Below are 144179 nucleotides of genomic sequence, written 5' to 3' on the forward strand. Positions count from 1 at the left end.
AAAATCTGCGACAAATCCGCAACGTGTGAACTCAGCCTTTGGCAACGGAGCAGGAAATGTATTTTTTTTTCTAAATGTACAGTTTGTATGTATATGTATATATGAAAAATGTAAACATGCCTGTAGCCTAGAGAAACGTGTGTGTACAAAAACATATGCATAGACATACACACAATACGAAATGCATGGAACCTTTTCTTTGTAAGAAGGATCATTATAGCGGGAGCAGTAAGGGGTAACATGAATGGGTGCGATAGTCAGACATTTGAATTTTTTCTTCTTTTTTTGGTACAGGTAAAACCAGAACATTCACACTACACTTTCCATGACTTAAAAATCAAAATAAATAAAAATACACAAAAACTATGTTTGAGAAAAAAAAAAAAAACACAATTTTTTTTTGTTTTAGATTGCACCAAGTATCTACTGTAAAGAAAGTGGCAATACACGTCGTCTCTATAAAATATTTATAAATGAAATTAAATGCGGCAATAATCATAGATTATTGACACGAATCAGCCCCACACATATGATGTCTAATATGCAGTATAGATCTTATACATGAATACAGAAAATTTTCCTAGTTTATGTTTTGAACAACTGAAAATAACAGATAATTCAACTGGATTGATCAAAAATGTTACAAATATACCTCACACTAAATTTTAACGCTACAATATTTTTCGTTTATTGTAGAGCAGTATTTTTTTTCCCCATTTGAGATAAAAGTGACTGAGGTTTAACTCCTAACGAGAACCATACTAGAATTTTTTTTGTCATGAAAACATTTCAAATTGATGCAAATTATGCTCACACAGCAGTACACTGTGCCAAAACAGATAGCAACTATTCTAAATAATAAAAAAAATTCTCAAATATAAAGTGATGGAATGTTTATATATATTTATATTTTTAGCATGATAATTTCTTACAAAAAACATCTTACATGTAAAAATATTTAGGTTAGTAAATAATACATAATATGGGCATCTCATAAAAAAAAAACGTGCACTTTTACTTTTTTTTTTAATGATTATAGACCGTATAAAAACATTTGCTCAGTTTGAGCCAAATAGTGTAACATTTATAATAAATGCACTTTTTTTTCTCTCCTCCATAAAGACAAATCTGTGCTTTTTCAGAAAGTGCTGCAATATATTCTTGAGAAGCACAGAAATAAACATTTTTGTAACACAAATGAAATGCAAAGCAGGTCAACGTATGAATACAAGTACGACGTGCGGTTACGCAAAAAAGGTTTTGTAAGGCATATGTATACTGCAGTGGTAAAAGCATCACTAGGAATAAGATTGACATTTCGAAACACACGGTATAACGCTTAAATGTTGAGTATACAAGTAATCGGCTGGGGGTAAAAGCAGCTAAAGCCAAGCATTACTGGGACAACCAATTAGGCTGGGTTCACACGAACTATTTTCAGGCATAAACGAGTCGTATTATGCCTCGATTTACATCTGAAAATACGGCTACAATACGTCGGCAAATATCTGCCCATTCATTTGAATGGGTTTGCCGACGTATTGTGCCGACGACCTGTCATTTACGCGTCGTCGTTTGACAGCTGTCAAACGACGACGCGTAAAAGGACTGCCTCGTCAAAGAAGTGCAGGACACTTCTTTGGACGGAATTTGAGCCGTTTTTCATTGAATTCAATGAACAGCTCGAAATTACGGCCGTCAATGACGCCTCGCAAAATGCGAGGACAAGCAATTACGTATTAGCTGTTTTCTCCGTATCGGACGCTGCCGTGTGCACATACCCTTATAGAAAAGACCATGGTATTCGCATCAAACATAACATGAATCCTCTACACATGGTGGAGATGGATCATTTCTTTGCTAGACCAACTTTCGCAATACCAATCCACTACACATTAACGGAATCACTGGCTCCTAATAAATGGACAGACCCCATTCCTCTAAGTATTGCCTCACATTTGGCCGTTTACGCAAAGATTAAAGGAATTGTCCAAGATAAAAGGGTATTTTTTCCCCCAAAAGAATGGCACTCTTTTCCACGGGCTGTGTCTGGTATTGCAGCTTAGACCTACTCGCTTGATAGAGGGCCAAGCTGCAATATCAAGCACAGCCTATTGACATGCGTGGTGCTGTTTCGGGGGGCAGGCCACTCTTAAAAGACAGGCACATTTTGTATTTTCTATCCTTCAAGATGTGGAGTTCTTGGTGGCAGAAAACAGACATTCACTGGTGTGCAGAACTATAAGAATTTTGGCCAACGTTGACAATTATTTGGATAATATGGGTTAGATTTGAAAGAACAAATCTAATAAAAACTACAAATCTCTATACATAGAAATATTTGGGATATATAGTGTAATACATTTTATAAAGTATATTATTTCTTTTTTTTTAAAATTTAAATAACTACTTTTCTTTTTTTTTAACTGAAATCTTCTATTGTCAGTAAATAAAGTAAAAAGGAAATAAACATAATACCAGACAGTAAAATACAAAAGATAGCCAAAGCCTATACCCAACAATTTCCCCTATAAAGTGAACCATACAGAGGAATGTGTCTGGTCGACTCCAACAGCGGGTGAGACATCTGCCTGTCTTCATACTCATAAGGCCTAAAAGCGGGTCCAAGAGAATAGAATAACTTCATAACAAAGGTACCCTTTTATACTGAGCGCATCCAGTAGTCATAAGCTCTGGCTACATGGGCCCATTATTGGCGCAATAACTACATTGGGCTGAAATATCAGAACAGAAGTGGCCACCTTACCAGTAGTATGCCAACCCATTAATAATGGAAATAGAGAGTAGCGCAATGGCGCGTCCAGTCTAGTGTTTCCCTTCGGGCTCCCATTAGCTACTCTGTCTTGGCCAAGGTATTGAGATACAAGGCTAGGGTAGAGAGCTGAATCTTTTCTCCAGGTGGAAAAAAAAAAGCCTGGCTACGACTTTGATAGCCAATATACAAATCTGCCAAATATTTACTGTCTGGAAGTATCTAAATGCCTTTTCATGGTTGTTTTTTTTTTATACTTTATTTGTTTTGCATGGTTGAATGTGCAAATGGTAAAGTTCTGCTATTTCCCTGACAGAATTCCACAACTGGAAAAGGGGAAACTGATTAAATAAAAAAAAAAATTCACAATATCCACCGTATTACGTTTAGAAGGCACCTATGTCTACAAGTAATGATGTGCCCTGTGGTACTAGCAACATCTTACATTTCTCTTTTTTGGTGTCAGATCTACCTGTATACGTAATTCTAACATAAAAGGCAACACTCATTGATTGTGTTTTTTGCAGATCTCAAATAGATAAACATGGCAGTCACGTTCCATAAAGAGGAGTAATATTCACAGATAGACAAAGTTTATTTACCTAACCAAAAAGCTTGGTAGACTACCTCTATAAAACTGTTCTGGTATATAGAACTATAGTAAAAAATAAAAAAAATACAATATGTACATTTTAAAAAAAATATACATTCGGAGCCTAAGCCAGCAAGGAATACTGGTTAGGCTTCAGATTAAAACACAACTCACTAGGCCTCACAGTCTCGAAGAATGTGTTGCCCTTGGCAACAAACCAGTGTCATTTAGAAAATGAAAGCTAGACTCTAATTGGCTGATAGGAGCAACATGGCCACTTTTTATCAGAGACAGTTTTGACACTAGGCCCAATGTGGTTTATAGAACATAAAATCTCACTGACAACATTGAGCGGTTCTATTAGACGTATTGTTACAGTGTTATCCCAGAAAGTGCTTTCACAGTGATTTTTTTCTTAATATATATATATATAAAAAAAAAAAAAAGTTTCCATGAAAAGTTTAAGAGAGGTGGACAGACATTTTGTGTTTGGTTAGGCAAATAAAATGTTGCTGTATTTTACAATTCCTCTAGCTTTATGGGGGGGGGGGGGGTATATATCTCACCTTTGCCGTGCAGGCCATCTGTAATAGAAGCTGCACAGCATTCTATAGAGCCATAATCCTATCTAAGAAAATAGAGATATATTTAAATAAAATCATCTATTTAATAAAATTCTGATACAAATCAGATTATAAATTTTGCTTGAAACTAATGATTTTTTTTATTAAAGGGAACCTGAACATTTATTACCGATACCTTAAATTGTAAGCATCACTTATGAATCCTGACAGATCTCCGTTCAAAGTTTAAAACTGATGGGTAAGGTGTTGGCGCCCAACAGCTGACTTAGGAACTGGCCGTCCCTCGCAGTGTCTCCCGTCAGTTTTAGAGTCAAGAGGGAGATCTAATGTGCATCGTAATTTGAGCTCCACTTTAATAATGCTGAACTATTGGGGTGCAATGGTGCCCCACTTCATGGCCTCTCAAAGTGCTGATCATAGTAACAGGAAACATCTCGCCAAATATCAATCCTGTGAGTGCATTAGCAAATTTGAGAGGGACCACAGGACACATTTTCCTGAAGTTCTGACTCCTAAGAAACAGGAATTCCAGGGAGTTCACATCTTGGCCTCTGCGCGACAATTAAGAAGCCATGTAGTGGGGTGCAGTTGTGCCAGGGAGTCCAGCTGTGATAAGGTCATATGACCGATGCCCAATAGAGAGCCCGCCGTGTACCAATTTTTCAGCTAGGGAGCTAAAACTGCCAAAAGTAAACTATGCCACCATTTTACATTGAGAGAGTGCTCCCTCGCTCTGCAAATAAATAGCATCCTTGGCCCTAAAAAATACAACGTTGAACATAAATTGATTACTATTGATAATATAAAATACTGTTTATAAACTATCTTCACTGTTCAATTGTGAATATATAAAGCATAATGGCAATGATGAGCTCAATCTAATGTTTTACATATACCTAGGTGGTTCCTGACTTTTGACTTACCCTGTAAAATAGTATTACATATTAATGTGACTTAATTCATCCTGTTATCTCATGTCAGGTAAAACGGAGGCATGGGCTATCGTATATCAGATTTTTCTTTGTTTTTGAACATACCAAGAACCTGTCAGAAAGTTTACCTATAGCTACGGCAACAGAGCTCTCACTCATAGTAACCAACCACATTAACATTTTACAGCACCTCGTAACAATTTTAATTTCCAAAAATATCTCTACTGATATTTTCTCCATAGAGCCGGCAGTCCCAACACAGAATTCACACAACTGGAATTCACTTTCCACAGCTTTTCCTACCAGAACTATTTAAAAAAAAAAAAAATAATAAATCACAGTGCTTCATAATGACCCTAAGGCCGGACTCACACGAGCGTGTTCAGTCCGGGATATACGGTCTGCAGGTCGGCCGCATTTCCTGGACCAAACAGTGCAGGGAGCCGGGCTCCTAGCATTGTCATTATCTATGATGCTAGGAGTCCCTGCCTCTCCACAGAACTACGGTCCCGTACTGAAAACATGTTTTCAGTACGGGACAGTTTTCCCGCAGCGACTCCTAGCGTCATAGATAACGACGATGCTAGGAGCCCGGCTCCCTGCACTGTGTTCGGTCCAGGAAATGCGGCCGACCTGCAGACCGTAATATCCCGGACTGAACGCGTCTGTGTGAATCCGGCCTAAAAGATTTCTGAAAGTCTCTTAAGAATTCCATTCCTTTCACTGACAGAAACCACAGAGAGTTGGAGGACTAGGCTGAGCCCGTATGAGAAACAGGATTTGGTAATTCTGCATTTACAAGAACCTGACTCCCACTTTGAAGTAGTTGGAGTAGGTTTGTTCTCTTGAGCTTTATAGCAATTGCTGCAACTTTAAATGAACATACAAAATACAACTGGACAATGAAGGGGTGGGATGGTTTTGAACGTCCACATAACTCCAATCCTTACTGATTTCAAGAGGTTTTCCCCTAAAATACTTTTTGAGATGTCATGTGGCGATCCGGCATGCTAAGCCCCCAATAACCTTCAGAATGAGCGGGTCCAGAACCACAGTTTCAATGAAGAGAGGGCCACGTGGTTCCTCTCCACTGAAACGAATAGGAGTTAAAGAAACGTAAGTGTGAAGCCACCTCTCCACTGAAACCAGGTATTGGAATCGACATGTTCTTGAAATCAGAGGGGGTCTCCGCTCCTGCATCCCACGAATTGGACTGTTATGGCATGCCTTAAATTCAATTATGGGAAAAAGACCTTTAAAAGGGATTCAGCACTTCACACAGGATCCCTATGATAGAAAAATCAATCAGGATTTTCCAATCAATGACAAGATCCTGTTCAACATTTTTTTTTATTTTGAAAATTATTTAAAAAGCAGTCTCAGTTTATCACTTCTCCCGGTTCCTTACCGAAACCCGCCATCAATAACGGGAGGTCAAATTAAATGGCAGAGAGCAGTAAAGCAACACCTGAGATCAGGGCTGCAAATGAGAGCACCCTAAAAATATACCGTGTATTCCTAAAATATACGAGGTATATGCCAAGTATCTTTGTAGATGCCACCAAATCCTACTTCACAAATGCGCAATTTACGATTTCGATATGTTTCTCCATGAAGGCCACAAGTCAGTGGTAACAAACATCTCCCTTTTGTGAGCTACAACATGCAAAGCTGAACATTTAATAGGGACACGCTTTTAAAGCAAATGATCCATTACATAAACGAACAGCACCGTCTTGACCTTTAAGAGTGTATTAAGGCATTAAACACCATGGCCCTAGAAACACAGGATTGAAGTTCCCTTTCTAAGAGTTTCATGATGTCTTATGTTCCACATACAGGAGGATTCTACTAATCCAGCCTCTTGATGAGTGAGCAGCAAGAATGGAAATGCACTTATATATAATACAATCATTTCCATCTATAAATTTAATTAGAATAATTAAACATAAATATCGAGAAAAAAAAAAAAAGTACGGATAATTTCAGGTACAGGGCACTTAAAAAAATCTACTTAATTACAAAGTACTGGATGACGACTGCAAAGAGAAAGGCCACCACGGCAAACATCATTAGGAGCAAGATGGCAAACTGCTCGTCGCTGAGAGACTTCCTTTTGCTTTTCGTGGCCTCTAATGCAGCATTAACACACGGCAAATCCAACTCTGGTCTTTGAGATGAGAACATGGTGCTCGGGCTGTAAGGGCCATACAATTCTTGTAACCCATTGGAATCTTGGTATTGCCGTCCAGCGCAAACTCTGAATCTGTATTCACAGTTTGTTTGAAAGTTTGCAAAAGTGAATGAGGTGTCTGTTCCTTTGTATACCTGGTCAGGAGAAAAATAAAAAAAGAGTGGTGATCAAACTACTTATCAGCATCTAGAAAGTTGGCCAAACAAATGTTTTACAGTGATCAGTCCAGATTTCCCCGTTAAAATGTATCTTTGGTTCAGTCAATGCAGGGGGGGCTTAAGTGGCACCAGACTTGTCTGGAAACTATTTATCTCCAGGGGAAAAAAAAAAAAAATGGATGAGACAGGAAGAAGTCTTCCTGCTAGATCACCGTTTCCTCCAACATCAGAGGAACATCTGGCAACCCCTTTAGATTGCTGGAGGACTCCACAAATCTATGGCCAACTTCATACAGTGCCATCAGCAATTGGTCCAAAAATCCAGACAACGAGAACCCCTTTAGTCATTCACACATTTTATGTTTTTTTGTTTTGTTTTTCAAGGTGAAGTTATGGTATAAAACAGCAGTAAATATAAGCAGTATAAGGATCTATGTCTGTTATCTGCCATTATTTATAATGTTGAAAAAATCATCATCAGCTCACCTGATCAAACTCTCTCCCATTGGTAAGTTGAAGGATGTAAACCATTGAATCTCCCCTCATCGGTGGCAAAGCCTCCCAAGATACTTCACACAGATTGCTTTCATTTTGTTGTACTTTGGGTGCTAAAACGGAAGATGAGAAACTGGTTAGCAAGTATCAAATGGCAAGAACTTTATTATGTTACAGACTTCATGTCCAGGAAAAGTTTGAAGGCCAATGCTATTATTGCCATTATTTAGCTCTCCACTTTGGACAGAGGTTATACACCGAATACTCATTTGTAGGTAAGGGCTTAGGACACCCCCCCCCACCACCATAACCCTATATGTCTACATCATTTAGAAGAAAGCACAAAGAAGGATGCAGGAAAGAAACATGATGGGTATTCTCTTCTAAAAGAAAAGTTAACACTATTGCTATCCCAGTGCAAAAAATACTTGAACGTGCCCACAAGAAAGGATACGGTCTTTTGCAAGCACTTTCAGAATAGACATAGGGTCTAAGACCGTATCCTAAAGGCAGCCATACACAGATGAATAAATCGGACAAATTTGCAGTTTTCTGTTGGACCAGCCGACCCCCTAATGTTTATGGCAGCGTCCAAGCTCTTCCCCTTCGACAGCAGATGTCGGTGGAGATAAAGATCGGGATGTTTGATTTGAACATAAAAGTGATCCTTTTGGTGAGAAGCATTTGTCAGAGGTGTCTGACAGTGGCGCTCTCCTTTTCCCATTAAGAACAGGCATGTGTATGGAGTGGGGGGTGAGGAGAAATAGCGGTCTGACAAATGAGCATTCACTCATCAGCTATCTAAAGTGTATGGATAGCTGAACCCACTGAGCCAGTAGGGACCACAAGGAACAAGTGGCCACATCTCGCTGAAGCTTAGGAAGACTCATCTGTGCCATGGTGTAGGCCTCGGCTGCAGCGAGGGGTGGCCAAGGTGTAGCAGCGAGATAAGAAATCTCAGAGCAACACTTCTCCTTAGGACCTTCAGGAAGAGTACTCTATAAGGTCACTACAACTTGAATAGTCCCTGTGACGAACACGCGTGTAGAAGGTGATTTTCATACATCGCCAACACAATGATTGGTGTGAGAACCAGGCCAAGTAGAGGTGGATAGTGGGAGAGAAGGAGCACATCCTATGTGAAGGATAAGAATCTGCTTGGGAGGAATGCTATCCTAGACTATGCAAAAGTTGAGCGAACCATGCTCAGAGAGTTCAGGGCTCTAAGACGGACTACTCATTGAAGGCCTTTGCTAAAAACAGTCACCGGGTAGTGTTCTCCTAAAAACAGACGCATCTTCAACTAACCTTAGTAAGTAGTGGCATCGCAACTACCTACCTTTTAATGCAGCTGGCAGAGATTTGGTTGTAGCGAAACTGTACACTTCAGAAAACGGGCCTTCCCCTGCTTCATTGTATGCCTGAATTCTGAAGTTGTATGTAGTTGATTCGTTCAATCTTTGCACTTTATATGTATGACATGGTCCATTGTAGATGGTAAAAAACCTACAGAAAAAAGAAATAAAAAAATCAATCATTAATTTTCCAGTTGTACTTTTGTCACCATAGACACATTATTGGACGTATGGCTGAAGACTTTGTTCCTATTCTGACAGCTTTTCTCTCTTGCCGACTTGGCTTATTGCAATATTTGAATAATTTACACAGGAAATTTGCTGTGGACTTTTGACAGCATCAATGGAAAGGCACAGATCCAGCAAGCTGAAAGTAATGAGCAAACATGACGGGATCTTTCCAAGATTAATTAGCTGTTTCTTTGTCCATTAAATGAGAATATGAATGTACCTAGTAATGTGAACCTGTTAAATAGTAACCACTACCAGGTATAAAACTAATGGAGACCTAAGATGAGGGGGGAGGATGAAGAACACATTAATCACATGTAATGCTTTCAAAGCCAAACAGCACACGGACCTGCTGAGTTTATCTTCCATCTGTAGATTGTACTGTGATGTTTCTGTAGCTAAAGCTTTACTTGTCCCGTCCCCCCATTTTAACTTAAGGCTCTGGTGACTGAAGACCACACATTCCAGATGTGGAGGATTGGGTGGAGGCGGCTTCGTTTTGGCTTTAATAGATGGACTAAATGGACCGGCTCCAAGACTGTTTATGGCCTGAATTCGTATCCTAGAAAGCAAAGACAAAAAATTCTGTTCAATTATTGCCAAAATAAATTTGACACAATTATCGTCAAACTCGGCGTGTTCTGTTTGTGTAGCAGAGATGAATATGTTGAAAGTTTTTAGTCCTATGCAAACCACAAATTACATATTGTGAGATCATGATGAATTGTGCCATATGACAAACACTGCTCTGCTACATTTACATGTAAACAGATACACACAATTGTTTTCTTTATACCTGTAAGTGCGGTCAGGGACTAGATTTGTGAGAACACAGCTAGTGACAGAATCCACTGTAATCTGCTGCTTCTCCCCATACTCTACGGTGTAAGCAGTGATCTCTGCCCCATTGCTGCATGGTTCCTTCCATTGAAGGGCAAGGCACTCGGAGGGTGAGGGTATTGGAGGTTCCAGGAGCTCTTCATCAACAACCTGCAGTACAGAAACCGCTGCAGGAACAGATGCTGGCGTTGTAATGACTGCGGTGTCTCCGAACATCCCAGTGCCAGCGATGTTAACCGCCTGCAAAAGGAGAGCACGAGGTGAAACTTCCACATACGCCAATTATCAATAAAAATCCATACATTACTATATATATATATATATATATACATATATATATATATATATATATACATACATACATACATATATATATATATATACACACACACACATACCTGAATTCTACAGTAATATGTAGTTGCTGGTGTTAGACCTTTGATTTCATAGCTTGAAGATGATCCTGTATAGATGATCTGCATACATCCTTCCACCCTGCCCCACTCTAACCGATATTCTGTGATCTCTGCTCCGTTACATGCAGGAACCTGAAAACAGATGACATCATTTATTGTATATTGGAAACCAAAGAGCAAACAGGAAAACTATTAAAAGATGATCAAACAAAGCAGGTATAGGAAATGGTTAACGCAACAATGAGATAAAACAGTGCATGGGATCTATTTACCCAAAACTACATGTAGCCTGTGGGCTGCCAAATGCATCTTCCTACAATTATTGCAAACGTCTGTAAACCACTTCCACATACTTGGTCTGAGTAGGTCATCAGTGAGCTCGCCTCAAAGTGCTGAGCAGTAAGTTTGCTGGCAGCATACGCGTCAGACTATTAAGAAGTATAATTTTTTTTATTATTATATGGAAACGTTAAAAGCACTCCGGCTCCATATACAGATGTGTCCTTCCTTGCATTTGGTCTTACCTAAACATACCCTGAGATGTGTTGTGCGAGATAACTGGCTTTGAAAACAATTTCGCAATACTCTGTCACGAGATGCCTATAATATAGGTCTCTATGGGTGGCCACGGTCGTGGTGTGAATTGCAGCCTGTCAAGATTTTTGCTATCATGTCTCGATATTGTATTGAATTGGTTTCATGAGAAATTGGAGTCCTTAACCAAATTCAAGCAAAGTTAAGGGCAGACACATTTGTACCACTTCCGCCTTCCTGCTAAATCAAGATGGCTGAGAATTAAAGCATGACTAGAGCGCTGTCCATACCAGAGGACCTCCTCCAATGAGCATCACCCATGGTTTGGTGGATGGACACCATATAGCAGTGCTCGGAGTGGCAACTTGTTGAGCTCTTTACGTTGCATAATGTAAATATCTCCATTTAAAGTGCTCCAGTCTTACAGTCGGTGCATTATAATTCTCTAATAGCATACTTCGATGCATTGGCTTCGTATGAAATCTGCCACAGGAGTTGTGTCCATAATATATATATATATTATGAGGTATTACAGTGATCCCAGAGTCCCGGAGGTACTGAACCCGGACTCAAAAAAATAACTGCTACCTGGTCCCAAATATATGCCCCACAGGGATGGAGGAGCGGCTGTCTTAACCTGGTCTAAAGACCCACATTTGGATATGAGCAGACATTAAAATAAAGTGTACACGTTCCTTGCCTCCCCCATTTGTTGGTACTGAATACTATATGTAGATTGTGTCAATGGGGGAAAAAAAAACCCCCATATTAATTTCTATAACTAAACAAATCAGAAAAAAAAATAATAAATAAATAAATAAATAAACCACCAGAGCCCATCTATACTCACCTCCCAGCTTGCTAGAACACAGTGTGCACTCTTACATATCAACAATGGTATTTTGCATCTTTCTGGAGGTCCAGGTGCTGTGCAGAACGTAGAAGCTTCTGAATAAGGACCACACTAAAAAATAACAAAGAAGGTGCTATAATAAAATAAATCAGATGGGTTTCCGCTGTGATCAGTATATATGATTTATACAGGCTGTGGGCCTGACTGGTTTAGGACTAGGGTTGTCACGATACCAGGATTTGAACTTTGATACCGATACTTAGTGTAGTATTGCGATTTCGATACCAAAACGATACTTTGCCAACAGTAATTAAAAAAAAAAAAAAAAGTTCTTCCATTTTCTCATGTGAGGTGCGAGGTGTGATGAATTTTGAATGTGCCTCATATTTAGGCCTTATTCACACCAATGTATTTTACATCCGTGATACGCGCGTGAAAATCACACGCGTCGCATGGACCTATGTTAGGCAATGGGGACGTTCAGACGGTCCGTGATTTTCACGCGTGTGTCCGCTGCATAAAACTCACGACATGTCCTGTACTTGGCCATTTTTCGCGCATCACGCACCCATTGAAGTCAATGGGTGCGTGAAAATCGCACGCGGCACACGGAAGCACTTTCGTGCGCCGCGCGCGATTCGCGCTACAGTTGTAAAATAAATGAATGAAAACATAAAAGCACCCCCTGCTTTTATATTTCTAAACATAAAAACAGTGTCATAACGATGCCATATGCGCGAAAATCACGCACCAAATACTGATGCCACACGGTACGGCTATGCGCGCAAAATGCAGCGTTTTTGCGCGCGCAATACGCACACGCTCGTGTATATAAGGCCGAATAGTAATTAACCCCATCATGTTTCTCAGTCATAATGGGTTAATGTGTGAGATACATGATGGGGTTAATTACTATTAATGTGAGGCACATGGAGGTTACATTTATCACACCTCGTGCCCCACAATAAGTGAAATACGTTTTTATTTTATTTTTTTACAGCATACACATCATAAATGACGCAAAAAAATTGTTGCGCAGGTTATTACGGCCGCGCCAATACCGAATATGTGTATTTTATGTATTGAGACTTATTTTAATGTTTATTGCAAAAAAGGTGTATGTGTTTTTTTTTTTATTTAACATTTTTGTTTTTACTTTATTTTTAAACTTTAATGTACTGACATATGTATATATGCCAGTACATTACCCTGTGTACGGATAGCACACAGGCAGTTGTTAGGACATACCTAAGTATGCCCTAACAACAGGAAATATGGTAGGACAGCCTTGGGGTCCTTCAATGGACCCTGGGCTGTCTGCCCATATATGGTATGTCCCTCAATCGCGTCACAGGGATTCCTGTGATGCGATCCAAGAGGCATCCCCCTGAATGCTGCAGTCCGCTTTGATTGCAGCATTCAGGGGAATAGCGGCGGCGATGAGAGGTTTCTCTGACCTCCGCTGTTATAGAGCAGGGCTGCGGCTGTGTAATACAGCCATTGCCCCGCTCCTGACAACAAGTGCACTCGCGGACAGCATGAGGTGATGCGGCCGGCGCTGCACTAATGAGCGGCGGTTCAGGCACGGAATACAGAACAAGGGGATGTTTTGTAGTGCGCCCGTCATGTTCTGTCTTCAGTGTAGCGCTGGCCGCATCGCATCATCCTGACGGCGCACACTTGTCAGTACTCAGGAGCAGGGCAATGACTATTACACGGCCGCAGCCCCGCTCTCATACATTCATGTATTACAATACTTAGCGACCGCACAGCTCAGTATCGAAATACATTAAATAACGGTGTCGAACTGTTTGGGGATGCACAGTATCGAAACCGTATCGAAGTTTCGATGCATCGTGCATCCCTATTTAGGACAGGCACATAAATGAGCGGGGCAGATAATTCAATGTATAATACAAGTAATCATTTTATTTAGAACCCGTGTATTTCAGGTTTCATTTATGGAGATGGCTTGGTGATTCTGGAAATCAAGACTAGGCTGGATTCACACAAGCAGTTCTTGTTACGTTTTTTTGTTTTTTTCTTCAGCCAGTAGGTAAATTCAGAAGGAAGGAAAAAATACAAAAGGAAAAACGTGTACTTCTCTCCACTCCTGTGCTAGGATATTTAGAAAAAAGAAATAAAACGCATGTGTGACTCCAACCCAATAATGTTCAGCAGAATACAACACATACCCCGGCTTTATTTGAAGCTTTTATCCAGAAGCAGTAGGTCTGGCCGGGCAGCAGGTTGCTCACTGTGCAGTCCAGGTCTGGACCTTGATACACTGGACCTCGATCTTCTTGTTCAGATTGTGCCATCTCTACAGTATAGGAAGTAACTGCTGAGCCGCCATCTACACCTGGAGCATCTACACAAATGGTGCAAGTGGTTAATAAAAAGAAAGCAACAACAATATTGTAATAATTTTGACTACACGAAACCTCAATACAAAGTGTGACTTCTTTAATAATCCCAAAACGTGAACCCAGCCAAACAGTGGAGACTGATCCTGCATGTCGCTACATATTCATTATTAACAGTATGTTTGTGGGTATGTCCATGGGCAGCTACATTTTTCCCTCTCTGGATCTTGCCGCTAATCTGTGGATTCCGCCTTGCATTGCAGAAATTCCCAACAATTACTAAACAGAAAGGGCATGCTGATGACTTAAAGGGAAGGTGTCATGATTTTTTTTTTTTATCAAAATGCTTTTAGTATGATATTAAAATAAATTTTATTTATTTGTGTTCTACTTTTTACTTTTACTTCTCTATGGGGGCTGCCATTTTTCTTTTATCTCTGTATGTGTCGATTAACGACACATACAGAGATGGAATACGGCACATACATCCCCATAGAGAATGCGAACGGGAGCCGTTCCATTCACGGCAGCGTACGCCGTCTGTGTGGGAACGGCGCATGCGCCGCTCCCACACAGACCAAAAGGAAGGTCTTTGGCAGAGCGAAATCCGGCGCCATTTTCATGTGGACCGGGAGCCGCGGCCGGACAGTAAGATGACGACTTCCGGCGGCGGCTTCCGGCCATATATTCAAGGAAGCGAAGACACAAGTAATAGGAGCGGAGGCAGGAGCAGGTAAGTTATGTTCGTGTATGTGTTGTGTGTTTTACGTTCGTGTATGTTCGTTTTTTACTGTGTGATTACCACTGTATCTAATCCTCCTACACTGTGCAGTCGCTCAGAAAATGGCGGCACACAATGTAGGAGGTTTGACGATTCAAACCCCCTCCTTCTCCTGGCACTAGCCAGAATAAGGGAGGGGGGATTGTGTGACTAGAGTGTGTCTACCCCAAGTTTGCATAATAAAGCAATGAGGTTGCTTTACCACATTGACTATGCTGCAATTTTGGGAAGTGCTCCCTCTAGTGCCCAGCACATGGAAATGTTGTAAATTAGAATCTAATTTATAATATTTCCTGACTTGTGAAAAAATTAAAACAATGTGTAATCACTCAAATAAATTGTTTAACTAAAAAAATAAAAAAATAATAATTTCTAGCGACACATTCCCTTTAAAGATCCACAGCATGTCCCAAAATTTACACAGATGTTTTTTCCTGCTATGTGTGGATGGAGCTTTGAGAAACTGCATATTGTACTGCAAATTGTTGCGCAATTTCTGTGTTTAATCCGCACCACATCCGTTACGTCTGTGCATGACCTAACAGTGGCCATCTTTAAACCTGTGTATATAAAGGACTAGAATACCTGCTCCATTAATTACAAGACAGTTTGTAAAATCGCACATCTCTCCCAGCACAAACTAAGCATTGACAAAACTGCCAAGTAAATGCAAACGCATAATTCAGTGCTTTACTATTTTTCTTCTCCCTATAGACCCGTATACAACTCTGTCAGCTTAGAATCATAAATGAAGCATACCCCACTGCAGATTCAACTCCTTGGATTTGGCTTTTCCAGCTAAACGTGGGGGGTGGCAGGGACCTGGTGGAACAATGCCAGTCTGGACTGTTAATACATCAGAAACCTATAGGGGGGAGAAAAAGGCAGCATTTTTATTAATATATCCACAACACAAGTCTTAATATCCCTTAAAGGGTTTGTCTGAGATAGGAAAAAAGATTTAATTTTTTTTTCTAGAAACAGCGCCACTTCACTTTAAAGATTGTGTCTGGTATTGCAGCTGAGCCCCATTCACTCGACTGAGGTTGAGCTGCAACACCACACATGGCCATATATTGATCAGCAAAGATGTATACTATTTTTTGAGGGGCCCGTATGCCCTTTTAGGTTTTGATTATTCGTTTGACTATTGTAACCTCTTTTATTTGAAGGGCCTTTCACAAATTTTCAATCATATTTTGGAAAATGTTAAATAAAGAATTTATAAAAAATATACCACACATAGCCTATGTCAGTAACTGCTGGACGGGAGGCTAGGACTAAACAGAGCGCTACTAAAGGTGGCCATACACATTAGATAACCGTCATCCAAACACTTGTTCAGCCAACAGCTATTCCTCCCAACCCCCAATACACATGCAAGCTCGGCCGAGTGTGCATGGGTACTCAATGGGGAAAGGGGAATAGGCTGCTGCCAGACATCTTTGGAGGCTTATCTCCCGAATGAACAAAGGATCGGGCACGTTGAAATCCAACATGCCAGATCCTCCCCCTTCCATCGGAGAGTCAGGACACCCCCATACACATTAGACTGTCAGCCGGACCCACCAAAATCGGCAGGTTCGGCCGACGTGCATTTAATGTGTAAATAATATCTGAATCTATTAAAATACTTGGGATTATACTCAATCGATAAAAGTCCACTTACCTGACTGGAACCCACTATATTTGCGCAATACAGCCTAAACCTATAGCAAGTACCAGGCTTGAGATGATCGCACACATGTTCTTTAGAATGCCCACTGTACATGGCCTCCCATTTACTCCCTGTAAGAGAAAAGAAAAAAATTCAACCCTTTAAGCCAAAGCAACTAACAGCAAACAATGAAATAAAATGAAGTAAAGCTCCTCTTTTCATTAAAGGCTGTGCAAACCTTTGAAAGGCAAAAATGAGTATCAGTGTGTTTTGTGCAACTTTGTAAATACTTTATAAAAAATTATTTTACTTTTTTAGATACATCCGCTCTGTATTCTCTATACAGAGCAGCTGTATCCAGCACTATTCACTGAATCCGTCAGTCCCGCCGACCAGACGGGTTCCGTGTCGGTGGTTCCTGCGCGTCTCTGACCTGAAGGATCCGCCTGTAAACGATCACATCTAAGTTATGAATTTTTTATGAAATTATATTTTTTTGCCGTTCAAAAGGTTCACATAGCCTTTAACGCTAGCTTCATAGTCTGCAAATGTAAAACCCAACATTTTTGTAATATAACTATTACCTTTTTATATTGTTTTTTTACTTCTTTTGTAGTTAATTTTTACTGTGAAGTGCATAAAATCTGTTGACCTTTTTATTCTATGTATAGAATGTATAAATACCAAGTACAACTAACAAAGTAGAAACTTAAAATAGTTTTCTTAACATCCGAATAATTATTACCTGTATTGGACAGTCACATGTTAAAGATCTGGGCTTCAGGGGGTGTTAGCGAATCAGACTCACAGCAGAATACCATATGACTTCAATATCACATACATTAAGTTACAGGTTTTTTGCTTATGCACCCAAAATTCATGCAACTGTATGGAATGATGTTAAATCAGCTATGTCTATTTAGCCCCCCCCCCCCCAAAAAAAAAAGTGTGTCTGCTCAAGAATGACTGGGACCTAAATACGGACATTAGAATACATTCATTACATTAGGCAGTGTTCTCATTTTGTGGTCGGGGAGATGGTTTGGCTGCTACATGCTTTGTTTCCACAGCAAACAAAAGTTCAATGTGTGTGAACGGGAATATATTAGTTCTTGTTCACACAGCTGTATACTGTGGTTTTGAGTTCTCATCAAAGAATGATCAATTATTGGCGTTTCTCTCCCCAGTGACTTAATGTGCAATCCAAGTGTTTCCCATTGAGTACTGTAACGCTATGTTCACACAGGGCGGACACACTACGTAAAAGCAGAGTGTGTATCCGCCCAGGTCCCTGCAGATTATTCCGTCCGAAAAACGACACCAAGTTGTGTTGCAGTTCTTCGGCCGGAATTTCATACTTACCCGTAACCGCAGCCCTCTGCCGTCCTGCAGCCTGTGATTGGCTGCAGTGGTCAAAATGGGATGAACCGTCATCCCAGGAGGCCGGCCTGGACGAAGCAGCACAGAATCCTGGGTAAGTAGAAGACTTTTTTTTTCCTGAGTTGCAATTTTTGCGGCAGAATCTCTGCTTTTCTACCACAAAAATTGCAACATCTGCTATTTTTTGCGGGTTTCTCCTCTCCATTGACTTTAATGGGGAAAACCCACATCAAAAGAAGCGATTACGCAAACACAATTTACATGCAGCAGATTAAACAACTGCACCACAGGCCAATTTGAGTGTTTTTTCCCGCTCATCATTTACGCATTTTGTTAAAATCTCATCCTCTCTGCTGCTACTGTATTATGCTGTGGATTTTCCGCAAAAAAAACCCGGTTTTAGAAAACGGGTTCTGTAAAATCTACCCCCTGCGACACGATATGTTCCAAGATGCAATGATGTCCATTCCCACCCCATCACTAGCAAAAAAAAAAAGTGAAGGGAGCCTAAAGTTATGGTCACATATTGGGGAATTAGTGTGCATTAAAGTATAGTGTAACGCAAGTGTAGAGGGGTATTTTAGGGCATGCTACAGAAAGTAACATTCACAGTAGATTATACAATTATATTATAATCCGCAGATTATTTGCATGTCTTTAGTCTGCTGGTACACGAAGGTCAAATGCTAATCTAATAGCAACTACATTGCCTTATTGCTTCTGTAATCTACACAAGAAAACTGCAGAAATTTACAATGACCCATTGCTCATCAGTGTTGTATGTAGCATTTTACTTACTACCCAATTATTAATATAGTTCCAGCATATTCTGCAGAGATGCACATGAACGTTTCTGCACACGTGCCCTGGTGGATTTCATACCCGTGGATCCAGTTTTGCATATACACAGAGATATAGACCCACTAATTTGCTTACCATTTGTGTTTTCTGCCATTTCAAGGAAGTACTTCATAACTTCTGAGCCGCCATTGTCTTTTGGGGCATCTGCAATAAAAAGGATTATAAGAATACAAGTGGACAAAACCTAAGCAGAGGTATAAATAGTACAAACTCAGACTTACCCCACATGACTTTTACACTGTGCGCATGGATTTTGCCCTTTGTACTTGGTTTACATGGGGGTCCAGGTTTATCAGGGGACGTTGTGTATTCTACTATATCACTCGGACTACTTCTGCCTTCACTGTTAACTGCAAAGACCTGAAAAAACAAAATTTTATGAAACGGAGCACATGGTGATAGAAACAAAAACATCTCCAGTATTTCTTTGTATTCTAAATATTTGTAAAGCCTTAAGCTTTTGGGAAGATAAAGTACCACGAGGTTGTCCCGCGAAACCACTTTTTTTGCATTTACAAGCGGTCAATCAGATAGGTTATAAAAGTTAGTGTCCTCGTACACAGCCCAACACGGCCAGTGTAAACGAGCACCGATCAACGAGCTGATGGGCACTCGTTTGCTCCTTCCACAAGAAGGAATGCATGGGGACGAGCGATCATTACTACAATCGCTCGTCCCCATACATTTCTATCATGGCGGCAGCGCGTCTCCCTGTTTACACAGGGAGGGGTGTTTTCAAAGGGAGATAATATTTCACGCTTCAGAAACAATGCGATCAGACGATGAACGAGCGTTTGCTTGTTCATTGGCTGTTAGTTGCCATGTTTACACAGGGCAATGATCGGGAACGTTTGCCCGATAAATCAGCCCATGTATAAGGGTCTTAAGAATGGTGAGGCTTCGAGTAATGGACACCCACCATTGTCGAGAACGACCTAGACTTGAATGAGCGAGTCTTAAAAACAGACAAAGGTGCTCATTTGGCTATTTTCGACAGCCCCATTACGGTGAAATGGCAACAATAGGGGCCCCAAAAGGATAAACCAGCACGGTTCTTACTTTTATAACCGATTGTCAAATGACAACACCTTTATGGAAACACTCCAGGTAAAACGGATTTACAGTACTGTGTTATGCCTAGTGAGGAGGTAAAGCATAACACAAGGATTTAAAAAAGACCAAAAAGAGAATCATACCCCCTGAGGCCCTCACTAGGCACAAAGTACACGTTTTGCCAAATTGATTATTTAAAGTGTATGCGCACAACCATCGGTGGAACAGATTCTCTAAATGTAGGGTCCACAGTCTTCTGTTATGTGCTGGATACACATCAGAGATCCTTCAATAGAAATCTCCAAAATGATGTTGTATCCACATCGCCTGTATGGCTAGAAGCTTCTCACACATTTATAGGCCACATCAGGACTGACAAATTAGGTGGATTTTTCCTTGTAACCCATTTCTAAAGTACAGTAGATATCTGAAGCTTTTATGAATAATTAAAGCGAATAAATATAAGCTAATAATGAACTGACAAATACATAAACATACAGTAAATATCTGACCGACAAAGCAGGTTCTTAATCCGATACATAAATATAGTGCAACGTACCCTAAACTTGTATGAAGTGTTCCTTCTCAGGTTTCTTAAAGTGCATATGAGGTCTTCACTGTTCTGTTTCGGTTTGAAACCGTAACCCTGAAAAAAAAAAAAAAATGGCGTCAAATTCCTTTAATTTGGTATCTAATACAGAACTGGTTTGCAACACAAAACTACAATATAATATGAAGTGAGTGACAGATACTAAACATTAACTTTGCTAAGGGAATCCGATGTACACTCACCGAGCCTTCCTCTTCCATTTCCAGGATATAGGTGAGGGTTTCATCTGAGGGCATATCATTCGGTGGACTCCATTCTAAGCAGAGCCAGGTTATACCAGCTTGCCTGAGCCTTGGCGGTGAGGGCACAGGTGGTACACTCCCTGCTGTGTAGCATACCACTGTATCACTGAAACCACTGAAAGAGAAACGCAGTCTGATTATTACGGGAGTTACATAAACTTCTATAGTATCGGTAATTAAGCTCTCGTAATCCTCAAAAAAACAAAGTTAAAGAGAATCTGACAGCTCTGTTTTAGTAAAATACTTGTACTCTACAGAAAATAATGCTGGAGCGTCTTTTCTTAGAACTCTACATTGTGCTGTTCCTCTGTTATTCCTCCTGGAAATGTATGAAGTAGTTAAAAACTGAGTGTTACCATTTTCCTTATCAATCGGGCGTGTCCCTACACACTCAGACTATCAGGTCAGCTGACAAGTCCCCTAAGCAAACCCAAGGAATATAAAACCATTAGGTTAAGTTCACATGGCGGATTTTGCTCGGCAAGTCCTGCTGCAAAATCCGCCGTAGGATTATTCCTGCCATCAGCAGGAAGATTCCTACTCCTATTAACTTCAATGGGAGGTTTGGGCAGAATCTGCCCGAAGATTGGGCAGGACGCTTCTCTTGTCTGCTATCTGAAAAAAAAATCAGCTTGCGGGAAAAAGGAGCGTCCGCCTCTCAATGAAATGAATGAGATGCGGAATGAATGCCTTATAGTCTAATTTTTCATTTTTTTGTGTAAGTCTGCAGAGTAGCCCTATTCTTAGGTATCGCAGTCCTGATGAACATTACTAAAAATCATAGATAAATCAATATAAAGGAAGTTTTGACTTCTCCGAACATATAAGGAGCATTTCTCATGTAGAGGAAAGGCAGATGATGAAATGAAGAGAAGACTAGACTAGACACCGGCACAAATTCAATCTTACCTCATTCCAATATCATTTTTGGCTGCTATTCTAAAGGCATACTTTGTGGATGGAGACAGCTTTGTTAACTTGTATTGCTTAAGGTGACCGAAATAGCATTCTTTATATGGCGCATGTTTCCCCTGAAGAACAAGAAAAACAACCGTTAAATAAACCTTTCAGTCCTTGCAGTTGTATTATCATTCCAGATATGAATGCAAAGTGAATGTATGAAATGCCAAACACGTTCCACTAGACTAGGATGACCCTAACCTTTGTATAGAGTGGAAGGACCATCAATGGCGGTTATCACCTGGAAGCAGATTGTATAAATGTCTAACACCCTAAGATATGTCAAAAGTCACAAGTATCTTCTAGATCGATACGTTTAAACAGACTGCAGCAATTCTGGGTGACCGAGTGACCAAAGACCGATTTCTACACCCTGAAAAGTGACTGACAATAGTTACAACTTCTTTTTCATGCTTTGGTGCAGCAGCTCTGGAGCACAAACTTCTGCTCTAAAAAGTGAAATACTGTGCAAACTAACCGCAGAGGAGCATTCAAAAGGATATGCACTGAGAAGTGCTCTATGAATCGTCATGAATAGTATATCTATGAACATGTACTGATAGAATTAACACACTTTTACCCTGTCTTTTCACCCAAAGGATGACTAAATTCTAAAAACGTGTTTCCTTAGTCTACAAAGCTAGCAAAATATATAGAGATTTATCTATCACTATGATATATGGGTTAGGTCTACAGAAGTAAAGTTGTGGATCACAGAGGAAGACCTCCTGTAATGTATTAGTCAGGATAGTATTGGTCTTGTAAATCCTCACGACCCTGACAAGATGGTCAAGTTTAAAGGAAAGTTGTCAGAAAATGTATTATGGTCCAATACCTCATCCCATTCCAAAAGGTAGCCATTAATTTTTGATCCATTGTCATTAGACGCCTGAATTGAAGAAAACAAGGATATATTAATAAAATAATAAATATGTTAAACAAAAGAAAAAAAAAAAAGTCTAGTTTACGGAATACTCCAAATAAAACAATTGAGGACGCAGGCATACAGACCTTCCACTGCAGGTTCAAACAATTTCGACTTCTATTAATGAGTTTTGGCGGGGCTGGTGAATCCGGCTCACAGCTTTCCGTAGTAAAACTCACTAATTCAGAGATGGATCCCTCTAAAGGTGGACACGTGGCAGTAACTCTGGAAGACAAACATAGCCATTACCGCCACCATTCTTATCAATACTATTGGGGAGAGCCGTCCTCAGGGCAAACAGCCAGGAGGAACCATAACACATCCAAACTGCAGAACAGGCATGTTTTACTGAATTTAGAAAGTTTTTTCCCTAAATTGCCCAAATTCATCCAATTTTACATGGATTAGACTATACAAAAATGAACAGAAAATACATATTGCCATACCTTATGACATAACATCTATGTAATACAGATCTAGTCAAGGCCAGGCTGCACCTACCGTACATGGTAGTCCGTTGCTGGCCGCAGGTCTGCGAGTGTGCACGTTGTAGAATCTCCTCTGTAAAATAAAATGCACAACTATTTACTAAACAGAAAGGTAGCATACAAGCTCATAATTATTAGTTCTGCTAAACCACACTTCTAGGAGTTTTGCCTTACAGGACATTTATCAACGATTCACATGGCAGGTGATAAATGTGAGCCCCCAGCGATCGCACTGGAATCCACCAATTCTAGGAGGTATAAATGGAGCAGCATTCGAGCCCGCACGCTCCCACTGCATTCAGTGTCTATGGTTCTGACAGAGACAACCGATTACAGCGACTACAAACTCCTCCTCACTGCAGTCTGGCGATGAAGAAGAACTGGGGACCCTTATTCTTGGGTCCCAGTGGTAAGGCCCCTAGCGATCATACATCAATCATCTCTACTGTGAACAGGTGATAAATATTCTTTATGGGAAAACCCCTTTAACCTTCCAACTTCTAGACTAGGTCTTAAGGTGGTCTTACACGGGCAGATATCGCCTGTGTTTACCACTTTTAAAAAGAGCGCGGATTGACAATACAGCTTTTGGAGAGGGAGGGGGAAGACATATGGCTGCACAATATAAAGGAGAATATTATGGTGTGTGGTGCTAACTATAGGTGTTCTTTGTCATTATAAAGACTATACAATTAAATTTAAATTTTATTTCTTCAAAACACAGATAAGCAGTTTTACCCATTCGGGAAATTGTATGGAGATCAGAATGGAGCGTAGACATAGCTTCCCACGATTCCTTAATTCTCAAACTCAGACAGATATAATATCTACTCACGAGTAAGCAGGCTTGAACTTTCCGTTCTTGCCGCTGTTGGATACGGTCACCTCATACATGAAAGCCCCTGGTAAATGGCTTGTGGGACTCTCACGGTTCTGGGAGGTGATTTGAACACTCCAGGACAACACAGCAGACCTTGCCTCCAAGTTGGAAACCTATATACAAGATTTAGTAGAATACATAAAACATGAGCGATTAAATAGCCTCGCGGTCAGAGAATTCCACGCACAAGCAAATTTGTATCATTTTTATTGCCCTTAAGATAGTGACACATGGACTTGTTCATGCTGCATAGTGCTACATATAGTGCGAGTGAGGTGGGGGGCACAATCATTACTATTACCGAACTATTAGAATGACATCACGTGTGTGGTTTCTCAGCAAGGACTGGGTGGTTACATATTGGACATGTGTGCACGTTGCAAGTATGGAAACCACCAGGCTTCTTTTACTTTTCTTACCAATGCAAGCGTGGCAGCAAGTGGAAATGGTTTCTCATGCTTGTAGAAAGTGGTCTAAATGAACATGGCACAAATGCAGTTTTTTTTTGGGGGGGGGGCCACATCTCAAGGCGTGAAAAGAAAAAAGTAAATAAAAAACAATTTAGAAAAAATGAATGAAAGAAGTCTCTGGACATGAACCAAGAAAACGAAGAAAGTTTTCTTATGTACAGAGCTTTTATTGCATTTCCTAGGATTTTTGCTTTTCTTTGTAGTTTTTACTTCTTGGTCCTTTCTTAGATTTCTAACAAAATTCAAAATGTGTTAGGATCAATGCACACGATGCGTATTACGTGCGGTTGCGCCGCGTGTATTTGCGTGCAGCAAAACCGCAGTGTAATACAGTACCAACATAGGCGGTGAGATTCCAGGGAATCGCATGTCCACTCTGCGGTATTCTTCGGGACGTAAATTCATCTGCTTGCGAATTCTATCTCCTTAGTTCTGGAGAAATACTCAGCAAAACCCGCAGCATGAAAACGCAGCGATTTACGCAAAATGTAAAAACCGCACCAGAAAACGCACCGCAATGTGTGAATGTAGCCTTAAAATAAAGAGCTATGGAATAGCAAACTACATTACAATGAAAAACCCCAATGAGACTGAAAAAGTCGTTATTCAGGAAATGTCACTGGAGGAAGCATTGTGAACGAAGTGATGTCATGTTATTTAAATGAACCGTGTCCTTGAATACCCTCATAACATACAATGAGGAATGGAGTCCTCTGCATCAGCCTTAGATTTCAGAGCAACTAAGGCCGCAACGTACACAGAAGTCCATGTAACACTCAATATCAGCGAGGGCTCATCCAGATAAAGTGTATTCCGCACTGTACAGAATTGTCCCTTCTTCTCACTGTAACAGGGTCGTATATAGAGCAATGTACATGGTGGGATCTACCAAGATGAGAGCATCTTAATAATGCTGGTCTACACTAGATCTAAGGGTCAGTTCAGACGTGGCGGATATTTTCAACTAGTTTTTGCTGTAAATCTGTGTCAAAAATCGATCTGCGTTGCATGCGGACTTTGATGCCGATTCCCCTTTATGCATTGTAAAGAGTGAAATCCAGTGAAAATCTGCAACAAATCTGTGACATATTGACATACTGAGGATTTGAAAGAATGCAGCATGCCCTGAATTCTACACAGATTTATGCCACTGCATGTGGAGAAGGTTTTAAAAATCCAATACACATGCATTACACTGTAATTGTCGCTGTTTTTCAGTGCGGAATCCACACAGAAAGTTTGCAAGGTGTGAACTCTCACTAATTGTTTATGATTAAAAGGGTTGTCCCAGAATCAACAATCATCATCTATTCACAGGAAAGATGATAATTATCTGATCGCCGGTGGCCCCACCGAAGTGAGGAGGAATTTGAATGGAGCGTCGGTCAAGCATGCGAACGCCGTTCCAATCAATGTCTATGGGACTGAAGTAAACAGCCGGCTGTTTCCGTAATTCCCCTAAACTTTGACTGGAGCGTTGGCGCGCATGCTTGACTGCCGCTCCATTCAAAGTCCCCCTCACTGCGGTTGAGGAGTGAAGGGAAACTGAGGGTTTGGGACCCCCATTCCCGCAAACGGTGGGGGTCCCAGCAAGCAGACAATTATCACCTAACCTGTGGATAGGGGATAATTTGCCAATTCTGGTACAACACCTTTAATATGTCATACCCCCATCAAAAAGTGGGATAAAATTTTATTTGGCCAGGGTCAGAGGGTCATTTTGTAATAGGGAATAGAAAAAGAATAGTATCCAGCGCTCAACCGAATCCAAGTAAAAATGATTTATTTCATTTAGTTAAAAACAATTCAAAAAAATTCCTAGGACGGATGCTTACGCATTTCGAATGAGAGATTCTTACTCATAGTATTTGGTAAACCCGAACTAAAATTTAATGTGGCTGCTTTCTTCCATACACAGCACCACTCTGGCCCTGTTCTGTGCCGAATATCGCAGCTCAACTCGATTCAAGTCAATCGGAACGAGCTACAATACCGGACATATGCAGTGAAGTGGTGCGGTTGCTGGAAGACAGCAGCCATGCTTTTCCAATAACATACAACCCCTTTAAATAGCAACTCCTAATAAATACAGACACACTATCTGTAATGTTCTTTTTACAATCGAGAACATTCAGAAATACTTATTGCATGGCTACATGAAAATCAATGCAGGGCGCTGTGTGAATTAGGTGTCTTAGAACAGCTTGTGTATAGACGGATCTGCAAGAAAGTGAAAATTCTAATTTCTTATATCATCAGAAGGCTCTGACTTCCAAGGGCTTGTCCACACGTAACGGATTTGCTGCAGAAAAGTTCTACTGCATTTCCGCTTAAACTAGCAGACAATCCGCTGTGGAAAAACCGCACTATTTCCTGCGTTTTTTACTGCAGAAAACAGGGCGAATATTAGTCCACTTTCCGCAGCAGTAATTGACATGATGTGGAACAAAAAAAATACAGGTGATTTTCTGGACTGAAATTTTGTGCAGCGTGTGGATGACATTTGTTCATTCACATCCCCTTTGCTGCTACTGTCGTCTGCTGCGTATTTTCCGCCCGCAATTCCGGACGTATAATACGCAGCAATTCCGTTCCGTGTGGACAAGCCCTAAAGTGTTAACAATTTATTGTTGAACTAATATTTATACAGTTCCCCATTACCCATGTAGGTTCACCCACATTAACCCTCCATATAACCAGATAGTGATCTATATGACACATGCTTTTATACATTCCACGGTCTTAGAAAACCTTCGATAGACCGAGCTATACAAAGTGCATAGACACCATTCTTACAGATTAGAAGATACTTACAACCGGCTTCGCCATGCTGGGGTTTAAATCTTGTAGCTTTTTCAGTTCTGCTTCTCCATCTAACAAAGACAAAGAATGAAAACGCTTTAAACCCTCTGCACGCACAGTAGGCCCACCGGCAAAAATTGTTCTCCGGGTTTATTTTTATCTAAAGCTTTTAGGAAACCGCCAACTGGTATTGATTGAACAGTCAGGGACTGGCAAAACGCACAGATGTTATTCTCTAATCTGTTGGGAACTAGTATTTGCACGCTCCGTCAATGCACTTCACCACCATCTGAGAAAAGGAATGATGCAACCACCAAGTATTGCACAACGCAAGTAATTATTCATCTTGAAAATCCTATTCCACACTTCTTCCTGGGCCACAGTGATGGTCGGGCCAGTGTCCTGTTGCATATCCTGGATTAGTGTTGCCAAGTGTTATGCATTTTCACAGAGATGTATTAAAGTTAATTCACTACGCAACAAGTTTACAGGACAAAAACAAATACAAAGTCATGTTTATATGCCATAAGAAGAACAACCTATAAAATAAAAAATGATTCACATTTATATTAAGTTCTCCACCGGGGTGAAGTTTTTATATTCTATTTGCCCATTTCTAGTTCTATTTTGGTAACACCATGATATGGTTGTTATTACAGCCCTCATATGGGTTGTCAATACTATTTCCTTTCCTTAAAGGGCTTGTCGTATCAGAAATATTATGACAAAGACATTATAATGTAACGTAAGCCCCCTCTATTAATCCTAAAATGTGGTCTGGACAAAGTGGATCTCCTGATGGGACAACACCTGTAAGATGGTTAACAACGCAAACATAGGTGGTCATGAGATGTATCACTGCATTACTAGGTAGATTTTCCTTTTTAAGTCTGGGGAAGCTGGTTGACTATCAATATGGGAACTGTATAGGCTCCTACTTTCATAGCAAGAGATATAACTAAAGAAAGGCGAGAGTAATATTGTAGGGTTTTCTGGGATTTTCAATTGGTCGATGATCTAAGAGATTGATCAGGATTGAGCTGCAGTACCAGGGACGGCCACACTTACGACAATGACCATCATTATAATGATCAAAGGGGTCCCGAGGGTCGAACCACCACTGATGATACAGTTTGGCCATCAATTGAAAACCCCTTTTAAGGATGGGACAAATGAGGGTAAATAAGACTCTTAATTGGTGGGATGGGGGGGGGGGGGGGCAATACTCTTTAAAACCTAATGTAGTTTTATATATAATTAAAAAACAAAAAACAACACAACAGCACCAAAAGAACCGAGCAGATGTAATGCTCTAAATTCCTAATAAACTCTCTGTTAGTCTTTGCGTCCCAAGAGCTGACCTCAGCTGCAGGGCGGATGTTTACATACTTGTCCATATGGATGGGATACATACATGGATCTCTATGAATAGATCTGTGGTCTAAGGATGATGTTTTCATTTTAATCTCACATCTGCTAATAATTTAATCAAATAAATTGGCCATTCCAAGAATATTTCTAATTTGTCATCAACCAAAAATGATCTCTTCCCACGTAATTGTTAATTTATGTGCATTCCCCTTCTTTTGGAAATCATGGGGGACCAATGACAGGAATGCAGGCAGCAGCAGTGGAGGATCTTCCCTTGAATGGCAATAGTCCATATAACAGTCCACATGGAGGTCACAACTGTAGCTGGTTAAATGTGCAATCATTTGTGTACTTCAGTGTAAACTTTATCACATGATCAAGTAGAATCAACACCAATTTATAACCGAAAAAAAGGGGTTCCCCTGAACCATAAAGATATTGAATCTTTTCTGTAGGTCTGTACTATATATCTTTCGACTGAGACTACATAGCTGATTGGCACATGCCAATGGGGTTATCACTTAAAGAGGCTGTATAAGTGGCCTATATATTGTACATGATGTGATCGGCGCTGTAATGTAGATTACAGCAGTGTTTTTTATTTACAAAAACTACAATTTTTGACGGAGTTATGACCTATATTAGCTTTATGCTAATGAGTTTCTTAATGAACAACTGGGCGTTTTATAGCTTTTGGCCAAGTGGGCGTTGGAGAGAAGTGTATGACGCTGACCAATCAGTGATCAATCAGCGTCATACACTTCTCCCCATTCATTTACACAGCACATAGCGATATAGCTGTATCGCTATGTGCGGCCACATAAACACACTATAAACGTTACTGCAGTGTCCTGACAATGAATATACATTAGCTTCAGCCAGGACGTGATGTGTATTCAGTATCCTGACACTTCGCTAATACAATCCCAACACTACAGCACAGCAAGCATAATCTCACGAGATTACGCTGTAAACTGTAATTTCAAACGAGATTACGCTTGCTGTGCTGTAGTGTCAGGATTGTGTTAGCTAAGTTTCTGGATTCTGAATACACATCACGTCTGGCTGGAGGTAACGTATATTCATTGCCAGGACACTGCAGTAACGTTATAGTGTGTTTATGTGGCTCAACATAGCAATATAGATATATCGCTATGTGCTGTGTAAATGAATGGGGATAAGTGTATGACGCTGATTGGTCACGATTGGTCAGAGTCATACACTCGTCTATACAACGCCCACTTGGCCAAAAAGTAAACCACGCCCAGTTGTTCATTAAGAAACTCATTAGCATAAAGCTAATATAGGTCATAACAAAAATGATCGTTTTTTAAAATAAAAAACACTGCTGTAATCTACATTACAGCACCGATCACATCATGTACAATATAGGCCACTTATAATGCGGTGACAGAGCCGCTTTAAGCAGACGGTGCCTTTTACAGTGAGAAGACAGACGGTAGGAACGACATACCTCCTGATTCATTCTCGGCAGGCGGACTACCATGTATTCGAGTTGCTTGCTTCAGTTTAATAGGCCCACCTGTAAGGTGCTGACCCTTGGTGTATCCGTTTTGCATGTGTGAATTGGCAGCAATGTGTGCTTTGTGAGGGGAGGAAGGTGGGCTGTGCAGTTTGTTGTTGTTGTGGTTGCTAATTTGACGGTCTTTTAATTTTTTCCGAAGTTGCTCTTGCACTTTCATGCTTCTCTCATCTCTCTGTGGAAAGTTCATCCTCCCATGGGACCGCAGTTCTACACGGAAAGAAGGTGGACAATCAAAAAAAGAACAAAGTGACAACCAGAAAAAATGCACATTAAAGTCAACCCTACAAGACATTGAAAGGGGGAAGAAACTAATCCATCATGGATGACCTGAATTCAGCAAAGCTGTAGTGTAGAGTAGAGTAGTGTACAGACAACCCAAGTGTATACATAACAGAGGCAGACTGTACAGCTAGTATGGGGCCCATGGCTGGCGAGAATGGGTGTAGGACTCCACTCTTCAGAGGAACTGCATTGTAAGCAATCAATAGGGTGAGGAATTGGCATGGAGAAAAACACGAACATCAAGTCATTGTTGGCAAAACATGGCACCATAATTGATCTATCCTATAGGGGCCCCTCTTCTGTCAACCAATGAGGCAAATATAGCAATTTTTTTTAATAATCCAGAGTCAGCAAGATTGTCAACAGAAGCCCCCCTAATGGCTTAGTTGAGCCCCCATAACCCAGTGTGTTAGTTACAGATGACTGTATAGTTTCCGCCATAAAGTCTATACTTTCCACAATGCATATCACAAGGACCAACTCTGAGCACACACCTAACCGGCAGGGAATGCTGGGAGATTTCAGCTCTGATGTCTGCAGAATTCGATCAGTTCATGATAAATTATGCAATGTATTTACAAAAGGTGCTCAACTTTTTGTGTAGGTTGTTTCTATATGTAAACCGTTAATGTTTAGAGCTGAAAATGCTCTTAAACGTTGATTGGTTGGAACCTAAATAATTAGATTCAGGCCATAAAACTGAATCATTCAAGGGGGTTGTCCTAGAATCAAAAAGCATCACCTATCCACGGGATAGTTGATCTTTTTCTGATCGGTGGGGGGCCCCACTGATCGACCGCAGTAAGGAGGATATTGAATGGAGTGGCGGACAAGCATGCGCTCTGCTGCTCTATTCAAAGTCTATGGGAATGACAAACACCCGAGTACAGCGTTCGGCTAGATCAGTCATTCTTAAATCGACATTAAATGGAGCGGTGGGCGCATGCTCAACCACCGCTTCATTCAAGCTCTGTCTCACTGCAGTTGAGAACGGAGAAGGGAAAGGGGGTTCGGGACCTCCATTCTTATCAGTGGGGCTCTCAGCGATCAAAAAGTTATCACCTTTCCTGTAGAGAGGTAAACTTTTTATTCTGGGACAACCCTTTTAACATACAAAGTCCTTTGTTATATCCTCACCACCACACGTGTGCTTATCCGTGAGAAGGCTGAATGCTGGTTTTATCAACCAAGTTATCTGTGGGTATAAGCGTACAAAAAATGCAGAGCAGCAACCTTTTTAAATCCATACCTTGTTCCTGGAAAATATGTGGTGGGGGTGGTGGGTGCTGGTGTATAAATTGAGGCGGCAACTCTCCTGTGCCAGGCACTGGTGGGTACACATGATGAGGTGGGTGAGCGAGCAGAGCAGGGTGATGGTGCATAAAATGAGTTACGTGAGGTGGCGGAGGGTGCATTGATGGATGGAACTCTGTCGAATGTGGCAAGACCAACACTTTGCGGACTCCATTTTCTTCCACAACCTATAACAGTAAAGATATAAAATCGATAGTTATCGCTACAATGTTCATAATGGTCTTTAAATCGTTAGATGTACTTTGTGCTACACCACCATGGCACCATGAAAACATACCTTTTAAAGGGGTGACCACATATTTACTAGATATACCATTATAGTCCCATAGTGGTGGAAGGTCAAACCAACATTGGGAACGACCCCCACACTTTCCTACAACAGAGAGCAGGGCACCAGGTGGCGACTAAAACTGTCACAAGGACCAAAAAATATAATTTGGCTTCGAATTTTTTAGACTTTTCAAGCAATTATTTTTTTTCAGCCTGGAGCTCTGCTGCATATACAAAGGAGGAATTTATCAACCTTTCAATCCTAGAAAAGTCACACTGCACAATGAAAATGATGACTTTTAGGCCTTGCCACTATTTGAAAACGGGTGTGTGGTTTACAAATAATTTATTATAATCTATGACGGGAAACCGGCAGAAATTATAAAAGAAAGGCCTGTGCCCCCCACCATCGGACAACCGAGTGGGGTGGGTGGATGGATGGCACATGGCCAGTGGAAAGAGGCGACAGATTAAATATATCTGTTGCATCTTACTTCCGCAGAGCAAATAGTCAAGACTAGCGTATTTAATGCCAGTCTTAGAACGTTTGTTTTAAAACTACGAGGCAGATTTACAGACTGCCTGCAGCTGCCACTAGAGGGAGTATGGGAGTCAGTCTGCATACTGTGTTATTATAGGGTGCAATGTAGGCTTGGCTGTTCCCTAACTCCCATCAGGGACCCGCATCTATGAGACATTTATGGCATATCTCGTGGAAATGAAATAAGTTGGGAATACCCCTTTAATTTAGAAGCCAACAAAAATATATTTTGCCTCCTAAATTTTTAGACCTAGGAGCCAAAGGCGCCCAAGTGATTTTGTATAGCCTGGGGCCCTGAAGAGGTGCAACCACTTCATTCTAGACAATCAAACCCCAACCTATCATACATTGATGGCATATCCCATTGGCAATGGTAAGAAAGTGGTTAAAGTGAGCACCACAACAACAGTCTCTCTACAGGGATTTGATTTGGTTTTTTTTATATACACAATTTATCATGAAAACCCACTATGAACATAGAACTGTACTGAGCGCTGAGAGCCTAGCCTGTTCATGGAGTACACATCTGGGCCATGTAAAGGTATAAACGTTATATTATACTATATTATAGGTGCGTGCAGCATTTCAGTCATTTTCCATTCAGGTTTTTGATCAGGAAATAAATAAGCATCAACCACAACTTCTATATAAGGAACAACCAAAAAAAACGGATTCGGAGAGGAAAATCTCATATATACACACACACACACACAATAGCAGGATTTTTTACGTTTGGGAAAAGATGTTTCAATAATCGTTGCCCCTTTAAGAGCAGTTAATTCCTGCTCGCTCCTCATGATGAAGATTACTGAATCTAATCTCAGCTTTTCCTACACAGCCCAAACAAGAATGACAAACAAAGACTTGATTTTTATGCCAAAAACTTCCCGTCAGAGGAGATAAAACGCAAACGGTCAGTGACCGTAATATGGATCACAAAGCTGACAAAATGCCTTGAGCAAAGATAAGTCGACTCTATGTAACTACCCCACACCGCTCTAGTAGGTGCTATGTATTACTAATAGTTTTGGGCAAGTTAAAGGACATCTACCACAAGACAGAGCCTATAATGTATGGGACAAGCAGAAATAAGTGGGCGCCTCTTCACCCATGCCCCCAAATCCTCCGATCAGGGGTTGCCAATTTTAGTGGTTATATATAAACTAAAATTAGAGAGGATCTGTCCGTAGTTTAAGTCCCTATCTCCTAACTAATCTAATAGGCGCTATGATGCTGATAACTACAGTGTGATTTATTTTCAAAACCGTTTATTATTTGCAAAGTTACGAGCGTTTTTCTAAACATGCTAATTTGGCTATACTTGCCAAATGGGAGGTGACGCTTTCTTTTCACTCTGGGCGCTGTAATGTTTTCTGTATAACACTGTCCAATCAGCATAGAGCTTCACCCCCTTCGCTGCCCAGCAACACAGTGTGATCATATAGTATACAGCTTCTCACCCTTTGCTGCCCAGCAACACACAGTGTAATCATATAGTATACAGCATCCATCCCCGACTGTTTTCAACTCGTGATACCTCCGGTTGTTTAAAAACTAGAACTGTGATTCTGGTACCATAAAGATTATAATCTTTCATACACCACCAGCACCGCTGTTCTAGATGGTCCACAGCCGGAGTTATGGCTATTTGAAGTGATCCCCCCTTCCCTCCAGCCTCTCACACTGTGTGAAGCAGCTTCATGCTGATAGGACAGCGTCAGAGGCTGTGAGGAGGCTCCACCTCAGGGGAATCACTGGCGTTGAAACCCACTTGTCCAGTATAGCCTCATTTGCATATTTAGAAAAAAAGCTCATAACTTTTAAAATAATAAACTTTTTGGGACAATTTTCACAAGCATTATCAGTGTGACAGTGACACTTAATTCATCTAATGGGTTAACCAGTCTAGTACCGGGCTATTTTGAGCCCTCAGGACCAGACACCATTTAGCCATTTTTAGCACGTGTTAGTTAAATGGCTATAATTTTTTTTTTATCTGTTGGGCTAGCGACATGATTTTTGCGATGTTTTTTCCGTAGACAACGCAGGTTTCTCTTTTTTTTAATCATTTTTATACACATCCTTTTTGCCATTTTATAATTTTTAGGCTTAAAGTTTTAAAATAGTAAAAACAAAATAAGCTTTTTTACTTTTCAGCTCTTTTCAGATCTTTTATTTGTGACCGTCATTGTCTTCCATAACTTTTTATATGTTACATGTCTATATTACAGTAATTGGCTCAGGGCTAGCGTTACGACAGTGATTGGCGGAGGGGGAACATTTATTTTGGGGTGGATATTTTCTGTGTATTTATTATTAATTTTTTTGCACTTTACTTTTATTTTTTTATTACTATGACATGTCCCTCAAAAGGTCAGAAAAGACCTTTGGGGGACTTTATATATATTTTTTTTTACACCATATTTTCCCACTGTAACTGGGGCTGCTCAGGGGAAATCAGCCCTCTCATAGTGAATATTGTCACTAATAGGACTGTGCTGGGTCTAGTAAGACCCAGCAGCAGTCTGCCATTAACGTCATCCCGGCGATCAAGTGACCAGTCACATGATCACCGGGACCAAGAGAGACAGTGGCGCGGCCGCTGCCTCTATTCCTATACACAGCGCTCATTGAGATCAGACATTCAGCCTCCCGATCGCTCAGGCAGCAAGTTAACACCCGCGCCGTAAATAGTCTATGGCGCGGGTTTTAAGGACCCTGACCGCTGGCCGTCAATACACAGCCAGCGGTCGGGAACCAGTTAAATAATACCAAATTGTGGCTTTCATTCACAACAGCTGTGTCACTGACTTTTATACACCGTTCAGCCATAACACTAATACCATCTGCCTAATATTGTGTAGGTCCCCCTCGTGTCTCCAAAACATTGAGGCATGGACTCCACAAGGCCTCTGCAGGTGTCCTATGGTATCTGGCACCAAGAAGTTAGCAGCAGATCCTTTGTCCTGTAAGTTGCGAGGTCGGGCCTTTATGGATAGGACTTGTTTTTCCAGTACATCCCACAATTGCTTGATCAAATTGAGATCTGGGGATCTCTTGAACGCTTCGTCATGTTCCCCAATCCATTCCTGGACAATTTTTGCATTGCAGAAAGAGGCCACTGCCATTAAGGACTACCATTGACATGAAAGGGTATACTGGGTCTGCAACAATCTTTAGGTAGATGGTACGTGTCATATCCACATGAATGCCAAGACAAAAGGCTTCAGAGAAGAACATTGTCCAGAGAATCACATTGCCTCTGTCACCTTGTCTTCTTCCCATAGTGCATCCTGCTGCCATCTCTTCCCCTGGTGATTGACGCACACGGCCGTCCACATGATTAAGAAAATGTTATTCACATGATCAGGCCACCTCCTATTACTCCATGATCCAGTTTTGAGTGTCCGAATGGGCACTCTGACCAGTGTGAAGCTAGGCAGCCCAAAACACAGCAAGCTGCGATGCTCTGTGCGTTCTGACACCCGTCTATCATACCCAGCATTAACTTTTCCAGCAAATTTGTGCTAAAGTAGCTCTTCCGTGGGATCGGACCACAGTGGCTAGCCTTCGCTCCCACGCACATCAATGAGCCTTGGGCACCCATGACCGCCAGGCTGTATGACCGCCAGGCTGTCCTCTCTTGGACCACTTTTAGTAAGTAATAACCACTGTATGCCCGAAACACCCGACAAGACCTGCCGATTTAGATAAATTGGCTGGACGACTGGGTCAAAGTCGCTCGGATCCTTACACTTGCCCATTCTTCCCCATTACAAAACAACAACTTCAAGAAGTGACTGTTCACTTGCGACCTAATATATCCCACCCCTTGTCAGGCGCCATTGTAATGAGAATCAATATTATTAATTTCACCTGTCAGTGTTTTTTATGTTATGGGTGAACGGCGTGTACATTTAGTTGTGCAAAGGTGCTGTCAATTGCGACATTTATATAGTTTTGTGAGAAGCGTTTAAAAGAGATACCTGTCTTGTAAAACATAAGATCATCTGCAGTAGATTGTTTAAAGTAGCCCGCTATATCATGGATCGATTCCCATCGCCGTATTGAAATTGGGAACAATTTTTTTTTTTTTTTGCCAATATAACGCAATCAGCATTAACAACACTATAGGATAAAAGATGGAGTCGGATATACCTTTTTATCAAGGTTACACATATATAAAAGAAAAAATAATATATATAATTATACCTGAGACACATAACCAGGCGGCACAAATATAGGAGGCATGGAGCCATTTGGTGACATCATGGGAACATGTGCTGGACCTACACGAAAGAACAAAAATAAAGATTAGCGGATTGCACAGCTATTTATTTTACAATAAAGTTATAATGCCCCCCAGGAGCCACTTTAAAAGTTTTTTTTATGGAACGGTACCATCAGCAACTCTCTGAGATGGATCCATTACCCCAATTGCCCCATATAGTGATATAGCAATGGAAGGAAATAGGGCTTTAAAATGTAGTACACATGCCCTTCTAGCTCTTCCCCCTGCTCTGATACCTAAATAGCTTGTAAGGGGAATGTCTGCATTTAGAAATGGAAAATCCCTTTACCTAGCTGCCTAGAAAAGAATGATGTAATGTAGAAAAAAAAAAAAGTTTTATAAAAATAAAAAAAAACACCATCGGTGGTTAAGTGACACCACTATACATTACAGTATCCGATGACAAAACAACAGTGCTGATAACCAAGCCTGCAGTTCCAGGAAACTCTAGACCAACTACAAGGCTTGATATTTTAAAGGCTTCTCATTCATCTCAGTGCAGAAGAGGAAATAAAACCCGGACAGAATAGTGTGTGAACAAGCAGTTACTCTGCTTACCTGGGATACACTGAAAGTGTCCATCTTCTGTGCGGATGGTGAAGGTCTCCCCGGGGTTCACTTGCACCACAATCACCTGCAAATACAGAGGCTGTTTGGAAGAGGTCGGGTTTTTACCAGTGTCCGTAATATAGGTTACTTACACTATATGCTAACGTATTCAAGTCAAGATCAACCCAGAACAAGAAGAAGAGTCGCCCAGAGACCAGAGAGGTTGATAAGGCTGTTCCACCAAAAATTCAATAGCTATGGAGGCTGACAGGACATCTTGTCCATAGCAAGATCAGAGGCCCCCTTTACGTTCTCAATTTATTCGCTCTTATGGGCAACTCCTCCAGTTTTTTTATTTGTTTTTATACATGGAGCTTTCACCTACAAAGAATAGGCCTAAAGTAGAAGTCGCCAACATTGTAGACAGTCTATTTGAGCAGCACACTTTTTTGTTTTCTCTTTTTAGTTGCCCGACATGGGTGTTGCTATACGGGTGTGCAGAGGTAGCAGTTGGAGCTGGGCCCAACAGTCTGTCTGCCAGATAGGAGGACACTAGTATAGGGCACATGGTAGGTCGAGGCCCGTTTATAGATTTTTAATTGGGGCCCAGGAGCTTTATGTTAAGCCTCTCTTTGCCAGATAAGAAATTCAGAGAAACCAATTTTAAACAATCCAGAAAAGTGAGGAGCTGGCACCAAATTTTTAGGTGTGTTTACAACCTGGTTTGAGGGAGGTCCAGATAAGGCCAAAAGTAATAGTAATGCAGAGGGTGTTAGCAGATAAAAAAAAAAACCTTCACAGAAAGATATATCTTGGTGTAACACTTTTGTTTGGTGCCAAGAAAACATCTGAATAATATGAAGTAATTTCAAAGATCAAAGAAGTGACCGAGTACCAAGTGGCGGATAAGCTCCAGTGCCGGTATCATGGTCTGATAGTTTTGTTAAAAGAATGTAAACCAGGAGCTCAGCAGACAGCGCACAGCCTTGTACCTCAAAATGTCTGCTGGAGACCACTCAATTCTGCTGCTGCAGCATAAAGACCCCGTAGACCCAGTGCAAGGAACATTGAAAGAAAAAAAAAAAAAAAAGTAAAAAAGATCTGTCGTACCAAAACAACCTATATTAACTGGTCCGCTCCACCCATTTATTTTTAGGATATTGTCGCGTTTAAAACCAGGCTGTGTCGACTATTAATCTGCATTCTAGCAAAAGTTAATCAACGGCATTATCATTGCAATGGAGGACCTGCTCCTGTGCCCCAGTCATGAGAGGCAGAAGTCGTAAGAGCGCCTGCCAAGGGTACCAGTCACCCAATACCCACTAATGAGGTACTTGCCTCATACGGTGTTCACCAGTAGCTTTTAGTCAGAATACGACAGTATATACCGTAGATCATACAGTTTCATTTACTCGCTACTGTATTTAATCTAAAAATTATTTTGAGCATTTACAGAAGTTGTGTAATATCAGATTAGAAAGAGCAGTTGAGGCAGTCCGTGAATAAGATGGTATTACACATAATGTGATGAGAATACACTGACCGCCAGTGCAAAAGCCAAAATGTATTATCTCAGAGGTCCCACTCCTGACAACGATCCTCTTGTGACTAGAGCTGAAGATGGGCATAAAGTCATTCTAGGTTATTCATAGGAACATGCATTAAATGGGTTTTCTAATCACAGAAGGATATGCAATCTTTATCTGATTGATGCCGATCCTACTACTGGGGCCCCCACCAATCTTAGGCATAATTTAAACGAGCGTAATATACGCGCGTGCGACGCGCGTGCTTTTCACGCGTGTCGTACGCACCTATATTAGGCTATGGGGCAGTGCAGAGAGTGTGTGAATTTTGCGCAGCGCCAGTACGCTGCGTAAAAAACTCACGACATGTCCTTTCTTTGTGCGCTATTCGCGCATCACGCACCCATTGAAGTCAATGGGTGCGTGAAAACCACGCAGGTCGCACGGAAGCACTTCCATGCGAACTGCGTGGTTCGCGCAACAGCTGTCAAACTCTGAATGTAAACAGAAAAGCACCACGTGCTTTTCTGTTTACAAACATCCAAACGGAGTGTCAAAATGATGGCGGCTGCGAGAAAATCACGCAGCCGCACATCATACACTGATGACACACGGAGCTGTTAAGTGCCTTTTGCGCACGCAAAACGTACACGCTCGTGTAAATCAGGCCTTACCCCCGGGTGTAGTCATAGCGACAAGGATGAAGGGTCTCCAGCCAAATGAAATCAGCTGTGCTATATTTTCCTGAACAGGTCGTGGCCTTAAAAGTCACTGTGCAGGGAAACACTGAAGGAGCCGCAAGAACGTAACAAGTGCTATAGTCATTGCATGGATTGGATTGTGGCGTTCCCAGCAGTCGGGGCAGCATAAATGGGCTGAAGGTTCCCTTTAATTCAATAGGGAGAGGGTAATAAAAAGGTCCTATTACATGGCCCGAGACCGCTCGTTGATCAGCCCTTGTTTGCTCCTTGCACAAGGTGCTATGATTGGTCATGTATGGGGACAAGAATCGTTACTACGATCGCTCGTCCCCATACATTTCCATCAGGTCAGCAGCAGATGGGCTACCGACAATAATATTTCTTGCTGAATAAATGAGCAGATCAGATACATATTTAGGGTATGTAAACACAGGGCGCATACGCAGCATAAAAGTAGATAGTGTATCAGCCCCGGATGCCACCGGGAATTCTGGCTTAAAAAAAAAAACGCACCAAATTGTGGTGCAGTTTTCCAGCCGGAATGTCCAGTGTGGAAAATAGATTTAAAAAAAAATAAATATTGCCCATGCGCGTCCCTCTGATATCCTGCAGCCTGTCCTCCTGGTAGGACGTTCCATCCCATGTGACCGCTGCAACCTGTAATTGGCTGCAGTAGTCACATGGGATGAAACGTCATCCCTGGAGGTAGGGCGGGATGCAGAAGCAGCGAGATCTGGGTAAGTATGAGAATTTTTATTTTTTTGTAGTTGCAATGTTTACGACAGAATCGCAGCTTTTCCGCCACAAATATCGCAACATCTGCTATTTGATGCAGGTTTTACCTCCCCATTGAATTCAATGGGGAAAACCTACAACAGAAAACCAGCGATTCTGCAAAAGAAATTGACACGCTGCAGATTAAAAAAAAAAATGCACAAATCTCATCCACTTTGCTACTTACTTTAATACGGTGCAGATTTTCCGCAATAAAATCAGTTGCGGAAAATACGGAGTATTTAAGCTACGTGTGACCCGGCCATCTAATCAGGAACGAGAATCCATATGAACGCTCGTTTGCACTCCGATAACTGGCCCGTGTAAAAGGGTCTTAAGAATAAGCCACTGCCAAACCCCTCCGGCAGTTTCTTATCTCCCATGGGAGCAAAGGATCGGGCATGTGAAATCCAACATTCCGGTTCTCATTTTCCCTGCAATCAGAGGACAGTCGCCCTTAGGGTCAGTTCACACAGAGTTTGACACTTTTGAAGCGGAAACCGCGTCGGAAAACGCACCAAAAAAGTCCGAAAATGCCTCCCATAGATTTCAAAGGGAGGCGGAGGTGTTTTTTCCCCGCAAGCAGAAAAACAGTCTCGCGGGTAAAAGAAGCGTTTAAGTCTCTGACCTCCCATTTACATCAATGGGAGGTAGAGAGAGCGTATGTCGCAGCATTTTTGCCCATCCGCGCTCAATGGCCGTGGTTGAAAAACGACGTGCAGGCAGATCAAAATCTTGAGGCAGAATTTTCTGCCTGCAAAAAACAGTGTGAACATACCCCAAGGCTGGGTTCACACATTTTTTTGCAGGAGGAAAATCTGCCTCAAAATTTCGTTTGGAATTTCGAGTCAGATTTTCCTCTGCCTGCACGCCGATATCCGCTGCGTTTTACGCCCGTGGCCATTGAGCGCCGCGGGCATAAAACGCAGCGAAATACGCTTTCTCTGGCTCCCATTGATGTCAATGGGAGGTCAGAGGCGTAAACGGCAGAAGATAGGACAGGTGCCTTCATTTTCCTGCGAGCCGGTTTTTCCGCTCGCGGGAAAAAAAACGCCTCCGCTTGAAATCAATGGGAGGCATTTTCGGCCGTTTTTTTTAGCGCGATTACCGACGCGGTTTCCGTGTCCAAAAACTCAGTGACAAATTAGATTGTAAAATAGGAATTAGACCTACCGGTAATTGTATTTCCAGGAATCCATCATGACAGCACCACAGGAGGTTGCCCTATTGACCTCTGTAGGGACAGGAAGACAGAGGTTAAAAGGCCCCTCCCACCACCCACTTGTCAGTGTTTTTCAATTACTACACCAGGATGGATGCAACCCTATTTTATTTCGAGGGATAATAACTGACATGTTAATTGTACAAATCAGAATTTCAATAAGGGAGGGAATGTAAGGGTGCTGTCATGATGGATTCCTGGAAATACAATTACCGGTAGGTCTAATTCCTATTTTCCAGTACATCCCTCATGACAGCACCACAGGAGCAATACCAGATTATAATGCTCAGGGCGGGACTACGGATTGGAGGACTTTCCGTCCAAAACTTAAATCCGTATCGGACAGAACATCGAGCCTATGTTTGCAAAACGTATGATGGCTTGACCAAGTGGCAGCTCTGCAGATTTGGTCCATAGAGGCTTCTCTTCTTTCTGCCCACGATGCCGAAACTGCCCTAGTTGAATGGGCTCTGATGCCTTGTGGGGCACATAGTCCTTGGGACTTGTAGGCTTCTTGTATGGTAGTTTTTACCCATCTCGCTAGAGAGCCTTTTGAGGCTTTCTTTCCTCTATTCTTTCCCCCAAACAGAACAAATAGATTTTTCTCTCGTCTCCAGGAGGAGGTTCTATCCAGATACTGAAGAATTGTTCGCCTGACATCCAGGCAATGGAATTTTTCTTCTTGTTGGTTTTTTGGATCTGGATAAAAGGAAGGTAGAATTATTTCTTGTTCTCTATGGAAAGCAGTAGATACCTTTGGAATAAAGAAGGGATCCAGCTTTAGGATGATCTTATCCTCTTGTACTTTTAGGTACGGTTCTATGACTGACAGATTGGATTTCTCCAATCCTTCTTGCTGAAGTAATAGCGACTAAGAATGCAGCTTTTAGAGTTAAAAAATGCATACTAATTGTGTCGAGCGGCTCAAAGGGGGGCTCACAAAGAGTCGTTAACACTACATTCAAATCTCAGGTAGGAACGGATTTCTTTAGGGAAGGTTTCAGTTTAGAGACCGCTTGAGTGAATCTTCTGATCCACCGATGTTCAGCCAGGGGAGTGTTAAAAAAATTTCCTAAGGCTGAAATCTGTACTTTTAAGGTACTAGGACTAAGGCCTTTTTTGAATCCTGATTGTAAAAAATCTAGGATTTTTGCGATGTTGGGAGAAAAAGGGGTCTGGTCCTGGGTCTCCATACCAGGAACAGAATTGCTTCCAAATTTTTTGATAGATTTTTGAGGTAACTTCTTTATGACTTGATAAGATAGTTGAAATTACCTCATCTGACAGACCGTGGTTCCTCAAGATCTGCCTTTCAGGATCCAGGCTGACAACTTCAGAGTTTCTATTCCCTGAAAGAATAAGGGACCCTGGGAGAGAAGATTCTCCCTGACTGGGAGCATGATAGGGTCTTCCAACGCTAGGTATTTTACGATTGGAAACCAACTTATTTTTGGCCAATAGGGAAGAATAATGATGAGCTTTGTCAAATCTTCCTGGATTTTTCTTAATACCATTGGTATTAGAGGAAACGGAGGAAAGGCATAGGCCAGATCCATGTCCCAGGGTTGGGACAATGCATCTACTCCCCATGGGTTGTCTCTGAGATTTAGGGAGAAGAATGTCTCTACTTGGGAGTTTTTCCTCGTGGCAAACAGGTCTATTTGTGGATAACCCCATCTTCGGGTTAAGGACAGAAAGACTTCCCTGTTTAGGGACCATTCTCCAGGGACTCCCTTGTCTTTGTTGTTTGTGCAGAGCCACCACAGGAGGGATGATTTCACAGTCTCGGAAATTTGAATTCAGGGAGTTCTGTTTCCGATCCCACTGGGACAAGATCAGATTCTGTAAGGGTCTGGAGTGAAATTGACTCCATGGAATAGATTGGATGCAAGACGTCATCATTCCCAACATCCGCATACATTCCCTTATGGAACAGGCGTCTTTCCCCCAAAATTTCCTTACTTCTGCCAGTAGGAGTATTTGTTTCTCTCTCGGGAGGAAGGAATGTTGGAGGGAGGAGTCTAGCAGTACTCCTAAGACGACCTTCTGTTTTTGGGGAGGAAGACTCTACTTCTGAAAGTTGATTATCCACCCCAATTCCTGTAGTAGGGAAAGAACCTGTGACCGATGACTGCCTAAGATAGACGGAGTACCTGCCGTCAACAAGAAGTAGTCTAGATATGGGATAATTACTATACCCTGACTTCTTACGAATGCCATGATCTCTGCCATAATTTTTGTAAAAATTCTGGGGGCGGAGGAAATGCCGAAAGGGAGGCAGACAAACTGGAAGTGGTGAATGGAAGGACCGTCCTGAATTGCAAATCTGAAGAATCTCTGGTAAGCGAGGTGGATAGGAACGTGATAATACGCATCCTTTAAATCGATCGTACACATTGATGCCTCTTCCCTTATTAGAGGAATAGTCGATCTGATAGACTCCATCTTGAATTTTCAATATTTCACCCACTTGTTTAGGACCTTCAGGTTGATTATTGTCCTGTAGGAACCGTTTGGTTTTTTGACTAAGAAGATTTTTGAATAGTGGCCTTTGCATATTTCGTTGTGGGGAACTGGAGAAATGGCTCTCAATTTGAGTAGTTTCTGGACGTCCTGGATAAGGATCTGATGAAGGTCTTTTGCTTGGTACTGGGTTATTAGAAATTTCTCTGGAGGAATGGAGGAAAATTCTATTTTGTACCCTTCTTCTATGATCTTTAGAACCCAGGGGTTCTGGGTTACTCTCGACCATTTGGGATAAAATTGTAGGAGTCTTCCTCCTACGCTCTTGGCGTCATTGCTTTGAGGGCTGAAATGAATTATTGGGGTTAAGGAGATATCCTCGACCCCTTTTTCCTTTGGGGTAACTCCAGCAACCGGACTTCCCTTTCCCGCTGTAGTTCTGTAAGGTAGGATCCCTCTGTTGGCGAAACCTCCCAAACTGAGGGGGTTTTTTTGGTTTCTCTTCAGGAAACCCCTTTTTCCTATCTGCTGCATTCTCCAGCATGTTATCAAGGAGAAGACCGAACATCAGAGACCCTGTGAACGGGATAGAACATAATTTGTTCTTGGACTTCGTATCTCCTGACCACATTTTGAGCCATAATGCTCTTCTAGCAGCATTTGAGAGAGCCCCATTCCTGGCAGCAAATCTAATAGATTCCGCTGAAGCGTCTACCAAGAATCCAGTTGCCATCTTTAGTAAGGGTAGAGATTCTAATAGATCTTGTCGTGATGTCTTCATCATCAAATGGGTCTCCAGCTGGTTTAACCATATAAACATTGCTCTTGCTACTGATGTGGCCGCGATATTAGTCGAGATCAAAGCAGAGGAAGATTCCCACGCTCTTTTCAGTAGTCCGTCTCCTTTCGGTCCATGGCGTCCTTCAACTGCGAGGAATCTTCAAATGGAATTGCGGTTTTTTTAGCAACCCTGGCTACTGGGACATCTACTTTTGGGATCTCATCCCAAGGTTTAGTGTCTTCTGGATCAAAGAGAAGTCTGTTTTTAAAATCTCTTGAAATGAAGAGCCTTTTTTCTGAATCTTCCCATTCAGTTGTCACCATTCTTTTGAGATTTTCGTTTACCGGAAAAACCTTTTTGTTTTCTTTTCCGTTAGAACTCCAAACATCTCATCCTGGATGGTATGTGGTTGGTCTTCTTCGGGAATATCCATGGTTTCCCGTATTGCCTGAATTAAGGTATCAGACATCTCGGAAGAGAAGACATTTTTTTTCTCTTGAGTGGAAGAAGTTGAAGGCAAGAGTTCCTCTCCTTCTAACTCACCCTCCGATAGGTAATAACACTCCTGCTCCGAGTCAGACCCCTGAGAGGGAGGACAATATTTTTGATCCACTTCCATCCGTGGTCTTTTTGTCCGGGAGTGAGAGGGAGTTTCTTGAGGAGGGGCGAGGGAGGCTACTGACTGACTCACTTCTTCACGAAGCATAGCCCTAAGTTCAGACATGAACGTTGGTTGTTCCTCTTTTAGTATTTTTGCAATACAATCCTGACACAATTGTTTCCTATGTGACTCTGGCAATTTTTTTGCACAAGTCGCACATTTTTTAACCTTCTTTTTATCAGTTTGTCTCTGAGAGGAATCTTTATCCTAGAGAAAACAGAAGGTAGGTAAAGTAAGGTATGCATACATAAGGAGTCATAACCCTTACCCCAAGGGTGAAACTCACGTGACCCTGGGACATATCTGGAGTTCCGTCAGGACGAGGAAGTTCCATACCGCGACAGGTAACAGGCAATGCAATATGCAATCCACAAAAATAATCCAAGTTAGAGTTATCAGCTCTAACTACATACCTGTGCGTGTCCCTTTAAATGCGGGCGTTTTGAATTTCCCGCCTTCCAAGATGGCCACGGACCGGAAGTAGCCAGACATCATTTCCGGTCGGCTATTCGTTGATTCCTTTAGAGTGCAGCCGCCATAACCGGCGACTGAGGCTTGCTATGCGGCGCAGCGAGGATCCCTGCCGATGCGTCCAAACTTATGGAGCTGCCGGTCCCCGCCTGGTCCGCGGCCAGGCCGAAGCCTGCTTGGGAATCCCCAGCCCCCACACACTACCCGAACCCTGCCTAGGATTCCTCCGGTAGGTGTATTAGGGTGGGAGCTAAGGGACCTCTCGTTCGAGGGGTGTTAGCCTGGGCTTTAGGGGGAAGAGAAGGGGGAGTGCACGGACCCCCCAATCTTGCCCCCTGCCCGAGTTTTTTCCTGCAGTAACACAGGAGCGACGTCTCTCTGCTCCTGACCCTGTGGGGACAGGAAGAACACTGGCAAGTGGGTGGTGGGAGGGGCCTTTTAACCTCTCTGTCTTCCTGTCCCTACAGAGGTCAATAGGGCAACCTCCTGTGGTGCTGTCATGAGGGATGTACTGGAAATGTTCATTAATATTTTAGGTACTTTACAAGAAATATTATGAAACTTTAAAAGCAACAATTCTCAATTTGTGTTCTATTAGCAGTAGAATTGATGTGAAAAGAACAGGGCAGCTGGGGAAATGTCCCTATCCCCTGAAGTCCTTTAGAATTTTCACAGGGAGTGTGCGACGGCACGTTCAGTTATTCTAAATCTGCCACCTTAAAGGTACACTGAGCAAAACGGATACACATTAGTGCAGATTCAGTGGGTGATGGGGGGGGTGCATGACACAGGGATTCTCTCTTCGGTTCTCTCTGAATCCCTGTATCATGCACAGCCCCCTCAGGCCCTGCATTAGGCATAACACATGGTGTCAGTTTAGCGCAGTATTCCTTTAAGACACACACACCCAGCTGTAAGTTCTAGCTGCTGTGTTGATCCCCTAAGCAGACAGCTTGTACTTTCAATGTAAATAACTGCGTATACCAGATGGGAGGATGTGCAGTTATCTGCACCTGCAAATCATTACAGCGGGCCTCGCTGGACTGTCAGGGGGCAAGCGGCCCCAAGTCCCATGGTTCCACTTGACAGGGGAAGGCTAAATGAGAGGTCCAAGGTTCCAGGAGAACACTGGTTCCTCACACCCGTACTCCTCCTTTCAGATAATACTCAAGTCCTGGCAGCCAGACTTCACGAAGGAAAAAATAAAGACGACTCATCCTTTCCAAACAAATAGTATTTCAGGTTTCTAGCAGCTGCTGGTTCTGAGTGTGGCCCGTCTGTCACTGGCGGGTATTTCAGAGAAATACTAGACAATTAGAAGCTTATTTCAGCTGTACTCTTGCGCAACCGGAGGCTTTAAAAACAAGAAAACATCTGTTTCACAGTTGCAGAGGAGCAATTTGTCCATTCGAGCTGCCAATGCGAGTTTATTTGCGTGGAAATTCATTTCAGACTCGTACAATCAGCAGTCCCTTTTTTTATTATAAATTTTGACTAAAAAGAATGAAAGAGTGGGAGGAGAGCTATAAATTCCAGCAAAGTTACTGTGAGATTTATGGCATTGTTCCTGGCTGCCGCAACCCCCATGTAATTAGTGGCGTGAAGTCATGGAAAATATTAAGGAATGAGCCAATACAAGCAGTGAGAAAATCCAAGTCTTCAGCCATCATTCCATATTACAGCTCATACCACACAGCGATAAATGGGATGGCATCTTAAAAGGATACCGTGCCGGGGGTAAAATGGCTCCCCAAAAGGTGCTTGACTACAGTTATCAGACCACGCAACCTAGTGAGGAACAGCTATCAACCTAAACCTACTGATAATCTGCAGACTTCAACCCATTAAATGGCTACAGATACGCTTAGGTAAGTGTTTTGCACAGGTATCTAGACAGGTTATATTCCCTGTGAAAGTGTAGATTGATCAGTGCAAAACAAACCAAGGAGATTAAAGGGGTTTTCCCATCAGACACATTTATGACATATCCACAGGATATATGCCAAATGTCAGAGAGACGCGGACCTAACCTCTGGGATCCGCACCTCTCTCTAGAACCCCGTTCTAGCTTTTTCTGCTCCCTGGCGAGTTACGAAAACAGTGTAGCTGGCGGAGCTACGCTGTTTCCGTAACTCCCATAGTAGCTGTAACCCATTTTTAGATGTCCTATTATTTCATATGGCCTGAGCTAAGAGAGAGGTGTCCTCTGTTGAGGATCCTCATCTTTTGGTCAGAGTAAAGAGCGGTTATAAAGAGTGTTTGTGTAATGCAGGGCAGGTCCTCCAGAATGAGAAACACATTGATTTGAATAGGCACTGTGTAATGCGTAACTGCTCCTGTGGTGGAGCTGCAGGGAAACTGATCAGGGAAACTGCCAGGTTTCCCCAAAGATTAAAGCTGATCACGGGGGGGGGGGGGGGTCCCAGCAGGGGGAAATGGTGTGATCAGCAAAAGCACCCTTCTAACAAATAGGTATTGTGCAAAGCAGAGTACCCCCTTAAAGATAAACCGTAACTTTATTTTAAAAACTTCTGATATGTCTCTATGACACATTAAATGTTCTTTGATCAGTGGGGATCTGGGTGCGGAAACCCACACCAGAACTGAAACAAAGGTGCAGGAGTGCTCAGCTGTGATCAGGCTCATAAAAGTTCCATGTAATCCGTCTTTAACTTAACAAGGAGCGCCGAACACAGCCAAAGATGCAGGGCGCTCAGCTGAACACTCCTGCACCTTAGTTTCAGCTTCAGTGGAGGTCTCCGCACCTGGACCCTCACCTATCAAAACCACTTATATGTCTCTTTGACATAGCAAAAGTTTTTTTCAGAGTACAGTTACTCTTAAGCAGAGCTGAGTGTGCGTATGTGCGTGCGTGCGCGTGCCTGTGTAGCAGAGCTGTGTGTGCGTGTGTCTGTGTAGCAGAGCTGTGTGCGTGCGTGGCACATGTGGCGTATGTACGGGCGCCGCTGATCCTTCATAGCCACTTGTCAGCTGTTTTGAAGAATCAGCGGCAAGCAGCCCCCCCATACACACAGAATTCCCCCTAAACATGCAACTACGCCACACAACCCCACCCACTGTTCTTTTTTACGCAACACGTTTTTTAAAAACGCTTGCGTAAAAAAAATAACGGCTCGCTTACCCAACAGTTTTTTTAAACCGCTTGTGTAAAAATCGCGTTGTATGTACTAGCAGCGCACTTTACCAATTATGTAAATAAAAAGCGTAAGCAAGTGTTTTTTGGCACGTAAAATGCACAAAAAAAGTGTCAAATACACGCCGTGTGAACCGGTCAACTGAAAAATCATTCTCTTCACTTTCATCATTCTAAGAGTATGTTCACACGCAAGGTTTTCAGACGTTTTTCGGGCTGTAAACGTCCCAAAAACGGCTGAAAAATCGGAAGCAGAACGCCTACAAATACTCTGGATTCAATGGGAAATACGGCGTTATGTTCAGACGGGGCGTTTTTTTACGCGGCCGTTTTCCAAAGCCGACACGTAAAAAGACACCCGCCAAAAAGAAGTGCATATCACTTCTTGGGACGTTTTTGGAGCCGCTTTTCATTGACTCTATAGAAAAACAGCTCCAAAAACGGCCGTAAAAAAACAATGCCAAAAACGCGAGTTTGATAAAAAAATGGCTGAAAATCAGGAGCGGTTTTCCCTTTGTTTAGTAAGCTTGTGAACAGAGCCTTAGCCTTTTGGTGTGTCCTATAGCTTCTGCCAGCTGCAGAATCAGACCCAAAATGACAGCTGGACACTGCTTAGCAATTTGAAGACACCTTTTCCTGGCTTGTAGGAGGGGGGGGGGGGGTGAGATTCCCTCCCACATTTACGGCAGCTGTGAGTCAGGTTGCTTTGCCTTATTTACCTTGCTGTAATTCTGGGAAGTGCTCCCTCTGGTGGCCAACATAGGAAAACATGTCAAATTATTATTTCATTTTTAATACTTTCCACCATGTGAAAGAAAAAAAGAAAAAAATACAGCAAGAAACGTAAAAATATAATAGAAATAAGTAACTTACTTTATAAAAAAAAAAAAAGTTTAATTTGCGACACATTCCCTTTAAAGAGGCTCTGTCACCAGATTTTGCAACCCCTATCTGCTATTGCAGCAGATAGGCGCTGCAATGTAGATTACAGTAACGTTTTTATTTTTAAAAAACGAGCATTTTTGGCCAAGTTATGACCATTTTTGTATTTATGCAAATGAGGCTTGCAAAAGTACAACTGGGCGTGTTTAAAGTAAAAGTCCAAGTGGGCGTGTATTATGTGCATACATCGGGGCGTTTTTACTACTTTTACTAGCTGGGCTTTCTGACGAGAAGTATCATCCACTTCTCTTCAGAACGCCCAGCTTCTGGCAGTGCAGACACAGCGTGTTCTCGAGAGATCACGCTGTGTCGTCACTCACAGGTCCTGCATCGTGTCAGACGAGCGAGGACACATCGGCACCAGAGGCTACAGATGATTCTGCAGCAGCATCGGCGTTTGCAGGTAAATCGATGTAGTTACTGACCTGCAAACGCTGATGCTGCTGCAGAATCAACTGTAGCCTCTGGTGCCGACACGATGCAGGACCTGTGAGTGACGTCACAGATCTGCACTGCCAGAAGCTGGGCGTTCTGAAGAGAAGTGGATGATACTTCTCATCAGAACGCCCAGCTAGTAAAAGTAGTAAAAACGCCCCGATGTACCCACATATAACACGCCCAGTTGGACTTTTACTTTTCAACACGCCCAGTTGTACTTTTGCAAGCCTCATTTGCATAAATACAAAAATGGCCATAACTTGGCCAAAAATGCTCGTTTTTTAAAAATAAAAACGTTACTGTAATCTACATTGCAGCGCCTATCTGCTGCAATAGCAGATAGGGGTTGCAAAATCTGGTGAACGAGCCTCTTTAAGGATTAGAAAAATAAATAAATATTTCTTTCAGAAACAGTGCCACTCTTGTCTATGGGAGGTGTCTGGTATTGCAGCACACCCCTTATTCATTTGAATAGGGATGAGCTGCCGGAGTTAGGGTTCTGCTGAGGTGGGGACAGTTACCAGGTCCCTTTTTATGCAGTTCTTCACCAATTAATAAAAAAAGGGGAGCAGAAGACAGCATTTATTTATATATGAATGTAGGTTTTCCCATCTACAGGGCAACCCACTTTGAACAGTAAAATCGCTCTCGGTACCAATGTTCAACATCTTTTTTACTAAATGTATACAACGCTCTACCTGCAGCAGGCTGTCAGATCAGTGCCCAGGGACCCAATTTTAACACATCATATATTATCTATTTAGAAAACTTCCTTTACCTACCGACCTGTGTAAAAGGACTTTAAAGGTGGATTCCAAATGTAGACATTTATGGCATATCCACAGGACATGCCATAAACCTCTGATCGATGCGGGTCCCACCTCTGGAACTTACACCTATAATCAAGAACGGGGTTGTCGCATGGTCTGCAAGCTGCCTATTTCAGACAGGGACTAGTGGAGAGAGGGCTTTGCATGCGTGCAGCTCTCTTCAATCTGTTCAAACGGAGTTACGGAAACAGCCGAGCAAGAGCTGCTCGGCTGTTTCCATAACTCCCATACAACAGAATGGAGAGAGCATCACTCATGCTCGGCCCCCTCTCAAATAGTCCCTGCTTGGGATCGGCAGCTTTCAGAATACACAAAACAGAAGTCTGGTGACCCACATACTAGATATAGGTGCGGGTCCGAGAGCTAGGACCCGCATCTATCAGACATTTATTGGATATATTGTGGATATGCCATAAACGTCTCAGTTGGGAATACCTCTTAAACACCTAAAGTCTACAGTAACATGTCCATCCAGGAGGTAGATCAATATAGATATCTAAACTGGAGAGGACATGGGTGTGTATGTGACATGACTGGTATTTGTGACATCTGGGACAGGTTTCTTACACTCATACATAGGATTTCTTAGAATACTACTAAACCGAAAACACTGAGCACTTGTGAAAGCTGCGGACGGTTGTGCTTCAGTGACTATGAGAAAAATAGAATGCCAGTGCTTAGTCAAGGGGAAGGAAGTGATACCACTTCATAAGGCACTGGGCCGACCTCAGCTACAACAATGAAATGTTTCCAGTGGGTTGTCGGTAAATATATTTCTTTAACCAATAAAGCGCAGGCCATTTGTTTCTGTGAACGTCACATCTCAGAATTTGGGCATTTTATCTGATTTTGACTGGTCTACCTGTTAAACTGATGGGAGGACGTAAAAGTTCCTCAAACACATAAAAGGGATTTTCTGATAAGATTCGGGTGAATTCCAGAAAAGCCCTTTCGACTGCATGCACACGTTATGTAATTTGGTGCAAAAAAATCTGCATCAACGCAGACCTGCAGATAAACGCAGGTAATTCCAAGTTTAAGCCACACTTAATGGTAGGGTTTATTTTTAGGTCGGTCTGTTAAATTGATGTGGAAACAGGTGTGGATTTTATTTTGGTGCATTTTTATTTTTAATTCGGAGACGGAAACGCAATATAAATTAACATGCGGCAGATTTTACAATCCGCATCACAGGTCAATTTCCATGCGAAAAAAATTCTGCAACGTGTAGATAAGACTACGCGAAATCTAGGCTATGATGCGTTTTCATGGTGACGACAAGTGACCACGCCACTACTACTGGTGATAGCTTATATAAATACAACTTTATTCCATTTGCTGACCAGATAATGCTGATGAATTTAGCCGTGTTCATGGTAAAAATTACTTCATATCGATAGTCTATTTGGAAACATGTTTCAGTCTTGATAATTTATGCGGTCGACTACTATGAAGTATCTACAGGACTCTATAGAGGTACCAAGATCTGCAAAGTCTCTGTACTCAAATCTTCAAGTTCAGGTACCTCTTACACTACAGTATTCATAAAGTTTCACTAGAAAAGTAAATAACATACAATAACCTACCAAAAGCTAAAACAATATACATCCAATTTACCTGTTGGGTGCTATCACCATTCACCATGTGAGGCACAAGTGAAACTTCATTCATTAGGGACGTAGCTTCCAATGGAGGAGGCTGGTCGGCCATCATGGCTGAAATGATCATTCATCGACAGATATTCACATCCACCACCTGGAAAGAGAAAAATATTTTAACATTAAGGAGTTTATTAATTTCTAATTTTATTCAGTAATAACTTCTTATGAAGAAACTTATGAAGGATACGTGTAGTAAAAAATGAAATAAACTTAACCGTCTTCCTTATAAAAAAAACAAAAAACACACAATGATTACTTAGCTTAGAATGAGATATTTGGAAAGTCCTGTTAAAGGGGGTATTCCCAGAAACAACAAATATCACCTGTCCTGTGGATAGGGGGTAAGTATTTGATCACAGGCGGCATCTCCACTGGGACCCTCACAGATTACAAGAACAGGTGTCCGGAATCCCCCATTCCACCTCACTGTTTCCCCGGTGGCGAGGAGCATGAATGACCGCCACTCTATTCAATGCCTATTGGGTTGACGGAAACAGCTCAAGAATCGCTCCATCTATAGTCCTCCCCCATGCAGTCAAATAGCGAAGAGGAACGGGGTTCTCAAGACCCAGAGGTAGAACTAAAAATACAAATATGCTTAGGGCTCATGCATACGGCAAAGCCGTATGTATGGACCGTGTTTAAGCGCAAGCAGGTCCCCAGAGATTCTGTATTACGGACCATTAGGCACTCAATGTGTCACTGTATGGTGCCTCTGTAAAACACAACATTCACCAATCCCGTAATACGGCATGAGATGGAGCATTCCACAATTTGTTTCCATATGAATCTGAGAAAAATTAAAAATCTCTATACAGTCAGAGGCACACAATGGTACAGTATGGGCCCAAAGCAGTATGGATCCATACAACACAGATTCGGAATATGGCTGTATACATGGGACCTTAAGTCACCCCCCCTCCTCCAAAACTGATTACCAAAACGACACTTCCAGTATCTGACCGTTATGAATCAAAGAGGGTTAGGTTTATGGGCACAGACTTTGACAAGTCAAGGCTGGGATTAGTGCCGGACTGCACGGAACAAAACTATCTAAGAAACGGGGAACAATGGTAAGGAAGAGTTGGATCAAATATTAATCCAATTTTTTGGCTAGAGATGGGCTTCAAAAGTAACGGTGTGCCAAAGATATATCGTAAAGTACTTATAGTAAATTAAAAAGTGAGAATTGCAAGTACTTGCTTTATCTCTCTATGTATAGATCTATATATGTAGATGTATATACAGTAAACATAATAGGGCTGGGCAATTAATCGAAATTTAGCACAATTAATTGACGTCTTGAGAATTTCGTTTTTGGCAATTATTTAAATTTTATGTTTAAATTGTATCTACATCTTCAGGACGCAGATACAGTTGAACCCAATGGCAGAGCAGGAGACCGTAAGGAGGAGGGCAGTTATAGGGTGCATTATACTGTGAGGAGGGCAGTTATGGGGTGCATTATACTGTGAGGAGGGCAGTTATGGGGTGCATTATACTGTGAGGAGGGCAGTTATGGGGTGCATTATACTGTGAGGAGGGCAGTTATGGGGTGCATTATACTGTGAGGAGGGCAGTTATGGGGTGCATTATACTGTGAGGAGGGCAGTTATGGGGTGCATTATACTGTGAGGAGGGCAGTTATGGGGTGCATTATACTGTGAGGAGGGCAGTTATGGGGTGCATTATACTGTGAGGAGGGCAGTTATTGGGGCGCATTATACTGTGAGGAGGGCAGTTATTGGGGCATTATACTGTGAGGAGGGCAGTTATGGGGTGCATTATACTGTGAGGAGGGCAGTTATTGGGGCATTATACTGTGAGGAGGGCAGTTATGGGGTGCATTATACTGTGAGGAGGGCAGTTATTGGGGCATTATACTGTGTGGAGGGCAGCTATGGAGGGCATTATACTGGGTGGTGGCAGTTATAGGGGCATTATAGTGTGTTGGGGCAGCTATGGGGAATTATACTGTGTGGGAGCAGTGTCGGGGGTATATTATATACAGCAGCCTCAGGGGATAAACATGGATTCAATGGCGTAGAATACAAAAATGTGTGGGCTAAACGATCGTTCAATAATTGTAATCAAGGTTACATGTTCAATTAATCGTGTTTATGATTTAGATCATAATTGCCCAGCCCTAACACATAACTATATCTATCTCTCTATGTATAGATCTACATATGTATAATAAACCGTAAAGTCACAACTAGATCTATCTCTAGCAATCTATATGCGCATTCACATTCTCCACTTAAGAGGATTAACCCAAGTATTTGCATTGAGCATTCTCATGAAAAAATAAAGAACGAGAATGAGATGTCCGGATACAGGAAATTTGTCATGCCATATTACGTTTATCTGGTATCTTTTTTCCAAGTTGGAGAAAACAAAAGACTACTGTGCGCCAGTGAGATTTATTACACTCATTCAGCAATCTGGGATTCAGCGGACCACTGTGGTTCACACCCATTGACGTTTATTGACCTGCATATTCCTCCTGTCAATCGAGTAAAACGCACTTCCTCCCCGGAGTGTTTCAGCCCGGCATTTTTTACCATCAGTTGTTTGCCGTTTCCCTGGAATCTAAGTATCGGTTATAACTCTATAGACAGATCAAATCCAAGTGCAGTGAAAATGAACAACTCTCAACCGGCTCCAAAAGGCCCAAGATCCATCAGATAGAATAAAAGTAATAGTCACGCAAAGTCGTCAGCCCTTCACATATCAATAGTCCCCTTAAGATGAAATCATCCCTCGTACACAGTGGAGCAGAGAGACCGCTGAACAATGAATGTTGTAGCGACAGCCAACGTAATTTCCAAATGATTGACCGGTGAGTAAATTGGGTGTGTGCCAACTTTCTTTATAGGAGGCTGATAAAGTCAGAATATGTCACCGTCTAAGCCGGCATTGCCTCACAGACCCACATCACTTCCTCTGGCTGTGAGAAGAGAGTGCACACAAGTGGACGTAGCACTGCCAGGGTTATTTAAAATACTTCTTGAAGCACAATTCCATGTAAGAAATAAAATTTTCACTTCCCCAGTCATATACATAGCAGCTTTCAAAATTCTGCTGGTTGCCCTTGGAGACAGACATTGGTTTATCTGCCCTTCACTGTCAGTCACGTGACCCAACAGATTAAAGGGATTGTCTGTTTTGGATTCTTTGTCAGATGGGACCCCCGACAATATATGGATGTGGATGTCCCCCACCATTCAGCAGTAATCTGTAGGGGAATCCAGCAGCAAGTATTCAATTCCTCTGCAGGCTAAATGAAGCATAAAGACGGATTTACACTGGCAGATATCGCCCGTGCACCAGTTTTAAATCAAGCGCCGATTGGTCCCTTTAGGGCACGTCCACACGTAACGGATTTACGCAACCAGCAGACAATCAGTTGCAGAAAATCCGCACCATTACATGCGTCTTTTACTGCAGAAAATAGTGCCGATTTTTGCTGCTTTTTTAACATTTTGTTTCTTTTTTTTCAAGGGCTGTGTGATGGTGATGTTTCTTCTGTGATGTCATTTCCACCCCTGTAAGAATTTCTGCAGCGTTTCCGTAGCAAATTACACGGTACATCAGAAAAAAAACGCAGGAGATCAGTCCACTTTCCACAGCAATAACGGACATGATGCGGAACTAAAATTACGCTCCACAGGTGAATTTCTGGACTGAATTTTTCCACAGCGCGTGAATGACATTTGTTAAATCACACCACGACTACTGCATTCCACTGCGTATTCTTCGTCAGCAATTCCGGACGGAAATTACGCAGCGAATCAGTTACGCGTGGACAAGCCCTTAAACGGAGCAATGATCATTTCGTATTGGGACGAACGATCATTAGTTTGATGTCTTGTCCCCATACATTTGCATAATTTTGGGACCAATATCTCCCTGTTTACACAGGAGGACGTGCTGCCGACTAGCGATAATATTTTAGCTGCATAAAAGATGCGATCAGCCGATGAATGAGCGTTTCCCTGTTCATTGGCTGATCGTTGCCCAGCTTACACCGAGCAATGACCAGGAAGGAGTGTTCGTATGCCCGATCTGCCCTGTGTAAAAGGGCGTTTTACTTAGTTCCCATTGATATCAAAGGATATGAATCAGGATATAGCAGCGTAAGATTAGAAGACCGAGTTGCAGTATACAGCATAGGCTGAGAGAAGGGGTTACACGCGTCAGTTAGGGATGTTAAAGGGCATGACACTAAAGTGCTAATGGATCTGTGTAGCAATGATAGTGCACATTTATGGCCACCTAAAATACAAAATTTAGATCAGCCCCTCTCTGACGTATTATTTAGTCACCGAATACTGATGATTAATTTGGTGCAGAAGCTGAATCCTACGTTGTTTGTTCCACAGTCCAATTTCAGGAAGACATTCTATACAGGACGGCTGAACGCTGCCAGTCACAAAGCACGAGGAACTGGGAAAGTCCCTTCTATGTTAAGACAGGAAAAAATGGTTCATATTCAAATTGTTTCATCTAAAATAAACCATTGTGAAAAACGAGACAAGTCACAGAGCATCTGCTGCTCTAGCACCTACCCCAGTGGTTTACATAAACCCAAGAGTTTCCGTCATGGGATTTCTAGGTTGCGGACATCTGGAGAACGGAGGAGAACAGATGCCCGATACCAATATAGAGAGTACACGGCAGAGAAGAGGAGGCTGTTCAGAGGGGGACCAGTCCTGAGACACGGACATATAAACCAACACTTGTCAAAATGACAACTAGCCGATTATTTATGCAGTAGCATTCAATTCAGGAGCGCAATACTAAGTAAGGTGGAGTTATTTTAGATGTTCATACATCGATCGAGAATGGTGGACGCACGCTTAGCCAAGCCTAACTTTCAGAATGCCGACATGTAGATATTGAAGGGGCTGTCTGAGATTTGGGATAAGTGAATGCGGCTGAGCTGCAATACCTGGCACATCCCATAAACAAAAGTGGCGCTGTTTTTTTTTTTTTGGGGAGGTGGGGGGGGGGGGGGGACACAGACCCTTATTTTTCTCTAATCTCTGAGAAAACTCCTAAGAAATTCTCTTTCCTTTTTCACACCACCTGGTGAAAAAAACACATTTAAAAAAAGTGCCTAGAAATCTATAACTCACTGCTGGCAGCCATCTTTCACGCTAGTTTAGACGGTCAAAAGTCAGTAAGTGATGAGGATATCAAAACAAGTGACACATAGGCTCTTTACAGGGGCACGTAGAATATAACACCTACTCCATGTGGTATCCACCGCAAAGCAAGGGCTGAACAGCAGGGAAACTTTGACCCATCCTCTTCTATGAATGAATGGTCTATTCAGCTATTTTTGAGTTATCTTGCTCTCAAAGACGCTGGATTTAAAAATAAAAAATAAATAAATATTATATTTATTACATATACGAGATATATATATATTTAGTTTTTTTTTGTATTTTTTTTTTTTCCTAAAATTGATGACATCTGAAGGAATTAGGACCTGCTCCAATATTGCCATTTTACACACCCGACCCACATCTTCCTCTGCTGCCTTCATATCTGCATTCTGTGGAGGACTCTTCAAGAACCTAATAAAATAGAACTGTGAATAATGAACCTCTCTCACTAATTAAACGCTCAATGAACAGCCCATTCATAACATGAAGATGTGTGCGGCCATTTCCCCTTAGGCACTTCTGATAAATTGCATGAGAAGAGTTTACAGAGACTGTACGAACATTGACTTTATTTTATTCTCCATCGCCATATGAGAAGAGTAATTTAAGCTTTCAGTCTCAGTAGGTGAAGTCACAATCATTGAGTGCTTTATTGGGCAAGGGCACCAAGCAATACGGTAATGGTGGGCGATAAATAGAACTTTTTTTTTTACTTTTTAAAAACAATTTCCATTAGAATTTTTTTTTAACATACATATCTTTTCCGGGCATCCCGTAGCGACAGCTCTACATGATGCCCCTAAATATTCCCCTTTCCACCCTTCTCCTTAGACTCAAGGGCACAAAAAAAAAAAAAGAAATTGGATAAATAAATAAGTGAGCGAATAGGAGTAGAATTGCTAGTAGCCACATATAACCCCGGACCATAAATCCCTCAAGTAAACGAGGTCAGGCAAGGGCTCTTTCTTATACTATGTTCACACTGAGTTTTTTTTAGAGAGTTTTTTGACGCGCCAAAAAACTAGTCAAAAACGGCCAGAAAATGCCTCCCATTGATTTCAATGGAAGGCGGAGGCGTCTTTTTCCCGCGAGCGGTAAAACCGCCTCGCGGGAAAAAGACGCGACATGCCCTATCTTCGGGTGTTTACGCCTGTGACCTCCCATTGACTTCAATGGGAGGCAGAGAATGTGTATTTTGCGGCGTTTTATGCCCGTGGCGCTCAATGGCCACGGGTGAAAACGCAGCGAAAATCGGCATGCAGGGAGAGGAAAATCTGCCTCAAACTTCCAAATGGAATTTTAAGGCAGAAATTCCACCTGCAAAAAAACTCAATGTGAACATAGCCTTAAAGGGGTTATTTCATAAGGAAAACACTTGTTCAAATAGTAGCCAGCCTGGCGATCATATGATCACTGTGGATCCAGACTTTGATAGGGGAAACCGCATCTGGCCATACATTAACCCAGCTGAGTCCGCTGGAAGGGAAATAAAGTACTAAATGCTGGCCATTCTATTAAGTGGCCAATCATGTAATGCCCTTCGGGGTCCGCCAGAGCAGGATCAACTCTGTGATGTCCATATGCTCTAATAGGTACAAACCCTTTAGGACTTAAAGAGGGCCTGTCATTCCTCCTGACAGGTCTATTTTAGTTAATACTTGTATTTCCCATGAAACAACAATTCCGGAACATTTTCTTAGAACACGGTTTTGTGCTGTTCACTTGTTATTACTCCTAGACATGTATGAATAAAATCGACAGCTGGGTGTTACTATTCTTCTTGGGGCAAGTCCCTACACCCTTCTGAGAATGTCAGCAGTGATTGTGTGTCAGACTGTAAGGATATACCCCCAACTGGTAACACCCAGTTGTCTATTTATTTATACGTTTCTATGAGGAATAACAGAGGAACAGCACAGCACAGAAATCCAAGAAAAGATGCTCCAGAATTATTATTTCAAGGGGAATACAAGTATTTACTAAAACAGACATGTCAGGAAAAGTCACAGGTCCATTCGTAGTTCCATGCTTGTACACTAGTGTCAAAGTAGCCTTTGTCGTTGTCTACACTAGGACGTGATTGTGTAGTGGATATTCGTTAAAGAAGCACTCCGGTGTTAATTTTTATTTTCTAAATAGGCAGCTATTGTGACAATATTTAATTCAGTGAGTTTTTAGGTTTTTTTTTAGGTGAAAACTGATGCTTTTCTTCTGTTCCACTGGGTCACAGGACGTGATGCTGGTCCCGTGTGTTTTAGCAATGGGTCACCATCTCACTACCTGACCCATTTCTGGCTGCCTACAATTCTGAGTGCCCGCTTGCTCCTATAGCTTACTGCCTCGGTTGCAACTTTTGTCCTGACCCGGCTTCCAATTGCATACGGATGACAGAGGGATCTTGGGAAAGGTAGAGCAAGTACGATGAGGCCTTATGAAGCAATAAGGAGAGCCTTCGTAGTGAGAAGCAGCGCAAGAAGACGCTTCAAGATGGCTACGGAGTCAGAAATTAAAGAAATGACGTAATGGTAAGGAACTGGAATCAAGGAAAGGAGGTAATAGTTTATACCAGTTTATGATTTATTTTAAAAAAAGACAAAAAAAAACTAGTGCTGCTTTAACTCAACATCAGAAGTAAACATGGGCTAGATTGACATTTCCTGAATAAAGGGATGAGATGTTGTCCCAACCACAACCAATAACCAAGGCATAGTTTCACACTTATCTGTTATGACCCATGAAATAGCTGACGGGACAACCAAAAAGAACTAGTGGTCTATGATGAAGCAGCGACTATATTGCATACAGCTATGGCACCTTTGTAGTGCAGCTGTAGGGTGGGCGAAGGTAAAGCCCCTATTACACTAGCCGATAATCAGCCGAGGCAGCGAGCGCCGATCAATGACAGTTGATCGGCTCTCCTTTGCTCCAGTCACAAGGAGCTACGTATGGGGACGAGCGGTCATTACTACAATTGCTCATCCCCATACAATATGTCGGCAGGACGTCTCCCTGTGTAAAGGGAGATGCGCTGCCAAAGATAATATTTTACTTTAAAACAATACGATCAGAAGATGATCGAGCGTTTGCTGATCAGCGGATCACTGCCCTGTTTACACAGGGCAATTTTCGTCAACTAGCGTTCTATTAACTCTCGTCTGCCCATAACCGGCCACTGTAAAACCCACTTTAATTGTTAAGCCCAAGTGGTTTTGTGCAGAACCGCATCTATATCATGTGTCTATGAAATGTTTTCTGTACAACTAGCACAATTATCTAATCTCAACAGTTCTAATAAACACAAATTAAGGTAAAAGTAATAATCATTGTATTAGCAAATCTACGAGAAAAGATTTTCCCATTGGAACAAACAATTTTTTTTTTCCCCAGCAATAAAATGTAATTAAAAAAACAAAAACAAACACTACCCATGAAAGAGAACAGTGTTGTGTATTTACACTGAAATGTCGTAAACACCAATAAACATCCCATCATAATAAAAACTACACAAGATTTATTTCTAGGGAAAACGCTGAAGAAATGAAATATTCGTTACAGATGTCGTCTCCTATTCCCTGTGAACTTCTGCTCACAAGCCACAGTAATTCTCAAGTCCAAACATGTAGGGATCCATGCAAACCACAAAACAACGAAAGCACATAAACCTCATAATGTCACATACACAAAATAAACCCATAAATATATATACATACATACATACACACACACACACACACACACACACACACACACACACACATTATACATATATATATATATATTACACGCACGCACACACACTTCGTCTGACGCATCCAAACGGTCACCGTCTGACACCGTTGACTTATGGCCTCGTTCACATCTGTCTGAGGCTACGTTAGGTGCCGCCATCGCAGATCTGGCAGAGATTACTGGAGACAGTGTAGAATGCTGCGGTATGGTCTCCGGCAAAACCATGGACACCCTGACGGAAAGCTGACAGAACCCATATAAGTCAATGGGTTCTGTCGGCCGCCGGTGGTATCCACGGCGCAACGTAACCGTTGCTTCCCTTGTTCTGTTTCTCTGACTAAGAACAATGGAATGACAACGCAGGCGTAAACAGAGCTTTAGGGCCTGTTCACATCAGCGTTCGCTTTCCGTTCCGGGGTTCTGTCGGAGGTTTCCGTCAGGTGAACCTAACAACGGAAAGTCACACTGAAACCACAGCTTCCGTTTCCATTGATCTCAATGGTGACAGAAACATTTCTAACGGTTTCCGTTCGTCACCATTCCGGCAGGTTTCCGTTTTAACGACAGAATCAATAGCGGAGTCGACTGCGCTATGGATTCAGTCGGAAAACCGGAAACCTGCCGGAATGGTGACGAACGGAAACCGTTCGAAATGTTTCTGTCACCATTGATATCAATGGTGATGGAAACGGAAGCTGTGGTTTCACTTTCCGTTGCGGGGTTCACCTGACGGAAACCTCAGAAGGAACCCCGGAACGGAAAGCGAACAGTGATGTGAACAGGCCCTTAACTCCTTCGAATTCAAAGCTTTTATTCTGAGATATATTTTAGAGCCATCAAAATTATAATTCCCTTGAACTGCATACCTGAGAAAAAGTACCTTATATTGGACCCGAAGACCATTTTTGAAATGTCGGTTCACCTTTGCTAGAACTACAATAATTGATAAGGGAATTTCTTTATTAGCAATCATCGAATATAATACTATCAGAATAACTCCCATTATCCACAGGAGCATCCCAAAAATAAGCGCCATGCAGCAGACGCAGGTTGCCATAAATTCCAATGAAAGGTTTATATTAGGAAATTGCGGTTTACGCCATTCCCCAACATACTCTGGTAGGTTCCCAACGGATTACATCTTTTGAGAAAACGGGGCTGTCACTCATTTACAGGCTCCATATATTTAGAACAATGTGGTCTCATGTCTGGGAATGATGCCGTTTTTACTGAATGGAAAATCAGATGCAAGGGAAAGATGAAGTCAGGACTGAACAGCCTGCACAGAATTATCACAACCATCAAACGTCTGGAAACAAAGATCCAAACCTGATATCACATTTAAAGTGACTTTTCTTCACATTGCTCACGCCCGAAATAGCCCACCAGTCCTCTTTAAAGGGGTTTTCCAGTCCCTAAAAATTGACCGCCTATCCTCAGGAAGTGAATGGGAGAGAAAGGCTGCAATGCTGTGAATCGCCGCTACAGCCATGTCGAAGATTCACCGTAAGCAAGGGGAAATTAAGGGGAAACCGCGCTCGTGCGAGTGCTGCACCCCCTCCAAAACAGCTAACCGGCGGGGGTCCCGGGAGTCAGACCCAGACCGATCAACTATTGATGGGCTATACGGAGGATAGGCCATCAATTTTTAGGGACTGGAAAACCCCTTTAAGGTTCTGCTTGAAGTGTGAAAGATACCCACCCTTTAAGAGATACTTAGTTCATATTGAACCACAGATTAACTTTAAAGACATGATCATCTCCACATTTCACAGATTTCTAACATTAGCCCTTACATTGATTAGAGAACAGATAATGAAGCCCTACCCCCACCCCATGCCACTCAACGCCTGTGGTCAGGAATCTCCCAGCTATAGTCATTCCTTGAATAACTAAGATCTCAAAGGCTTCAAGGAACTGGATATCCTAAAAATACAGAGATTAGTCAGCACAAAACTAGGATGTACAGAGAGTGTCCTTAAGAGGAACACAATACCATGAGGGTCCGCTCTGTGTGGGGGGGGATGGGCAGCCCACACACACTTATACAGGAAATCCTACAGTACTATTTAAGGTCAAAAATGCAACAAACCCCAGCTGGAACAAGATACTAATTGAAATGAATTGTAGTGACCCTGGAAATCAAAATCAACAAACAAGTCAGTCTTGGTAACTTAAACCATAAAAAGAAAACACACTTAACCCTTTTGTCGCAAGTGTAGTATTTGACAATCTTCGACGCAAATCCAGCTTTTAGTTTTTTTTATTCATTCTCAATTAAAATTTCTGTTCACACCTGGAGGAAAGCACAACTTCAAAGACATACAACCTGTGAAGCGAGCCCCACATTTATCTCTTTGTTTACCTCTAAACACAAAGATTTATAAAGCTGTAAAAGCAAAAAAAGAATTAGAAGTAAAAAAATAAATAAAAAGGGGTATCCTAAATAGTTAATAGGCGGATGTTCTAGACCAAATACTGCAATGTTCCGTAAATCCGCCACCGATAGGACCTGATCAGATTGTCACTTTTTCCCTTATTGGTTATTCTCAGTCTGTCTCTGGTCTTGTAAAATTCAAGATTCTTTTGCAGCTCCGTCCTGGAAACAAGGGCCGGATTATCGGATGATGGACTAAAGACATTTCCCGGTTTCCCTCTATGGTTTGTATAAAACAGAATCTCTGTGGGAGGCCACCAGGGCTAGACGATTACTCTGGAAACACAATCCGGGTTGTTGCTCTATCCAAACTCAGTGTGACTGTAGCACGATACAACAAACTATGTGGTACCCCTCCCCTACCTTTATAAGTGAATGGGAAGAGTCAAGTGACTACTATGGTGCCCCCTCATTTACACATATGGCAGAATATTTATGTATAGTCATGACCGATGCATTCATGAGCTTGGTGCCCCCCCCCCCCACCTCCTCAAAATGATTGACATTATTTATACAAGAGCAGCTTGTCAATCAATGCGAGAGGGTGGAGGCAGGGGAGCACCACGGTACTGGATAATGCCAGACATAACTAAACAGTATTTTTGTGCTATTCGGCATTATAGCTAATCTGACCTGTTATAATATACTGCCCTTTAAATAGGGCAGCATATTGTCATGACCAAGGTGTACAGATCATAGAGCCCGACAAGGCGTCTGCTAGGGGCCCATGAAAGAAAGGAGCTCAAATTCGGTTATCTGCATAATCCTAAACGTGAACCAGCACAAGGCTCCATCTCCACAGGGACCTCAATATTAACAAATAAGGGATAGCCGTCCAAAGTCCCTTTTAATTAGGCAAGAGGAGGAGGATCAACACCAGACTTTCCCGCTACGAGGATGACAAAAAAACATCAAGAAATGGCCCATTTTTGCTCTTGCGTTAAGGATCCACTCTCCTTTATCAGCCCCTGATCATCACAAAAATTTGGCTGCCTAGAATTAGAAAAATGGGTCGTTCATGTTTACTCAAGTAAATGTGGCCAACCTGATACAAGACACGGCCCTAAGATAAAAGTGGAGCGGTTTCTAAAGGTTAAAATAAACCAAAACATTTTAATCTTAAATTAATTTAATCTTTTAATGTCTTCAATTTTTGACAAAGAAATATTCTTAAACTAACTTTTAAATCTATACACAACAGCAAATTATAACGTAAAAATAAAACAATCTATTTAGAATTTGTTTACTTAAATTTAATTTAACTTTATTACGTCACTGGCAGTAAAATATCTATATTGTTAGGAGCATAAACTGCTAAAGCAAACTACTAAGGAAAATCAAGCAGGCGTGACGTGTAATTGACACCTTACGTGCTGTTCTTTCCGAGGGGGAAAACACGTTCAACATAAACAGAATAAACGTCTCAAATAGTCAGTGTACAGTCCTAGCTGTGAAGTGCAGCTACTGAAAACCAAACATCTGTAATCCATATCACGTCTCCTGTCAGCCAGAACGCTAAGTCGCTGTATAAGAGGCATTGATAGAACACACAGCCCACATTCTGCCACCACGTAACAATGTCATTACATACACTCCAGTCTAGACAAATTGAGAGTATGTGGAAGATTGAGGAGTGGGTTGGAGATCTGGTGACACGCAATCTAGAGGTTGTTAGTTGCCGTCAACATCCAACAAAAGACAACGTGAGACTATAAAGAAGCAGACATTTTTGCTGGGAATAAAAAAAATAACACTAACCCCCACATAGGTGAGAAGAGGGAGCCATCAAAACAATAAAAATCTCATGATCTGAAGTGTATGATTTAGTTCCGAAACGCGTAACCCAAAAAAATATTTTTCTCCAGTTTGAAAAAGTTATTATTTTCTGTCAAACAACCACAGATGTGTTCTTCAGCTTTTTCTCTCCTGTCTTATGATCACAGATGTACAAGCAGGTTTTTTTTTTATGTGTTTTAAATCAGATCTGTTAGGTCTCCTGTGATACCCAATCTGATAGAAGGGAAGACTGAGGTTCAGGAATATTTGATTCAGTATTTCTCTGTAATGATTTGTATAAATTCTGCCATGACTCAGAGAAAGCCTGAGGGTCCTGCTTCCCCCACCTACACAAGAGTGATTGACAGCTTTACCTATATGAGTTTGCATACATGGAGAGCGGTCAATCCGCAGTGTGGGCGAGGGACTCTCAGGCTCTCTCTGCAAGTCCTGTCAGCATTTACACAGGTCATTACACGGAAATACTAAATCAAATCCTAGAAAACTGTATACGGACCGGACTCTCCAATCCATGGAAAGATAGAACATGTTTTTTATTTGGACATATTTATTGTTACTACCAAGGGAGTAGCCAAGGGAGCTTCAAAATGCGTCCAGCTAACTACTATACAACTATGGAGTACTGCTGTGTCGGTTTTACGAATGTCATATTGATCAGTGAACTTGAACTGATGAATTAGTCATCCTTTCCAGTAAGTCTCTGTGTACTCCAATCTGCTTTAGGACTGCGGGGAAAACAAATGCTGAAACAATCGCTGTCCTCGGGAAACAAATGCGAAACCATCTCAAGCGTCGATGAGCTCAAGAGCAGAGTATGCAAGTACAGAAGTACAAAAGTGGGTCCAGTGTAGTTTACTACTACGTCCCTGTGTCCACGAGTAACTGCTACGCAAGCACAGAGATGCCAAAAGTCTCGGGGTAGCAACGGCGCAGAAACACTAGAGGATTGCAAGCAGCGCAATAGGCGCAGTAGCGTCACATAGAGTAAGCGGTGGTTTCCCCAGTCACACCAGCTCGCAGGACAGAGACGGACAGGGTGGGTAAGAAACACAAGGCACATACTCGGTAACAAACATCACGCCAGTTTTAAAGAGCGAAAGCTTATGACTATCTGCCATGTTAACAAACGTTGCTCAAGCCAATAGGTGGAGAACTTTATTTTCCATCATTTCTTCACTTGGTAACAATATTTAGTTTTGAAAATTTAAATTTCACAATGGCCAAATGGGGTTTAACTCCCACTTTAGGTGTATACTTCATATTTTTGCATTTTAGGTTCAGATGATTTGTAGTTTTTTTGATATACCAAGTGTGTAGCGTAGAGTGATGCTACTCAAAAAGATTTGTTGTAATTTTTAGGTGCAGGGACTCCTAGCGTCGTACATAACTATGATGCTAGGAGCCCGGCTCCCTACAGTGGGACTTGCGGCCGAAATACGTTCCGTCCTTTACGGACGTAAAACGCTCGTGTGAACCCAGCCTAAGTCTCGCTTGTACTCAATACCAAAGCATGATAAAACATGCTGACAGCCGAGGCACGGGCTGGAGCACAAACATCTAGGTGGAGAGATTTTAGTGGCAATATATGTTTTTAGATTATTTTATATTTTTTTCCGTTAATATAGCAAACGAACAAGCAAAAATCCCCTTTCCCTCGATACAAGATATGAGAACTTAAATGAAAAATTAAACATTTTAAAACTGGACAGCACCTTTAAAGCCCCACGGGGTCAAGCTGATAGCAGGTGGGGGAAGAGTCTCCGCATATCGGAGGACATGGTCAGCAACAGCACGGAATAAGCACCTGGTTTTATTGCAGCAAAGCACGGCACGCTGTCCATGGAAATTAACGTTCATCCATTATATGGACGTGGAGTTTTCCCTAAATGGTAAAAGGGTATATCAGAAAAAGAAGGCAACCTCCATTAAAAAGGGGTGTTCGGTATTCAGTGACACAAGATAGGTGGATAGTTGCTGCCGGCAGGTAGAAGAATTCCAATAATAAGTATTTTTGCAGGTTCCCAAAAAATTCAATATCCTGGGCAACTTCTTCTGTTAGAATGAAGCTACACCTTCAAATACCTGACCTAAACAGACAGCCAAGTGATTTGAATGGGAATTGTGTAATGCTTACAGTTTCCTTGTGATGGCGCTGCAGGGAAATTAATAACGTCTTGCCAGTCTTTCCCACAGATTAGAACAGATTGCCTGGGGGGTCACTTTGCAGATCTGTTGTCAGTGCCTGGTTTATACAACTGCATCATATGCAGCAATAAGGGAATCCCGTATTGGGAAATAAATATCATAGATAGGCCCCGTAAACCAAGCAAAGACGTGAATGTCCCCACTTATTATGTAACTCGTAAAAGAGCTGGTTCTTCCGAAATTCTTCCACAATTATCTGACCGCAGCAAAAATGTCAAAACAAATCTGCCCACGAGCCCGAAGTTGCATAATTGTGACAAATGTTTTGCAATCTCTGTTTATTTTAGAATTATATAAAAAAAAATTTAAAATTTAAAAAAAACAAAAACGTTTCGGTGATGTTTTGTGGCCATTCCTGTACAGAATAGGAAAGATGTTTGAGGGACCTCCGAATGGGGATTCAAACGTTGGAATAGTGTCGATAATAGTTATACCGGTTAGTACAACTACACCCTAAAAACAACTGCACAAAGTACCAAATTGGGGGTTGAAAAAAATTTGCCAAAGAAGCTTCGGAGCCATGGACCATACTTGAGCCAAGACTGACTTCTCTCCCATTGCCCACTTGCACCCCTGCACCATGGGTATTTTGAGGTTTATGCATTAGACTTGATGCTATGATCTTACATTGTTGGAAGCCTCTTACGGTGTAATTTTACTTTTGTCTTATTGCAAATTGTATTTGTTAATATTTCATTCAAAGAGGACTTGCCACCTCTGACAAATCTATTTTAGTAAATACTTGTATTCCCCATGAAACAACAATTCTGGATTTTATTTTCTTAGAATTCTGCATTCTGATGTTCCTCTGTTATTCCTCCTAGAAATTTATAAATAAATTGAAAATTGGGTGTTAGAATTCCCCTACTCAAAGGGGCATGTCCCTACACAGTCTCACTATGTTATCACTGATTGGACATTAGTCTGAGGGTCAAACCCCCAACTGGTACTACCCAGTTGTCAATGTATTCGTACATTTCTAGGAGGAAACAAATGGGAACGGCACAAAATAGAACCCTAAGAAAAGATGCGGCAGAATTGTTATTTCATGGGGAATACAGTTATTTACTAAAACAGACACGTCAGGAGACGTGACGGATCATCTTTAATTTTGGATCCAGGCTGCACACTCACTCCTCCCCTTCCATTTACCCTGGGCCTTGTTGCCACTTGCAACCCTGGTATTGAAGCTTGGAAAACCTACAGACTGGCCACTGAGCCAACAATATACGCCACCCTCTACTATAACCTTAGCATGTTGCATTACATGCTAAGCAAGAGACATTGACTGACAGATGAACCTACAGAACCTGGTTATCGGATGCCCTCCATCTTTTCATGGCGGAGAGAAATTAGTCGACAAGGTAAATTGTCAACTTAAATCTGAAAAAAAAAAAATCTAGTCAGCCGAAATTCCACAAGAATCTGGATGAAAGCCAGGAGTGAAAGTGATCAATACACAGGAAACCACATAATTAGCCGAGGATCTGGAAAGAGTTATAAAAACATTAAAAAAAGAAGAAGCCGTACAAAGCAGCGAGATGGTAAAAGCAGCCAGTCATCTTCCAAGTTTACTACAAAGGATTAACAAAGAACACCAGGGCACAATAGCTCCAGGACCTTGTTTCCGGCCCTGTGTTTGCACAGAAAAAAAGCAAAGGTCAATTTGACCCTTTCAGCCGAGTCTGAAAAGCCCAATGTGCCTGGGAATCCACAGTGACTGTTTGTTTTGATGCTGATGTGAACATTGACAGAATGCAAACGCTTTGTTACAAAGCAAACATTTGGCCAACGTGTCTCATGGAAAGATGCAGTGGTCGGAGAGCAGCGGTGCACAATATGCGCAATCATAAATCTACTGGGTTAGGACAAGCGTACCAGTATATAAACATACAAGGACGACTTCAAACTGGGTGACGTTCAGCTCCGGCTTCACCCCAAGATGGTCAATGACACAAGCTAGTTCATTTTACTTCCATTATATGCTGCCGGGGGTTTACGTATGAGTACTCTGAAATCACTCGTAGGGCTTTTTCCAATTTAATAACTTATGGTAGAACTCGATATTAGGAAATCTATACAACCAGAAGGACCATCCTCCAGTTAGTCTAATCCGAGAGCAGCACCCAGGCTGGGAGTAAATTCAGCTTCAGTTTGTTTTTTTATACATGATAAAAGCCACATCTACCCCCATTAAAAGGGGTTGTCCACTACTGGACAACTGATTACCTATCCACCGGATAGCTCGTCAGTATTTGATCCGAGGGGGTCTGACACCCAGGCCCGGCACTGATCAGCTGCTGCGGCTGCCTCTGGGCACCGGACGTCCATGCTGGAAGCAGATGGCTCCGGTCACGGAATAGTAGCCAAGCTGCAGTACTGTATTCAAGTCAATAGGAACAGAGCTGCAGTTCTGCAGCACGGCCACTATGCAATGTATGGAGCCAACTGCTTCCAGCTCGGACTACTGCATACTGTGCAATGACATCCGGTGCTCGCAGGCAGCTGGAGAAGCGGATTGGTGTAGGATCCAGGTGTCGGACACCCACCGATCAAATACTGATGACGTATCCGATGGATAGGTCATCAGTTGTCCGGTAGTGGACAAGCCCTTTAGAGAGGCTCTGTCACCACATTATAAGTGCCCTCTCTCCTACATAAGGAGATTGGCGCTATAATGTAGGTGACAGCAGTGCTTTTTATTTAATAAAACGATCTGTTTTCACCACTTTATTAGCGATTTTAGATTTATGCTAATGAGTTGCTTAATGCCCAAGTGGGCGTATTTTTACTTTAGACCAAGTGGGCGTTGTACAGGGGAGTGTATGACGCTGACCAATCAGCATCATGCACTCCTCTCCATTCACTTACACAGCGCATAGGGATCCTTTTAGATCCTTATGTGCGGTCTTATACTAACACATTAACAATACTGAAGTGTTTAGACAGTGAATAGACATTCCACGGGATGTCTATTCACAATCTCTGCACTTCGTTACTGTTTTTGTAGTAGTTACAGCAGAGCAAAGCGTAATCTCGCTGTAACCGGTCATTTACCGCGTAATCTCGCGGGATTACGCTTTGCTCTGCTGTAACTACCACAGACAGCGTAACGAAGTGCAGAGATTGTGAATAGACATCCCGTGGAATGTCTATTCACTGTCTAAACACTTCAGTATTGTTAATGTGTTAGTATAAGACAGCACATCGCGATCTAAAAGGATCCCTATGCGCTGCCTAAATTAATGGAGAGGAGTGCAGGATGCTGATTGGTCACTGATTGGTGACTGATTGGTCAGCGTCATACACTCCTCTGTACAACGCCCACTTGGTCTAAAGTAAAAACACGCCCACTTGGGCATTAAGATACTCATTAGCATACATCTGAAATCGCTAATAAAGTGGTGAAAATAGATAGTTTTATTAAATAAAAAGCATTCCTGTCACCTACATTATAGCACCCATCTCCTTATGTAGGAGACAGGGCACTTATAATGTGGTGACAGAGCCTCTTTAAAGAGGCTCTGTCACCAGATTTTGCAACCCCTATCTGCTATTGCAGCAGATAGGCGCTGCAATGTAGATTACAGTAACGTTTTTATTTTAAAAAAACGAGCATTTTTGGCCAAGTTATGACCATTTTTGTAGTTATGCAAATGAGGCTTGCAAAAGTCCAAGTGGGTGTGTTTAAAAGTACAAGTCCAAGTGGGCGTGTATTAGGTGCGTACATCGGGGCGTTTTTAATACTTTTACTAGCTGGGCGCTGTGAAGAGAAGTAACATCCTCTTCTCTTCAGAACGCCCAGCTTGTGACAGTGCAGACCTGTGACGTCACTCACAGGTCCTGCATCGTGACGGCCACATCGGCACCAGAGGCTACAGCTGATTCTGCAGCAGCATCAGCGTTTGCAGGTAAGATCGACTTACCTGCAAACGCTGATGCTGCTGCAGAATCAGCTGTAGCCTCTGGTGCCGATGTGGCCGTCACGATGCAGGACCTGTGAGTGACGTCACAGGTCTGCACTGTCACAAGCTGGGCGTTCTGAAGAGAAGAGGATGTTACTTCTCATCAGAGCGCCCAGCTAGTGAAAGTATTAAAAACGCCCCGATGTACGCACATAATACACACCCACTTGGACTTGTACTTTTAAACACACCCACTTGGACTTTTGCAAGCCTCATTTGCATAACTACAAAAATGGTCATAACTTGGCCAAAAATGCTCGTTTTTTTAAAATAAAAACGTTACTGTAATCTACATTGCAGCGCCTATCTGCTGCAATAGCAGATAGGGGTTGCAAAATCTGGTGACAGAGCCTCTTTAAGCCCAATTCTCCCATACGAGGCCCCACATGATTTATCACACAATGAGCTAGACAACTTTTTTTCCTCCATACAGAAGTCTGTGGCAAGCTGTGCTCTTTGAGAAGCGGTCAGTAAATAATTTCCCTCCCATGAAAAATAACAAAATGATGAGGCATCTTTTCTCAGAACTCTACATTTTGCCGTTCCGCTTTTATTCCTCCTAAACATTTCTGAAAAAACTAGTGTTGCCTGTTGGGGGGGGGGGGTGTCACTATACAGTCTGACGCTGTCCAATCGGTAGGAGGATACATCCCTATGATATGACAAGGGGGAATGGGAACGCCCAGTTGTCAATTTATTCATAAAAGGAGGAACAGGAACAGCACAATGCAGATTTCTAAAAATATGTTCCAGAATTGTTATTTCATGGGGAATACAAGTATTTACTAAAATATACATGTCAGGAGAGGTGAGAGATCCTCTTTAACCCCTTAATACCGAAGGTATTTTATGACCGAGCAAACCAGGATGAATCTTCACAGACATACAATAAAACAGGAGGTGGATACACCCGTGGGAAAACACTTCTCTGGACCAGACCACAGTTTGGCAGATTTAAAGGTACTCATTCTGAAGGGTCATTTTAAAAACAACAGAGAAAGAAAAATTTGGGAATTCAAGATGATGATAAAATTCCAGTCATTGACACAAGGCCTCAATCTAACACCAGGATTTATGAGCCACTACATGGACACACGTCACGTCCCCCATCAGACTGACTCCAGATGCCTTAACTCCTAAGTCATCACCCCTATAACCTCAGTTTTATTGCCCCGGCTTATCTTAATGATGTATCACCTCATGTACTAATTGTCTTTGTGTAACATCTAAATGTTGTGCTTTTTTCTAAGTCATTCATTTGTAAACTGCCTGAAGAAGGGGCCTCTGTGCTCTGAAAGCCGCATATAGAACTTTTATGGTTAGCCAATAAAGGTATCATACCTACTATACTTTTGTCTTTTTTGACACAAAAGTATTTAACATTTCTTATTTTTCCATCGAGATAGCTGTATAAGAACTTTTTTTTGCGGGACAAGTTCTATTTTTGTATAGCACCATTTTGGGGTACATACAATTTATTGATTAACTTTTTTAGTGGGGTACTGGAAAAAAAACTGAAATTTCACCATTCTTTTTTTTGCGTCTTAATTTTACGCCGTTTACCATGTGGTATAAATAACAACTTTATTCAGCGGGTCGTTACGATTGCGGCGATACCAAATTTATATAGGTTTTTTATGTTTTCCTACTTTTACACAGTAAAAACAGGATTTTTTCAAAATTATTTGTTTTCGTGACCCCATATTTTAAGAGCCATAACATTTTTATTTTTCGACCGATGCAGCTGTATGGGGGCTTTATTTTTGAGGGACGGCTTGTAGTTTTTATTGGTACCATCTTGGAGTAAATGTGACCTTTTGATCACTTTTTACCATTTTTTTTTTTGAAGGTAGGATGAACAGAAAACATCAATTCTGGCATTGTTTTTTCTTTTATTGTTTACGCCGTTCACCGTGCGGGTTAAATGATGTCATCGTTTTATAGTTGGGTTTGTTGCGGACACGGCGATACCTTTTAGTTTTTTTCATAATAAAAGTATTTTGGAAGGGGAAAAAGTGGATTTTTATAATACACTGCAATACTTCGGTATTGTATTATTGCCTGTCAGTGTAAAACGGACAGCCACCTGTTAGGTCATGCCTCTTGCATGGCATAACAGGAAATCGCTAAAGGCCGACCTGGGGGACTTTGTTAGCCCCCCGGCTGCCATAGAAACCATTGACACCCCACGATGGACGCGGGATACCAGTGGGGTGAGAGGGAGCCCACTCCCTCTAAAAGCACTCTGGTGAGGCGCTCGCTATTGAGTGCCGCATCAAAGGAGTTAAATATGATCGTTGCCCTGAAGCCCGAGGCGGTTAACAACAGCCCGGACTTCAGGAGCAAGCCTGCACGATGCGGGAAGAGGTCTTCTGAAGTTCCGACGTGAAAAGGCGTTACTTCAGAAGAACTACCCCAAACGGAGGACGTAAAAACGCTATACGCCGGTCGTTAGGGGGATAAGGCCATTTTACACGGGCCAATGATCCAAAGGATCGCTTGCTCCTGATCATTGACCGGTATAAGCAGGGCAACGATCAGCCAATGAACGAGCAAATGCTCATTCATCGGCTGATCTGCTTGTTTATCACATCCTCCTGTGTAAACAGGAAAATATATAGAGACGAACAATCGTAGTAACGATACATAACGTAAAGGAGCAAACGAGCACCGATTAACAAGCTTTTTTTTTGTTGATCGGCTCTCGTTTTCACGGCCCATATAGTGTGGTATAATAGGACCTTATGGGTATATTCAAACAGTAGGGTCACATCAGGGTTATTTTAGCGATTTTGTGATTAAATTGGGCACCATCTTAAGAAACAATAAACACCTTAGACTTCGTTCACATTTGCGCTAGGGTCCCGTTCCAATGGAGATTCCGTCAGAACGGGACCCTGACTGACACAAACCAAAGGTTTCCGTTTCCATCACCATCCGGTGCCAATGGTTTCCGTTTGTCTCAGTTGTGCAAGGGTTCCGTCCTTTTGACGTTTGTCAGTCAGAGACCCTAGCGCAGATGTGAACGAAGTCTAAGTACAGGTTTGTTTTTCCATTTACTACTTGTAAACCAAGACACAACGAACGCTTAAATAATGCTTATCTATATGAAGAAAAAAAAAGAGGGTCAGTTTAAGAGAACACACATATTCGTTGTATCTTAACTTTACCAGTCATTGCTAAAAAGGACTAAGGGATCATGCACACAGCAGAGCGCCGTTCACGGATCCTCTGTTGGGTGATAGATTATATATAGTTACATAGGTTGAAAAAAGACAGGTTCAACCTTTCTCAATAAACTACCCGTCATTCATTGCTTGAGTAACTGGAACCCTCAATGTCATTCGTAAATAAATAAGCATCTAGCCTTTTTTTTAAAATTCTGACAGTGTGTGTGTGTGTGTGTGTGTGTGTGTGTGTGTGTGTGTGTGTGTGTGTGTGTACACACACATATACACACATATTTTCTTCCCTAGATGCACGTACATATGGAGTCAGATGGAAAATGCCTCGATTCTTAATTGGTCACATCCGTACAGAATACGACAAAAAAAAAAAATATATGTCACCGTAAGATACCAGAGGCGTACAGAGGTACAGGCTCATGTGGCTCTGTACAACACGTGCGTGCATGAGAGCGCTTTAATCCAACCCGCCATGTTCTACTGGACGCCATATTACGGTAGTATTCTCCCCAAAAAAAAAAAAATTGCATGGGGGGGGGGTATTTAAAAAATATGGCGCCATACGAGACTGTCACCTCTGTGTGCGAATCCTAATTTGGCTGCTCCAATACTATTGGCATATTAAATTAATAGGCTATAAATGAGATACGAGTACTCGAGATATTTATGTACAGTCTGGGTGGGGATAATGACAGACAATCTCCATTTGCAGTCTTGGGAAAGTTCTCCTAACTGATAAATATCGAAAAGTGAGCAGAGAACACGGTGTGACCTTTGTCATTGTGTAGTCTGGAAGAGAGCAGCCCACAGGCCGAAGCAGCGTGGACTCAGTAAGTGAGCCGAAATAAAGGACTACGATGCAAAAAGACAGAAAAGTAGGAGGATTTGGCACATAACAGAAAATGAAGGCGAACGTCCTAAATACAATTATCCTAAGGAGCTCGGTGCCAGTTCTGTAGCAGGACATGATTGATGACACGAGCACTATATATGTGATACGCCCAACCTACACGAATGCAACAAGATTAACCCCTTCATCACCTTAAAAAAAAACGTAGTGCTACAAAAAGATTTAGTCTTGAGTGATTGAGCCATTAACTGTACCGTGTAAAAAAGCGAAGCGATCAATCACTGATTAAATAGGTCAATTCATGCTCTACTTGTATAGTATGACTATAGTCCTATGCATAAGGTGCATACGGAAAGGACGTACAGAAAGTAACAACGCTACTCGGCAATCACTTCATGTAAAGCAACTGATCTCTACACTGAATTATTCCTACATCTCATTGCCATATAATATTTTCTACTAAACAGACAGCGCCGACCAGTCATCCCAAGTGAGTAACTATGCTTTTGCCTACTTTCCTGGGATGTTTTGTCAATCTCCAAAAATAGTCATGAGCTAGACAGCTTTCTGGACCTCCTGCTTGTAATTCACTTAGGTCAGCCTTTCTCCAACCTGAAACAGCTGATAACAGGGCACACCGGATCTCATCAATCCACACACTGAAAATCAATCATGTCTGAACAGGACTTAACCATTCCAGAAACCAGCAAACTGGTTCCCGGCACGGAGGAAGCGGTGGTCTGGAGGGGACCAGCGAAGCACTTGTCTTCCAAGCAGAATGTTTCTATAATGTTTTATCACTTAAGGATTTGAAGTTTTCATTATGTCCTTTTTTGGGAGATGTGCTGCCGATAATGATATTTGACTTTTTTAAAACGATAAATTTAGCCGATGAACGAGCGTTTGCCCGATAATTGGCCCATGTAAAAGTGCCTTTAGTCTTCTACCCGGGTAACAGATGTGGAGTGAAAACCATGTGCAGTTATCGCAGGGGATGTCTGCTAGCCCCTCATGGTTATACTACGAGACATCTCCTGGTTTCTAATTTCCTTTTGCTCGGTCTGCGTCAGTCTTCACGGTAAATGTAGCATTTTATTCATGTACCATAAAAGTCATAAGTGACCAAAACAAAAAAAAGACAGGAGGGTGTTTAGAACGGTGATATCAATCGTGGAATTATTTTTCAAATAACATAAATGAGGTGACAAACTTTCTAAAAAAAATTTTGCAAAAAGATTGACGGACACAGAATATTCCCTGTAAACAGATTTTATGTAAAGGAAAAACACAGAGCTTAAATAGAACAAGGTTAAAGCTTTTCATTTTTTTTAACCTTAGGATATCAGAGAACCCTGGACACTTCTTTACTTACACATTGGCATTTCACGTGCAAGCATTATCCACATGGAAGACTGTACACGAGAGAAGGAAGGCAACAACCTGATAAAATATTGACACTGGCAAGGCATGTATATGCGGAGATAGGACAGAACTGGGTAATCGGGACGGTAAGCTTACAGAGCGCTGTCAGATCTCAAGCTCCACATTACACCCCCGCCCACCTGACATAAGAAGAAACGCAGATTACTTTACAGCCCTGAGGGAATTTACCGTTCTCAAGCCCAGACAGACCAACTCTGCTGCTGCCGAAACAATGCCTTTTACATTCCATGGCAGTGTGGTATATACCAACCGAAGAACGTCCAACACTTCATGACAAACTATCTACGTGATAGGATGGCATGAACACACAGAGAATATAGATTATAGCCAACATAGATGGCATGCTCCGTTCTTGCAATGCATGATAGTGAACCAATTGTTGAACTGGCCACACATGGGCCGGTATTTCTTACCAATGGGGCCAATAATTGGACCAATGGTCATCGGTGCCCCATCGCTCAAAGGAGGTTTACAATATACTGGCAATTTCTAAAGCAACGATTCCTGACCTGGTGTTGCCCCAGAAGCTGGTCAGGGGTGTCCCAGAAAAAAGCAGCAACAGTTCCCACTTTTACAGCAGGGACGGTAATATCCTGCTCATAGATGCTGGCTAGGCAAAGCCGTCAACAAATCTTGGCCAAAATATAAAAATTCTAGAATGCTTTATCCTCTCCAAGATTCTTGGGGGTACAAATTGGAGTAGGCGGTTCTCCTGAAGAGAAAACTTAGATTCCCCCAGGTAGGGTTCCACTGTACCTTTGCAAATAGTTTAAATCTCCTACCGTTTTGCATCCACAACTCTTACGCAGAACTTTATGTCTCCGTGGTTACGAATTAACAATCCATGTGTACCTCTGAAGGTAGAAAGTAGTAGAGGGCACATGGGAATATGACAGCAGTACTGGGGCTCATGCACACGACCATAGTGGTGTATATGGCCCATGATATGCGGCTCGGACGGCTGCAGATAGTCATCAGCAGGCCGCACACAAATCGCGACCCGTGCACATGGTCGTATGCAATCATTTCACTGAGCCTGGACCACAAAATACGGCTGTAATAAGACATGTCCTATCTTTTTGCGGTCCAGGCTCCCGGGCAATGCACTGACTGTGGAAACCACGGTCGGGTGCATGGGCCCATAGAAATGTAGGGGACCACAATTCACACGCAGATTTGCGGGTGAATTGCAGCCGAAAAACACGTTAGTGTGCATAGGGCATTAGACTACACACAGGGTTGATTTGTAGTCTGAAATCACGAAGACACAAAGGTCTGCTATGGAGCTGTAGCCACAAAGAGTTGGATGTTTTGAATGGAGACCTTTTTGAAAATTTCTTACATTTTAATTTCATTTGGAGCAAGAAAATAAAATGGCTGCACGGGTACACATTCTAATCCACATCATTCCATGCCACACTTTACCCTGGGTGTCCCCATACTAAGCGCAGTGTCTGCTCCCATTTGCTAAGAGATAACCTAAAAGGTTATTTGATCAGAGGGCATCTGAAGGCATGCAAATTCTCCACATTCTCGGAAGAAACATTCATGCTTCTTTCTTTTGACCTAAAGGCATCTAAAAGGTCAGCAAGTTTCCTTTTCAGCAGGAATCCAAAATATGACAACTTTTGCTTACTGCAGAGAGAACACACCACAAATGGCATGTACACATGGCTGTGGAGTCAGTTTTGGGTGGAATCAGTCGGTAGAAGTTTACCAAATCCGGCTTCAAAGTAATCATATAAATATTGCATTGATTTATTAAACCCTTCAGAATGCAGCCTGTTTTGTCCTTGTGGCACAGCCGATTTGTTCAAATCTGGCATGTGTCACTTTATGTGGTAATAACTTGGGAATGCTTTTACCTATGCAAGCGATTGAGATTGTTTTCTCGTGACATATCGTACTTTGATGGTGGAAAAATTTGGTCGATTAATTCAATATTTATTCGTGAAAAACGCCAAAATTTTGAGAAAATTAGCAAAAATTAGCATTTTTCTAAATTTAAATGTATCCGCTTGTAAAACAGATAGTAATACCACACAAAATAGTCACTAGTTACCATTTCCCATGTCTACTTTATGTTCTGCATCGATTTTTGAGCGTCCTTTTATTTTTCTAGGACGTTACAAGGCTTAGAACTTTAGCAGCAATTTCTCATATTTTCAAGAAAATTTCAAAAGGCTATTTTTACAGGGACCAGTTTAGTTCTGAAGTGGCTTTGAGGGCCTTATATATTAGGGTATGTTCACACGGCAGCCTCCGTTACGGAGCTGTTCAGGCGATGAGCCGTTGATCGGCAACAGTGGAGTGTCAGCTGTCGGGGACAGCTGACCTCCCGGTTCCCGATGCCCACTGTCACAGACACTGTCACCGACAGTGTGCATCGGGAACGGCAGTGACGTCCTGTCACTCTGACAGGAAGTCTATCAGGAGGCTGGTGCTGATAGGCTTCCGTACATGGCAGACACGGAGGCCATTACTTGGCCTCCAGTTGCGATGCTAGCCATCTGCAGACCTCCCGATTTCATTGTGAGGTCTGCCGATGTGCTAGAAACCCCTAAAATGCGTAGATTGCAATCGATCGCCGCATTTAAGGGGTTAATTGCCGAAAACAGCGGAAATTAGCCGCTGATCGGCAACAGTGGAGTGTCAGCTGCCAGGGACAGCTGGCCTCCCGGTTCACACTATCGCCGACAGTGTGCACATGGAACTGCGCAGTAACTGTACGTCCTCGTGCGCTAAGACACTGGCCACCCGGACATACAGTTGCGTCGTGGTGCGCCTAGGGGTTAAATGTATAGCTTGTTGAATATTTACTTTAAGGAATTTAGAAAAGTTTCAAAATTGTAGTCATTCGGGCACCATACAGTTTACAGAACGGTCGACAGGACATCCCCCGTTTACGCGAGGAGATGTGCTGTCGACAACGATTATTTTCAGGGCAGCATAAAAGATGAACTCAGACGGCGAGTGAGCGTCTGCAACGATCGACAGATCGCTGCCCTGTTTACACAGGGCAATTATCAGGAACAAGCGGTTGTGCACACACTCGTTTGCCTGATCATTAATCTAAGTATCTTCATGATGCCCATGAGAAGTAGTGAAGTTCCTCCTGTGAAGATCAAAGGAGGAAGTTCAATAACGGATGCAGGGCCGTTCTAACACTTTGGTGGATCTACTGCAAAAGTTTCATGAACGCCGCCCCCCCCCCCCCTTCTCCTGAACATGCTGGAGCACTGAGGGTTAATATTGCCTCTGCCCACAGTGATCGGGCTGCACCGAGGGCAGAGTACCAGGCCTGTAGTGTCCTGCACTTACCTTACAGTTTCCTACTCTGCCCCGTAACCCTCCTCGATGCTACTATATCCACTTCCATGCGAGCTGCTGAATGGAACTACAGGAGGGAGAACGGCCAGACTGACAAAAAAGGGGAGAAGGAAGATAGACCACCAATAAAGGTGAAGGATGCAAGGGCCTACAGGAAAAACAAACACACGGGAAGACACCAAACACTGCCGCTCTCCCTTCTGTCGCTGGGTGTCTACCCCCAAATCCCACTTACAAGCTCTCAATGGTGCCTGCGTCCAGACGACGCAAACATTTCATATCAGTGCCGCTGCCAGGGGGCCCGTTGCAGGTGCTCAGTTTCCCCTATGGTAGGTGATAGGGCACTTATAATCGGGTGACAGAGCCTCTTTAAGAAAGTGTAAATTGTCCAAAGAAGACAATTCCTTTAAAGTACCTCTGAATTATTTTTTTCATTGCTTGAACTGTAATTTTTAAGTCCCTCGCTTGCAATGAGCCGGTTTAAAGTTGACTTTAAAGGCCCCTTCAGATTAGTGGGATCCTGGGTTGCATGCGGGGGCAGGATGCTCACATGTTGCTTCAGTATTGCCAGCTACGACTGATAATTCCAACGTGAGGTCCTCTAGCCAGTTTACAGCACTACTTATATGAACAACAGAGCCGTCCAAGTATTGGGATCAATGACCTCAATGCTAAATCCTCTTTCTACATGAGAACTTTGATAAGGAGAAAGCTGGAGCCCCATCCAATAAATGTTTTACGGTTACTCACCATTGAAATATTCATCCTTAAACAACTTTTAGACGTGGTATTAGATCCCTCAGGAAAAAATTTGGCACACTTACTGATGGACTTTTCCTGTATAACTATGGCCAGCTTTACACCACATTACACAACCCGAGAGATGGAGACTTCAAAACTCTTCCTTCTATTTGGCCATTTCTGTTTGTTTGATCTCCTAAATGGAGACCAAGATAACAACCCCCTGTCCATATGTCCTATAAGGGTATATGGACGTCACAGAGAGGGTCCTCCCGCTCGAAATCCCAGTCTATTAAAAAGGACTGAAGTTCCCTCTAACTCCAGCTCCGCTGGACTGGGCTTACACATGCATTATATGGTCTGACATTTGAATGCTACAAATTTCCTGTAGCGGCCGCACACTGAATGTCCAGACATGGCTTTCTCCGGTGATCAGATGATCGCTGGGGTTAGTGAAGCTGAACCCGCTGATCTCAAGGCCGACCTCCATTTAAAGATACGTTTTTGCGAGACGCCTTTAGGTGACAACCAATAATGACAATTACAATGTCCACAGAGGGTTTAAAGGGAACCGCTGTCACCGCTATATAGGGGCTAGAGAGACATCTCTGAACATAGCCACATGTGCCAGCAATAATAAAGAGAACCGTAGAGTTTTAATAACTCCTGCACCCTAGGCAATCTTAGTCGCAACCCCTGCCACCTAGGCTTGATTGGCGTCTTTGAAGAGGACAGTGAATGACGCACAAAGAAGTCAATCAAGACTAGATGGGAGGGGTTGCTGCTAAGATCATAGGACACTTCCTGGCTGAAGAAACACCCAGCGGACACTTCTAAAGCAACTTGCCTGTGGTGCAGGAGTTCTCAAAACATTTTTCTACGGGTATGTTCAGAAACAGCTCTCTAGCCCCTTTAGACCAGTTGTAGCGGTTTAGGGCGGGGGTGAAAGCGGTTGACAGGTTCCCTTTAAATGAGTCTTCCATGATGTTGGAAGAGGTAATGGATTGATTTATACCTGGCAGAACTGCCTAATCTATAGAATTTTGTTTTTTTTAGGTAACTATTAGAACATATGCTTTTGCCTTATTATTTGGAGACATACAGTTACTGGCTTTTTGCAGGTTATGCAATTTTTTATTTGTATTTTCATATCAACAATCCCTCCATTGCTCTTTATTGCTACTGGAAGAGTGTATGTGGGACCAGTTGATGAAGATTGCTTTGTGTTATTGTGATGTAATATTTTGATGTCTCATAACGGAGTCTTCCATATCTCCTACTTTTCTGTCCATCTCAGTCGTCGCTGTAGTTTTGGTATTTTATTTGTGAAGCAAGAAAATCAGGATGAATAGCGATATATATATCTCCGGAATTTAAAAAAAACAACAAAAAAAACAACATGATATATTACATATACAAGATTAAAACAAGTCCTCTTAAGCTCATGTTGCATCACTGAGTATTTATATCTTGGAGTCTTATTCCTTCTAGGACTTGAAATGTTTTAACGGAGGACTTGAGATCAATCCCAGGGGCACGGAGTATTCTCCAGTGTATGTACCACAATGGATTAGTCTTGCGAAAAATTGATCAGTGTACGGAGACTGAACGATACATGATATATTCTCAGTATAAACAGAGCTGTTTTCAACGTAGATGAAAAATATTTTAAGCTAAAATATAACAAGTAAAAGCCACCTGTAACGCTCATTGACGTAGAAGGTCGCAGGCTGACGCAACGTCTGACACAAAAGGAGAGAAACAAAGAAGCAAGTAATCCAGGCCATTCACCAGTAACCTTATAATGTCAAGCTAATGACGTCATCAAAAATATTATTTCAAGTTGTGAATATTTCTGGACCATGGGAACGGTCGTCTTACTCACAGGACAGTGTTTTCTTATCTCAACGTAGTGCGGAAACCGGATAACAGATTAATTATAAGGTACGGAGGTTCACGCTTCAATTTATTCCTGACAATGGTTAACTTTAGGACAGGGCTGAACTGCAACACTGCAGCGGCTGAGAGGGCGGATTTTGGGCCAGAGTTCCGTTCTGCTCGGGTTCACCATGGAAAATTGGCAAGTTCTTCCTTGTGATTTTGCACTGGAAACACCTTAAAGGAGCAGAATTTTTTTAAATCATCTTTTATTTTAAGAAATTAACAATCGCTTATAGGATTCCCATAATGTAACAGCGTATAAACCCTTTGATAGATGGATGTACATTCACACACGGCAGATTTTTGTTGCAGAAAACCAGTTCCATCCATCTGAATGGGGTTGTTTCTGGAGCCTGTGCCTGGATTTCCGTAGGCCTCATTTAGATGGACGGAGCAGTCGCAGAAATTTCTGCAACAAATCTGCCGTGTGGGAACATACCCTTCTATATGTGCGCATATAAGGCTCTGTTCACAATATTGCCATGGCTTCCATTTTTAAATGATCTATGACAGATATGAGGGATCTATTGTGATTTGTCTTTTTAATTTTACCCCCATTGACTTATAAATGGTGAGGCCACGTGGAGCGGCACTGACCCAGCCGCCATACAGCCAACTACCGCGCCAGCATCACGTTCAACGGGGATGTCAGATATCCTGTGAATAGGAATTAATTTCTGGCAGGTAAATGGGGCCTTTACCGGCAAAATCGTGTAGCCAATAATGAACACACCCTTTATGGCCGCACGATTTTGCAGGTAAAGGGCATTTTTACCCGCAACACCACATGGCCATTAACAGGCTATTTGACAGCGGCGCCACACTCCATGTGGCCTTACTCTAATAATGGTCAGGTCTTTGCTATGCTATACTGATGGAATGAGAAATGCACTTTTGGTCCAGTTGTTCGTGTCAAACACGGGTGAAGAGTGCATACAGATGTCCACCATATAAGGATCCTTACTAGTCTCACACAACTGATTTAATGCTAATCAAAACCTATAAAAATAACTTTCTCCCAGTGTCTGGAGCCAAATAATTTCCGCAACAATGCTGTAACGCAATAGTAGCAGCAAGGACCTGTAATATAGCAGAATAGACAACCTACCCAGTTGTTGTAGCCAAGCTGAAGTATCTATGCAGCGCCGCACTTAAACTGGGCCTGGGGCAGGACGATGGGCCTCAAGTATCTATAGTAACCAGAGCCTGTGTCTCATTTTTCAGTGCAATTCAAAAAATGAAAGCTGTACTCTTCGTTGTGGGACCACTTTTTTCTCAGACAGTTTTGATCCATGACTTTTGTACATAGCAGTAGACATCTCGTGACATCGCAACCTGAAAACATCATGCAATATGCTCAAGTCAATGCAGCCACAACAAAATGGTCGCCAGAAGGTGCAGATCACGTAACTATTGTGTGATGTGTCCCTGCTGCCACAATCTCACTCTGTAGATGTTGATTGCGATTAGGCCAAGGCTTCTTTCACATCTGCATTCGGTCTTTCCATCGTTCTGCTACGTCATAGGAGCAGAACTATTAAAATACCAGAAGCACCGGAACCATCGCACAAATGGAACCAACAGCACCCATTGAGATCAATGGGGTGGGGGGGGGGGGGATTCTTGGCACGGGTTCCGGCACGGTTTCCACGTCAAAAGAACTCCATGTAAACTGACCCATGAAGTCCTGCAGTACTGATGCAGTGAAAGTCCTTAGGTTGAACTTGATGAACGTATGACTTTTTAATCTTACGATCTTGTTAGTAAATACTGTTGCAGCAAAGTTCTCATGTCAGTAATCACAAATATTTCTAAATAGTCTGTTAGGTCAGTAACACCGTTCATGTGACAACAAATGGGTTAACATTTTTCTGTTTACTGGTGGAGGGGCCTTTACCATCCCCTCCAGCCATAGTTCACTCAGCCGGGGGTTTTCCCAGTCCAGAAACATGTCTAGTTGATATATAAACCATCTCAACGCCAATTCCCAAGGGACAAAGACTCAGGACACATATAGAAACCAGTGATATAAACTGGAGGTAAAGAAAGAGGCCTGGCTGCCGGTAGCAGAAACCCTGCAGCCTCTTGCACATGATTGTATTTGGGATCCCTATCACGTTGTTCCCAAACACAGTACCTGTTCAAATCTAGGGACCCATACGGCAACTATGTTTACATCAGAATTGGCTTGGCATGCCGTATTACGGAGGTATTCTCTCATGGAAGCAATACTAATAGGGCAGAATACAAAGCATTACAAAAGTACCATATAGCGGCACGTAGAGAGCCTATATGGATGAAAAGGCGCACCGTACAGGGTCTGTGCACAAAACACTGCCATGTGCATAAAAGGAGAAGAAAACATCATGTAACGCAGAAGTACAAGATAAGCAAAGCAATGACAAAGTTACTCAAGATTTTGTAACTATTTCAACTGTGGATCGTAAATTGTTGTTCAAGGTCCGAGTTTTTCTTCCAAAACAAAAACTACAATTGTTTCAATTTATTTGTTTTGTAAACCAGTCAAAAACACGTGGTCAAATTAAATGGTCTTTGAAGTCAACAAACTAGGACAATATTTCTCAGATTTTTCAACGTGACCTGCTCCTCCATGGAGAGGATTGAACTCTTCATATGCAACCGGCGGTTGACAGTCGAGAATAGGCAGATGTCACGCCTATCGTCTATGTGGCATCTGCTGATCTTAGTGCCAACTCGCTCAAGTTCAGTACGCTACAATATTGTTAGATTAATACAAAATTATGATTAAAAGGGATTTTCTTATGATCTTAAGATAGTGCCTTTCCATAAGTCCCAATAGGGATTATGGAAATCATATAGGGGAGTCCAAGTTTGAGGTCTCCCTCTATAAGCCAGGGCAGAGACCCACTAACAAACAGTGGCTCTCACTCTGACGGACTTGGTGCGTTCAAGAATTACCTTGTCAGCCGTTCATATGAATGGCTAGCTTGTAATACTACATTTACCCTGCAGCGAAAATCTGATCGGGCCGGCTTCTCATGGGGTTGTCTTATTAAATTTTAAAACACTAAAATATTTTAAGATGCTTTGCGATGGGGGAAAAAGCCAAACCCACCACAATCTGTGCCTTGTATGGATTGTAATTCAAGGATTTCTTCAAATTAAAATAAAAAAATAAAAAACACAAAAAGGAACAAAGTTGTCAAGGCGAAACCCGCATACATCAATAATATTTTTTGAAAAGTCATACAAAAGAAGCTCTTGGATCCTGGCTGGCTTCACACTAGGACTGGTCTTTTGTTTTATTTGACAGGTATTTTGTCACCCCCAAAAAGAAAAGAAAAGAAAAAGCAAGAGTATGATTCAATCTCTGACTGATCCCAATTATTTCTATCAGATACAACAAAAAGGATCAGTTTGCATCTATCAGTTTTTGGGCCTGGAATAAAAAATCTGATGCATTGTGATATTCTATGATGTTATCCAATCCGCTAAAATAAGTTGGTCATTTAAAAAAATTAAATCTGCTCTTAAGTCTTTTTTAGATCACCTTTTAAGCATATACTTGAATATTTTATGTATAGGTCACAGTATACCTTTGGACATAACCGTGTCCTTCTGACTTGTCCAATAAACATGGTGTGATCAGAGCCTTACTTTAATACTTTCGGGTATGTTCACACGCAGTGTTTTCAGCCGTTTTTCAGGCCGTTCACGCCCTGAAAAATCTGAGGCAGAATGCCTCCAAACACCTGCCCATTTATTTAAATGGGAAAATCTGCATTCTATACCGACAGTCCGTTTATTTCGAAGCCATTTTTCAAAACGGCCGCGTAAAAAACTGCCTATAGAAAAAAAAGCTCCAAAAATGGCCGTAAAAACCACGAGTGGCTTAAAAAATGTCTGAACATCAGGAGCGGTTTTCCCTTGAAAACAGCTCCGTATTTTGAGACTTTTTTTTATTTTGTGTGCACATATCCTTAGGGTATTTTCCCATACAAAAAATCTGCAGCAGAATCTCTAGAAAAAAAAGCTGGTAAATCCGTCACAGAATCATTATTTCCCGCAACGGTTTTACCTGCGGATTTAGTGTTAAGGTAGGGTTCCCACGTAGCATAAACGCTGTGGAATTTCCACAATGGAACTGTGCGCAGAAATTCCACAGCATTTACAGTAGCAGCAAAGTGGATGAGATTTAGAAAACGTAGCGTAAATTTTAATATATCGACCAGCGGTGCGGAATTTAATTCCGGAGCATGTCAATTTATGCTGCGTTTTTTATTTTCTGTGACGTGCTTTCCCCATTGAATTCAATGGGGATGCAAAACCGGCAACAGAAAGCCAAGTGCTTTGCGGCTTATTCACAAAAATCACAACTACGTAAAAAACATAAAAAATAAAAACAATTATACTTACCCAGAACGCCCTCCTCCTTCCTGCAGTCCGGGCTCCTGGGAAGACGTTACATCCCATGTGACAGCTGCAGCCAATCACAGGCTGCAGCGTCACATGGCCTGCCACGTCATCCAGGAAGGTCAGAGCAGACGTCAAAAAGGAGGGAGGAGGTAAGTATGAATGGCTTTCTTCCACAGCAGATATTCCGCTCGAAAAACCGCACCACAATGTGGCATTTTTCAGACGGAATGTACTGCGGGTTACAGGTCGGACACGCTGCGTGATTTTTACGCAGCGTATCCGCCCCATGAGAACCCGGCCTAAACATTGGTTATAGCAATGTATATGTGCACCCGTGGATTTCCAGCGGTTTTTTACTGCGTTTCCGCTGTAAAAACCGCAGCAACAAATCTGTGCGACTTCAGAAATTTGCACCAAAAATACAGATAACATTTTTATTTAAAAAAAAAAAACACGATTTCAAAAGGTGTACGTAGCCTTTGAACAAAACATCTACTACGAAGCTTGCCCTTATTAGATAAGTGCCAAAGTATGAAGTGTGTATTGTCAGACTCAAGTCTAATATAGTCATACTCCAGGGTAAAAAGTTACCTAGCGCTGGTTTGACATCACCTAAAAAAACAACAAAAACAAACAAAAAAAAACTATAGCCTAAGAGAAACCAGATCAAGCCTATGTAAAAAGAAACGATCATCCTCCAGCTCTGCCGTACTTCCACGTGGTCCTGTGATGAGATCTTGCCGTTTCTCCTGACCTACTCCCAACAGAACACGACATCCCCTGCAAAGAGGTGCGCACGATGCCCCCGCCCCTGTATACAGCAATACTCTCTCTAGTAAATATTACAGGATCAAGTAGAGGGAGTACTTATTAACCCCCTCCCGCTGCAGCCATTTTTTGGATTTTCAGTTCCATTTATTCCTCCTCGCCTTCCAAAAGCCTTATCTTTTTTATTTTTCCGTCGATGTAGCCCTAGAAGGGCTTGATTTCTGCAGGACAAGTTGTAGGTTTTCCTGGCACCATTTATTGTACCATATAATGTACTAAGAAACAGAGGAATAAATTCTCTGTGGGTTGGAAAAAAAAAAAAAACGCGATTCCTCCTTTTTTTTGGCGCTTTGTTTTTACGGAGTTCACCGTGCAATTAAAACAACATGTTAACTTTATTCTGCAGGTCAATACAATTGAGTGGTATAAGGGCTTATTTTTTTTGTGGTTTTTGCCATTTTTTTTCTGAATAAATCATGTGTTGCAAAGGGGAATCTTTGCATAACATGTGCAACGGTAAAAGTGCCACCTGAAAAAAATTTTTTTTACATTTTTGCACGGCCGTTTTGAAAAAGAAGTGCAGGTCACTTCTTGGGCCGTTTTTCATAGACTATTGAAAACCACTCCAAAAACGGCCGTAAAAAACAGTGAAAATCGCGAGTGGCATAGAAAAACATCTGAAAGTCAGGAGCTGTTTTCCCTTGAAACCAGCTCCGTATTTTCAGACGTTTTGGAGTTTGCGTGTGAACATAGCCTTACACTTTAATGGTCAACAAGGTACTCTACCTGCCCAAACTTAAGGACCATTGTTCAATAATCGTTTTAAGAACCACTTTGCATTGCAGAATGGCAGGCTAATCACTGAACATCGCAACGACAGGTAAAGGAGATCTGATATCTTAAAGAGAACAAGGAAATCTCTGTTCTTCTATGGGAAAGAGAGCATCTATATGGAGCAAAAATAAAGCCAACCCAGAAAAGTATTAGCTTACTCATTTTTTGAAAAGGCTATTTATAGGCAAGCAGAAGGGCTGCCAGGAAACACTTCTAGACATTCATTATTCAATGTCATTGCCAAGGTATTGCCTGAATACAGCCTAGGCCAGGAGAACCCATGAGGGTGGGTGAGGGGTGGGTAAGCTTGTTACAACAGTACACGAGCAGGTACTCCGAAATGTTTAGCTTGTGACGGCTTGTTCCATGAAATAACGTGGAAAGACAAAAAAAGGTGGAAAAAGAACGTTTGGAGATGGAAGGCACAGAAGACCGACGAAGCCAGGAGCACACGTGCAGTTTTTCAAGACGGTTTGGGATTCATTGTTAAGGAATTCAACCCCGACGCCCTGGGACGGCTTAGAGAATGGAGAACTTGAGGCGGAATCATATGGAAGAGAAGGAGACGATGCCAATTACACAGCTGTTCAACTAAAACACAGTCCATACTCGCCAAAAAGGAGAACATCGCAAGATCATAGGTGGGAACAGCTGGAGAGTAAAGTCATCCATTTCTGAAGATCAAGAGGATAAGGCAGATCTTAAAGGGGAACTCCACCTTCATGAGATTGTTATCTTGATGTCCTCCTGTAACCCTAAGGCCTCATTCTCACACACACTTTCTATAGGATTTTTTAAAACGCAGGCGAAAACCGGTATTGTAGTTTTAGTGGGGGGGGGGGGGCTTTCCGTGCAATTTTTTGGTCGTGTATTTTATTTAGAGTTATTTTGTACAAATACTTTTGCTGCCGTTGTTGAAGTCCTATAGAGAAGCGTATGGGATAAAAAACAAAACGCTATAATGAGAGCACGCTTTTTAAAAAAAATGGCACGACCCAAAATGCGGTGTATGTAGGCACTCATGCATTTCACTATAGATTTATAAAGTAATATCTGGCCGCAATGTATTCGGGGGGGAAAAAAACGAAACTAAAAACACCAACAAAAATTCAGTGCCGTTTGTGAATGCAGCCTTACACTGACAGGGCATGCTGGGAGTTGTAGTTGCCAAACAGCTGGAGAGTCACAGGTTGCAGACTAGTCCTATACCAGCCAGTAGTATTAACATGTTCATAAAGTTTTTCCCTATGAATTGCAATACTAGCGTCACACAGACAAAAAAAAAAAGACTGATAAAGACTATATTTGGATAAACTGTTGAGTCAGGCATTTCCTCTTGATGTCATTAAGAGCATTCTGAGAACGACACTCATTTCCAGATAAGTGTCAACAAGGAAATGACAGCAATAATAATGTGCAATAAGGCACAAAAAAAAAAAACAGCACTCAAGGACACAGCGGCTACTGGACGACATTATATAAAGTGGTGAGGTACACATGATGTCACTAGTGTATAGACATATAGCACGAATGCCAGCTCCTATGAGAAGGTCCCGAGCACTACCCACCAGGGACACTGAAGCATATGTATAAATAGAATTGTGCCAGCTTTCTGGCGCAACTGCATTGAAAAGAACGGCATTAAGATTAAAGGCTAGATTGAAATCAAGCTCCTCACCATAATTTGACACTTGTATAGGGGGCATTGCTTATAAACTGCACACTGTGCAAAAAAAAAATGTGAATGAGCTACATCTGGTAGAAGGTGGCACATCTCCGTGGCTGCGCTGTATTCATCAACATTGTGCATGGTACACCAAAATCACAATGGCATACTGCTTGGCAGCTTACCAGTATTAATAAACGTGCTCCATAGTATTCCTGATCACAAGCGAGGGTACACGTTGGCGGCACATTAGTATGAAATTGCTTACCTACATTATGTGGGTTTTAGCCGTGGCAGCAACGCAATAATGACAGTGGTCTGCAGACTAGTCACTGACCCCAGTGTGTCTAGAGATGCAGAACATTCCTTCATCCACAAGGTACGTCACCTGTTTTTTCTCCATCAAACAAAGCTTGCTCTGTTAGAACATGGGCTTATCAAAACGTGAATCACCAAGGTATATCTATACCAAAATGGCGCAATAATCCAAGTGCGATCAATCAGCTAATTCCACAGCAAAGCAACTACTACTATACCTGGCATCAACTTAAAACCTATGGATGAAAGAACAGGAAACACAAAACTTGAAGACCAGTAAAGACACAAAGCGATCACCAATAAGCGATTGAGTAGCAAAGACTCCACATAGACTCACAACAGCCACGGAATGGAGTAGGATGATGGGATGGTGGTGCAATTTGGCATACAACTTTTTCCCCTATAGAGCACCATAAGTCACACAAGAGTAGATATACAACAAATAGGACTACTTTTCTGAAGGAAAAACATGACACAAACTGCATGGGTTCCACTAGTGCCACCGAACACTACAGTAGTTGTGGCAGAGTTAAGCAGCGAGTCTATGAGTAGTCACAGCCTTGGACGACAAACAACTTCCATATATGTTTAGAATAATCAAAACGGAAAAAATTAAAAAAATTACTTTTGATGTCAATTGCACATCTTTAAATGTCACTTTTTCTATACAGGTAACACCTAAACCGTATGGCCTTCATGATGTGCCATGTGATACCTACTGAAGACATACCAGGCCAATTTATTTTCCTTACCATGGAACTTATTGATATTGAGTCCATGTTCATGTGTTTTTTTTAAAAAACATTAAAAAAAATCTGTGGCAAAAATCTGCCGCTGAAACTCAGATTTCTGCTGAAAACTGGACAGGTGATCCACACGTGGATTAGCCCAATTGTAACTCAATGGATCTAATGTGCGACTTTTCATCCCGATTCTAAAATCTGCAGCGCGTACATTATTCGGCACGAATACTTTCCTCAACATGTAAGTTCGGTATAAAATACCCCATTCACATGCATTGCCGGCAGAACAACATTTCTAAAGTGTCCATCTGGCGTCACAGTGAAATCTGCAATAACTCTAAACCAAATCACCACCATCTTCAAATAAACCAAGCGGTCTAGAAAGAAGAAGCAGCCAAAGTTTGATAAAATGACAATACCAGAACAAGTTGGGAGTTGTAGTACCCAAGCAGTGAGAAAGGCACCAGACATCTTATGAGGATCTATTAGATACATTTGCAACAAAACTTTGCCACTTCCCAAACTTTTACCAAATGTTTACAATTAAAGCAAAAAGTTACACAATGTATCCATCCAGCGATGTTATGAGAAAGATGTACGAGATTAACCGATCAACCAAAAACCATTCACTTCCTAAACAGCAAAAATCCCACCACTCTGCCCCCTAAACCCACCGATACTGCCCCCCCCCCCCCCTTCTACTGACATTAAAGCCCGCCCGCAACAAGTAACTGTCCATAGGGGTGACGTCAACCCAAAAGTCAATAGCCCTTTGTTATGACTTGAACTAGGAGGGGGGGTAACACTGCACCGCCTGAATAAGTAAATGGACAGAAAATAGTCCTAAAATAAAAAGTACAAGTTCAATCAAAGATCCCGAACTAATGTGAGAAGGAACTGAAAGAGAGAAAAGGAGGAGGGGGAGAAGAAAAAGTGAGCAGGGAGGGCGCAGGAACCTCTCTCCATCTGTAGTCACTGAAGCCTACGTGGCATTTCCAGGAGGCAAAGACAGAGGGAGGGGGGCTACAGACAGAGGGCACAGGAGGGGGCAAATCCCATAGTCTGCAGATAATTAACCCCTCCGTGCCCACAGATCAATGCAAACCCGCTCCCATAAATCAGAGCGAGTCAGGACACGGCTGGAGTCCTGCATGCTGCCCAGCTGGGAAGTACGAGCTTGCAATACCTGCTGCCAAGGCAAAGATCTGCTCACCAGGTAGAGGGACGTGCCCAGATGCAGCTGTGTGCCCATATCTGCTTTAATCTACCCTAAGGCATGTGCTTCTGCAGCCTAGGATGGGGTAGGCGGAGATGGGTGGAGGGTGATGCACAGAGCCGGGGGTACCGTAGTTTATACAGCAGCGCTTACCTGTGTGCAGTAGGTAGAGATGCCAAGGTTAGGGAAGGTGGGGGTGGGAGAAGATCGCCCGGTGTCCGTTTTTTCTCTTGCTTCGTTGTGTGTCCCCCGGGGCCGCTGTAATCTCAGTGCGCAGCTCCTCCACTGCCGGGCTGCAGCGCCATGCTGGAATGCGGGGAGTGCGCAGGCGCACAGGGGGCCGGGCACAGGCAGCCCAGACAGGACCAGCCCACTCCCTGGCAGAGACATTACACTACATCCCCCTCCTCTGTTCACTTTCTATTGCTAGGAAATCCAACAAGCTCCCCTCCCTCCTCTGTGCAAATAGTTTCACTGTATAGGAAATCCACACACAGCCCCATTATTATGCACAAGCTGCACTTCTCTATCACTCATTACGGACAGGCTGGCCCTTAAAGGGGGTTTCCACTATTAAAAAATAATCTATGAGGTCTATATACAGGAAGCATACCCTCCAGCACTTGAAAATGGAAATAGGTTAACCCCTCCCTCCTTAGTTATGCAAGGTGCTGTGGCAGACTTTACGCAACACTTTTTTTTTGTTCCCTAGGTCTAAGTTCTTGAAAGTCTACCACAGTAAGGCTGGGTTCACACACAATTTTTCTGACCATTTAAATTGCATCAAAAAACGCCAGCGTTATTAAAATCTAACATACTTTTTGAGGGTTTTTTTTGTTTTGTTTGTTTGTTTTTAATTTGGTGTCATTTTGCACGGTTTTTTTTATGCCGTTTTGAAGTCCTGTAGAGGCGACTATGGGAAAAACGTCGGGAAAAACACCATGTTCAGAGCAGGCTGCGTTTGGAAAAAAAAGCCACTGACCACAAAATTACCTAAACAAAAACGCCACAATTCAAAAGGCAGTGGAGTGTAATGCATTTTATTTATCACTATAGACTTTAATGCAACATCTGGCCACACTAACAAATACTATTAAAAAACAGCAAAATGCTGTGTGTGAATCCAGCCTTAGGCCGGGCTCCCACGTAGCTTAAACGCTGCGGAATTTCTGCAACAGAATTAGTAGCAGCAAAGTGGACGAGCCTTAGAAAATCTCATGCCCACGCTGCGTTTTTGTTGCTTTTCTGTTGCAGGTTTTCCCCATTGAATTCAATGCTGATGCAAAACCCGCAACAGAAAGCAATGTTTTGTGACAGAATCGCAGGTAAGAAAGAAGAAAAAAAAATAAACTTACCCAGAATTCAGTGTTTCTTCTCCAGTCCGGCCTCCTGGGATGACATTTCATCCAATGTGACCGCTGCAGCCAATAACAGGCTGCAGTGGTCACATGGCCTGCAAAGTCATCTTAGGAGGCCAGACGACGCACAGAAGAGAGCAAGGGGGTAAGTATAAACGTTTTTTGGTATCTGTCTGGGTATTACACTGTATGGGGGCAGCTGTGTGGGCATTATAGTTTATGGTGGCAGCTGTGGGGGCATTATGCTGTATGGAGCAGCTATGGGGCATTACACTGTATGGGGGAGTTTGGGTATTATACTGTCTCGGACATCTGTGTGGCCATTATGCTGTATGAGGGCATATGTGTTGGCTTTATACTGTATGGGGCAACTAATCAAACATCCAGCTGCACCAAAAAAAAAAAAAGCACCGCAAAAATGCTGTGAAAACACGCCATTAAAAAGGGCACTAAAAGTGCAAAAAATCGCTGCAGTATCAGCAAAGTGGCAGAGATTCAAACAAATGTCATCCTCCTGCTGCAGAAATTTTTCTGCGGTACAGATTTTTAAATACGAGGGGTGTCCATTTCTGCTCCGGAAATTGCACGGATTTGTTACGGATTTTTCACACTGATATTAATCGGGAAAAGGAAACTGCAAGTCTAGAAAGTTCAAAATAAATTTAAAATAAACCCACTATACTCACCCTACCTCGGGGATACCGTGGCAACGCTTCCATGGTCTCCGCCAGTCTCTGCACACCTGGCCTCCAGCAATGACGTGTCGAGTCAACATGTTACCGCTACAGCCATTCACAGGCTACTGCAGTCACATGTGACGACACGTCATCACTGGAGACCAGGTGTACATAGACCAGCGGGGGACCTGGGAAGCATAGCCATGGGAGAATAGTGTTTTGTTTTAAAAAACACTCTTGACCGGGAAATCCGCACTAAAATCTGCACGATCTGGAGCAGATTTGCCACTGCGGATTTCCTTGCGGTTGTGAGCGGATTTGCTGCGGAAATATTCCTCAGCAAATCCGTTACGTGTAGACCTAACCTTCTTGTGAAAGATTTGCTGGATTGCAACAATTTACAAAAGGATTCGGGCAGGAATTCCATATGTAGATTGTGCAGTCACCGCGATCAATGCCCAATGCAACGGTGCTTGGTAACAGGGCAGGCCGCCTCAATATGGTGTATTGTCATAGGGGCACACTCGTGAAAACTGATGCTAAGGAAAAATGGAGTAGTTGCCTGTGGCAACCTATCAGAATCCATCTTTCCTTTTTTGGAGGCCCTTAGGAAAATGAAAGCAGCAACCTGATTGGTTACCATGGTCAACTGTACACTTTTTCCTTGGCACCTGTTTTTATAAGGGCCTAATTCTAAGCGCTATACAGTTGCCTAAATACCAATACTATACAGTGCTGCAACCACCACACACCGCAAATATAGTATAGGATACTGTACAGTTTCATGCAGTAAATACAGTATCACATACAGATGAATGGAACTGATTTTCAATCTCAGCAAATTTCTGGCTGGGTACCCACAGGTCGGATAAAAGTACGCAGCGTATCGGACCTGGAACCCGCAGCGAATTCCACCCGAAAGAAAACTCACAAATTGTAGTGCAAGTTTCGGGCAGAAACTCTGCTGTGGAAACCAGCCCAAAAAAAAAAGTCTATACTTACCCCGGGCCGTTGTCATGGCAACATGTCCCTCTGCTGACCGTGCAGTCTGGTCTCCTCGGATGATGCTGCAGTTCATGTGACCGCTGCAGCCTGTGATTGGCTGCAGAAGTCACATGGGATGAAACATCATCCCAGGATGCCGGCCTGGATGAACAACAGACGAAAGCGTTGATATGACAACATTCGGGGGTAAGTATTAATATTTTTCACGTGAAAAGTAAATTTTTTGGTTTTGTTTTTTACTCCTTTGCGATTCTTGCAGCAGTGTTTCCGCTGTAAAATTCACAGCGCTTGCCTATTTGTTGCAGGTTTTACATCCCCATTGAATTCAGTGGGGAAGACCCGCAACAGAAAAGCAACAAATACGCAGCATAAGGGTATGTCAACACGGGCTATTTTCAGCCGTTTTTCGGGGCGTAAACATCCCAAAAAATGGCTGACAAGTCGGAAGCAGAACACCTACAAACATCTGCCCATTGATTTCAATGTGAAAAACTGCGTTCCGTTCCCACGGGGAGTTTCTTACGTGGCCGTTTTTAAAAACGGACGCGTAAAAAAAATGCCTCGTAAAAAGAAGTATGTCACCTCTTGAGACGTTTTTGGAGCCGTTTTTCATTAACTCAATGGAAAAACAGCTCCAAAAACTTCCATAAAAAACGCAGCGAAAAACGATGGTTTGATTAATAAACGGCTGAAAACCAGGAGCTAGTTTCCCTTGAAAACCGCTCCGTATTTTCAGCTGTATTTTGTTAACCGTGTGAACATACCCTAAATTGAATGCTGTGGATTTAAAATCTGCACCGAAGGTCAATTTATGAATGTTTTCGCTCCAGAAAAAATCTGCATGAGGTTTCTTCAAATGTTATTCCCCTTACTGTTACTGTAATTGCTGCGGAATTTCCACACAGAATTCAGTTGCAAAAAATCTGCAGTGTTGACGCTACGCGGGAGCCCGGCCTTACGGTCCGTTTACACTGCTGCAAAGACGAAGGCACTCATTTGCTCCTTTCACATGGAGTAATGATCTGTTATGTATGGGGGCAAGTGAGTGTTCGGGTATGTTCACACGCCCTATTATGGACGTAATTCAGGCTTTTTATGCCGCGAATTATGTCTGAAAAAACGTCTCAAAACCGTCTGCAAACATCTGGCCATTGAATTCAATGGGTCTTACGGTGCTCTGTGCAGACGAGGTGTATTTTTACGCGCCACTGTCAAAAGACGGCGCGTAAAAAGACGCCTGTCTCAAAGAAGTGCAGGACACTTCTTCGGACGTAATTGGAGCCGTTTTTCATTGACTCCATAGAAAAACAGCTCCAATTACGTCCGTAATGGACGCCGCGAAAAACGCCTGCACTTGTCAAAACGTCTGAAATTCAGGAGCTGTTTTCAGGGATTGTTGTGATGAGACAAGCCCTTTAACTGGTTACCGACGCCTGACGTCATGAGCAGCTGGACGTTGCCGCATGATGAGCATAGACATCATGCTGATCACGTGGGCACAGCAAGTGTGATCGCGCAATCAAGAGTGCGGCAATTACTGTAATACACAGCTGCAGCGCCCCATGCACACGACCGTAGATTTCGTCCATAATTACGGACCCATTCATTTCTGTGGCCGACGGAAACCTTCCCGCATATTTACAGGAAGGTGTCCGTCCTGTAGAAAGACTCAGCAAAAGATAGGACATGTCCTATTTTTTGCTTTTTACGGACCGTGCTCCCATATTTTGTATAGGAGCATGACCCGCAAATGCGGGTGGCTGTCAGCGGTCGGCCGTGCCCGTAATCGCGGACTGTGATTACGGGCACGGTCGTGTGCATGAGGCCTAGCTGCAGAGATCAGAGAAACCTCTGATCTCTGCCGTTAACCCCTTGAATGCTGCAATGAAAGCTAATCAAGTCATTCAAAGGGAAAATGAGAAGGGGGCCCCTTTAAACGCATCACAGCCCAGTGTCAGATCAGTGTGTTTGGTGCAACTTGCTAATTACTTTTTAGTAAAAATTATTTTAACTTTTTGAGACACAGCTGCTTTGTATCCCGTATGCAAAGCAGCTGTAGCTTGCACTGAGACCTGAATCCGTCAGGTCAACGGCACCGATGGGTTGATTGTCGGCGGATGCAGGATCCACCTGTAATCTATCACATCTAAGTTATGAACTTAGATGTGATGGATAACATCTCGATCCTGCGTGTCAGAGACACGCAGGACCCGCTGACACTGAACCAGTCAGTGCCGATGACCTGACGGATACAGGTTTTGGCGCACGATACAGCTGCTCTGTATACAGGATACAAAGCAGCTGTATCCCAAAAAGTAAAAATAATTAATAAAAAGTAATTAGAAAGTTGCACCAAACACACTAAAGCATTTTTATAAAACATTTTTTTTAAAAGGTGTACACCACATTATAAGTGCCCTATCTCCTAAATAATCTGATCGGCGCTGTAATGTAGATAACAGCAGTGGTTTTTATTTAGAAAAACTATCAATTTTGATAGAGTTATGACAAATTTTAGATTTATGCTAATGACTTTCTTAATGCCCAACTGGGTGTTTTTTAGCTTTTTTCTGTAAAGAGAAGTGTATGACGCTGACCAATCAGCGTCCTACACTTCTCTCCATTCATGTATTCAGCACATAGTGATCTCGCGAGATCACGCTTGCTGTCATTAAGTCCCACACAAACGTTACCAAAGTGTCGGGCTTGTGAATAGACATCGCGTCCTGGCTGGTAGTGATGTCTATTCACTGTCAAGACACTTCAGTAACGTTAATGTGTGAGTAAGTGACTGCACATCATGATCTAGCAAGATCACTATGTGCTGAGTACATGAATGGAGAGAAGTGTATGACGCTGATTGGTCAGCGTCATACACTTCTCTTCACGACGCCCGCTTGGTCAAAAGCTAAAAAACGCCAAGTTGAGCTTTAAGAAAGTCATTAGCATAAATCAATCTAAAATAGGTCATAACTCCGTCAAAATTTATTGTTTTTCTAAATAAAAACCACTGCTGTAATCTACATTACAGCGCCGATCACATTATGTAGAAGATAGGGCACTTATAATGTGGTCACAGAGCCTCTCTAAATAAAAAAAAAGACAGAAATAAATACACACAAAGGCACATTTTTAACCCCTTAATGACCGGGCCTGTTTGTACCTTAATGACCAAGCCAGATTTGTCAAATCTGGTATGTCTGACTTTATCAGAGACTAACTCTACAAAAGTTTCGAATATCCAAGTAATTCTGACATTGTTTTGTCGTCACATGTTGTACTTTATTTTAGTGGTAAAAGTAGACTGATATGATTTGCGTAAATTAATTAAGCAATCGAAAAATTGAAGAAATTTTGTAAAAATTAACATTTTAATGGCGCTTCCTCCCTTCTGAGCCCTGCAGCGTGCCCAAGCAGCAGTTTGCGCCCACATATATGGCATCGCCATACCCGGGAGAACCCGCTTAATGTTTTATGAGGTATTTGTCTTCTGTGGCACAAACTGGGCACAACATATGCACTAAAATGGCATACTAGTGAAAAACCCCTTTGCGCACTATGACTTAAAGGAACAGTGTCATCACAAATTATTTTTTTATATGTTAAAGATGTTAGTGCTTTATTAAAAACGTTTATATTTATTTGTGTGTTTGTGTTTTACTTTTTCTTATTTTTACACTTTTTCTTCCCTATGGGGGCTGCCATTTTTTGTTCCATTTCAGTATGTGTCGATTAACGACACATACAGACATGGAATACGGCAGCCACAGTCCCATAGGGACTGCGAACGGCTCCCGTCCCATTCACTTGTGTGTACGGCGTCTGTGTGGGAACTGCGCATGCGCCGCTCCCACACAGTCCAATTTGAAATTGGCGCCGTCCGGCGCCATTTTCCTGTGGACCGGAAGTCGCGGCCGGACAGTAATATTACTACTTCCGGTCGCGGCTTCCGGATTTGTGCACTTGGACCAGCGGCAGCAGACGGAGCGGACGGGCCGGAGGGAGCCGCGGCGGCAGGAGCAGTTAAGAGATTTCAATGTATGTTCGTGTTTGTGTGTGTTTACTACTGTATATAAACCTACTACACTGTGTGTTAGCTCAAAAAATGGCGACACACAGTGTAGGAGGTTACACCGTTCAAACCCCTCGTTTATCCCGGCACTAGCCAGGATAAAGGAGGGGGGATGCTGAGAGCTCACTAGAGCGAGGGCTTTTTACCCAATTTTGCAATGCTGCAATTTTGGGAATAGCTCCATCTAGTGACCAGAAATGGGAAATTTTATAAATTTGAATTAATTTATAATATTTCCTGACTCGTGAAAAAAATAAAAATTTTTTTAACAATGTTTAATCACCCACACACTAAATGTTTAATTTAAAAAAAACAACATGTTTTTCTGGCAACACATTCCCTTTAATAGCACATCATGGTGCGGGGATTACTGGGAGGGGCTGGTGATGATCCAGCTGTCGTGGTCCATGTGGGGACCAATGACAGAATAAATGGTAGATGGAGGAGCCTTAAGAATAATTTTAAAGAACTAGGCTACAAGCTGAAGGGAAGGATCTCCAAGGTTGTATTCTCAAGAATACGGCCTGTGCCATGCGCATCACAGGAAAGACAGCGGGAACTCAGGGAGTATAATGCATGGCTTAAGTCTTGGTGTAGAGGAGAATGCTTTGGGTCCCTAGAGCACTGGGCTGACTTTTCATTGGGGTACAAACTGTATTCTGCAGATAATTTGCACCTAAATGGAAAGGGGTCCTCTGTGCTGGGGGAGAGAATTCTAGCTGGAATAGCGGAGTATGTAAACTAGGGCTGAGCAGGGAGGTCAATGTAGAAAATAAAGGGATAGTCAGGTTAGAGAGGGGTCAGATTATATTGGTGGGGAAGAAACCGACTGTGGGGAGAGGACTAGGCAACAAGATAAGGCGATCCTTTTGTTACAAAACCGCAATAAAAATAAAAATGCCCAAATAATGTCAAATAATCACAGTTCTGATTCCAAACGTGACAATTTGAAATGCAAGTTAAAGTTTATGTTCACAAATGCCAGAAGTCTAGCAAGCAAAATGGGGGAGCTGGAGGCCTTGGTACTGGAGGAACATATAGATGTAGTTGGTGTTGCTGAAACATGGCTGGACTCATTTCATGACTGAGCTATAAATCTCCAGGGTTTTACACTGTTTTGGAAAGACAGGGCAAATCGGAAAGGTGGTGGTGTATGTCTGTATGTATGTGAGAAGTGATATGAAGGCGGTGGTGTATGTCTGTATGTGAGAAGTGATATGAAGGTGAGTGTAAAGAGACAATAGTGGGTAAAGATTGTGAGGAGGTTGAAACATTGTGGGTGGAATTACAGAGGGAGGTAAACACTGAAAAAATTACTTTTGGAGTAATCTATAGACCCCCCAATATAACAAAGGAGATGGGAGGTCAGCTATATAAACAGATGGAGCGGGCTGCACAGGCTGGTACTCTAGTGATAATTGGAGATTCGAATTAATTAATGAATTAATCTGAGGGTACAGCTGTAGCCTTTGTGAATTCTAAAGAGCATAATAAAATCTTCAAAAATTAATAAAATCAGCAAAAATACAAAATGAAAGGCAGGTGGCCAAGGATAGTAAAACAAATCCCAAAAAATTCTTCAAGTATGTAAATGTAAAAAAGCCAAGGTCTTAGCATGTAAGACCCCTAAATAGTGGTAATGGGGAGTTGGTAACAGGGGATCAAGAGAAGGAAGAGTTATTAAATGGGTTCTTTACCTCTGTATATACAACAGAAGAAAGAACAGCTAATGTAGCTGGTGCCAGTGCTGTTAATATATCAGTTGATATACTGAATTGGATGAATGTGGATATGGTGCAAGCTAAATTAAATAAAATAAATGTGGAAGAGAAGAGAGGAATGATCCAGCGCTGTGATTGGGGCGGGATAATAGTAAAACCCCTGTAACCGGCAAAAATCGTGGAGTGAGGTGTAACCCTCACGTTGCCGAACAGAAATAAGGCCCCAATCACTGACGGTGGATATAGACGAGACAGGCATACACGACTATTGTATTTTTGCCATGAATAAGAACACTGTCGGTGTTCGAAACGCGTAGGTTCGGGCATCTGCCCGCATCACTACCACCTTGAGACTGTGTCTCCTTTCTATTTTAATATCATCTATCAATAAACGTGGGAATGTAGTATCCCTTTTAACCTGACACAGCGCTGGATCATTCCTCTCTTGTCTTCTCTATTACCGTGGGCCGTCGCGGGGATCCGAGCGAAGTGCTTGTTCGAGACGCAGGATTGGTGAGCTGGAGGTTTTCCTCCTTTTTTTCTATTTTCTCTAAAGTAAATGTGCACAAGGCCCCGGGACCAGTTGGGTTACACCCTAGAGTTCTTAAAGAGCTTAGTTCAGTTATTTCTGTTCTCCTCTTCATAATATTTAGAGAATCTCTGGTGACTGGTATTTTGTGCAGGGCAAATGTGGTGCCTATTTTCAAAAAGGGCTCTAGGTCTTCCCCGGGTAATTATAGACCAGTAAGCTTAGCATCCATCATGGGGAAAATGTTTTAGGGCCTATTGAGGGACTATATAAAGGATTATGTGAAAAAAATAGTATTATAAGTGATAGCCAGCACGGTTTTACTAAGGACAGAAGTTGTCAAACCAACCTGATCTGTTTTTATGAAGAGGTGAGCAGAAGCCCAGACCGAGGGGCCGCTGTGGCTATAGTGTTTTTGGACTTTGCAAAGGCAATTAGCACTGTCCTTCATAGAGGTCTAATAGGTTTAGAAAGTATAGTTTGTAATTGGATTGAGAATTGGCTCAAGGACCGTATCCAGAGAGTTGTGATCAATGATTCCTACTCTGAATGGTCCCCAGTTATAAGTGGTGTACCCCAGGGTTCAGTGCTGGGACCACTATTATTTAACTTATTTATTAATGATATAGGGGATGTGATTAATAGCACTTTTTCTATTTTTGCAGATGACACCAAGCTATGTAATATAGTTCAGTCTATTGAAGATGTTCGTAAATTGCAATCTGATTTGGACACACTAAGTGTTTGGGTGTCCACATGGCAAATAAAGTATAATGTAGATAAATGTAAAGTTATGCATCTGGGTACCAACAACCTGCATCATATGTCCTAGGGGGAGCTACACTGGGGGAGTCACTTGTTGAGAAGGATCTGGGTGTACTTGTAAATCATAAACTAAATAACAGCATGCAATGTCAATCAGCTGCTTTAAGTGGCAGCAAGATATTGTCGTGTATTAAAAGAGGCATGGACTCGTGTGACAGGGATAAAATATTACCACTTTACAAAAGCATTAGTGAGGCCTCATCTAGAATATGCAGTTCAGTTCTGGGCTCCAGTTCATAAAAAGGATGCCCTGGAGTTGGAAAAAATACAAAGAGGAGCAACGAAGCTAATAAGGGGCATGGAGAATCTAAGTTAAGAGGAAAGATTAAAAGAATTAAACCTATTTAGCCTTGAAAAGGGACGACTAAGGGGGGACATGATTAACTTATATAAATATATGAATGGCCCATACAAAAAATATGATGAAATCCTGTTCCATGTAAAGCCCCCTCAAAAAATAAGGGGGCATTCCCTCCGTCTGGAGAAAAAAGGTTCAACCTGCAGAGGCGACAAGCCTTCCTTACTGTGAGAACTGTGAATCTATGGAATAGTCTAGCGCAGGAGCCGTCACAGCAGGGACAGTAGATGGTTTTAAAAAAGGGTTAGATAATTTCCTAGAACGTAAAAACATCAGCTCCTATGTGTAGAAATTTTTCCATTCCCTTTTCCCATCCCTCGTTTGAACTTGATGGACATGTGTCTCTTTTCAACCGTACTAACTATGTAACTATGTAGCTATGTAACTATGTTATATCAATATGTCTGTTAGGGATCTGCCAGGTACTTCATCTAGCTATACTCCTGGGATTAATCAATCCACACCTGAGGCCAGACCTGTTCGACTGACACCATCTCCCACCAACCAGGGTGGCAGGCTCAGGAGTGGGAGAGCCTATCGCGGCCTGGTCTGTCGGAGTTAGCTCCGCCCCCTGCCCTTTATTACCTGCCCTGTGCTCTCCCTCAGTGCTTGTAATTCTTTTGGATTCCTGGCCCCACTGCTGCTTGCTCCAGCCTGCTTCTGCCGTGCTTCTGCCTTGCTGCAGTTCTGCTTGACCTGCTTTGCTTTGCCCCTGGCTTGCTTCTGTCTCCGTGCCCGCTCGGGTGTACTCACTTCGTCCTGGTCCTGACTGTTCGTTCGCCGCCCCGTTTCCTCGTGGCGTTCCGTGGCTACTGCCCCTTCCCTTGCGTGTTCCCTGTTTGTCTTCCTGTGCACTTAGCCAGCGTAGGGACCGCCGCCCAGTTGTACCTCGTCGCCTAGGGCGGGTCGTTGCAAGTAGGCAGGGACAGGGCGGTGGGTAGATTAGGGCTCACTTTCCCTTCACCTCCTTCCTGCCTTTACACAATTACAAGCCCTTACCTAGTCTACCATTTCTCCTATGCTGACGCTATCATGGACCCCCTTGAGACCCTGACCCAGCAGATGCAGGGCCTCTCCCTACAGGTCCAGGCCCTGGCCCAAAGGGTCAATAAGGGTGACGCTGCTTTAGTAGTACCCCTCACCTCACCTCTAGAACCTGACCTCAAGCTACCTGACCGGTTTTCAGGGGACCGTAAGACGTTTCTCTCCTTCCGGGAGAGTTGCAGACTGTATTTCCGCCTTAAGCCCCACTCCTCAGGTTCCGAGAACCAGCGGGTGGGTATCATCATATCCCGACTCCAGGAAGGGCCCCAAGAGTGGGCCTTCTCCTTGGCTCCTGACGCCCCTGAACTTTCCTCTGTTGATCGTTTTTTCTCTGCCCTCGGACTCATTTACGACGAGACTGACAGGACTGCTTTAGCCGAGAGTCAGCTGGTGACCTTACGTCAGGGTAGGAGACCGGTTGAGGACTACTGTTCTGATTTTAGGAAGTGGTGCGTAGCTTCTCAGTGGAACGATCCGGCCCTAAGGTGCCAGTTTAGGTTAGGATTATCTGACGCCCTGAAGGATCTGCTGGTTAGCTACCCCTCGCCTGACTCCCTTGACCAGGTTATGGCCCTAGCAGTACGACTTGACCGACGTCTCAGGGAACGTCAGCTAGAACGCTTCAGTGTGCTCCCCTCTGACTTTTCTGCGATCCCCCCCGAGGTCCCGTCTCCTCGCCCCTCCACGGAGGACTCGGAGGTACCTATGCAACTCGGGGCCTCCATGTCCCCTCGACAACATAGGGAGTTTCGCAGAATGAATGGTCTCTGCTTCTACTGTGGGGACGACAAGCATCTACTGAACACCTGTCCCAGGCGCAAGAATAAGAAGCCGGAAAACTTCCGCGCCTAAGTGATCATCGGGGAGGTCACTTGGGCGCACAGGTATTTCCCGTTAATGTGAAACGCAATAAAATTTTGCTTCCCTTTCAGGTCTCGTTTGCTGGCCGGTCTGCCACGGGCAGTGCTTTCGTGGATTCTGGCTCATCTGCTAATATCATGTCTGTGGAATTTGCTATGTCTCTAAAGATGCCTTGTATTGATTTACCTTATCCTATCCCTGTAGTAGGAATCGACTCAACCCCCCTTGCTAATGGTTATTTTACTCAGCATACTCCTGTTTTTGAACTCCTGGTTGGCTCCATGCATTTGGAGCAGTGCTCTGTACTGGTGATGCAGGGATTATCGTCTGATCTGGTATTAGGTCTTCCCTGGTTGCAGCTGCATAATCCCACATTTGATTGGAATACTGGGGATCTCACCAAATGAGGTAATGAATGTCTTATGTCATGTCTTTCTGTTAACTCTATTTCTCCCCGGGAGGAGGTAAACACGCTTCCTGAGTTTGTTCAGGACTTCGCCGATGTGTTTTCTAAGGAGGCCTCCGAGGTGTTGCCCCCGCATAGAGATTACGATTGCGCTATCGATTTGGTGCCTGGTGCCAAGCTTCCTAAGGGTAGGATATTTAATCTTTCATGTCCTGAACGTGAAGCGATGAGGGTGTATATCCAAGAATGCCTGGCCAAGGGTTTCATTCGCCCCTCGACTTCTCCTGTAGGTGCTGGCTTCTTCTTCGTGGGGAAGAAGGGTGGTGGTCTTAGGCCGTGCATTGATTATCGTAACCTGAATAAGGTCACCGTAAGGAACCAGTACCCACTTCCTTTGATTCCGGATCTTTTTAATCAGGTTCAGGGAGCCCAATGGTTTTCTAAGTTCGATCTACGGGGGGCATATAACCTTATCCGCATCAAAGAGGGGGATGAGTGGAAAACTGCGTTCAACACACCCGAGGGTCATTTCGAATACCTGGTCATGCCCTTTGGGTTGTGTAATGCCCCTGCTGTCTTCCAGAATTTTATTAATGAAATCCTGAGAGAGTACCTGGGTAATTTTCTTGTTGTGTACCTTGATGACATACTGGTGTTTTCCAAGGACTGGTCCTCCCACGTGGAGCATGTCAGGAAGGTGCTCCAGGTCCTTCGGGAGAATAATCTGTTTGCTAAGACTGAAAAATGTGTCTTTGGGGTACAGGAGATACCATATTTAGGGCAAATCCTCACTCCTCATGAATTCCGCATGGACCCTGCCAAGGTTCAAGCTGTGGCGGAATGGGTCCAACCTGCCTCCCTTAAGGCGTTACAGTGTTTTTTAGGGTTCGCCAACTATTACAGGAGATTTATTGCCAACTTCTCGGTCGTCGCTAAGCCTCTTACGGACCTTACCCGCAAGGGTGCCGATGTCCTCCATTGGCCCCCTGAGGCCGTCCAGGCCTTTGAGACTCTCAAGAAGTGCTTTATCTCAGCCCCCGTGCTGATTCAGCCCAACCAAGAGGAGCCATTTATTGTGGAGGTTGACGCTTCCGAGGTGGGAGTGGGGGCCGTCTTGTCCCAGGGTACCAGCTCCCTCACCCATCTCCGCCCCTGTGCTTACTTCTCTAGGAAGTTTTCGCCCACGGAGAGTAACTATGATATTGGCAACCGCGAACTTCTAGCCATTAAATGGGCTTTTGAGGAGTGGCGGCACTTCCTGGAGGGGGCCAGACACCAGGTAACGGTCCTTACGGATCACAAGAATCTGGTTTTCCTAGAATCGGCCCGGAGGCTTAATCCTAGACAAGCTCGGTGGGCACTATTCTTTACCAGATTTAATTTCTTGGTTACCTATAGTGCTGGGTCCAAGAATATTAAGGCTGACGCTCTGTCACGTAGTTTCATGGCCAATCCTCCTTCCGAGAAGGATCATGCTTGTATTTTACCCCCTGGTATAATCGTCTCTGCCACGGATTCTGATTTAGCTTCTGATATCGCGGCTGATCAGGGTGCAGCTCCCGGGAACGTCCCTGGGGACAAACTGTTTGTTCCCCTGCAATACCGGCTGAGGGTACTCAGGGAAAACCATGACTCCGCTCTATCTGGTCATCCTGGCATCTTGGGCACCAAACACCTCATTACCAGAAACTATTGGTGGCCTGGGTTGCCTAAAGATGTTAGGGCTTACGTCGCCGCTTGTGAGGTTTGCGCTAGGTCCAAAACCCCTAGGTCCCGACCTGCGGGCCTACTACGTTCCTTGCCCATCCCCCAGAGACCTTGGACCCATATCTCCATGGATTTTATCACCGATTTGCCTCCATCTCAGGGCAAGTCGGTGGTGTGGGTGGTAGTCGACCGCTTCAGCAAGATGTGCCACTTTGTGCCCCTTAAGAAGCTACCTAACGCCGAGACGTTAGCTTCTTTGTTTGTGAAACACATCCTGCGTCTCCATGGGGCCCCAGTCAATATCGTTTCTGACAGAGGGGTACAATTTGTTTCCTTATTTTGGAGAGCTTTTTGTAAAAAGTTGGAGATTGATCTGTCCTTCTCCTCCGCCTTCCATCCCGAAACTAATGGCCAAACGGAAAGGACCAACCAATCCCTGGAACAATATTTAAGGTGTTTCATCTCTGACTGTCAATTCGATTGGGTCTCATTCCTTCCCCTTGCTGAATTTTCCCTGAATAACCGGGTCAGTAACTCGTCAGGGGTCTCCCCGTTTTTCTGTAATTTCGGGTTTAACCCAAGGTTCTCCTCCGTCTCCCCTGGTTGTTCCAATAATCCTGAGGTAGAGGAGGTTCATCGGGAACTGTGCACTGTCTGGGCCCAGGTTCAGAAGAACCTAGAGGCGTCCCAGAGCGCACAAAAGATTCAGGCGGATAGTAGACGTTCTGCTAACCCCCGGTTTGTCGTCGGGGATTTGGTCTGGTTGTCGTCCAGGAACTTGCACCTTAAGGTCCCGTCCAGGAAGTTTGCTCCCCGATTTATTGGACCTTATAAGATCATTGAAGTCCTCAACCCTGTATCCTTCCGTCTGGAGCTCCCCCCATCCTTTCGCATACATGACGTCTTCCATGCCTCCCTCCTTAAACGCTGCTCCCCGTCCTGGTCCCCCTCGAGGATACCTCCTGTTCCCGTTCTCACCCCTGAGGGGGTGGAATTCGAGGTGGCCAAGATTATGGACAGTAGGATGGTCCAGGGCTCCCTCCAGTACCTGGTCCATTGGAGAGGATACGGGCCGGAGGAGAGGACTTGGGTACCTGCCCGTGATGTTCACGCTGGGGTATTGATCAGGAGGTTCCACCTCCTCTTCCCCACTAAACCGGGTCCCCTTAGTAAGGGTCCGGTGGCCCCTCATAAAAGGGGGAGTACTGTTAGGGATCTGCCAGGTACTTCATCTAGCTATACTCCTGGGATTAATCAATCCACACCTGAGGCCAGACCTGTTCGACTGACACCATCTCCCACCAACCAGGGTGGCAGGCTCAGGAGTGGGAGAGCCTATCGCGGCCTGGTCTGTCGGAGTTAGCTCCGCCCCCTGCCCTTTATTACCTGCCCTGTGCTCTCCCTCAGTGCTTGTAATTCTTTTGGATTCCTGGCCCCACTGCTGCTTGCTCCAGCCTGCTTCTGCCGTGCTTCTGCCTTGCTGCAGTTCTGCTTGACCTGCTTTGCTTTGCCCCTGGCTTGCTTCTGTCTCCGTGCCCGCTCGGGTGTACTCACTTCGTCCTGGTCCTGACTGTTCGTTCGCCGCCCCGTTTCCTCGTGGCGTTCCGTGGCTACTGCCCCTTCCCTTGCGTGTTCCCTGTTTGTCTTCCTGTGCACTTAGCCAGCGTAGGGACCGCCGCCCAGTTGTACCTCGTCGCCTAGGGCGGGTCGTTGCAAGTAGGCAGGGACAGGGCGGTGGGTAGATTAGGGCTCACTTTCCCTTCACCTCCTTCCTGCCATTACAATGTCAATAACCGGTAGCAAGGAACCTGACTTTTCTGAATATACATACTATATATCGGATTCCACGAAACAAACTCTAGACTATTATGAAAACTGAGGTCCCATATCAATAAAATACTTATAACACACCACAAATCCTATATACTGTATGTACAGTATATTCAACACTGTGTACTTCCTGCCCATAAGTCTACAAATAACTAGTAAATAATAGTAAAAGGTTAGAGAAAAAGTAATTCAACCGGTTCATTTGGTTTTCATGCACCTGTATTCACCCTCGTGTTTCTCGATGCGCCGTCTTAAGCCTTTGATGTATTGGTAGCTCAAATACTGGACAGTCATTTGCTATGTTCATTCACATAAAGTGCTGTCTGGTCTGTGTCTGATCAGTGCGCTATGATCTCCTTTGAACAATATTATGTAGATGTGTAGAAAGAAAGGACTTAGGGTCTGTCTGTTCACGTCTGCGCTGCAATTTCCATTATGCTGTTCCGTCGTAGGATCAGTTGCATATTGAGAACCAACGGCGCCCAATGGAACCAATCGTTCTGTCATGGTTTCCGTCATTTTGCAAGGCAAAAAAACACTGCATGCTGCGCTAACTTGTCCAGCAAAAATGACGGATTCGCCTAACAGAGCCCCCTACGCAGATGTGAACAGAGCCTTAGGCTATGTCCACATCCATTGTTTGGCCTAAATTTACACCAGGAAAAGCTACCGATGTATATGTTAAAGGGTAACTAAATGTTCAACAAACTTCTGACATGTCATAGTGACATAGTACACAAACTTGAGGACAGCATCCATATGGCAAAAATATAGTTGTGTTTATTAACACATCCCAAGTATATAAAAGCTTGAGAAAGACTCTTGCGGAGTCGAAATGTAGCTTTTATATACTTGGGATGTATTAATAAACACAACTATATTTTTGACGGGGTGAATACCGTAGTCGACTACGCTATGCGTTCTGTCAAAACGACGGAACCCTTGCACAACGGAGACAAACTGAAACCATTGGCACCGGATCCGTCACCATTGAAATCAATGGTGATGGAAACAGAAACCTTTGGTTTCAGTTTGTGTCAGTCAGGTCTCCGTTCTGAGAGAAAGCTCAGACGTAACGTCGGAACGGAACCCTGACGCAGATGTGAACATAGCCTAAGTTATGAATCCGTGGACCTGACCGATAATGGTTTCAGCGCTAGATACAGCTGCTCCATATACAGTATACAGAGCAGCTCTATCTCAAAAAGTAAAAAATAATTTTTAATAAAAAGCATTTTGAAAGTTGCACCAATCACACTGATACACATTTTTATTTAAAAAAGAAAAAAAAAAACAATTTCAAAGGTGTACATAGCCTTTAAAATATGGGGCTACACCCCGCACCACCTAGAGACAAGAAGTGCAGGAAGAAATTAGGCCTCATGCACACGACCGTAGCCATGTGCACGGCTGTGATTTTCAGGTCGGCCAGGGGCGGAGTGTCACCCGCGAGCCGCCCCCAAATCGCGGCCATTATTTGCTATGATCCTGGACCCTGGAAACCACAGTCGTGTGCATGGCCCCATAAGGCTGGGTTCACACGACCTATTTTCAGGCGTAAACGAGGCGTTTTATGCCTCGATATGCGCATGAAAACACGGCTCAAATACGTCGGCAAACATCTGTCCATTCATTTCAATGGGTTTGCCGACGTACTGTGCCGACGACCTGTAATTTTACGCGTCGCTGTCAAAAGACGGCGCATAAAATGACAGCCTCAGCAAAGAAGTGCAGGACACTTCTTGGGACGTAATTTGAGCCGTTTTTTTCATTGACTTCAATGAAGAACAGCTCCAAATTACGTCCGTAATGGACGCCTCGCAAAACACGAGTACGAGCAATTACATCTGAAATGCAGGAGCTGTTTTCTCCTGAAAACAGCTCCGTAATTTCAGGCGTATCGGACGTGTACGTGTGAACATACCCTAAGAATGAATGGGGCTGCAATTCTCCCGTGGATTTTCGGGGGAATTGCGGCTGCAAAAGCACGTTCGTGTGCATGGGGCCTTACTCTAAGTCTAGAGTCACATGAGCGTTGCACATCTTGGACATGAAAAACGTGCTTTTCCCTATAGACTAGAATCTATGGAGGGATGCATGAAGCGCAAAAAAATAGGACATGTCCTATCTTCTCACTGACCATTCACACGGTCCGTTGAAACAATGGCCATGTGAACGGCCCCATTGAATTACATAGGTCTGTGTGATGGCAATTGTTTTAACGGCCGTCACACGGATGTATAATACGTTCGTGTGAATAAGGCCTAAGGCTGGGTTCTTACGGGTCGGATATGCAGTGTGTAAAAACTATACAGTGTATCCGACCTGGAACCTGCAGCACATTGTCTGTAAAACCGCACCAGTAGCGCAAACAATAGCGCTGTCGACAACGGAAACCTTACGGAACGGAGACAAATAGAAACCATTTGCAATGGAAGCATTACCATTGAAATCATGAAAGCTATGGTTTCCGTTTGCCTTTCCATTGAAGGGTTCCTCTGACTGAAAGGTTTGACGGAACCCATCAACAAATCCCGACGCATATGTGAACTCACCCTTTGTGCTGCCATATTCTGAGAGCCATAACTTTTTTTTATTTTTACGTCTATGGAGAAGTGTGAGGACTTGATTTTTGCGGGACAAACAGTACTTTATATTGGTACCATTTTTGGGTGCATACAATTTTTTGATAATTTTTATTCCATTTAGGCCGGATTCACACGAGCGTGTGCGTTTTGCGCGCGCAAAAGGTACATAACAGCTCCGTGTAGCAGCAGCGTATGATGCGTGGCTGCGTGATTTTCGCTCAGCCGCCATCATTATGACACTTTGTTTGTATGTTTGTAAACAGAAAAGCATGTGGTGCTTTTCTGTTTTCATTCATAGTTTTTACTGCTGTTGCGCGAATCACGCGCGTCCCACGGAAGTGCTTCCGTGTGCTGCGCATGATTTTCACACACCCATTGACTTCAATGGGTGCGTGATGCGCGAGAAACGCACAAATATCGGACATGTAAGTTTTACGCAGCGGACACACGCTGCGTGAAAATCACGGACTGTCTGAACGGTCCCATTGACTAACATAGGTCCGTGCGAGGCGCGTGGAAATCAGGCACGTTGCACGGATTATATCACGTTCGTCTGAATAAGCCCTTACTTAGGCCTCATGCACACAAACGTATTTTTTTCCTCCCGTAAATACTGGCGGAAATACGGGTCCTTGGTCACACGTATTCTACCCGTATTCACGGGCACGTTTTCGCTGCAAAATTGCACTGCACTAATCGGCAGCCCCTTCTCTCTAGCAGGGCAGGATAGAGAGAAGGGACAGCCCTTTCCGTAGTAAAAGTAAAATAAATTCATACTTACCCGGCTGTTGTCTTGGTGACGCGTCCCTCTTTCGACATCCAGCCCGACCTCCCTGGATGACGCAGCAGTCCATGTGACCGCTGCAGCGGTCACATGGGCTGAAACGTCATCCCGGGGGGCCGGACTGGAGGAAGAAGCAGGGAGTTCTGGGTAAATATGAACTTCTATTTTTTTTCACGTTGATCTATATTGTGATCGGTAGTCACTGTCCAGGGTGCTGAAAGAGTTACTTTCGATTATTTAACTCTTTCAGCACCCTGGACAGTGACTATCCACTGACGTCGCCTAGCAACGCTCCCGTAATTACGGGTGCACACACGTAGTCATCCGTAATTCCGGGAGCCCCATACACTTCTATGGGCCCGCCCGTGCCGTAATTACGGCCTAAAATAGGACATGTTCTATATTTTTCAACGACACGAGCACCTTCCCGTAAGCATACCGGGAGGTACCCGTGGCCAATAGAAGTCTATGGGCCCGTAATTACGCCCGTGATTACGGGCGTTTTTACGTTCGTGTGCATGGGGCCTTAGGGTGCTAACCCTGCTGGATAAACAACATTACCGTATATTATAATAGTTTAGGCTTTACAGACGTGGCAATACCAATTATGTTTATTTATTTCACATTACTTTAGTTAAAAATGGGAAAAGTTGTTTTTTTTTAAATTCCAATATTTTTTTGTACATTACTGAAAACTTTATGTAACAGGTTTGTTTTTTGTTGTTTTTTTTTTTTTAAATTTAACCCTTTCACGACCAAGGACGAAAATGCACGTCCTGGTCGGCTGCTAGTTCCCGCACCAGGACGTGCATTTTCGTCCGCATTTCAAACTGTCACTCTGTGTAAACACAGAGTGACAGACCCGCGCTGACAGCTGTCCTAGACAGCTGAGACATCAGTCTCGCCGGACAGCGGACCATCGCCGCTGCTTTCGGCAGTTAACCCCTTAAGTGCGGCGACGGATTGCCGTCGCCGCATTTAAGTGGTTTGAAGCACATCGGCAGCCCCCACGAAGTGATCGTGGGGGCTACCGATGCTTGTCACGGCAATCGGAGGTCAGATAATGACCTCCGGGTTGCCATGTACGGAAGCCTCGGAGGAGCAGCCTCCGGCCGTTCCTCCTCTGCTTCCTGTCAGTGTGACAGTCACGTCACAATGACAGTTAGAGTACATTACACTACGTGTGTAGTGTAATGTACTCTAGCAGTGATCAAAGCTGCAAGACTAAGTGTCCCCTAGTGGGACAAGTAAAAAAAGTAAAAAAAAGTAGTAAAAATGTTTTAAAAAAAGTGTAAAAATAAAAGTTATAAGTTCTATAAACATGAACTGCTTTTTTTCCTATAATAACACTTTTATTATAGAAAAAAAATGAACACGTTAAAAAAGTACACATATTTGGTATCACCGCGTTCGTAACGACCCCAACTATAAAACTGTAATGTTATTTTCCCCGCACGATGAACACCCCCAAAAAAATCAATAAAAAACGACGACAGAATCACAATTTTTTTGGTCACCACCCCTCCCAAAATAAAGAATAAAAAGTGATCAAAAAGTCGCATGTACCCAAAAATAGTACCAATAAAAACTTCAATCCGTCCCGCAAAAAACAAGCCCTTACACAGCTTTTTTGACTAAAAAATAAAAAAATTATGGCTCTCAGAATATGGGGACACAGAAATTTTTTTTGTTTATAAATACGTCATTTTATTGTGCAAACGCTAAAAAAAAGGACCAAACCTATATACATATGGTATCGCCGTAACCGTACCAACCCGCAGAAAAAAGTAAAAATGTCATTTATAGCGTACGGTGAGCGCCGCAAAAAGAAAACCTAAAAAACAGTGTCAGAATTCCTGTTTTTTGCTCAGGATTGCAAAAAAATTGAACAAAAAGTGATAAAAAATAATAAATCGCATGTACCCCAAAATGGTACCAATGAAAACTACAGATTGTCCCGCAACAAATAAGCCCCCACACGGCTCCGGTGGATAAAAAATAAAAAAGTTCTGGCTTTCAGAATATGGCGATGCAAAATGTGCAGAGTGTCCAAGAGTGGATAAGATCGGGCACCATTTATCAGTGCGACACCGGCCACATATCTATGAATTATTATTTATTTACCCCATTATTATACCCTCTTATTATGCCCTGATGTACCCCGCACAGATTACATATACCCTGATGTACCCCGCACAGATTACACATGCCCCCCACATTATAAACTAAAATACCAGCGAAACCCAAAACAGAAAAACTACCAAGCAAAATCTGCGTTCCAAAAGCAAAATGGCGTCCCTCCCTTCTGAGCCCTGCAGTGTGCCCAATCAACAATTTGCGCCCACACATACGGCCATACCCGAGAGAACCCGCTTAACGTTTTATGAGGTATTTGTCTTCTGTGGCACAAACTGGGCACAACATATTATGCACTAAAATGGCATATCAGTGGAAAATTGCAATTTTCACTTTGAACCATCCGCTGTGCACTAACCCCTTTGCGCACTATGACTTAATTGCCCGTCATGGTGCGGCGGTTGATGTATGGAGCTGTCTCACGTGCTGAGCCCGCTCCATACGCTGCGGGTGTCGGCTGTGTATTACAGCAGGCCCCCTCGGTACTAACGGACAGGTACAGCGATCGCGCTGTTACAGAAGCCTGTAAGAATAACAATATACTGCAATACATTAGTATTGCAGTATATTGTACCAGCAATCCAATGATCACTGGATCAAGTCCCCTAAGGGGATTGATTAATAAAATGTGTAGAAGAATTATAGTTATTAGTAGTGAGAATTATTTTTTTTAAAGTTAAAAAAACAAAACACCTTTTCGCATTTTTCTTCTAAAGTAATGTAAAAAAATTAACAAAATTAGTATTGCTACGTCCGTAAAAGTCCGAACTATTACAATATACCATTATTTAATTTGCACAGTGCACACCTTAAAAAAATTTAATAATTGAAACCGCCAAAATCGCAGTTTTTTTTTTTTGTCACCTTCGCTCTAAAAAAAAAATGTACTACAACTTTTGAATCACTTTTTATGTACCAAAAAATGGTACCAATAAAAACTGCAGCTCCTCCCGCAAGAAATAAGCCCTCCCACCGCTCTATTGATGGAAAAATAAAAAAGTTATGGCTCTTGGAAAGCGGGGAGTGAAAATCTAAAATATGAAAGCAAAAAATGGATCAGTCCTGAAAGGGTTAATTCATTTCTAATGAAAAAACGTATGACCACATGTGCGGTATTTCTGCACTCGGGAGAAATTGCTTTATAAAAAATGGTTGTTTATTTCTCCTTTATCCCTTGTGAAAATGAGAAAATGCAACATTTTAGTGGAAAAAATTTTGATACTAATTTTTGCGCCCTAATTCTAATAAACTCTGCAAAAGACCCGTGGGGTGTAAATGCTCACTATACCCCTAGAAAAATTCCTTGAAGGTTTTTCAGAAATGGGGTCACTTTTGGGGGGGTTTCCACTGTTTTGGTCCCTCCATTGCATTGCAAATGCGACATGGCACCGCAAACCATTCCAGCAAAATCATAAATCCAAATGGCGCTCCTTCCCTTCTGAGCCCTGCTGTGGGTCCAAACAGCAGTTTATTACCACATATGGGGTATTGTCGTAATCGGGAGACATTGTTTTACAAATGTTGGGGTGCATTTTCTTCGTTATTCCTTGTAAATAATAAAAATTTCTATGTTGTTTAAAAAAAAAAGCACATTTTAATTTTTACAGACTAATTCCAATATATTTAGCGAAAAACCTGTGTGGTCAAAATGCTAACTATACCCCTAGATAAATACCTTAAGGGGTCTAGTTTTCGAAATGGGGTCGTTTATGGGCAGTTTCTATCGTTCTGGCAGCTCAAAGCTTCTCCAAATGTACAGTGGGGCCTAAAACATTTTCAAGCAAAATATGAGTCCTGAAAGCCTCCGGGTGCTCCCTTACTTTGGGGCCCTGCCGTGTGTCCAAACAACGCATTAGGGCCACAATGTGGGTATTTTTGAAAACAGGAGAAAGAGGGTGATAGATTTTGGGGTGTGTTTCTTCATTCTCATGGTCGCTTTACAAAGAAATCGGTCTTCAAACAAATACTTTTATGAAAAAAGTGAAATTCTTTTTTTTTTTCCACCTGATATGCATTAAATTTAGCAAAGAACTGTGGGGTCAAAATAATTACTATATACCTAAATAATTACGTTAAGGGGTCTAGTTTTCGAAATGGGGTAGTTTATGGGGAGTTTCTATTGTTCTGGCAGCTCAAAGCCTCTCCAAATGTACAGTGGGGCCTAAAACATTTTCAAGCAAAATATGAGTCCTGAAAGCCTCCGGGTGTTCCCTTCATTTCAAGCCCTGCTGTGTGTCTAGGCAGCGCATTAGGGCCACAATGTGGATATTTTGTAAAACAGGAGAAACAGGGTGATAGATTTTGGGGTGTGTTTCTTCATTCTCATGTTCGCTTTACAAAGAAATCGGTCTTCAAACTGATACTTTTATGAAAAAAGTGAAATAATTTTTTTTTTCACCTGTTATGCATTAAATTTAGCAAAAAACTGTGGGGTCAAAGTACGCACTACACCCCTAGATAAATACCTTAAAGGGTCTAGTTTTCTAAATGGGGTCGTTTATGGGGAGTTTCTATCGTTCTGGCAGCTCAAAGCCTCTCCAAATATACAGTAGGGCCTAAAACATTTTCAAGCAAAATATGAGTCCTGAAAGCCTCCGGGTGCTCCCTCCCTTTTGGGCCCTGTCGTGTGTCCAAGCAATGCATTAGGGTCACAATGGGGGCATTTTTCAAAACAGGAGAAACAGGGTGATATATTTTGGGGTGTGTTTCTTCATTCTCATGGTCACTTTACACAGAAATCGGTCTTCAAAGTGATACTTTTATGAAAAAAGTGAAATTATATTTTTTTACGCCTGCTTTGCATGAATTCTTACAAAAAAACTGTGGGGTCAAAATACTTACAACACCCCTTAATAAATACCTTAAGGGGTGTAGTTTTCAAAATGGGGTCACTTGTGGGGGTTTCCACCATTCTAACACCTATGAGCCTCTGAAAACCTGGCTTGGTGCAGGAAAACAAAATGTACTTCAAAATGTATAAAATGATTACTAAACTTGTAAGTCTTCCAAATTGCTCAAAAAAAAATATTTTTTTTTCAAAAGTGCTGCCAAAATAGAGTAAAGAGATAGAAATATATATTTAATTAAAAAAATTGTGCAGTATGTATGTACATATGTGACATATTGCAGTTAAAAATAGGGAAAAATGATAATTTTTACAAAATTTCTTCAATTTCTCTATTTTTTAATTAATTTCCGCAAATCGTATCAGTCTACTTTTACCACTAAAATAAAGTACAACATGTGACGAAAAAACAATGTCAGAATTACTTGGATATTCAAAACTTTCACAGAGTTATTCTCTGATAAAGTCAGACATACCAGATTTGACAAATCTGGCTTGGTCATTAAGGTACAAACATGCCCGGTCATTAAGGAGTTAAAGTCCCCATAGGGGACTTTAACGAGCTAATGTTTAATTGCAGGTACAATACTTATGTATTGCAGTGTATTGTAATCTTTACCAGCTCCTATTATGCCCTGCGTCTGGCAGGGCCATTATAGAAGCACAAAGATCGCAGACCTTCATTGGGCCCCCTGGCTGCCATGACTACTAACGGCACCCTGCGACCGTGTTGTGGCAGGGCCGCTGAGATGACGGAGTGTGCCCCCCTTTTTAATGGCTTAGATGCCACGGTTGCTTTTGACTGGGCATCTAAGTGGTAATAAAAGTTTTGGCCAAAAAAAAAGCGCCGTACAAAAAGTGTACGTGTTCGAAGCCTAACAAGATCCCTTCTGACGTGGCCTAATTGACGAGTCAAAAGCAGCAGCAATATCCTGTAGTCTGATTCAAGTGATTGCAAGTTGCTGTTGCCTGAGTCCATAGGATCTGAGATATCACCTGTATTGCTCTATGAAGCTTTTAACCCTCGAGAAACCTGGAGTTTCGTATTTCACTACAGCTCCACCTCCTTCATAGAGGGATATGTCTAGAATAAAAATGTATAACCTCAGGATATAAACCAGTTGATGTCACGTAGAAGGCTTTTTTTATTTTTTTGCTGAAAAATTCTTCGTTTACAATATTTTTGGGTAATTCAAAGGATTTTTTTTTTTTTGTCCAGGCAGATCAAAGCTCTTTTGTGCTGCAATTGCTGTGGGAGTAGGTAAACTGCAGTATTTGCTGTGTAAATGTGTAATTTACCCAGATGTGTAAATTACAGGCAGCCGAGATACACATTTCCTGTACGGAAGAAATGTCTGCTCCCCGGGAACATCTCACAAAACACTACCTACATTGTCTATAAAAAGGGCCATGAGTAACTCACTGACAAATTACAATTCCTTCAACACAGGAATAGAACATTTTTTGTAATTTCATTAACCAGTCAAATTTTTTCATTTTTCATAGTTAACATTTCAAATTTTTTATTTTCATGTGGGGCAGATTTTTTTATTACTTTTTTTTGCTTGTAAAATGTCTATGATTGCTTTCAATTGTAAACCGACCAGTTGGTTACATAGGGAAGAATTTTCAGCGCTCGGAATTGCAAACCGCATAGCTGAAAAAGAAGTGAAATGTCCCTGTTTCCGTAACTCCCGACCATGTAATCAGGAAGTGGCCGGGAGGCAGCATGAGCACAAAAAGCTAGAGCGGGGTTTAGGGGACCCCGTTCTAGAGATAGGTGCATGTCCCAGAGGTGATCAAAACTTCTAACATGTCACTCACTATATGTTAAAAGTTTTATGAAAGTTTAGTTACACTTTAAAAGACACACAAACACCCAACATCTGTTGTTTTTTTTTTTTTTGCTTGGAATTTTAAGGCAGATTTTGCTCTGCCTGCATGACGATTTTCGTGGTGTTTTTTTCGCTGCATTTTTTGGGCCGTGGGCAAAAAATGCAGCAAAATACACTTTCTCTGCCTCCCATTGATGTCAATGGAAGGTCAGAGACGTAAACGCCCGAAGATGGGGCATGTTGCTTCTTTTTTGCGCGAGACGGTTTTTCCGCTCGCCGGAAAAAAACGCCTCCGCCTCCCATTGAAATCAATGGGAGGCATTTTCAGCCCTTTTTTGGCGCCTTTTCCAACGCAGTTTCCGCGTCAAAAAACGTGTCAAAAACCTCCGTGTGAACTGACCCTTAGGGTATGTGCACATACAAACTCAAAAACGTCTGAAAAGCTAAATCAGCTCCTGATTTTCAGATGTTTTTTGAGCCACTCGTGATTTTCGCAGCGTTTTTTACAGCCGTTTTTGGAGTTGTTTTTCTTTAGAGTCTATGAAAAACGGCTCAAAAAATGGCTGAAGAAGTGACATGCACTTCTTTTTTGCGGCCATTTTTCCCATTGAAATCAATGGGCAGATGCTAGGAGGCGTTCTGCTTCCGATCTCTTGGCCGTTTACGCCCCGAAAAAACGGCCGAAAATAGCCCGTGTGCACATACCCTTATTGTGCCTTCATTCTCCATTTAAATCAATAGCAGTTCTGGAAATGTCTCTCTATTGAGAATGAAAAACAGGAATCATCCTCTAATTTCGGGATTCGCAGTGGTCCCAGCAGCCGGACCGCACAGACTGCACTTTAGGGCTTATTCAGACGAACGTAAAATACGCGCGTGCAACGCGCGTGATTTTCACGTGCGTTGCCCGTAGCTATATTAGACAATGGGGCCGTGCAGACATGGCAGCGTTTTTTGCGCAGCGTTGCTCCGTTGCAAAAAACTCACGACATGTCCGTTGATTCAGCGTTTTCAACGCATCACGCACCCATTGAAGTCAATGGGTGCGTGAAAACCACGCATGTCGCACGGAAGCACTTCCGTGCGAACTGCGTGTTTGCGCAACAGCTGTCAAAAGGATGAATGTAAACAGAAAAGCACCACGTGCTTTTCTGTTTCCGAACATCCAAACGGAGTGTCTTTGCGATTAGCGAAACCCGACAACCGAAGCTAACTTCACCGGGTTCGGCCAAACTCGTTTTGGCCGAACTCGGCCAAAAAAATTCCGGTCCGCGACGTCGGGAGACATTCACTGTGCATGGTGCTGAAAGAGTTAAACTGTTTCAGCACCATGGACAGTGACTTGCGATCCCAAAATACATGAACCTGTAAAAAAAAACGAAGTTCTAACTTACCGATTACTCCTGTCTCCTTCCTGCAGTCCGACCTCCCGGGATGACACTTCAGTTCAAGTGACAGCTCCAGCCAATCACAGGCCAAGCACAGGCTGCAGCCAATCACAGGCTGCAGCGGTCACTTGGACTGCCGCGTCATCCAGGGAGGTGGGGCTCGATATCAAGAGAGGCGTGTCACCAAGGACGCGTCACCAAGGACGCGTCACCAAGGCAACGGCCGGGAAGTTCTCGGTAAGTAGGAACTTTATCTTTTTTTTTTACAGGTTTTTCGCTGTTGTGTTCGGCATTCACTGTCGAGGGTGCTGAAAGATTTAGCTCTTTCAGCACCTTGGACAGTGACGGGCGTCGACAAGCCTCATCTCTATGATGCCGGCTGCGCGAAAATCACGCAGCCGCGCATCAGACACGGATGACACACGCAGCTGTCAAATAGTGTTTGCGCGCGCGAAACGCTGCGTTGTTTGCGCGCGCAAAAACGCAACGCTCGTGTGAATCCGGCCTCAAGCATATGTTCAGACAACTTATTTTCAGTAGTTTTTTGGGCGGTAAACGCCACGAAAAATGGCTGAAAATACAGAGCCTTAACGCCTCCAAACATCTGCCCATTGATTTCAATGGGAAAAACTGCGTTTCGTTCCCACAGGGCGTTTTTTTACGCGGCCGTTTGTAAAAACAGTGCGTAAAAAAACGCCCTGTAAAAATGATGTGCATGTCACTTCTTGAGCCGTTTTTTGGAGCTGTTTTTCATTGTCTCAATAGAAAAACAGCTCCAAAAACGTCTGGAAAAAAACCCTTTAAAAAACGCCTGGTGCATAAAAAACAGCTGAAAATCAGAGGCTGTTTTCCCTTGAAAACAGCTCCGTATTTTATGGCTATTTTTTGTTTGCCGTGTGAAAATACCCTAAAGGGTAACTAAACGTTCAACAAACATCTGACATGTCATCGTGACACGTGAGAAGTTTTGATTGGTGGGGGTCCGAGCACTGAGACCCCCACCAATCGCTAAAACTAAGCGGCAGAAGTGTTCGTGTGAGCGCTGAGCCGCTTTGTTTCTGTTCAGCTTTTTCCAGAAAGCTGATGTAGCGGTGTACGGGCTCATAGACTTTCTATTGAGTCGATACACCTCTACATCGATTTCTGGAAAAAGCCAAACCGAAACGAAGTGACTCAGCGCTCACACAAGCGCTTCTGCTGCTTTGTTTTAGCAATTGGTGAGGGTCTCCATGCTCGGACCCCCACCAATCAAAACTTCTGACATGTCACTATAACATGTCAGAAGTTTGTTGAACGTTTAGTTACCCTTTAATGAAATATATGGTTTCCATGCTAATTATAGAGTTCTAGTCGAAAACCTCTTCCGGGTGATTTGATGTACCAGAAAAGATATCTTAATTGAGACAACGTTAGAAAAGTAACATCCTTTACACACATCATGAAGTAAGCGAGGAAGTGGATAGTGAGTCAGCGGGACATCAATATTTCTGTATTTAGCCATAACTTTACCATATGTCCAAAGCAAATATATGACTCAAGCCGTAGTTCACCAAAACATCCTGAGCAGCTCATACACTCATAGCGGAGACTTCCAGGCTGAATAAGCCTCTAAATGTGTTCCTTTCTTCACCTATGATTGAGCAAACAATAATTCAGTGGGAAATTGCTTAAAATAAGTAAGTAAACAGGTTAGTGAATATGACTATATGTATATACACCGGTCAGACAGACATAACATTGAAACCAATGCCTAATATTGTGTAAGTCCTCCTACATGGACTACAGCAGACCTCTGAAGGTCTTCACTCTGCAGGTTGGCATCAAGACGTCAGCAGCAGATCTTTTAAGTCCGGTAAGTTGTGAGGTGCGGCCTCCTTGGATTTGTTTTTACAGCACATCCCACAGATGATCGATTACATGGGGATCTGGGGAATTTGAAGGCCAAGTCAACCATCTTGAACTCTATATCATATTCCTCAAACCATTTCTAAGCAATTTTTGCAGTGTGGCAGGGTTCGTTATCCTGCTAAAGCTGAATGCACACGTTGCGTATTTACGCAGCAAAACCGCAAAAAAAAAACACATCTGATGGTGCGTTTTTTTAATGCCTTTTTTGTTGCGGTTTTTCTGTTTTGCTGCATAAATCGGGGTGTTTTCATGCTGCGAGATTTGCTGCATATTTCCCCAGAACTAGGGAAATAGAATTCGCAAGCGGAATCACGGTATAAATTGACATGCCGCGGTTCAAATTACCGTGGGTCAAATTACGTCCCAAAAAATACTGCAGCGTAGACATGAGTTTCCCTGGAAGCTGTGGTTTTTCCGCACGCAACGTGTGCATTCAGCATAAAAGTGGCCACTGCCATTAGGGAATACCGTTGACACGAAGAGGTATACTTGGTCTCCAACTATGTTTAGGCAGATAGTATGTGTTTAAATAACATTCATATGAATGCCAGGCCCCAAGGTTTTCCAGCAACACACTACCTCCGCCCGCTTGCCTTCTTCCCATAGTGCACCCTGGTACCATCTCTTCCCCAGGTTAGTGACACACACGCACCCGGCCGTCCACATGACGTAAAAGAAAACTGGATTCATCATACCAGACCACCTACTTTAATCGCTCCATTGTCCACTTCTGATGCTCATGTGACCATTGTAGGCACTTCACTGTTGGACAGGGGTCAGAATGGACACTTTGATTGGTGTACGGCTATACAGTCCCAAACGCACAAGCTGCGATGCTCTGTGTGATCTGACACCTTTCTATCATAACCAGCAGTAACTTTTTCAGCAATTCGCCTCTCCTTGGGCCGCTTTTGTTCGGTACTTACTACTGCACATTGGAGATGCTCTGATACAGTCGTCTAGCCATCACAATTTTGCCCTCTTCAGAGTCGCTCAGTTTATTACACTTGCCCATTTTTCCTGCTTCCAACACATCAACCACAAGAGCTGACTATTCACTTGCTGCCTAATATATCCCACTACTTGTCAGGCGCCATTGTAACGAGATAATACCGTAAATGTTATTCACTTTAAGCGTCAGTGGTTTAATTGTTATGGCTGAATGGTGTATGTAAAGATGTAGCAGGTTTCCGGTGAATAAGCTTAATCATTGCAAATTTCTGCTAATTTTCAATTTCTCAATGTTTTCATGATCTCTGCTTGCTACCAGTGAATGGTAACATTCTTGATTATACCCGAAGGCTGAAAGTCTATACGGATGCGAGTGTGAATCCACACATAGTAGTTCTATCACATTTGTGCACTGTTTTTGGAAACACTGCAGCAAAAGCTCAACATGTGGCTTCACCCTGACAGTTCTCACAACTGCAATTGTGACTCTGTTCACACTGCCGTTAAGGGGTTCCATCAGAATTTCCGTCACTTTTGACAGCAAGAACAGAGCAGCATGCATTGCTATTCTTACTTTATTTACATAAAAGTACCCTTAAGATAAAGTAGATTTACCTGCAGTCCTATGGAAATCTATATATGACGCATTGTGAACATTGGGCATAGCTGATCGTGACCATGATTGATTGCAAGCTCTTATGACTACAACCACATTTTCTGTTAGGGTATGTTCACACGCACTGTTTTCAGACGTAATTCGGGCGTTATACGCCTCGAATTACGTCTGAGTAAAACTGCTCCCTTACGCCTACAAACATCTGCCCATTGCTTTCAATGGGTTTTACGGTGTTCTGTACCCACGAGGTGTTATTTTATGCGTCCCTGTCAAAAGACAGCGCGTAAAAAGACGCCCGCGAAGAAGTAGTGCATGTCACTTCTTGGGACGTTTTTGGAGCCATTTTTAAAAAAAAACGCTCCAATAACGTCCGTAAAATATGCCACGAAAAATGCTAGTTGCTACAAAAACATCTGAAAATCAGGAGCTGTTTTCGCCTGAATACAGCTCCGTATTTTCAGACGTATTTTGCTAAGGCGTGTGAACATACCTTAATAGGTCTACATTGCAATAAATGTAATCGTGTGTGTGTGTGTGTATATATATATATATATATATATATATATATATACACTACCGTTCAAAAGTTTAGGGTCACTCAGAAATTTCCTTATTTTTGCAAGAAAAGCACAGTTTTTTTCAATGAAGATAACATTAAATTAATCAGAAATACACTAATACATAATGTGCTAAATGACTATTGTAGCTGAAAACGTCTGGTTTTTAATGCAATATCTACATAGGTGTATAGAGGCCCATTTCCAGCAACCATCACTCCAGTGTTCTAATGGTACATTGTGTTTGCTAACTGTGTTAGAAGGCTAATGGATGATTAGAAAACACTTGAAAACCCTTGTGCAATTATGTTAGCACCGCTGTAAACAGTTTTGCTGTTTAGAGGAGCTATAAAACTGACCTTCCTTTGAGCTAGTTGAGAATCTGGAGCATTACATTTGTGGGTTCGATTAAACTCTCAAAATGGCTAGAAAAAGAGAGCTTTCACGTGAAACTCAACAGTCTATTCTTGTTCTTAAAAATGAAGGCTATTCCAATGCGAGAAATAGCCAAGAAACTGAAGATTTCCTACAACGGTGTGTACTACTCCCTTCAGAGGACAGCACAAACAGGCTCTAACCAGAGTAGAAAGGGAAGTGGGAGGCCTCGCTGCACAACTGAGCAACAAGACAAGTGTAAAGGATCTGCCAGACACAGCTTCTGTGTCAACGCCCATAGGTAATCAGTCTGCACCTGCTTCTATGTCTGTGAGACTGACTCGATCTTCCACCACCCAGGATGGCAGGCTTAGGAGTGGGAGAGCCTATCACAGCCTGGCCAGACGGAGCTAGCTCCCGCCCTCTGTCTATTTATACCTGCCTTTCCTGTTCCTCCTTTGCTTGTGATTCTTCTCTGCTGGTTTCCTGGCCCTGCTGCAGCCTCTTGAACTACTGACCCTCTGCTTGTTTTTGACCTTGGCTTTACTGACCACTCTTCTGCTCTGCGTTTTTGTACCTCGCTCATCTCCTGGTTTGACTCGGCTCGTTCACTTCGCTTGTTGCTCACGGTGTTCCCGTGGGCAACTTCCCCATTTCCCTGGCTTCTTTGTACCCTTGTCTGTTTGTCTGTTGTGCACCTATTGAGTGTAGGGACCGTCGCCCAGTTGTACCCCGTCGCCTAGGGCGGGTCGTTGCAAGTAGGCAGGGACTGAGTGGCGGGTAGATTAGGGCTCACCTGTCTGTCTCCCTACCCCATCATTACAACAAGTACATTAGAGTCTCTAGTTTGAGAAATAGACGCCTCACATGTCCTCAACTGGCAGCTACATTAAATAGTACCCGCAAAACGCCAGTGTCAACGTCTACAGTGAAGAGGCGACTCCGGGATGCTGGCCTTCAGGGCAGAGTGGCAAAGAAAAAGCCATATCTGAAACTGGCTAATAAAAGGAAAAGATTAATATGGGCAAAAGCACACAGACATTGGACAGAGGAAGATTGGAAAAAAGTGTTATGGACAGACGAATCGAAGTTTGAGGTGTTTGGATCACACAGAAGAACATTTGTGAGACGCAGAACAACTGAAAAGATGCTGGAAGAGTGCCTGACGCCATCTGTCAAGCATGGTGGAGGTAATGTGATGGTCTGGGTTGCTTTGGTGCTGGTAAAGTGGGAGATTTGTACAAGGTAAAAGGGATTTTGAATAAGGAAGGCTATCACTCCATTTTGCAACGCCATGCCATACCCTGTGGACAGCGCTTGATTGGAGCCAATTTCATCCTACAACAGGACAATGACCCAAAGCACACCTCCAAATTATGCAAGAACTATTTAGGGAAGAAGCAGGCAGCTGGTATTCTATCTGTAATGGAGTGGCCAGCGCAGTCACCAGATCTCAACCCCATAGAGCTGTTGTGGAAGCAGCTTGACCGTATGGTACGCAAGAAGTGCCCATCAAGCCAATCCAACTTGTGGGAGGGGCTTCTGGAAGCATGGGGTGAAATTTCTCCCGATTACCTCAGCAAATTAACAGCTAGAATGCCAAAGGTCTGCAATGCTGTAATTGCTGCAAATGGAGCATTCTTTGACGAAAGCAAAGTTTGAAGGTGAAAATTCTTATTTGAAATAAAAATCATAATTTCTAACCTTGTCAATGTGTTGACTATATTTTCTAGTCATTTTGCAACTCATTTGATAAATATAAGTGTGAGTTTTCATGGAAAACACAAAATTGTCTGGGTGACAACTTTTGAACAGTAGTGTATATGTGTAGATTTTATTTTCTTAAAGTCTAACTCCAACTTTTGAAAAACCTCAGATGTGGGAGAGACATGTCAGACGTTTCCATTTATGAGCTGGGACCCCACCAATTGCTAGATGGAAGGGACCGTGCCCTTTGGTTTTAGCTTGGTGATTTCTGTTTTCCAAACAAATGTTGACAGAGCTCCCTTTTCACTTTAATGGAACTGTAATACACATGTACAAAACCGTCCCAAAAGGGCACCCTCAAGTTGTAGGGAACGACTATGCATCGTCCATGCACTTCTGTGGGACACTACTGTACCTTTGCATCTCTTTGATTTTATTTTGAGGTATACAGAGGTTTTTTTTTTGTCAGAATAAAAATCATTGCAATCTCCATGAGATGGACTATTATGGGACTACTCTCCACCCATTTTCATGCACAGCCTCTAGGGGAGAGTAAGTCCTAATAAGGCACTGTATGGTGCACCATACAGTGTGATATGGAGTGCCTATGAATTTGCAGTAGGGAACCATAGGGATTTCATGTGCCTCCGTACTGCCACTTGCACAAGGCTCTATGCTTTCAGCATTAGTTTGGAGATCTTTAGAAATGCAGAGATCTCAGAGCTAAAAGCCGGTAGGACCAGGTGCCAATGCCCCTTGCCTCTAAAAAATGTACGTAACTCCACGTTTTTTTTTCAGATTTTTTTTTTTTTCAAATTTAATTAAAAAAAATATATTTTTTTTATCACTATATAAAAGGTCATTTTACTTTCTTGACCAAAGTAACATTCATGCTGTTGAAGGTATTTTTTGGGCAGGAAAGCAGCGGATCAGCATTTTAAACAAACATTTACTTAGTAACTGAGTAATACATGAACCAAAATATTGACGCGCTAACAGGGGTATCCAAGCGTGCCAGAAGGTCCTCAACCAAGAACGTGAGATCAGGTGTCTCCATGAAATCGCCTGATTCTGCTTATACTCCTTCTTCTACCATATGTAAACTGTAGCATGTTTTTATTTCAGACAAGTTAAAATGTCAACATGTTATCCTCTACATATCTGAAATGAAATCACGCTTGAAATTAAATATTCAGTATTGTATGCAGACACATACCTGACTGAAAGAAACATTACAGAGGAGAAAGGGGTCATGAAAAAACATTTGTTAAAAAATAAATGATAGATTTGCTATAAGGAGTTATTTTTCCTTTACAGAGGTTGTCAAGTTTAGAAAATTTAGAAATTTTCAAATGCCCTAGTAGGACCCCCTGGGATTATAGAGCCGAGTCCCTCATATGTAACCTCCATCAATTAGTCCGACATGAGAGCAGCTGCAAAGTGCTTCTCACTCTGGAGGCTGCAGCACATAGTGCATTACATGGACAGTCAATTGATTTCAATGGGCAGCATGTAATGCTTTATTTCTCCTGTGGCGGCACTGCATGGGATTTAAACACTTTTGTTAAAGAGGCTCTGTCACCAGATTTTGCAACCCCTATCTGCTATTGCAGCAGATCGGCGCTGCAAAGTAGATTACAGTAACGTTTTTATTTTTAAAAAACGAGCATTTTTGGCCAAGTTATGACCATTTTTGTATTTATTCAAATGAGGCTTGCAAAAGTCCAACTGGGCGTGTTTAAAGTAAAAGTACAACTGGGCGTGTATTATGTGCGTACATCGGGGCGTGTTTACTACTTTTACTAGCTGGGCTTTCTGACGAGAAGTATCATCCACTTCTCTTCAGAACGCTCAGCTTCTGGCAGTGCAGACACAGCCGTGTTCTCGAGAGATCACACTGTGACGTCACTTCCCCAGGTCCTGCATAGTGTCAGACGAGCGAGGACACATCGGCACCAGAGGCTACAGATGATTCTGCAGCAGCATCGGCGTTTGCAGGTAAATCGATGTAGCTACTTACCTGCAAACGCTGATGCTGCTGCAGAATCAACTGCTCTGGTGCCGATGTGGCCGACACGATGCAGGACCTGTGAGTGACGTCACAGATCTGCACTGCCAGAAGCTGGGCGTTCTGAAGAGAAGTGGATGACACTTCTATACACAACGCCCAGCTAGTAAACGTAGTAAACACGCCCCGATGTACGCACATAACACACGCCAGTTGTACTTTTACTTTTCAACACGCCCACTTGGACTTTTGCAAGCCTCATTTGCATAAATACAAAAATGGCCATAACTTGGCCAAAAATGCTCGTTTTTTAAAAATAAAAACGTTACTGTAATCTACATTGCAGCGCCGATCTGCTGCAATAGCAGATAGGGGTTGCAAAATCTGGTGACAGAGCCTCTTTAAAGAGGCTCTGTCACCAGATTTTGCAACCCCTATCTCCTATTGCAGCAGATCGGCGCTGCAATGTAGATAAGAGTAACGTTTTTTTTAATAAAAAAAACGAGCATTTTCGGCCAAGTTATGACCATTTTTATATTTATGCAAATGAGGCTTTCTAAAGTACAACTGGGCGTGTTTAAAGTTAAAGTACAACTGGGCGTGTATTGTGTATGTACATCTGGGCGTTTTTACTTCTTTTACTAGCTGGGCGTTGTGAATAGAAGTGGATGATGCTGACGAATCAGTATGATCCACTTCTCTTCGTTACCACCCAGCTTCTGGCAGTGCACAGACACACAGCGTGTTCTCGAGAGATCACGCTGTGACGTCACTTCCTGCCCCAGGTCCTGCATCGTGTCGGACGAGCGAGGACACATCGGCACCAGAGGTTACAGTTGATTCTGCAGCAGCATCAGCGTTTGCAGGTAAGTAGCTACATCGACTTACCTGCAAACGCCGATGCTGCTGCAGAATCAAATGTAGCCTCTGGTGCCGATGTGTCCTCGCTCGTCCGACACGATGCAGGACCTGGGGCAGGAAGTGACGTCACAGCGTGATCTCTCGAGAACACACTGTGTGTCTGTGCACTGCCAGAAGCTGGGTGGTAACGAAGAGAAGTGGATCATACTGATTCGTCAGCATCATCCACTTCTATTCACAACGCCCAGCTAGTAAAAGAAGTAAAAACGCCCAGATGTACATACACAATACACGCCCACTTGGACATAACTTTAAACACGCCCAGTTGTACTTTAGAAAGCCTCATTTGCATAAATATAAAAATGGTCATAACTTGGCCAAAAATGCTTGTTTTTAAAAAAAACAAAAAACGTTACTCTTATCTACATTGTAGCGCCGATCTGCTGCAATAGGAGATAGGGGTTGCAAAATCTGGTGACAGAGCCTCTCGCTGGAAGTCCAAGCAGCAGGAAACACTGTGATCAGCTTATTTGTTGGAGACCCTTATAACAGAAAAGGATTTTCCAAAGTGGACAACTTCTTAGGGTACGGCCACACGGTGCGGCCACGTTGCGTTTATGTTGCATTTTTAAACCGCAGCAAGTCATTTTTCAATAGAAGTCAATGGTAAAATTTTGGTTATGGACAGACGGCTGCTATTATATACAATGTGTTTTTTGTGCTTTTGAACGCATCTTAATAATGTCCGACCGCATGCAGTTAATGACCGCGCTGCCAATGTTGTTGCTGAACTGCTTGCGTTTCTGCTAACAGTCCTGCAATGCATTGTAATGAACTATATACAGGAAGCGCCTAACAAACTTCAACACCAGTGAAAACTATGTCCATCAATTATTTCCTTTAAAAAGCGCAACAGAACTGCAGCATTAGGGCAGATTTACACGAACGTGTAATACGTCCGTGCAACGTGCGTGCTTTTCACACGCGTCGCACGAACCTATGTTAGTCTGTGGGGCAGTGCAGACTGTCAGTGTTTTTTGCGCAGCGTGAGTCCGCTGTGTAAAACTCACGACAGGTTCTATAGTTCTGCGTTTTTCGCACATCACGCACCCATTGAAGTCAATGGATGCGTGAAAATCACGCATGCCACACGGAGGGACGTGCGTGATTCACGCAACAGCAGGCAAACTATGATTGCAAACAGAAAAGCACCACGTGCTTTTCTGTTTACAAACATCCAAACAGTGTGTCATAATGATGGCGGCTGCGCGAAAAGCACGCAGCTGCGCACCATAGGATCATGACACACGGAGCTGTTAAGTGCCTTTTGCGCACGCAAAACGCAGCATTTTTTGCATGCGCAAAATGCACACGCTCATGTAAATCCGCCCTTAGAGAGTCAAAAAACACATGCAGTTGACCGCATGCGGTTTTCAAATGCAGCAAAACCGCAACAAAACCGCGTCAACGACGTACCGTGTGGCCTTACCCTAAAAGCATCATAAAGTTCATCTTTGAACAGACATTCATATAGAATAGATCTAAATAAAAAGTTCAGTTAACCTTGTAACTTCATTGCATTTCTTGATTCTGAGTTACAGCATGAAATCTAGCCAAAGCTGCATTCACAATTCTGCAGGCTTCACAGCTTAAGTTCCCCAGCATTCCTTGTTGGCTTGGTTTCTGCACAGCGCTTGCTTTGGTAATTTACATTTCGAGAAGTGTTGTCTTTACACCAGGTACTCTGCACTAATGTTATGTGGGAAAAACAAACTGCCCCACTGTATTATAGAAGCGCAGCTAAGCTGTTACGGGTGTGTCTGTTGAGAAGCTTGTTGACTGTTTCCAATAGCATCAAGCAGAATTGTAAATGCAGATCTGGACTCCAATACAGACTGTAACTCAAAGTAATAAAAAAATGTCATGTATATACACTTACTCAACCTTTTTATGTAGATTATATGTATATGTACTGTAAATTGTAAAATGGAATTCAAAGGTCCAACCCCTGTGTGGTCTTCTAGTGTGAAGTCTTTTAATATTCTACTTAGTGGTAAGACTTCTTACTACTGTTCCACAGGTGACAAGTGGATTACAGTCAGTAATGGGCCTATAGGGGTTATCAACCTACCTTTCCACAGACCATTGATCGGATAATTGATCTCATGAGCCTATAGATCCAAAAAAATATCTCTAGTGAGACTCTGATCAACCCATTCCAAAGATGTCAGAGTGTATGCTTACACTGGGGACCAGGCACCCTTTCTCGCAGGCCTCCTATAAAGTTTTTTTTACTAGCTATCACTTCCCCCCCATGATAGAATCATAATGGAGATTCCAGTTCCTCTAAACCTGGGGTCTCCGGCTTTTGCAAAACTTCCAGTCCCATCATGCCCAGATAGATGCACCCTACTAGGGCATGCTGGAAAATGTAGTTTTGCAAAGGCTAAAGAGTCAAAGGTTTGAGAATACTGCTTTAAACTGTGCTATTTGTCATGTGACGGTTTTTAGTCATCAAATAAGAAACAAGATTGACTAAAAAGCTAAACATGACAAGTGGTTTGTGGATTCCTACGAGTATAAGTTGCATTAGCAGCAGGAAAGATTGTGGCGCTCCAATCATTCCTACAGAGCATTTAATTAAATGTAAATAGATGACCCACAGCATTGTTCAAAGGGCCTGTCCACTACTTTATGGTTTTTTTCATAGAAGAAAAATGGTAACCGTTTCTCTTTAAGAGTTCTCAGCAATGAAATCTTAAAGGGAATGTGCAATGACAAAATGAGATATTGTTTAAATCAAGTTTTTATTTTAAACATATTTTGTGGTGATTTTTTTTATTTTCTATGTCATTATCAATCTTTAAAAAAAATAATTCTAAAATCTTGACCTTTTCATTCTGTCCACTGAGCCTCACAATAGACTTCCTGATCTGTAGAGATCACTTCTCAGCAGTCTTCTCATTATCATCACAGGCAGGATTACACGGACAGGTAACACCTCTATATAGATATCACGGGATCCACCATTCATAATAGACTGATCGTTCATGTTCTGTAGAGATCACTTCTCAGCAGTCTTCTCATTATCATCACAGGCAGGATTACAATGACAGGTAACACCTATACATAGATGACACAGGATCTACCATTCACAACAGACTGACCCTTCCTGTTCTGTAGAGATCACTTCTCAGCAGTCATCTCATTATCATTACAGGCAGGAAGACAATGACAGGTAACACCTCTATATAGAAAACACAGGATCCACCATTCATAATAGACTGATCGTTCATGTTCTGTAGAGATCACTTCTCAGCAGTCTTCTCATTATCATTACAGGCAGGATTACACGGACAGGTAACACCTCTATATAGATAACACGGGATCCACCATTCATAATAGACTGACCCTTCCTGTTATGTAGAGATCACTTCTCAGCAGTCTTCTCATTATTATTACAGGCAGGATTACAATGACAGGTAACACCTCTATATAGATAACACAGGATCCACCCTTGACAATAGGTCCCCTCCTATCCCTTCCTGCACAGGTCACAGAGCATGCCTAAAAAACGCTCCCATTGAAGTCATTGGGTCCCCTCCTTTTTATAGGTTCCCATGGTCCCTGTAGCTGCTGTAAAGCATATCTCTAAAAGATGTTATCGGCAGCTCAGTCAAGATGGCTGCCCCAATAATCTTGTACAGAATATAGAATTAAAAAAAATATACAATTAAAATATAAAAACATTAGAAAAAATAACAGGTTTAACTATCTGTTTCTAATTAATTAAAAAAAAAAATATATTAGGTGAGACATTCCCCTTTAGGATGATGGAGAAGGACATTTAGCACTCCACAATTTTCTGAGCGAGGAATCTCTTGGTGTAAAGTGAATGGTTGCACTGTATCCCTCTCAGACCATCGTAATCCCGCTGTCAAAATGTCTCATGTGGTGATATGACAGCAGAGTTACTGTGGAGTGACTAGAGAACAGCATTCCTCATTCACTTTTATGGTACACTGACGAAACATATTTTTCCTGTAGAAAATGTAAACTGTCCATGGGTGTTTATATGACTTTGCCATGACAAAGAAGGGGAGAAAATTCAGACAGGAGAGTTTTTGAACCTTCTGGATGGGCAGAAAAGTCTCTCGTACTTTCTGGCTTGATTTCTTTAAGAATGCCCTATTAAAGGCATGGTGATTCCCTTTAAATGGCAAAATTATTCCTGCTTGCACCCATCTTTAGTGGAGGCGTAGAAGCTTGCCTTATTATTGCGTTTATTTTACAAGTATGCACCTTATGGTCTATTATATATGATGGCAAGAAATCTGTTGTTAAGGTTTTAGACTGTGAGAAGAACCTGGAGAGCCCAGAAGTGGTTTTGAGGTACTCCATTGCTCAAAACACATGAAAACCCCATATGCATTTCTAGAGCTCGCCATACACATTAGATAAATGTCGGAAGATCACACACATTTTGTCGCCATCTGCCAACAATCTAATGTATATGAGGGCAGCTCTGGGGAAAGATGGATTGGGCATGATGGTATCTTCAGCTGATCTTAGTATGCATGTCTATGGGGGAGTTGATGAAGAGAGCTGTCGGCTATTTCACCCTTCTGCCAACAGCTATATTGTGTGTATGATCAGCATAAAGCTGGCCAGGCATGATGGACATATCTTCTCAGAACCCGTACACTTTGGTGGGGTCCAAAACCTCTGTTTTCTGTCCTGCAAGTGCAAAGAACTTTCAAAAATCCTTTCCCCTTACAAACCGGTCCTTCCAGTCCATTTAGCATATACAGAAGTGATAATACTAGCTCTTCTATATGTCATTTTTATTCTAGTTTGGGTCATTCTTTTAAGATTACTTTACTTTTTTTTCAACGTAAATAGACTGAAGGGTTTTTAGCTGAAGAAGTTTTGCAGTAAAGTTGAATCTTGGTAAGAATGTTTGGAATTTGCACAAAACGAAGGGGGGTTGTGTGACTCAGCTCTCCCCGGCTTAGCTCCGGTAGAAGTCTGCATGATGTCATGATCCCTGAGCACAGTTAGTCTGTCTCATAAATACATCTCCAGCAGGGCATAAATATGTCTGAAGGAAGAACTTACAGAAGGAAGATTTGGGTTAAAGTTTCTAAAGTTTAGTAAATAGATCCAAATCCAATACATGTGTCCACCATGAAAACACCAATGATGTTACCAGGAGCCCACGTCTGGTGCTGGTAAACATCACCATCCACCACCTGAAATAGGAGGAATTGGTGCTCCTGTTAGTAGCACGCTATCTACTTTCCATGGCATTGGGTAATGGGTTCATTTCCCACAAGCCTGTGGAGAGGAGTTTGCCTATACATGTTCTTGCCACCCTTTTAAATAAGGTATGCAGCCAATTTTGGTTGGGCAAACTCTTTCCATGAGCTCCATAGAAACTATGTGGGCTACCTCCTATGGCACAATCAACTTGAACATTCCATATCACCATGTATATGATCAAATATTCATTTTTACCTGTATATCGTGATTACATTATTATGCATAAGTCATCACACATCGGCACTGTCCATTTCTAGGGTTGCTCTTCTATTATGTTGCAGGTCCCCTACAGGCCATGTGTAGGGAATCGGCTGTGTTTGCAAACTCTGTGACCCTTTCTGCTATGCCATTAACATGCCATTGCAAGTTCACTGTAATAGGTCACTATTATCTGTCCATCCAATCAAGATCATTTAGAACAAGCAATTTATCTAACAGATAAACTTTGGTAATATGGAATCTAGTTTTTTGCAAGTCTCTGCCAACCTTTTTTTGCAAAGGATCCATTTTGGTTCTGGTCATAAATGGAAGGGGTTGTATGTGCGCAGTTACTTTCCAATTAAATGAATGGAAGTTACGGAAACCCATACTGTATGGCCAGGGGTGTAGCTATAGGGGGTGCAGAGGTAGCAGTCACACCCGGGCCCTGGAGCCTGAGGGAGCCCAATAGTCCCTCAGCCGCATAAGAAGACACCAGTATCATAAATGACACATGGTAGTTGGTGCCCCTGTTATAGATTTTGCATTGGGGCCAAGGGACTTCAAGCTACGCTTCTGTGTATCACCAATTCTACATGAGGAGTAGGAATCCGCGTTTTTGGAGATCATGATGGCAGGATTCCCAACAATCACTCTCTGTCATAAAATGTACATAAAATTGGTCCATCTAAGTAAATATGATATGGTACATAAAAGGTGATTATAAAACATTTAAAGCGGCTTTCTGGGACGACCTTTTTTTTTTTACATAAAAAAATAAGCAAAAAAAAGTAAAATACCCAGGTATTCGCCCATCACGATTTTTCTCTCACTATCTGCTCCAGTGTCAAGGCTGGATTAAAGAGAAGGAAAATGAGGCAATTGCCTTGAAGTGTCTACCATTTGGATCAATATCAATTCACTAGCCACAGACCCCTAAAAAATACGGAGGACCCCACTTAAAACTGAGAGTAGCCACCACCCAATATTTTGCCCATGGGCCTTAACCATTGTTCATTAGCCCTGCCAAGTGTAAATATGTAATGTCACGTCTATGCGGTGTACATATCCCTATAGTTCCTCTCTCAGAACAACTGTGCATGAGCTAGTATGTGTGCATGGGCCACGGGCAGTGGGATTTATGGGTAAATATCTTATTTTTTTATTTTATGTATATTCCCATAAAAATAACTAATCGTAAGGTTAACTCCAGATAACCCCTTTACTCATAACCACAAATTTATGTTGTCTTTAAACAGTATGTAAATAAAGGATTATGTCAAAATCAATACCTTGCCCAAAATCCTTCTCAATCCCTATCAGAAAACTAATAGAAACATGACCTGCCTAAGTAGAGTCGTGTGTTAATGAACCTTCCCTTACCCATCCTATCCCTCCACCCCCACCTTTAGGAAAGACACGTGACACCGAGGTTGGATGTGAAATGGCCACAGCAGCCGTTTATTAATTTCACAGTTTTATAAAAACAATTTAAATCCGAAACATTCGGATAACTAGTTAGGAATCCACCAGAGAATTCCTCCTAATAATTCACATGACCCAACATGGGTCAGAATCGTAAATAACAATTTTAACGTTAACATTAACCCGAGCAGAGGAAGTCCTTGAAGCCCTTTCAGATATTCCTTTTTTAAGAACACACCGAGTTAGCCATCTGCAAACCAGTATTTACCTCCAGCCGTAAACCAGCTCGGAAGCACCGTTCACCTCTGCAGATGGCTCCAACCACTAGAAGTCCACTTCAAAGGGATAACACCCGATGAAGCCCTCAAGTGATATACCGACCACTAGAAGTCCACTTCAAAGGGATAACACCCGATGAAGCCTTCAAGTGATATACCTTCCACCAGAAGTCCACTTCAAAGGGATAACACCCGATGAAGCCTTCAAGTGATATACCTTCCACCAGAAGACCACTTCAAAGGGATAACACCCGATGAAGTCTTCAACCATGTACCTTTTTTGGGGGACGCATACCCCCGATGCGACCCCCCCACCATTTTGTACTGACTGGCCTCAAGGACTCCCCCCGCCACAGCGAAACAGGCCTTGACCACCTTAAGCCTGTGAGTTCCGCCACACCACCACCGCCCTTTCTATTCCTTCTGCTATCGCCAAGCTCCAAAGATCAATGCCAACCTCGGTCAGATGAACCCCATCACTCCTCCAGAAGTTCCCCACTCCTGACTCCAAATCCCTGTGCCGCACGCAAATGCCCCCGTTTTTTGCTACAAAACGGGACACCGCCCGATTAACTTTAATGCGAGCCTTATTGACTCTCTCCACTGACCTAGCCAACCGCCAATGTTTCCTCGGGACTATGTCCGACCACACTATCACCAACTTGGGATAAGAAACCCACAAACCCAACATATCGTGTTTGATGTCCCGCACCAACTCACGAAAGGGGCGGACTCCTAAGTCATTCCCACCCACGTGCAACACTAAGACCTCCGGAACCCTATCAAGCCGGGCATATATCTGGAATTCCGCCAACACCCTGCTCCATGACATACCTCTAAATCCCAGCCAATGCACAACCGCATCCTGTCGCGGAATGCGCAATTGGCGACCGTCCGGGCGGACGTCCGCCCTCAAAGCCCCCCAGTGCACGTAAGAATGACCCAGCAACCACACCAATTACGGAGGCGAATCTGAAACAGAAAACAATTAGACACCACCATATAAAACATTTCTTTAAGCGTTAACAACAAACCTCATAACAAATGGGGGCGGACATAGGACTTAAATCTGTTGGACTCCCAACGACCAATGCGCCGAACCCCTTCATCATCCAACCCCCAGCGCCCCGCTTCAGTTGCTGCGCCAATCCTGAAGGAATGAGATGAATATGAGCCCGCCGCGACACCAACCGCCGTCAAACATTTTTTAAATACAGCTCCAAACTGAAACCTGGACAAAAACGACCCGTCCACATGACGTAACAAAGGCAAATCTGGAGGCCCCGCTCGCGGCTTAAAACCCTGCATGCACTCTACTGGGCACATAACCGACCCCGGAAGGGCGAACAAAACTATCAGCTTACCCTTCCCCAATTGGTCAGGTTTTGAGAAAAAACCCCGCCTCCCAGGCGTCCCCTAACCAGTACAAAAGTGCCACCAACCTGTCTCTATCCGTATTGACGTCACCCAACTCTCTTACCCACTCCTCCCACTGCCTCCAACAAGCAGAATAAGCACTCCACGTCGTGCGCGCCAAAGACCTTTTTACCAGTTGTTCCACGGGACCGAGACCAGATCCCAAAGATGTTCCGGACAAGCCAAACCGAGCCGTTCCGCTCCCGGTGCCAATTGCCGAAACCGGTTCCACCGCGAGCGAGAAAGAGCATTAGCGATACAATTCCGTACTCCCGGCACATGCACCGCCACCACCCACGCGTTCAACGACAAACACACCAACACTAAATGTCGCAACAATTGAACTACCGGAGGAGAGGACGCCGTGATGTTATTAATGGCCAGCACCACCCCCATGTTGTCCCAGTAAAAACAAACCTTCTTATCCCTGAGCCTGTCCCCCCAAATGGTCGCCGCCACCACGATGGGGAACAGCTCGAGCAGGGCCAGATTCTGCGTGAGTCCACTGGACACCCAACTAGCCGGCCATTGACCTGCGCACCACGAACCTCCGCCGTAAGCCCCCAAAACCGCCCGCCCCAGCCGCATCCGTAAAAATATACAAATCACTCGTATCCTGCGCTGGGGCCATCCACAGCGAGCGACCATTGTACTGGCCCAAGAAGTCATCCCAAACCTGAAGATCAGCTCGGTGCTCCTCCTTGAGCCGCACAAAAATGATGCGGCGCACGCACTCCCGCCGTTGCCGCCGCCAACCGTCTACCAAACACCCTCCCCATTGGCATAATCCGGCAGGCGAAATTCAACTTCCCCAGCAGCGACTGAAGCTCCCGCAGCGTCAATTTCTTCGGTCTACAAGCCCGCCGTACCTCCAGCCTCAAAGCACCCAGCTTCTCCGCAGGGAGACGACACTCCATTGCCACCGAATCTATTTCAATTCCCAAAAAACAAATCGTCGCTACTGGGCCCTCCGTTTTTCCTGGCGCCAAAGGGATCCCAAAATCCCTTGCCACCTTCTGTAGTGCATAAAGCAAATTACCGCAAACCGGCGAACCCCCCGGCCCCACGCACAAGAAATCATCTAAGTAATGGATCAACGAGTCGACCCCGGATACTCCCCTCGTTACCCACTCCACGAAGCTACTAAACGCCTCGAAGTATGCACAAGAAAGGGAACACCCCATCGGAAGGCACCGATCCACTTAAAAAGCCCCATTCCCAAAAACAGCCCAACAGCCGTTGGCTTTCTGAATGAACTGGCAACAACCTGAACGCCGCCTCGATGTCGGTTTTTTGCTAGCAGCGCGCCCGGACCCGCAGCCCGCACTAAACCCACCGCCTTATCGAAAGAGGTATAAACTACGGAGCACAACTCGTGATCTATCCCGTCCTTTACCGACGAACCCTTGGGATACGATAAGTGTTGAATTAAACGAAATTTTCCGGGCTCGCGCTTAGGAACAATACCCAACGGGGACACAACTAAATCTTTTACTGGCGAATCAACAAAAAGGCCCCGACATGCGACCCAACGAAACTTCTTTTAACAATTTGTCCGACACGACCTTGGCATGCAAGTAAGGCGATTTTAAATTCCTCCGCGTAACCGGCACCTCATAAGGAGGCGGAGGAATAACAAAACCCACACAAAAACCCCTCGTAAAGCAATTTAGCCGCCGCCCTATCCGGATACTCATTTAGATAAGGGGCCATCTTTTCCACCCTCACCGGTGACACCCCCTTGACCAGCCGCGGAGGACAGGTTCCCTGACCTCTTTTTACGCATACATTTTGCCGCCCCGTGTGATGCACCATTACACTCGGAACACACGTGCTTGAACTTGCACGTGGCCCCGAACTTACACTGGCCTTCATTAAATTGCCAGCAAAACCCCGCCTTTCCCCCGCCGCCTTGTCCAACCTGACTAGACTGGCCTCCTTGGCCGGCGCTCACGGGAAAAGACTGCCTAACCGGAGCCGTAACCCGTAACCAGAGAGCAATATCCTTCTGGTCCCACCGAATCGCCGGCCGAACCGCTTTCCGCTGACGGAATTGCTCATCATATCGCAGCCACGCCTGACCCCCATACGCCCTATGAGCCTCCCCAATGGCATCAAAATAACAAAACAACGCCGAACAATTTTCCGGCGCTTTTTCCCCTATCACACTGGCTAATATGGCGAACGCCTGCGACCAATTGACGAACGTCTGCGGGATAAGCCTATACCGCCGCCGTTCCTCCTCGTCCTTTTTACTCTCGTCCCGCTTGCTCTTATCTAAATTAAATTTAGCGAGCGGCAAAAGAGAAAAAATCTCAACATATTCGTCCTTCCAGATCCGCTCCCGCACCTCCTGCTTTAAATGCGCCCCCAACGGACCTTCGAAACAAACATACACCTCCCCACGAGCACGATCATCAATACGCACCCGATCGCCATCTTTTTGCGCCTCGGTCTGTACCGACACTGCGACCGCCTCTCTAACCGCCGTCACGGGCCGCGCTTGTAACAATCCCACGTCCCTGGGACCCTCCCAAACTACCGCCGGGGACACTTCCGTGACTACCAGCGCCACCGCCCTATCTAGGCGCCCGACCAGCTCTCTCAAGCAACCCACTAAATCTCCCAGACCCGGGCCATCGCGCCCGCCCGCGCCACTATCGGCCACCGATGCGACGCTAGCAACCCCCCCGCCGACACCCGACATAAAAATCGCTGGATATGACAATGATGGAGTTATACACTCACCGGGCTGCACAGGCGCTGTGTTCCCGTCAGCCGGACCATCCTGACCTCGACGATACGCGTCCAATTCACCTTCCTCCAGCTCCTCTCTCGCAGACGACTGGCCATCCCACCGACATCTTCGGAACGGAGATGATGAAGCGCTGACCGATGGGCCGGCAACCTGCCGCCCGACCGCTGGAACCCAGACTTCCGACCGGACCTGCTGCCTCGACGTCGCTGTAGATCTAGGCGTCCGTCTCGATGATCCTGAAGAAGCCTGCCCCCTGGCCGGAACATCACCAGGCGGGGCGGCCGTACCTTGTCCTCCGAATCTTCCATCCGATGGGGGAGGGGTGACAGGGAGCCCGGCCTGCGACTCCCTGCATACCGCCGGACCCCGTCGCGGCTTGGGATTCCTGCCAGGACGCAGGGCCTGGGAAGAGGCGGTCCTCCCAGCTGCCTGGCCTGCAGCGTCCGTGATCGGGCTCCCTCTGCGACGCCGTGTCCGCGGGACCGCCTCAGGACTGAGGCGCTCTGGAGGTCGAGACCGCCGGGAGGGACGAGTCGACCCGGCCTGCATCGGCGTCACCCCCGGCAACGCTCTCTGCCTGCTCCGGACAGGAGCAGTTGTTGTCGACTCCCCCCCCGCCGCCATGCTAGGAAGGGGGCCGGGGGAGGGGAGCCTGTCTCCTGCAACAGACCCCGAACGCCGTGCCTGACGTGGCAACACGGCGTCCGGGATCCTTGCTAATGCAGCCACGGTCTCCTCCAGCCATCCGGGACCGTGGTGCACAGCAGCAGCACGCAGCTGCTCTAACAACCCTGCCTCTGCCATACTGAGTGAGCGCGGCAACGGGGAGCTTGTCTCTCCCTGTGTTACTTCTCCCGCTGCTTCCGGCTCAATGCCGAAAAACAGCGGGAAGCCCAGCAACGGCCCCCTGACTCCTCCTTATCCCTCCTCCTCACTCTCCCTCCAACTCTCCCTTACCTATTAACCCTTTCCCTACCAGGGAGGTCATGGAGGCTTCCCCTTAAGCCCTGCAGGCTGCGTCCAGCCTCTTCTAGAGATTACGTGTCACTTTTGCAATACTTTGCTGTGAACCTGAAAGCACAGACGGAAAGGCGCTCCTTATCGCATATGTCAAACGGTGCAAATAAAACATGTATATTCAGACCATGAGGACTGTTTAAATATTACTTATTTAAAATCAGGGCAGGATTATAGGAAGGGCAAAAGGGGCAGTTGTCCTGGGGCCTTCACCTCTTAGGGGATTCCGCTATCCCCATTACTGTCCAAAGCCAGTCCTGTTCCCTGTATCCCATGGCTGCGAGGACCAGTACACGCCTCTCCAACATCCCACCCTCTCCCTGTGTACAACCCTGAGCTTTGGTTCAGACATCAATCATCAAGATAAGAAAACTCACCAATGTTCATCTTGTTCTAGATATACACCCCCTGAGGCTGCTGATGTATACGTTGTTGTTGTCAGGTTTCCAGGGGAGATGTCCGTGCATGTTCATGGAATCACAGTACTGACCAAGCAGCTGTCAGCAATCTGTATAGAAAACAAAGAGGGGGGCAGATTAAATATTTTCCACAGGGAGGACCGCCACTTAAAACGTAACCTTTAATGTACGAAATAAGTCTAAAACAACACTAGACCCGAGCGAATATAATTAATGTAATATGGAAAGTCGATATGGGGAACTATCAGCCCAGCACGGCGGAATAGCCACGGTGATAAGGGCGATCCCACACTCAAATCTACCTATTACACCCTAGATCCACCCTGATGTTGATTATGATTATAGTGGAGTAAATACATATGGGAAAAAAAGACTAAATTGAATGTCTATATAACCGGTAGTAACCATAAAGTACCAATTGGTGTGACACAACC

At 43.1% G+C, this 144179-nt stretch overlaps 1 protein-coding gene across 2 annotated transcripts; it reads right to left on the bottom strand.

Moving 5' to 3' along the window:
• Positions 1-5501: 5501 nt before the first annotated feature.
• Positions 5502-94271, bottom strand: LOC142659639 (fibronectin type-III domain-containing protein 3A-like). Of its 2 annotated transcripts, none has more exons than XM_075835981.1 (26): positions 94114-94271; positions 53177-53314; positions 37606-37681; positions 36969-37045; positions 31881-32112; positions 30278-30556; positions 27445-27503; positions 24116-24273; positions 23294-23353; positions 22879-23017; positions 22703-22756; positions 21817-21938; positions 20848-21022; positions 20615-20701; positions 19224-19362; positions 19078-19146; positions 16774-16892; positions 15864-15969; positions 14153-14328; positions 11955-12068; positions 10553-10702; positions 10111-10394; positions 9664-9876; positions 9068-9234; positions 7720-7841; positions 5502-7209 (listed from the first exon to the last, which is right to left on the bottom strand). In XM_075835981.1, exons 2-26 carry the CDS (start codon positions 53285-53287, stop codon positions 6892-6894), a joined length of 3606 nt encoding a protein of 1201 aa, XP_075692096.1. In that variant the 5' UTR covers positions 53288-53314; positions 94114-94271; the 3' UTR covers positions 5502-6891. The 2 variants fall into 2 exon arrangements, with proteins under 2 accessions (XP_075692096.1, XP_075692095.1); XM_075835980.1 differs by having other exon boundaries at positions 37606-37696.
• Between the last annotated feature and the right edge of the window lie 49908 nt (positions 94272-144179).

This window comes from Rhinoderma darwinii, chromosome 8 (assembly GCF_050947455.1).
Source record: "Rhinoderma darwinii isolate aRhiDar2 chromosome 8, aRhiDar2.hap1, whole genome shotgun sequence".
NCBI classification, from domain to species: Eukaryota; Metazoa; Chordata; class Amphibia; order Anura; family Rhinodermatidae; genus Rhinoderma; species Rhinoderma darwinii.

Coding starts and splice junctions, on each gene's coding strand:
- LOC142659639 (XM_075835980.1), bottom strand. CDS start 53,287: ATGATCATTTCAGCCATGATGGCCGACCAGCCTCCTCCATTGGAAGCT. Junction 24,274..27,444: donor CCAGCATGGCGAAGCCGGTT/GTAAGTATCTTC, acceptor TCTTGTATATAG/GTTTCCAACTTGGAGGCAAG. Junction 21,939..22,702: donor ACCTTTTGGAATGGGATGAG/GTATTGGACCAT, acceptor CTTGTTCTTCAG/GGGAAACATGCGCCATATAA.